This window comes from Plutella xylostella, chromosome 8 (genome assembly GCF_932276165.1).
Source record: "Plutella xylostella chromosome 8, ilPluXylo3.1, whole genome shotgun sequence".
NCBI classification, from domain to species: Eukaryota; Metazoa; Arthropoda; class Insecta; order Lepidoptera; family Plutellidae; genus Plutella; species Plutella xylostella.
This window is the reverse complement of record NC_063988.1, coordinates 4089865-4227880: the sequence shown is the minus strand read 5'-3', so window position 1 is coordinate 4227880 and position 138016 is coordinate 4089865. Positions and strand designations below refer to the sequence as shown.

Genomic DNA, 138016 nt, shown 5'->3' with positions numbered 1-138016 from the left:
GACACGGAAACGGCGGCGGCTTCATTCATGCGCGGCATATGTGCGCGCGGCGGCATTTTGCTGACATTGGCGTAGGCATCATGTAGAATGGTGTTATGTGTGTTCTGGCACTGTTTGCACCTTTTTGTTGAAACACACGGATTGTCGTAGTGTTTGTAGAGGCAATTCTGGCAAACGTGTAGTTTTATTACTGTAATCAGCTTTTCCTCGGGGGTCATTCTGACGAATTTGTTGCATTTGTACAACGCGTGACTGTTGTTGCATAGCGGGCAATTCCACGTGCATGTTGCAATAGCTTGCAGTTCCCTTTTTGGAAATTTTCCACTGCGATTCCCGCCTTGATATTGATAATACGGCTTGTTCTGTTGATATGGCCTGTTTGATGTAGCTGATGTTGTTTCTCTTTCTTTCTTATGTATGGGCTCCAACGCTGTGAATTTGCCTTCTAGGAACTCCATAAGCTCAGAAAGCGATGGCAGGTCACGTGGCGATTTCCGTGCTTCCTTGTAATCACCATAGGTCTCGATGTCTAATTTTTTAGATATGAGGTGCACCAACAGAGGGTCCCAAGTACTTGTGTCGATACCCAGGTTCTGTATGGCATGTAGACACTCCATCGTAGTATCATAGAGACGTCGGATCTCAAATGATGTCTGCTTCTGCACAATCGGCTGATTTAAGAATGCTTCAATGTGCTTTGTAAATAATAATTGTTGATTATTGTATCTATGGGTCAACAGATCCCATGCTGCGTCGTAGTTTTCGGATGATATATGAAGATGCTGGATGAGTCGCTCCGCATCTCCGCGTAGTTTCCCTTTCAGGTGCTGCATTTTTTGGCATTTAGAAAGGAGATTGTTGTTATGGATGCTTTCCACGTAGAGGTCGAAGAAGGTGGGCCACTGTGTGTAGCTTCCAGAGAACACTGGGATGTCGATGCGAGGGGTTGATTGTTGAAGATGCGCTGTCGACGCTAGTTTAAGATTCAAGTCCCTCTTGATAGATCTGTAGGTATTCTCGTAGATTCCAAATTCTTCGTCGTAAATTGAATCCGATCCCTGGAGATAGTTATCGATCTGTAAGTGTAAGGCGTCGATCGTACTCCATCTTGATTGTACATTCTTCAGCTCGTCTTCCAGTTCCCACTTGTCGCGTATCTCGTCCACTTTGATATTCTTCACCATTCTGTTGAATGCTCTGAAGTTGGTTCGCTGTTGCGAGAGGAGGTCAGCTACCTTGCTCGGGGGGGCCTCCGTGGACGTGGATGCGGAGGGCGCCGGGGGCGCGCGCGCCACCGGGGGGACCGCAGGGGGCGCCGCGGCCGGCGGGCCGTAGACGGACGGGGTCAGAGCAGTAGACGCTGACGGGATGGGCACTGACGGTATCGTAAGTTTCACCTGTCTTGGATTCACTAACGGTGATTTCGGTTGCATTTCCTCACCTGATGCGGCGGGAAACGAATGGATCTTGCTGCGCACAGAGTCGAAGTAGATCCTTGATTGTGAGTACTGATCTTCTTTGAAGTAAGGCTCGATGTCGTTTTCATAATGGGCCAGCTTGTCATTGTTTGACTGGAACTCCGCCCACAGTTTGTCCAATGTATCCAGACGCTCGTCCAGATACGTGCGTGTCTTCCGTCTCGCAGAATCCTTGCTGAAGTTGCGCTCGATCTGTTTGATCAGCTCGATGATATCAGATTGCCGTTGAATTAGGCTTTCCATGTTGATAAGTTGAGACTGTTTGTCGCTGTCTTGATATGACTGTATGTCACTTGATATACTTCCTCACTAATGTCGAAGCGAGAGCGGGTCCTCGATGATAGCAGATGAACTGCGTGTTCCGAACCCGGGACTCCCAGATACAGCCTTGTGCGCCTTCTCAATCTGACTGGGGAGGGCCGCTGGTGGCAGGCCAGTCAAACCGAATCGCAGCTGCACCAAGAAATCACCAGAAACTTCACACTATTGATTGTTTATCACCACACGGACCGCTGGTCTTTATTTTCGAAGGACCAAAAACTGTAGTGTGTTTACAGTTCTATGATAATGATAGATGATAAGATTTGGGGTTATGTTAAGGCTGATAGTACCAAACCCAATGAGCGCTGTTTTAACACTAATTTATTTCCATTATAAAATATTACTGCATAGTAAACAAGTAATGTATGTGTGTTTAAGTATCAATCTGATTTCAACCTTATAGCAATATACATAATACATATAACATCTAAGTAAGTACCTATTGTACGGTAGCCGTAGCCCGTACACACCCCACGAATGTGGGTTAATGTATGGTAGGTATATCTGTAAAATATTATAAATATTAAAACATAAACATACTTAATGATTAAACTGTAAAAATAACAGCCAGATATTTTTTTCATCATCATCATCAGGCAACAAATATCCATCGTTTAGTTATATAAGTAGGTATTTTACTTTGCTGATTTTGTGTTTTTGATTCATTAAAGACTAAAATAATCACATGTTGTTAAGACATTAGTCTAGTAGACATTACAACAAAAAGACTTATTGACCGATGATTTGTCGCAATTCTTACATTATTAATGTTACTGCGTTAACTGTGGTAAGTTTTTTGGTAGACACTAGACACCTAGTGATGATAAAATAAGTGTTTGTGTCTCTAGGGATGGGGTCGCCCGGTGGAACACATTACTTGGCAGTTTCGTGGGAATGCGGGAACAACACTAATTGCCTGAATTACGACTTGTGACTGCCACTCTTCTTGGTCACTCATTCGTATTCATTTGTATTAAATTTAATGGGTTCACATGAAAAATTAATTGAATGACTGTGCGTCAGCAGAAAACAATGCTGGATTCTCAAATCTCGCTGTAATGTTGGTTTTGTTTTGTCATCACGTGACATGTAACTAGTTGTCTTAAAAGCTTTGTCGGACTTTGATCAAGATATTAGAAAAGTGATTTCGCATTTAAACATATTTTGGCAGTAGGTCAACGACGATGTCATAGTCCATGCGAATAATCATTAAGTCCCGACCAGAGTTCACACTAGACGTTATTAGCCGTTTCAGACAGACACGCCAATGCTGACATTAGCTTTTATTAGTCTACACCATTATTTTTATTAATATTGTATCCTTTGTTTACCCGATCAATGTGATTGTCTCAGTAGACTCCGCTTGTTTTTATCCGCGACTAACTTGGTCACGCACGCAGAGGCAGCTCATTCGAAGACGTGCTCGCTGCGTGTGAGGCAACTTGGCGAATCTGGCTCTGCTCATTCAGCAGGCGTAGGATGGCGTCGACGTCACGGCCCCCTCCACCGGCCGGCGGGCGCTCCACGGCCGAGACTTTCTCCTCGCGACACCTCGCCGCCGGAGAAACGGCAGTCGCCGTGAGCTGATCGCTGAACCGCACGCCAGCTCCTGCGCACGCGCACAACTCACTTCCGCGATCGAATACCCGCTTTCGCTCCGTAAACAGTCCGTGTGCAAATCATATTTTCCGTTTTCTCATCAACATTGCAAAATTTACGCTAAATTGTACTTCTACACCGGCGGATTTATTCGGTGTCAACAAATGTGGTGTTTCTTGGCGCTCGTTGGAATAATGTCTAATTGGAGTTGAGGTGAGTTGGTTTGCCTTTCTAGTAAGATGCTGGCTAGCTGGTGGTTGCTATGCGATGACATTCGATGATAACGCGCCGCGCGGGCCGCGGTGAACGCAAGGACGGCGCGAGCCGCTCTGGTGGACGGAGCCTCTAAACCTCTAAATTTGTTCTTCATATCGATATTCATATGTGAGATTCGTTAAGTTATATATCTCAGCTTATAAGTTTCCCGATACATTTCCATTCGCAATGCTAATGCTTATGTTATACTACTAACCTCTTGTTTTGTTGATATGGAATAAAAAATAGGTTTTAACTTTTTTCCTAAACGCCTAACAACTTCATAGAGGACAGGTATAAATATTTGTCAAGCCACTTTGTTAACCCTCCTTCATCGAGGTATTTGCAAGAATCATTACATTAATGCACACTTTAACCTTAACGTTTGTTAGGTTTTTGTAACCTCTTAGAGGTTGTTAAAGAGCTAATATGCAGGCTTCTAAGCAGGTAAGCCCCTAGAAATTTCATAATAAGTTATTTTACTTATGTTATACTCACACGCGTACATAGCACATTAGTTTCCTGAATTGATTTCATATAAATATGAATATATTCTCAAGCTTTTATTAAATGATCGCGGAATCGCGGATCTAAAGTCTCCATAAATTATTACTATGGTATCTCTTGTATATAGTTTAAAGTGAGCTATGAAGATCCGGCCAGTGACCTAACCGCTAGCACATCGGATCCTTATGTATGTTGTGTTGCATTCAGTCTGCATACATAAACATAATAGAACGAATACTAACATAAATTAGATATATTCATGTGTGTACTACAATTGTTTGATTTTTTTGGACAAAAATGGTTGAATGGGATTCTTAAGGTTATTTTTGCTTTGTCGTACCTTCATTAATTTCATTATTGGTTAAATATAATGTTTGTATTAACATCGTTTGAAGTCACAAAGCACACAGATAGGAATTAAATTTTTCGGATTAATGATGATGTTAATTTCTAGTCATTTTCAAAACTAATTTAGTGCCCATTATTGTTTTACAAATCTGATTTCATTCACAAAAGTATTAAGTAAGTATAGTATGAGAACATTTTAATCAGTAAATAACTGTTCACACAGCATAGGTACAGAATCAAATACATAGGTAATCAAACTCTTTCAAAATAGTTATATACCTACATATAACTAAACAAAGATCATAAATCTTACAGAATAATTAATTGTTTTAAGTCTCGACCATCTGTCCAAGGGAATCCGAAACTAACGAACGTTTGATACTAACAAAGATAGCAGTAGTACTGCTCCAAGCACAATGAAGTATTTGTTAATTCAACCTTGTGCTGTTAAAATATGGGTCAATTTTGCTAGCCAATTACTTAAGTAATGCAATTATACATGACCGCCCATTATCTTATTTGGTAAATCTCAAACGGATGATGTGTAGTGAGCAAACTACTATTGAAATCGGAGTAGGTACATATTAGGGTTTCCGGATCATCAAGTCACTATTTACTCTAGCTTAGAAAAAATCGACCATTGCTTGAAATGCTTGCTTGCCTTCCTAAAAGATAAACATTATAAATACTAATTAATTTCATATTAAGTGGGCTTCAGCTTTGTTCTGTTTTCTTGGGGTTTCAATTCGATTCAGTTTTGGAAACTCCTGAAAATCAAGTATTAAAAAGTATTCAACATTTTTGTATTGATTTATTATGTTGTAATACTTGTAATGTACAAACTGGTGTTATTTATTTATGTATGCTTCTGTCTCGCAACGCACGCAGCTGGAGTGTGCCTCAGGGCGCGCTATTGAAGGAAGGGCCCACATCTATGTCGCTGGTATTTGAAACCAATCGTTCAACCTTCGCCAGAGATTAGACAGTCACTTCATCATGTCTAAAAGCAATATGTACCACATATTTCATGTATAACATGAATATCTTAGTGAAGGAAAACTACTGCCTTTAAAAGAAGTGGTTGCTATACCTTTAGAACTCAGATTTGAGTCAATCTGTGAAACTGTAAGTACTTCAATCCCGGCAACTTTAAATCTTGCTGGCATGCATGCTATTCCCTTAAAACTTTGTCAGAGCTTAGCCATGACTTGCGAATCAATACATTCAATCACTAATTATGTGCTAAATAAAGCTGATAAGGAAGACAAATGTCCACATCGCATAACATCAAACCGAACCAACCATGAAAAGCTAATCACGATAGACAATACAAAGACAGCCTGCAGACTCTAATTGGCGATGGCGGTAACTACAATTTTCTTTGTCTTCTCTTCCCCACACAAAGACATTAGTCGCCTCAAATAGTTGATAGTAAACGTAAACACGGGGACGTCCTTGCTGTGGTCGATGAGACACGAAGAAGCTGATGCAAGTGCAATATCTTCAGTTACGCAACCGCGATGTAGGTCAGCGCGGCGACGCTTCTTTCCGCTGCGCATTCAATGTTTGTGATACCTACTGCTTGCTTACTTGAAGATGCTAAGGAGGTATAAGTAGACGTACGCTTAAGTTGATGAGTTTTTCTAAAACTTACATACTATTTTATTCTGTTTCAATACCCTTAGCTCTTGCATGTAGGTCTAAACCCAGTTCCCAAGCTCACCCTCTACGCTGATCCAATATGGATTGGTGGATCCACACATCTGGTCATATACTTATTGTAGATGTTCAGGTATTTTACGATATTTTACTTTGGCGTAAGAGGTATGCGCAATGATAAATTTCAAAGAAACACTGGTATAAAATGTCACAGGATCCAAGCCATCAACTCTGTAGTGAGCGCTATGAATCAGACCTCACCGAAAAAAAATACACCCGGAATACGATTATGATTGCCTTTTTAAGTTGCATTGAGTTTTGATAATATTTATATTATTAGTAGGTAATCTGCGTGATTTATTAAAATTGACTAATACTAGCTTTTGTTACCTTCTAGCTGAATTCATGTTATATCTTTTCATAGCGTTGTGGTGGGTAGATATTTTGCGTGGCTAGTGGGATATGGCAGAGCGATCACTTCAATGATCTTTGAACTTTACATCTGTCAAGTCACGTATCATTCATGTTGTTATTAAATTATAATATAACAGCAATGGACACAAAAAGGTATTCCAAATAATCTGTATATATGTATAAAAGAAGAAAGTGACTGATTAGGCAACAACGCATGGCCCAGACGGCTCAAGCTACAATCATGAAACTTGGCACGTAAGTTCCTTAGGTAGTGTAGGTGAGCACTAAGAAAAAAGGGCATTAAAGTTAAGGGCAGAAAACATTTTAAGGCGAATTGAAGCTCGGGGGAACAGCTAGTTTTGTTAAGTATAGGCATAGGCATATGTGACTCAATCTTACAAATTTTACAGAGTGAATGCTTTATATCTTTTTTTATTTTGACACAAAAATAAATAATATATTAATATAAATATATAATAAGGAGACATTTAAAAGGATCTAAAGGTACCTAATATTTTTATGAAAACATCATTATTGTGCCATTAATTCATTGGAATCATACGGTGAACCAGTTGCCAAGTTATAAACCAGTATTTCCCAAATGGGATGAATTAGCATATCGCTGTTTAAGTATATTGAGATTAAGCTAAGTATACTTACATGCCTACAGATATTCATGAGGACTATAAATAATTGGTCTACTGTGAAGTGTGCAAATGCAAATAAAATAAGTAAAATAAGGCATATGTCATGTAACCTATTAGTTATTAGTAAGTATTTACTGTAGGCGTGAAGCAGCTAAACTTGATTTACGAATATAAATTTTGATAATATTGTTTATTGTTTTTGTATTTAATCGAAAACATGTAGGCATGGCTACCAAGAAGTATGTAAATTGTCACATGTAAGTGCCTGAATGGTCAAGTTTACGCCCTCAAGTACATCAAGCCGGTAATGTTCGCCAAAAGACTTCTGAACTTTAGTGAACTTTAACGTTCAACGACCCCAGTTCTGTATGATGAATGACACACGTATCCACATTTCGTTAAGTAATGAAATAGGCTTTTCGTACTTTGTTTTTTATTTATTTAGGTACATACTTACGAATAATACCTGCCTACAGTGTGAATGAGAATGTATCTTGCAGTAAGGAAATCTAGCCTTGATACCCACAACCTATGTCTAAGCCATCTCAAAAATAGTTTCCTATCTGTAGAGCCAAATAACTGTAATTGCTAAACTTTATAATTATTGTAGTAGTCTCAATCATAGATTGATATTTTCTAGACCGTAACGTGTGCAGTATAATTTGCATACCTAAATGTTCATATAAATCTGGCGGTTTCTTCGTTGTTAGTATCTGTATATGTATGTACCTGTACATACTGGTATACTTTTTAGTTTAAGTATACCAAAATAAATTGATCATTACGTTTGCGTCGATCGCCGATAAAACTCCACTCTGTTTATAAGTATTTACATAGATGTTGGTAGGTATATACAAGGTACTATCCGGATGAATGATAAAATTCCTATTCGTTCGTGACATGCGATTGACGCGAAGATTACTCGCCATCTCAATCAAGCCTCGAGATGTTTGATGATGATTGAATACACCATTTGTAGTTTTAAAATTTAATTAACAAAACATATAATAAAAATACGTTTTTTTGTTATATCAGTCAGAAGAATAATTTTTACCAAATTAAGTATTGTGCAAAAATATCAATTCCTCTTCATTTGGTCATTAAAAGACTGAAACGAATATGTTCTGTAGAATTATGATAACACGAAACAGAGGCATTCTTTGTAAGAATAAGAAAATGCAGAAACATTTCACATTCATTGGTTGCATATTTGTCTTTCTGTGACTAACTAATCTCTTTGTGAAATTTTGGGAATAACCCCTTTTGTGCTGGTGATGTCACCCATTAATTACCACATGTAGTAATCGAATACTATACTTTGTTCCAGATTTCCACTATACACGATGGCGCGATGCTCCTCCAGCGCGGTGTGGACACTCGTAGCGCTCGCCGCCCTCGTCACACCCTGCCTGTCAGATCCTGGTAAGTTTCTCACTTTACCTACTTGTTATAAAAGAAAAGTCTATCAGCTATCTAAAAGTAAATAGCAGGGAGATGCAAAGAAAAATATGAATGAGTGTGATTTCTACATACTTTTAGTTCAAGTTATATTTTATATCTTTGATAAACAATACGAACTAGATGGAGATGGAGCAAAAGAAACGTCTCGACTTAACACCTCACTACCCAAGTAATCTAATATTTTGATTATTTTTGATAAGTTCTATTAGAAGACTGGTGACTTTATTCATTGGTAGGTAGCTATACAGTATACACTTTCATACCTGGTCAAACTCACTAACCGTCTATTGAAGCTGACCGTATAGGTACAAACCTCTGTCAAAACCTTGAGAAGTGACTGAAGCATTAAAATGTAGAGTAGGTGTGTATCCTCCACAAACCGTTAAACATGCAAAGCGGATGTCAACTGTAGGTACAGTCAAGCAAAAACACAGTAATCCACCCCAGAGTAATTTGGAGAATTCAATTAATCATCCTAGGACATAATCGATACTCTATGTATTTTCATATTTCGGTATGATACACCCAAGTTACCACAATACCTAAGACAGTATTTAATAGATGTTTAGCGCTGTCAAAGGTCTACAAAATCTGTCAAATTAAATTTTTAACACATGTTAAACAATAATTAAAGTTTTTTGTGGTAATAATACAGTATATCTATGGCAAGGCCCAAAGTGTTCGCGTCGGGTTGGTATACAAATATCTTGTGCCGACTGTACAATGCGGATGTAAATGTTACACTTATGAATACGTTTACTAACTGAAGTAGACATCAACCAAACAAGGATGTGGAGTACCTATGTGTCTCATTCACGTCTATACCCCGGCTCCGGTCACGATCATACATATTGTACTAACTTATTTTATGCTCATTAATAAATACGAATAAATAAAGCAGGCACTCTGTCCATGATGGTTACTATGCAGAGCAATACTAGTACGGTATTAAATTTATTTCATCATAATTGTATTCATTGGTAAGTTGTTGTATTAATCAAATTACCACAACTTTGCATGACTTTTGAGTCCTGTCTACATAATTATACATATGCCAACTTAGTTGATCTCAATTCTGTGACGTCACAAAGCTGACATTTAGCTGCGCACGCGCCGGTCTGACATCTGCGATCCTTTCCCCGCGACCTTGGAGCACCGCTTCCATTTCCGGTTCTTCATTCAAGGATATAGCAATTAAATGTAGTCTAGATGAGCTAGAAGTAATCATTAAATTCTGCATTCAATCCATTCCAGTATCTTCATCTAACAACTTAAGTACAGTACTGCATTAAGTACATACATGACTGTACTTACATACATACGTATACAATTTTATTTTTATCTTCGTTAAATGCAAAGACAAGGTTTAAGTCAATTCTTTCAATCACTTTACAAAGTTGCCTGTCTAGCTAATCAACCGTGCTAATAATTGTTGCTATTGAGAAAAGAAGCACAGTGTAAGAAGAGTCTACTACATTTAATAACAGTTTTTATACCTTCCTTGTAAGCGCTCTTCCATTACCTGTATCACTGTACGATACTAATAGCTAAAGTATGGATGTTGAGGTGCCAGATTATTCGTATAGCAAATGACTTTAATTGCGTTATGGGCCCTTGACATTCTCGCAGGTACAATAGTGGTCAAGAGCGAATTTATTCTACGCATCGTGTGCGTCTTTAAATGCCAAATTATTAGAAAACATTATGTCTCAATAGGCGAGTAATTATAAAGTATTGGTATAAATACAAAGATGTTTATTATGGCTCACGTGATAGGTCGCAAGCCGTATCGCCGTTCCTGGAATGGCACTTATGGTACACATCTAGAAATGTAGATGTGCAGGTTTCCTCACGATGTTTTCCTTCAACATAGTATAAATTGTACTCCAATTCCTTATTTCTAAAGATTTCATTGGTAAATCCAAGGATTACTAAGGAACCAATGACCTCAGGAAAGAAAGTCGAGATTTAAAATTAAAATATATTTTATACATATTTGAGCTACAATGAAAGCCTAGGTAGGCTTTCATACCGTAATAAATTGCGCTGTGACAATAAAATTACGTCTATAAAATTTACATGGATATCTTTTGTTTATTTCTGTTCCACCAATGTAATTACCCTCTTTCCATACAAGGAGGCGCAACCGTCTTGGAAATCGAAGATACAGCGAATTGGCATGTAAAAATGATGGTTTTGATAAATTTAACCACACATGATCTACTGGCAAAAACTGAAAAAAATGCCAAAGAAATATGTAAGTATTGAGAGCATTCAAGAGTATTTACTTAAAACATCTCATACCATCGCTCGCAACCCATCACGTCCCCACTGCTGGGGTACGGGTCTCCTTCCTATGAGTAGAATGAATTAAAACAAAATAATTGTAATTTCTATAATATCGGAAATGTTATTCCGGTAAAGTTCAAAAGCATAAAATGTATCGGTAAATGTCAATTTATCTGAAATATTTGTTGGAGTTTAATTTAACATTAAAATGTAGTACTTCCTTGTCATTTCCCTTTAACTAAACTGACATTTAACTTACTACTATAAAAAGAAAGGGAAATACTGTACTGGTCTTTTTTTTATTTATTGGTGGACTATCTGAAGATTAATAGCAATTTGTAAATCCGACAAAAAAATTGTCTTGTAAATTCAATTTCGAAGGAAACTGGGAATTTATCACGACGATCAGCGCATTTTTGTGAAACCTTCTTCAATTTAACTAGTGTTTAAATACGGTTTCTTCAAATAATGTTGATTGTTGAGTGCAATTTAAAACTAATCCGCCCATCAAAATGTACTTCCGAACAGGCATAGGCGGGGTATTTGTATACTTCAAACATAGTTTGAATAATGAAATAAGATTTTGTATTATGCCATTCGTGTAAATATTATTGATCGGCATTTTCTATGTTTTGAGTCATACAATACATACGATAAAATTTTGTATTATTAACAAAGATAGAATAATTTTAAAAATAAGATGTCCTGTCTCTATATATATAATTATGCTATAAAATATGTCGATAGAACTTACTGAAATCTATTTTCTGTAATATTTTAACTGAATTCTTGGTTTTAACAGTACCTACTGACTATGTATTGAGTATTGAGTATTGAGTATGTACTTACTAAATTAAAATCAATATGCCGGTGTTTTAAAGACTGTATGTCTAGGATGTATGAAACTAACCCACAGTAGGAGAAGCCTTCATAATGTCACCGCGATAGTGAAAGTCGAAGGCCGGTGATAACTATTGCTGTGACGTAAGCCAGCGTGCGACCAAACGGTGCCGGTGTACGGTGGCATATAGTACGAGATAGTTTCGCCAATAAAAAATATTCTTTAACGCTAAACATGAAAGGGGGGATTTATACATACAAAAATATGTGTATTATACTTTTTCATAGTACTTAATTGGTCGACGACGCCAGAAAAATAAAATAAAAGTTCCCTGAATTTCTGTTTTCAGGATATAGTATACGCTTTTAAGTTCACATTGCCATTGTATCATACTCGTATAGTAATTACTTATTATTTATTATTATACTCATATGGAATGATAGGTACCTACCGTTAAATAATCCGCAAATATTCAGTGGTATTAGGCGGTATATCGTATTGTCATCTATAGGTTAATCAAACTTCCGCTTCCGCCTCTATTTGAACCTTTTGCAAATTGTCAAGACACTTAATACATGCGTATGTCATCATAACCTAATAAGCAAGTATCTGTAAATTATGAACTTATGCGATCTCAATTTTCACAAATTGATTTATCATCAAACTTTTTTTGCCTAAAATTATGCATGTGAATATAAAGTATAGCTATTATGTATGTAATAGTAAGCCTATACATTCGCGTCAGTTTTATGACTTAATCATAAACTAAAGAGGATGTTAATTGCGATTTATCGTTTCCTTATAGATTCATACAAATGTTATGTTTACATAGTAAAGTATTTAGTTACAGGTATGCTTATACTGCTCCTCCTACGAAAATGTATTGTAAAAATATTTATCGAAGCCCTACGTCACCAACTAAGTTTAAAAAATATACATATAAATCCTAGAACGAGATTACTGTACCTCTAGAATGTCCCTCTGAGCCACCTTTGAGGTACCTTTTTTAAAACCTTGTAAAAGTACAAAAACTTTTTTACGAGTAGACAAAATCTACATAGTTATCCGTAATAACTGTATTGTAATAAAATTACAAAATTATCAAAGGACTAGCTTTTAAATCAAATCAAATATGCTTAACTAATTGCATTTTTAAGCTAGAATTTTGTTGAGATGAAGTTGTTTGTCATGCATGATCTCATTTTGGAGTAAAAACATTTATTAGAGCAAAAACGTTCTAGCCGGATTTGTTTTTCTTTTATCCGACTCAATAATAGACTTCACAAAAGTTCTTAATGCCGCAAAAACTGTGAGTAATCGATCTTTAATTTTCCATAGGCACCTTATTCATTTTATAATACATAGTATCGAATATCATAAAAATGTGATCCAAATAACATTTTCGACCCCAATAACTTTAGAGACATAAATGAAAGTTCTTAAGTACCTTATGCGTATGAATATACATAGGTATTTATTCATTCAAACCAGCGAAGCCTTGCTCCATAGTCTTGAATAGTGCCCATACAGCAAATTTACTAGAAGACTTTTTACTGATCCTAGTACGATATAATTAGTCCTAGTTCCATGTCTGACTGTCTGTCTATCTGTCAGCATAACCTAGTTCCTTGGCTGTCAGTGATCGTGCTACTAACATGTCAGTCTCGTTAGTAGGGAGCATAATTTATTGTTTTCAATATATGTTAATAAAACTCGGTATTTTAAATTATTGGTTGTTTATGTTTAATTAAAAACGCAGTTTAAGGTTTAGATTGACATATGGAGTTGGATTATTTACGCTAATTATGTTTAAAGAGTTGACGCCTGTTTTTCTGCTAATCATTAGCAAGCAAATTGGAATCTAGGTGGCCTGCAGCTTGCAGGTGACAGCTGATATGTTGTTATTTGATAATCATGTTGATGCATGAGAAGGGTCCGCAAGTAAATATTGAAGTAAATTTTACCTTTGACATAAATAATCGGAACCAGAGGTATCACTTCACTACACTACGAATCACATTTAATAGAAACCCGACCCGATTCTTACCATACGATGCATTGTCACATCTACGTTGTATGTCTTTTATGGTAGATAAATTATTTTACACAGTTTATCAAAATTGTTAAACGCATTTATAGATACTGCACAAAATAGATTGGGTATAGAAATCCACCGTCCACCGTCGGCTTAGATTTATTACTTAACAATATTGATCAAGTGTCACATACAAAAACAAAACAAAAAACTGTCCGCATTATGTTTACTGTCATCACGTTTTAAGTTGTACCTAAGTATTATGCCAATACATATATTTTTTATTCAACATAAAAGCTAGAAGTGGTAGAAGTGGGGTGTTATTTGCCGAGACGACCGTGGGTAATGTAATGATCATCAAAGTCAGTGTCACAGCGACAACGTCCATACCAGTACCGTCGGCAATGACATTGCATTCCATTTCTATAGTTTCGAAATCACATACTGCGTGGTTTCTCTGACCTGTCACTCCCACTAGTTGTCAACTGACTATGCTTCTGACAGGCTGTGATAACATCTGGAGGCAAATAATTATTGGCCACTTGAACCTGTTGTCACTCTGATCTATGTCACTACCTTTTCGGTAGTAAAGAAAACGTGAGTGAATCATATAGTTTTGTAATTGTTAAACCAATTAATGATTTCGAAATAATGAAAACACTATAGACTATTTCAGAGTGTTTATAAATGTACATGCATTCATATTTCTTATGAACGTATTGCTATGTAGCGCAGTGTCAATACATGAATTTCTAACAATAATAAATATAGGCATTGATCTGGTATTTTATAATGACATAATGATCAGTATATAATGGCTCATGAAACATACATGAAGGCAGTAAATATGTGTGAACACTTGCGTTTTTAATATCTAGGTCACTCTAATAAATAAATATATTTTAAACATTGATTGACAAATTGCTATGGACCTAAATTGACATAAAAGTAGGTTTTTATAAATTAGACCAATCGGTTAATTATGAAACACAGTAAAAAAAAACTGTTTGAACCTTTCGTTTTTTTACAGTATTTCTCAATCAGAAATACAATACGTATTCTCGGTGTTACTATAGTTACTATACTATTAACTTGAACTAAGTGTCATAAACAGTCCCTATTTATAAGAATAATAATTTTAATCGTTTTGAAAAAGTAGGTACGTACTATATTTTTAAAACTTAAATTTATTAAGTTACCAAAGCGAAGCCGTAAAAATGTCGTGTCGTGATTCGATAAGTCACGTGATGAGCGTGAGTCGTGACACGTACACACAGTAATTATCACCAAAACTCGCACTTCAAGAGAAATTCATTTGTGTTCTGTCAATGCCTACAGTTGCTTGAAAGTGTTGAGTCAAACATTTGATTGTAAACCCCCTGTATCTCGTTTTTGTTTTCCGTGGGTCCACTATTTACGGGACCCCGTGTATAATGCAGCGCAGTTATTGGCTTAGTTGCTATGCTACAAAGCCACATTCACATAGGTCATAATTTTAAAATTATAAGTAAAGAGGATCATATTTCCTCTACTTTCACAAGACTACAGTATTACATTAATTTATTACCAATACTTTGTTACCCGTTGTTTTAAAGTTTTCCTCTTTATTTTTCCGTAAGTTTGTCATTGTAAAAAAACTCTGAACAAATAGTAATTATATCGGCAAGAATACTTAATATAGTCAAAAGAAGGTCATCCATCTTTTTAGACTATGGTCCAGCGCTATCATTACGTATTTTTTGTAAGTAGGCTGTTATTTTCAGACCCATTATCGGGCCATTAGTTATGTATAGGTTCTTATTGAAACCTATTAAAAAGGGCCAAATAAAATGTCCAGATGTGTAAATAGTAACGAAATTAACTAATATAATTTTGAGAGTAAATCATTATACGTTCTTATTTTTAAGAAAGAAAGAATAGAGGGGATATCGGTACTTTTATGTGATGTTACATTGGAATGACACAAGGCCGCAATCAGAAATCTAAGCGCTTATGTATGCATCTAGAACGGATGTTCGAATGCCTTCATTTAGCATCCATGTCATCGTTGCAATGCATGCAAAAGGATAAAGATCAACTGTATACATCTTAATCTTTGTGTTTGCATCCATACTAACAAGACAAACTAAATTACCTATGCCACAATTAAAGGATTCAGTAAAGGAATACCGACTAAGTATTTCGGTAGCTTTTTGAGTTTAAAAGAGTTACTGGCGACGCCGCCACCTCCGTTAGCCCTAGTGAAAGGGTTAAATAATTGTTCCACATTGGTCAATTATATTAGTTTAAGACTTAACGTTTTTTTATATGTTTTTTTATTTGCGCTTCTATACATTCTGATCCTTGTATCTACTTCAGGTTGACTGGTGGAAATACTGTTAGCATTAAGTCCACCTGATTATAAATAATTCCTTCTGTATAGTGTGCAATAAAAGAATAAATACCTTAATAAATATTTATAGATTTAGATAAATGTTTGAGAAACAGATGGTTTAATAAATCGTCAAATAGTAACTATCCAAGCGGATAAAATCATTAGACAAGTATTAATTAATTTATCTAGATTAGATGATAAATCATGTCGTAACTAACAGGTGTATGTAACATTGTACCGATACATTATATAAATGCCAACACACATAGTGATTGTATTTAATCAGATTGAGTTATGCGATAAGGTTTTCTTGCGATGATTAGTTTTAGATTGATTAGTTAGATATTTATCTCATAGTACCTATGTAAAAAGTTCTAAAGTATATTGATGAAGGTGACTTTGGTTTCTATAATTTTATAATTAATGGCCTCCTAGCCGAATTGCGACTACGGCGGCCAATCTTAATTGAGATCAGCCATCTACGCAGGAGTAGATTATAGTGCCCAAGTGTGTGCGCAGAACACAGGAGCACTCCATCCATTCCAGCATTCCATCACTCTCATAGCCCAATGGGACGGATTGACCGACACGACTAAAGAGAGCTAGGCGCAGGACCGACTGCTTTACATTTCCATCCGACAGCATGGATCGTTTCACTGTTTCGGTCATCAGGTGATCAGCCTTCTATGTCCTAACCAAACTTAGAAACACAAATTGATGGTCGAATTGATTGAATCGAACCCGGGACCTCTTGGTATGTATCGTAGTGAGCTAATTTTCTATATCTATGGTATCTAGCTTTTAAGTCACCCAAGCTATCAACAGAAAGCCAGTTTATAGATAAATAAATAAAGAGTTTAGCACAATTTTCTTTGAAATAATAAGTTTTATTTAATTTGTTCCAGAAATTTACTATGAGAAACAGCGGTACGATGGCTGGTTCAACAACAGAGCGTATCCAGACTGGGGTTCTGTGGGTAAGTTTCCATTGCTTTTTCTTCCTATGTTTAAAAGAAACATTTTAATCTTTTACCGTAATAATTATCTATATACTTATTGAGGTAAGGGCAGAAAAATAACATAATGTGTTGTCAAAACGCCTGTGGCTGTCAAAAGCCTTATGAATCTGCAAAACGCTGTAAACTTGGTTTAAACTTTTTAAGATAAGTCAATGCGTATTTTGTAACAATTTTTGGCTTAAAGTATTTTATAACAGTTGAAATGTTCAATGTTGATGAGGATAACTATCACAACGTGTTAATATTTGTTTTTATTTATGGTCAATAAAGAATATTGGAGGTGTGAATAACAGTTCTGAGCCCATCAGTTAGACCATTGAAATAATTGAAGCACGTTTTGCTTGCAATACAAACTTGTTTTTCAACATACATAAAAATTTACCGAATCCTACATAAAATTTTACAATACATATTTTATTAAATAAAATATCTAATATGAACCGTTTCAAATTGAGAGCTATATTTAAGACACCTCGAATTATATGCAATAGTCTTATAAACTGTACCGAGATCTCTTTTGGGCTCTTGTTTATTCAGTAAGCAGCAGAGACACCAACCAATACAATGCGATACACGCCTAAAACATGTGATAAACCAAATGGACAAAACATTTACTTCTATAGTAATTAACTACGAATTCTCCCAGCTTTAGCGGTACATTTGTGATCAAGTGACAAAAATACAATACGGCAGATATATGCCTTCATTTTTGTTGAAGTGGCTTCTCAGTTAATTTTGGAAACGAGGGTGTAGATATCCCAATATGGCAATTTCCAATAACTCAACCACACGGCGTTTTGACGAAAGCATTTTGGCCTCTTGCCAATTACTTACGATTTATTGTTTATGAACGCGGCAAGATAGTCATCTCTCACACATCGTTTGTATGTTAATATAAGATTATGTAACTAGTTAAAAATATGTCAGATTCAAGCACAAAATATTTTAAGAAGTCGTTTTTTGTGTACTCCTCAAACACACGGAAACTGAGTAATTTTGAAATACTTTTGATTTATTCGGTTATATTATATTAATGTTATGAATAAACTATGTCACACAACAATTATAATTGAAACAGTGATATTATACATTCTATTGGGGGTGGTCAGTGTTGAAAAGAGTTTGTAAACTCAACCAATGGTTTAGTTCTATTGTCTATAGTAGATTATTATGTCAATAGAAAAGTCACTTTGTTCTTCCACCAATACCTTCCTGTGTCGTGTGAAAACTATTCTTCAATATATCTTTACAATCCTTTTAATCCACTGGTTTTACTTATAAAACCCAACAGGTTATGGGCCCAGGACCATTTGGTAGTAAGATTTTTGAAATATCACACGAAGTATCACAGTTTGAAAATTTGTCCGGGAGCCGAGGCCGGCCGGCGCAGTTGTTATTGTGAAAACGAAATTGTTAAAAACTAAACAATGTCGAGTTCAAATTTAGCCTTTGGAGAGCAGTTGCATGGCAATATAAAACTAGCCAGCGAGACTGTGGAGGCAAAGTTGCTGCAGGATGACCACAGACGGGAGGACGATCAGGATACTAGATCAGCTTCGGCACTGGTGAAGAAGTGCTTCACGTGCCAGGAGGCTGGTCACCTGATGCGGAACTGTCCACTGGTGACGTCTGGAGGGAAGTCGGGGCAAGGCGAGGACAAGGAAGGAAGCACAGACCATTCAGCTCTGTTAACGGCGCTAAGTGTTAGTGTTGTGAGTGAAAAACAGTGGTACATTGATTCAGGCGCGACGGATCACATGTGCAATGATCGGTCAGTTATGTACGATTTTGTATCGGATAAACCGGCTACTGTGAAGATCGCAAACGGAGACTATATCAATACCGCTGGAATGGGTCAGGTCAAGGTGCAACTTAAGGGTGGTTGCTTAAGGACAATAAGTGATGTCTATTTTGTACCACAACTAACCACAAATTTATTGTCGGTGAGTGCAATGACAAGAAAGGGCCATAAAGTTGTATTTACTAAAGAGCACTGTAAAATAACTAATGCTGACGGTGAGTTTCTAGGTAGCGCTACTCAGATCAATGGTGTTTACCGGCTCGACATTGTAGGTGTCAGAGAGCAGTGTAAGGTAGCATCGAAAGTAGCTAGAGAGCCACCGTTATCTAGCTTGGGGTTAGGTAATACTTTAGTATGTTCACAGGATGGTGCGATGAAGGAGGAATCTAAGAAGTGTGTTTCCTCGACTTCGACTAGCCGCAAGGCATCTCAAGGGAATGGCAATGTGAAGGAGGAAGTGCAGCAGTCTGCGTCCTTGGCTTCATCGAGTTCCAAGGTATCTCAAGAGGTGTGGCATCAGCGGCTAGGTCACCTAAACTCTAGGAGCATGGGTCTCCTGAATAGAGGTATGGCTACTGGAATTAAGTATGATAGTGCTGATTATAAGTCATGTGTGGCTTGCATTGAGGGAAAGCAATCTAGACTTCCTTTCCCATCGAAGTCATCTAGTAGGGCTGATGAGATACTTGGCTTAGTGCACACGGATCTGTGTGGGCCTATGCAGAAGCCGTCGTTCAGTGGAGCAAGATACTTTTTGCTGTTTATAGATGATTTTACAAGGAAAACTTATGTTTATTTTTTAAAAACTAAAAATGAAACATTTGAAAGTTTTCGACATTTCAAGGCGTTGGTAGAGAACCAAACCGAGCGAAAAATAAAAATCCTAAGAAGTGATGGAGGTGGTGAATTTGTCAATTCTCAGTTTCAGAAGTTTCTCAAAGAGGCTGGAATACGGCACCAGACGACAGTGCCGCATTCGCCTGCTCAGAACGGAGTGGTTGAACGAGCAAACCGAACTGTGATGGAGGCAGCCCGCTGCATGATGCAGCAAGCTGGCTTGGGCATGGAGTATTGGGCTGAAGCAGTGAACACCGCTGTTTACCTGAAGAATCGAAGCCCAACCAGAGCTGTTATGGGTGCTACTCCTGAGGAAGCGTGGACAAATAAGAAGGTAGACCTCAAAAATCTTAGAGTTTTTGGATGTATAGCGTATGCTTTAGTAAAGAATCGAAAGAAACTAGATTCAAAGAGCAAGCTATGGAGATTTGTTGGGTACTGTACGGAAACAAAGGGGTACAGACTGATAGACCCAACTGATCCTCGTAAATTCACAATAGCGAGGGATGTGGTATTCCTAGAGGATAAATTTAAAACTAAGGAATTGTCACATGATGATAAGGTTGATATGAATATGGTATTCATGCATAGCCCGCCACCTAACATGAATGACTCTAATAGTAGTTTGTCTGAGTGTAATGAACAACCTACAGAGCCATCTGTTGAGGGATTAAATCAATCTGATGACATAAATTCCGATTCAGTGATTGATAATAATTCAAAAGATGACTCTGAGGATGCTGAAACATCTGGTGAAATAGATGATCCGTTGGATTCGACGTACGTTCCAGGCAGTTCTTCACTGGAAGAAGACACGGACTATGAAGAGAGTGCTGAGTTTGCCGCCTTCAACTGCGGCATGCAGAGTTCTGCCAGTGACGAGCCGACCACCGTTCGAGAGGCAATGAGTGGAAGCGAGGCTGAGCAATGGAGAGCTGCTATGTCAGATGAGTATGATTCTTTTAAGAAGAATAACTGTTGGACTCTAGTTGATAGGCCGGCTAATCACAAAGCGGTGAAATGTAAATGGGTGTTCAAAAGAAAAAGGGGGCTTGATGGAGAAATTCTTCGATACAAAGCCAGGCTAGTTGCGAAGGGCTATACGCAAACCTATGGCGTCGATTATGAAGAAACGTTTGCTCCGGTCGTAAGATATTCAACTATACGAATGTTGTTAGCTATCGCTGCAGAGTATAATATGGAGATTGACCATATGGATGTAATTACTGCTTTCCTGAATGGAGATTTAAAGGAGCAGGTTTACATGGAGCAACCTGAAGGATTTGAAATAAAAGGAGGAAATGGAAAGGTGTACAAACTTAATAAGGCCATTTATGGACTCAAGCAAGCTGCAAAGTCATGGTATGATAAGTTGGATACTGCTTTGACTCAAAACTTCGGTTTTAAGAAAGTAAGTACAGAACCATGTGTTTATTTCAAATCGCATCAGGGAAAGCCGATGATAATCAGTATTTACGTTGATGACATATTACTGTTTACGTCATGTTCTGCTGAAGAAAAGAAGAAGCTGAAAGACAAGCTTATGAAGGAGTTCGCCATGAGAGACTTGGGTGCAGCGCACCACATACTAGGTATGAAGATTACAAACAAGGATGGCAGGATTACTCTGGACCAGTCGAACTATATTCAGACGGTTCTGAATAAATTCCAGATGTCGGATTGCAAGCCAGCTAGTACTCCCATGGAAGCTGGACTGAAACTTCATAAAGCTGAGAAATTAGGTAACTTTAACTATAGAAATTTAATTGGTTGCCTTATGTATGTTGCAGTATGTACCAGGCCGGACATTGCATATGCCGTGAGTTCATTGAGCCAGTTCAATCAAAGCTATGCTGAAGTTCACTGGAAAGCTGCAAAGCGTGTCCTACGCTATTTGAAAGGTACAATTAATCATTGTTTGACGTTCGAGAAGAATGGACTAAGTCTCACTGCCTACGTGGACGCTGATTGGGCAGCTAGTGCAGTGGATAGGAAGTCATACACAGGGTATGTATTCAAAATTGGTAATAACTTAGTCTCATGGGAAAGTCGAAAGCAGAAAACGGTGGCTCTCAGCAGTACTGAAGCCGAATACATGGCACTGTCTGATGCCTGTAAGGAAGCGTTGTTTATTCGCTCTTTCTTACATGAATTGTTAGGTATCAATGTTTGTGTAACTATGTATAACGATAACCAATCTGCTCAAAAGTTAAGTGTCAACCAAATGTACCATTCGAGAACTAAACATATTGATGTTAGGCATCATTTTATTAGACAAGTTGTGTCAGAAAATGCGGTGCAGTTGAAGTATTGTCCAACTGATGAAATGCCAGCGGATCTATTGACAAAGCCTCTGCCTATTATGAAACATAATAGATTCGTTAACTGTTTATTGTTGGATGTTTAAGTTTTAACTGTTTATGTTTATTGTTGTTATGTTGGTGAACATTTTATGTAACATAACTTAGTGTAACTCATGTATTTCCTGAGGCTTATTATTTAGTGTGAAATACTTAGGGATATGAGTTCAGGCATTATAACTATTGGTTGGTTTAAGGGAAAGTGTTGAAAAGAGTTTGTAAACTCAACCAATGGTTTAGTTCTATTGTCTATAGTAGATTATTATGTCAATAGAAAAGTCACTTTGTTCTTCCACCAATACCTTCCTGTGTCGTGTGAAAACTATTCTTCAATATATCTTTACAATCCTTTTAATCCACTGGTTTTACTTATAAAACCCAACAGTCAGGGTGTATAAATAATACACAGCTTATAAATTCGTATTTCACTTTTGTATTAAATAATCCACACAAGTTATCTCGCCAAGCGTTCCCAACGGAGTGGAACTGTGGCTGTCTTACTTCTAGTTTATAAAGCAACTAAACTTATAAGAGGATGTCCGGCTTAAATAATTAAATGGGAGTCAAGTTGACAAACGTCAAACTAAATCATACTTCCGCTTGAATAAAATTGTGTGAAATACCGGATATCCTTTATAAATTTAAGAAATACATTTAATCAGATTAGCAACAAAATCATACTTCCGCTTAAAATAATTTTCCGGAAATCCGGCAAAAATAAATGAAATAGCTATCTAATCAAATTAACAACAATCAAGCTACTTCTGATTTAAATTATTACGGAAATCCGCTAGAATTATACAAAACAATTTATAACAATATTTATGCTTGGAATACACTGAAATATTTATTAAAATGCTATTTAACAATATTCTTAGCAATTAACTAACTCAATCATTGAAAAATCATATTTATTAATAACAATTATTATAATATACCTTACAGCTCGGCCATCCTAGTAAAGAGCGAGTCCCTTCGCTTTAATATTTAAGAAAGAAAATTAAGTGAGAATTTGAAACCATCTTAGGACAATATAGGGAAAAAACTTTCAAACATTATAATAAAATATTTTTTAACTATGTTCCTATAATATTTATAATTTTAAATCAAAAGACTAAGGATTTATACAACAAATATAAGTAATAATACTATTATTTAAGATTACTTTAGACAAAAATTATATTTTACATAATTATAAATGTTCTCTTATTCTTAACATGCTTTACATTTTTTTGCACAGCAAAAATTATACACACTATACATTTATCTATGAATAGCACATTTAACAAACACTGCGGCTATTCGCTTTCGCTAGAAACTGTGCTGGGTTCATCAGATTCATAATCTCTGGAGAAGTTAAGCCAAGGATGTATTTTATCAATTGAGACAATTGCCTCATACCTTGTATTTTTACGTGTGAGCGGGGTATCCTCAACCAAGAATCTATCGTTAGGGAGCACTTTCATTATGCGATAAGGTCCTTGATATTTTACAACGAGTTTTTGGGATTTTCCATCATGTGGGACCTGTCTTTCTACGCGTACCAGATCTCCTTCTTTATATTGTCTCGCGGGTTTTCGTTTTTTATTAAAGTTTAGCCTATCTTTGTTTTGTTGCTCACAAATTTTTGCGCTAGCTTCATCTCTCAAGTCCTGCAACTCATCTACGGGAGTTTGATTGAGGGTATCATTTATTACCGTATTTAATATCCCTTCCGTCCTGCTGGTTATGTTAAACCCAAAAAGTAATTCCGACGGGGATTTTTGTGTGGTTTTGTGCTTGGTAGTATTAATACCAACCTGTATATCGGGTATGTGATCGTCCCAAGATTTGTCGTCACCGCCATGGCCTGATGCTGAGAGTGCATCCAGGATAGTCCTATTGAACCTCTCGACTTGCCCATTGGCTCTAGGAGTGGCAACTGCATTTACGATATGTTTAATGCCAGATGAGGTAATAAAATCTTTGAATACCTTACTTGTGAAGCTGGAACCCTTGTCTGTGATGAGTCGAGTTGGCACGCCGAAATAACTCACATGTTCTTTTAAGACTCGCACTGTTGTGACTGACTTTGTGTTTTTTACTGGAGTTATATTTACAAACTTTGTGAAGCCATCGACTAGGACCAAAAGGTAACAGTTCCCTTTTTTGCTTTTCACAAAAGGTCCCAGGTGGTCTGCATGAACTGTATGAAAGGGAATGCTTACCTTCTCGATGGGATGAAGCTCTCCTTCGCGTTTCCCTCCCGGTGTTTTGTGGTGGGCACACTCTAGACAAGAGGAAACATACTTTTTTATAAAGCGCCGCATTTTGGGGAACCAATAATGTTCCTGGATACGTTGCAGCGTCTTTTCGAATCCGTAATGACCTACGTCATCATGGTTCTTCTTTAAAATCTGCCAACGTACTCCTTTTGGTACCAACCACTTAATGGAGTCCCCAACCACTCGATACACACAGCCATTTTTAAGTTTATAATTTTTGTGTACATCTATAGCCTGACCAGTGCTGGGATCAGACAAAATGTCTCTTACCTTTTTTACTTCATCGTCGGCACTTTGGACCGTCGCAATCCAGTCTCGATTAGTCTGATCTAACTGTTGCACCGGCAAGATGTCTAACACATGCGACTCACTTGATTGGTCGTCGATTGGGTTTCTGCTCAATGCGTCAGCATGGGACATCCGTACACCCGGTCGATACTCGATCGTGCAATCATATTCTTGCAACTGGACCCACCAGCGAGCGATGCGGGGGATTAGATCTCGCTTGGTAAGGGTAGACCTCAGAGCATTGCAATCTGTCAAGATTTTAAATACGATTCCTACAAGATAAACTCTGAACCGGTTTAGTGAAGCGATCACTGCTAAGGTTTCCAATTCGTAAGAATGCATTTTACCTTCGTCGATAGTAGTCTTCCGACTAAAGTAGGATACTGGCTGCATGACACCATTACCGTTGCGCTGCATAAGTATACCGGCTAAACCTACCTTACTGGCGTCTGTGTGCAGTTCAGTATCGGCTTTCGGATCATACAGAGCTAGAACAGGTCTATCGACAAGCATCTCCTTCACTCTTGCAAAAGCTTCGTCCTGAACCGTGCCCCAAGCCCACGGCTTGTCTTTCTTGAGGAGATCTGTCAGTGGGGAAGTAATTGTAGCATACCCTTTGATAAAACGTCTGAAGAATCCTGACAGACCCAAGAACTGACGTAGTTCGTGCTGGTTTCTGGGTGTTGGGAATTTGGATACAGCATCAGTTTTTCGGCTACCTGGACGGATTCCGTTAGAGCTTACCTCAAATCCCAGAAAATCTATAGATTCTAAGAAGAAATTACACTTACTCAGCTTAAGTGTCAGTCCTCCATTTCTGAGAAGCTGCAAAACTTCTTCAAGTCGTTGCATCCCCTCAGAAAAGTCTTTTGATGGTATCAGCACATCATCCATATATATAAGGGCATACTTCACCTTTGCATCATTAAGTATTTTGTTGATGGTTCGCTGGAAAACTGATGGAGCGTTTACAAGGCCAAAGGGCATGCGATTGAATGCGTACTGCCCGTCTGGTGTGACAAAAGCAGTAAAATCACGACTGTCTTCAGCGATAGGGATCTGGTAGTAGCCAGATGCTAAGTCTAGTGAGGTAAACAGAGTGTTACCTGCAAGTAGATCCAGCTGGTCTTCAACCCTAGGTAGAGGGTAGTGTTCCTTTTTGGTCTTCCTGTTCAATGCACGGTAATCTATACATAACCGTTTCTCACCTGTTTTCTTTTGGACCAAAACTATAGGACTTGCGTATGGAGATGAAGACTCTCTGATGATGCCGCTATCCACCATCTCTTTGACCATATCCCTTACCAGAGATCTTTCAGCATGTGACATGCGGTATGGGCGGTAAACGACTGGTTCGGAGTCCTGCAATTCTATTACCATCTCGGTGACGTTTGTGAAACCAAGATCCTTGAGACCACTACTAAAGCAATCAGAGTATTTTGATAATAATGATCGTAGCTCAGTATTTTCATCCTTTGATAGTTTAACGTTGCAGTGTATCTCATCTGAAATCTTGGAATCATCAAATACTACGCTGCAGGAACTTAGAGTGCTTTCAGGTAGGACGTTGTGTTTCTGCAAAGCTCGCGTTAGTAAAGTGCCTTCTTCAACGCTAATGGATTTAGGTGAGACATTGTAAATCAAAAGCACCCCGCGTCCGTTCCCAATGTTGTACATGCCTGGCAGTAAATAATATTCCGCACCGCTACACCCTCTCATGGATCCATGGACGCAAGCGCAATAGGTTCCTTGTATATCTGTGGATACTTCAACTGCTCGTAATGTGTTACTTGGAATAGTGATGGTTTTAGCAGCTTTAAGAGGAACTTTAATTTGATTCATCCTTTGAAATATTATTTCATTTGGGGTCTTTGTGATTAGGATATCAGGTCTTTCCGTAAAAGTGTGACCTAGTAAGACTGGGTGAGTCAAGACATAGTCTTCTACTACGTACATATCAATAATTTCCTTTAAGCCCTGAACTTCTACCATAGCTACTGATAAACCAAGCGGGTGCACTAGGTTAGCTCCAATTCCGCGCAGTACAGGTAAATTATCCCTACAAGCAATTTTTAAGCCCATAGACTTAGCGTTACTTGCCCTAATCAATGAACACTGACTTCCTAAATCCACATGACAAGTGACAGGTAAGTCATTAACTTTAATTGTAAAGATGTATTTAGAATTAGCATCAGGGGCATTATCAGTGGTTACTTCAGAAACTTGTTTTTCATTTTTTTCTGTACCCTGAATCTGAGATTTATTTTGTTCGTTATTAGATTTATTTATATTCCTATAGCAATCGGCTGCCCGATGCCCTAGTTTCTCGCAATTAGTACATTTGATTAGAGTTTTATTACACCTAAAACTAGGGTGTCCAACCTCACCACAATTAAAACAACGTATACTGTTGTTGACGCCATTGGATCTAGTCGCATTCGGCTTGGTGGATAAGAACCTACGCTCGTTGAGTTTTTCAGTACCAGGCTCACGGTTGGGACCAACTTTCACTGTCCTAAAATATTTGAGAACTTGCTCAGGCTCACTAAACTGTGCTGCCTGAGCGCCAACTTTTACGGCACGGTCTTCAATCCCATACAAAAGGCAATCTACAGCTTGTCTCCCTGATATTTTACAGCGATTGAGCAGATTTGTTTTTGCATAATAATAGTGCTCCAGAGATTCCCCATATTTTACTCTCTTGGCCAACATCTCCGTCAAAAGTTCTGCATAGTCCTCACGGCAAGGAAAAGATTCAATCAACTTTTTTTTCCATTCTAACCATGTAAACATTAAAGTAGGCAGACCTTGATACCATGTCTTTGCGACTCCAGTCAATTTAGGTAATGAATAATGAATGATCTCTTTTTCGTCCCAACCATATATCTGGGCACACTCTTCTACTTTAGTTAACCACGTTAGCATGCTTTGTTCTTTAGACATGGGATCAAATTCTGGTATTACATTATTAGAGCCAAAAGCCAGTTTGGGTTTGTCAGAACCTTTGAATCGGTCTAAAATACTTAAAAATTTATCTAACATCTCAGACGTTTCAGATGTTTCCGTACGACGTACCTTTGATCTTCTTCTCTTGGCTGGCAATGAGTCATCGGTAGACGATGACGAACGGCTGCGTCTCCTCTTCGAAGACGAACGGCTGCGTCTCCTCTTCGATGACGAACGGCTGCGTCTCCTCTTCCTCCGAGATTCAGTTTGCATGACCACGTCACTCCTTTGCATCTGTTCCTTTCCATTGTTTTCAAGAGTTCTGTGATGTCTGTCCCTTCCTTCATCAATCCTCCTTATATTTGCTACTGCTCTAGGCCTAGATCTAGGCACACATCGAGTCAAAAGTACCGGACTAATGTCACGGTCACGAGCCTCTATCCTGGACTCTCCTTCATCCTGCACCAGTCCTTCCCCTCGACTAGATGCGCCATCATTTCCGTCACTCAACCCTTTACCTCGGGTTATCCTGTGACCACACCCTTGACCAAGGGTTATCTCATCATTTTCATCCATGATAATGCAGTCTGAAACTTCCATAAAGCTTAGAATTTGCAAAAGGAAACAAACACACTGTATAAAATATAGGCTGCATAATAAAATGATGCGGCAGTAGACGTAAAGTAGCGTCGTGACTACCAAAGCCAGTAAGTTAGGATTTCCTATTAGCTATAATTCTGTTTAGATTAGTCTGTTTTTCTCAAATTTTCGAATAAAAGAATGGGGAAAACAAAAAGGAGGAGAAAAAAAAAACTGAAACTTTTTACACTTATTTCGGACTAAAATAATAAAAATCGTAGGCAAATTTAAATTTTTAGTGAGAAATATTATAAAAGAAAGGTCTACTTACGTTTTTCCGGGCTGTGAGCGTGTTAAGATAATTTTATTTAATCTTGTCCGTCCCACTTCTGACCTATTGGGGGTGGTCAGGGTGTATAAATAATACACAGCTTATAAATTCGTATTTCACTTTTGTATTAAATAATCCACACAAGTTATCTCGCCAAGCGTTCCCAACGGAGTGGAACTGTGGCTGTCTTACTTCTAGTTTATAAAGCAACTAAACTTATAAGAGGATGTCCGGCTTAAATAATTAAATGGGAGTCAAGTTGACAAACGTCAAACTAAATCATACTTCCGCTTGAATAAAATTGTGTGAAATACCGGATATCCTTTATAAATTTAAGAAATACATTTAATCAGATTAGCCACAAAATCATACTTCCGCTTAAAATAATTTTCCGGAAATCCGGCAAAAATAAATGAAATAGCTATCTAATCAAATTAACAACAATCAAGCTACTTCTGATTTAAATTATTACGGAAATCCGCTAGAATTATACAAAACAATTTATAACAATATTTATGCTTGGAATACACTGAAATATTTATTAAAATGCTATTTAACAATATTCTTAGCAATTAACTAACTCAATCATTGAAAAATCATATTTATTAATAACAATTATTATAATATACCTTACAATTCATAAACTCTAAATGACTTAAAACTACGATATTTTTTATTTAAGATAGGTTTAGGTACTTTAGTTTGAATAAATTGAACGAATTTTTATTATAGTGCCTACAGTTCCAATACAAAAGAATTCAACGCGATGCCTAAGCTCTTTTAACATTACTTAGATACGCTAGTAAACTAACGCCAGATTAATATATCAACCTATCAAACCCTGTAACAATAATCAAACTAAGTTTTTCTGTTTATGAGACATTAAGTAAAATGGCAATTACAGTTTGGCAAGTGGCGTATCGTGTACGTCTCACCTCTTGCGCCACGCGGTCAAGTCGTGATGGGAAGGTCTGGTTCATCTGTCGTACACGCGCACAGGACGAAATAATCACAGATAAACTGCTTGGTCTAATCTGTCAGAAATTCTTCGTTGATTTATTGCTGAAACTCATCCATGTCCATAATATGATACTTTTAAATTACTATTCAACGATTTCTTACAGAATCATTTTGCTGTATGTACTCAATATCGGCCTACACACCATTTTTAAGGCTTTGGTTTTTATGAACATTACAATATGATTTATGTACAGTAAAAATTACGTTTATAATTAAATCTTTGTTAAAACATTAAAACTCTTTTCGTTTCAATATAAATATTGTAATATTCAGCACACGTTACTAGGCGTACTCAAGCACTACAAGGTATCATAAACCAATAAAGAACGCAACAATAGCTTGTTACATCTGATTTATACTCTCGAAAGGATCATTAAAGTCGATCGATAAACAAGTATTGATGATTGTAAATATGTTGTGCAATCGAATTTACTGAGACGACGTGTGCCTTGTACCTTAAATCTGACCTATAATAAAAACCGTCATTCAACACTAAAACAAAAAGAACAATATTGTACCTACAAACTGCATGGTACATCGTACTCTGAGTTTTATGAGACACCCTGTATAGTTTTAAAGTGCTTATTGACGTTAAGGAATTATTTTACTACGTTAAAAATACTTACATATAAAAACCGTGATGAATTGCATGTAGTTTCAAGCATCTTCTCTCTAAACATAGACTTGACTTAAAAGTTGGATTATGATGCGAAAAGTATTGCTTCCAATGAATGATGCAGTAACTTTTAAAAGGATGCCGCTCATTTATAAATAATTTATAAATTAATCCTATGAAATAAACATGATATCTTTACTGGTTTCATTATAATAACAAAATAAATTTGTTGGAAAGTATCCTACTGTTATGTTGAAAAAGAAAGGCTAAGAAGATTTCCATTCAGCGATCAATCATATACGTATGTATTTTCCTATCGAAATTTAAATAATTTATAACTAATTTGTACAAATTTATTGTTATAAGTGTAGTTTTTGCTTTATTAAGGATGGTTAGATATAGATATAGGTACATTTAACATGCATTTGTAACTATTTTCAAACATTTATGATCAAAATTAAGTACATAAATATGTGTACCTACCTAACGAAAATAGATTAGTTTGGCTAATCTATTTTTGTATAGTAATATAGGTAGTAAAGTAATAAATTATATCCATAGCTTTTATGAATGGCGTTTACTTTCTTTATCTTTTTTATTTTTTTCATTATTCATTGCATAAACTGTTCAATAGTTATACGTTTTGTGCTGCAATTAAATAATAATAATGTATACCTACTCAAAAAGGCAAAATAACTAGCTTTAATGTAACACAGTACCAAGCTGATAGTCTACTGACAGTGATCAATCGCCAGCATTGAAAAATAATAATATAGGTATTTTTTTCAAACTGTAAACTGTTTAGCAGCAGGTTTTATCTGTGAAGTGCGGGTTTCATAAAATAACTGTTTCTGAAACTGGAGCAAAAGATAAAAGCACATTTACTTTAATGATCATTGAGGAGCTCGACTGAAGCTGACTGACATGGTATTGACTTGTTCCGAATACATATTATGCACAGCTTTTAAATTAAGTGATATGCAGAATTGCAGAAAATTGCAACATTAAAGTAAAAGCATATTTATGTCCATAAATATATCTACATTTTATTTAAGTAAGAATGTAATGTGTTTCTTCATCATCATCATCAGCCAATAACCATCCACTGCTGGACATAGGCCTCTCCCAAGGAGCGCCACAACACGTGTTTCTTATTACATCAAAATTTATTTTGTTTTGGAAAATTACCAACAAATTATATTAATAACCACCACCCTCATTTTTTTCTTTACCGTGTAAAAAACTGTGATCACATATAAGATATATACGCTGTGCGTTTGTAGTAAACACAAGTGGGGCTGGTTCCCAGACAGTACGTACATAAATGATAAATTATATCCAGTAAAGCACATAAAATCGACAATCAAAAATTATATCTGCCTATAAATCAGGAGGTTTTAATAACAATAATAAAGCGGAGCATGTAATTTGGGCAAAGCCTTGTCACGACGGCCGCCTCGTCTCGTCAGGGCAGGTACCTTCACTTCTTGTATGGATATTCAGAACTGGAGTAAATGTGGAACTGGTTCTTATGTGCTCCACATGAGGACACCTAATTCATGTCATTGCAACCTGACACGCAATACGCTTCGCCTGACAAGAGTACCCTTCGTTCTTGTCCATGGTAATTTATGTTATAAAAATGCCGGATTTCATACTAAACTTTTTGGGTTTTTTTGCAGAGATTTTGGAGAGAGAGATTTAGTATCAACATAAATATTAAGTATTTTCCATTTTGGTTAGACCCATGTGTCTTTTGTGATATTCTGCCGTTTAGAAACAATGATCGTGACTAACGCACGGAAACGCGGAATTTTGTCGGTCAAGAGTCGACGACTGCGTACGCCACGTCACGGACTCCACGCATAATTAATGTTGTCGGTGAATCACAGCAGAAGACCGCTGGGGCAAGGGCACCACACGTACCGATGGCTGATACGACGGGGATGCCCCACTTGTATGCGTCTGCAATGTTAACTCGACGTATTCAGATGAGATGCCTTTGATGACTATTTTAATTAAATTAATAGTATTTTTTACCGACTGCAAGATACAAACAAATGAAAAAGAAAACAAAATAGAACATTAATTTAAAAACGAAGTGCAAGCTTCGCGTTGAATTCTTTTGTATAGGATATTTCTTAAGTACGTGTGATTTATGTTACCATGAAGATTTTAACGATGTTATTTAAGATTTTGTCTGCGTGTCACGAAGTCATCTTTAAAATGAATGGTCAGAAGCAACCTGTGTCGCTGGCAGTGCGCCACGCATTCCGCACATGTGACCAAAATTGGCGTTGGTTTTTTAATAATAAATCTTGGAAATATTTCGTCGCTTATTTGCCCAATTCACAGGCCGGTCCGCGGCATACTTGAGAGCCAAGTTTTTTGTCGTCCGTCATTATTATATTCGAATTTACAATTGCAGTGAAATATTTTGGGACCACACACTGTGTTCAAATTATTTAATTACATTAAATTAATTAAACAAAAAGAGTGTCCCTTTCTATCACATATTTGTGTATAATATATGGTATGGTCATCTCAAGACTAGCTCCAAAACTGATTTGAATGCACTTTTCACTGTCTATGCTCGGTATGTTTTAATCTAAGCCATTCAAAAGTGAATATTATCACTGTTTGGATGAAACTAACAAACGTATAGGTACTACACTCGCGAGCAAATGCAAAAGTTCCACCTCCCATTGACGTTCCATTTGTCAGGATGTTTTTTTTTGTTGCGAATTTTAACATTCTGATTTCATTTCCGGGCTTTGTTTACCATGCTGCACACTGTAGATTTCGGCTTAGTATACCCTTTTTGCAATCCCCTGTATAACTCCTAGTCTAACCCTGCCCTCCCCTCCTCAGGCAGTCGGCTGACGCGCAAGGCGCCGGCGGCGTACGCGGACGGCGTGTACATGATGGCGGGCGCGGACCGGCCGGGCGCGCGCGCGCTGTCCAAGCTGTTCATGCGCGGGCAGGACGGACTGCCCTCGCGAGCTAACAGGACCGCGCTGCTCGCCTTCTTTGGTATGTATTATTATTACTATAAATACGAAAGTACCTAACTGTGTCTGTCTGTCTGTTACTCTTTCACGCCAAAACTACTGAACGGATTTGAATGAAATTTGGTATACAGATGTTCTAACCCTGAGAAATAACATAGGCTACTTTTTATTGCGGAATTCCCACGGGATAACTTTTCAACGCAAAACAAAGCTCGCGGGACCACCTAGTATCACATATAGGTAAGTAACACACTGCGGCAGTCGGCTGACGCGCAAGGCCCCGGCGGCGTACGCGGACGGCGTGTACATGATGGCGGGCGCGGACCGGCCGGGCGCGCGCGCGCTGTCCAAGCTGTTCATGCGCGGGCAGGACGGACTGCCCTCGCGAGCTAACAGGACCGCGCTGCTCGCTTTCTTTGGTATGTGTTTAGAGTGACTTTTAGCAAAAGCTAAACGTATTTAAGATGAAAAATATTGACAAGCAGCCAAAACATTGAGCGTTTGCCGTTTGGTGAAAGTCCACCTTAATATCTCGTAATACCTAGTCAAATTTTGATTTCCAACATCAACATGAATGCTTAGCTAGCCTATTCGCTCTTTTTATACGGTTTCAGTTATTTTTTCGTAATACCTATGTAGTTTTGTAGTACGTACACTGAATTGGTACCTTGTATAAAATGTAAGTAGTAAGTGCCTATGTAGCACGTTTATTGATATCGCATATCAGAGACTGCTACTGAAATACCTACTGTTTAGTCAACCAAGGCTACAAGACTACTCATCTATCAAATTACATTTCTATACTTAAGAAGTCAGTTAAAATATCAATAACGACAAGAAGCAGCTTACATAATAAGGAACTAAATTTATTTGCTATACAGAATTCAGGCACAAATATAAAGTTTTCCATCAGCAATGTAGGTACATACCTACACATCTCCGCACTACAAAATCCAACAATAATTAAGTTTTTCATCACCAACCCATATTCCTTCTACAGGTCAAGTGGTAACAGGCGAGATAGTGATGGCCTCCGAGTCGGGGTGCCCCATCGAGCAGCACCGCATCCCGGTGGAGCAGTGCGACCACATGTACGACCCGGCCTGCCGCGGCGGCAAGCACATGCCCTTCCTGCGAGCTGCTTACGACAGAGCTACTGGGCAGAGCCCTAATAGTCCACGGGAACAGGTGAGCTATGAGCTACATGTATAGGATACATAGCTGTAGGCCCAGCGCGGGGCACAAGATGTAGTGATAAAAGTTTTGGGTTGCGCGCTATGAACATCGCGCGGCTTCGAAAGCGAATGCGCCAGAAATCTTTATTACGTCTTGACGTGCGCGTCCTGATAAAAGCTGCAGCTGCAGAAGAAAGTGGAGTTGGATTGGACACTGCCTCAGAAGACCAGAGGGGAATATCGCCAAAATGGCGTTAGATTGGAATCCGCCGCAGGGCAGACGGCGCAAAGGGCGACCTGCAATAACTTGGAGGCGATCCATTCTCAGCGACCTCAATGCCGTCGGAATCTCCTGGGACGAAGCCAAAGAAAGAGCCCAGGACAGGAACGTCTGGAGAAGAACTGTGGAGGCCCTATGCTCCTCGTGGAGTTAGAGGAATTAATGAGTAGTTGTAATGCACGGAGAGACTCGAAGAGCTTGTGGTTAGTGGAGGGTAGAGGAGGTTAGAGGCAGTGTGTGGACTATAGACTATAAACCCACAATAAGTCTTTATAAGACCGACTGGTCGGTGAAGCAGTGCGACCACATGTACTACCCCGGCTGCCCGCGCGGCGGCAGCGCGCCGCCTCCAGCAGTCTTCGGGAACAGGTGACTTTTTTAAAGCTACAGGTTTTTAGGTAGTTTGGTAGTTAGGTAACATTTTATCGTTGGAATTCCGGGAACGAAATGTTTTAATGGGAACTTACATTATATTAGTTAATACTCGTACCTAATGGTGCTTATGAATTTAAATTTTTAACTGTTACTGAAAATTGAGATATTTTTTTCAGTTCAGAACAGATATTTGTAATGATATACTTACTCGTAGTTTCAAACATATATTTTCCCATAGTATCCGTTCTCAATGTTTGTATATCACTTATTGATAAAATAAAGATGTCTGGATATCAAATTCCAATTTAAAATAATCCAATTATGGTTAAATACGTGAGCCAAGTCACGGAGTTGAAGTCAACCATAATCGAAGCCGCCGCGTCTCAGGGCGGTGAGGCGGTCACTGTAGCTAACGATAAATCAAACGAGATCTGTCGTAGCGTGGAATCGGTAAGCTTAATACAATGATATAAAGTTGAGGTTATCGTAGCGCTCCGAAGCTTTGGTTGGTTCGTTTTCCATAAGCTATAGTGACCCTCTGCGCCCGCGCAACGCGCATCAAACTGACTGCTCTGGTAATGAACTGGCGTACTATTCTGATACAAGCCCATGCAATGCTCTGCTACAAAAGTTGTCTTACTTAGTATCTTGGATGTAATTATTCTTACATATTTTTATTGCCTGTCTATATGCATATCTTGATACAAAAAATATGCATTTGATTATTATGACTCATACTAGCTTCCTCTGCATTAGTTTTCAATATGTTCAGAACATGCAGAGACATGGATAGATTGATATTTATTATGAGTGTAAAGTCTGACTCAGAATTTGTTCTTACACTAGAATAATGCCCCTTGCTCGTGCCACCGTGAATCCGCCATCATATACAGTAGCAGCAAAAAGGTTACAGAGCCCGTATCTGCCTTATTTATCTGTTTGCTTCTGGAAAGAGCCAATAAAGTAAATAATGATGAAAGATCTGGTGGTCACAAAACACAATTACGGTGCTAAACTAAAGTACAAAGACGCGTGTCTTTCTCTTTCTGTATAGGTATATAAGTATATTATTGATTTCTCATTATCATTACACAATATGAAAGTGAGCTAATTAAAAACTTACGCTACAAGTCGTATGTACTTATCACTCTGCATACGTGTCAACGTTATCAATAGGTGTCAATACTAATTACAAATAATTAATCACCGAAGGCTAAGACTAACCAATCAAATTTTACGAGGCTAACCCACATCCGAGCGGATCGTAAAATGCAATTGCTATTCAACAAATATGTCCATAATGTACTCTAGTATGTCTCTCAAACTGATCATTTAAGGTAAAGGTATCTATTGATGTATGCCAGGAATCTTCTAATTTATATCTTCAATTAAGAAGTCATTGGATCTGTTTAAGTATACATAAGAGGAGTCAAGAATGTGCGTCCTAGATGCATTGCTTCTTCAGTTAATGTAGTACCTCATAGTTGATCTCAATGGCATAGCATTGACCTGCACATTAAATTGAGCTGTAAAGTTTTAATACAAGTATCGCATCAATAGGGCTTATAAAATATAAATATACCTATTAGTTGTTCAGATATTTACGAGTTTAGTTTAATAACTATATAAGATTTTCAAAAATATATATCTATCGTTGGTATTTATTGTTGATACTCGTTTAGCTAAGTGATTTAATATTGACATAGGCATCCCTTTGATTGTAAATAATCAAAGCGGCATCCATACATACATAAATGTTTAATTGATAAATATAATTGAAGACTTCTAATAGCAAAACCTGCATTGTAAAAACCACAATAATCCATAATTTGAAATTCGTCTATAAATTATTTATCGTTATAGATGGGTTCTAGTTACGCGCGGGCACAATAACATGACCTACCTTATTCTCGGGTCTATTGAGCAATGATTGCCTGTCACGTGATACTTTGATTATGATCATTAGTATCATTACCTATACCTACATATAATAGAAGCCCTTGAAACATCAAATAGATGTAGGTATGTGTAATATAATATTAAGTTATGTACTTAAGCGTAATTGTAGGTATATTATCCATTCTTTTATCGCTTTGAACTGTAATTTAAGGTTCAACGCTAGCATATATATAGCTAGAGCTTGAAAAAAATCATAACTTCCGTTTGAAAACGGTTTCAACAAAACAAGCCACGTTTCACGTCCTCTTCATGCCATGCCATTTCTTGTGTATGCAGGTACTCTATAAACGTTTTCAGAGTGTTGCAAAAGGGTAAACCTACGTGCGCACAATGTTATATCATAGACTAATATTAGTGTATTAGTCTATGGTTATATCTAAACCCGGAAATGAAATCAAAATGTAAAAAATCGCGTAAAAAATATATATTTTTCCATGGAAACTTTATTGGTCACGTGACTTTTTACTATGGCGAATATATTTTTTCGCATAAGTTTTTTGCTACACACTGTATATCTTTCTTTCTTTCTATCTTATAACGTTGTCCCGTTGTTCCAGATAAACCAGATGACGTCGTGGATCGACGGCAGCTTCGTGTACAGCACGAGCGAGGCGTGGGTGAATGCTATGAGGTCATTTCAGGTGCCCCCGCGCAGCCACGCCTGCCTCTTTACGTATATTCATTACATTCATAACTTACACGCATTAGATACACACTACACACTCACATTTATGTAAAATTTTGCATCTTCCGTAACAGGAAGTATAGAAAATTCCACGAGTATAACTTAAATATCTATTTTTTAGTTATAGGGTTTACACAGACCTTTTAATTTAATGGAAAAAAATAAGTTGTAGGTATGCCTTTTTAATATTTGATGCCACTTTTTCAATATGATTTACTATAATACCTACTTCAGCATCAGCATTATCAGAGATAAATAGGTACCAATGAAACAAAATTTTAAATACAAATAGCGAACATTCACTTTTTTGCTTCTTATTTTTTTTGTTTCGACATTTTTTTCGCGCGCAACACACTACGCTTTTTGATATCAATATTAATTTTAGGGTCTATTTCACAATGTCTGGATAATGCCTAACTAGGGATAAAATATATGGTGTCACTGTCTGAAACATAAGTACCGAGAGTGGCTGCATAACTAGCCATTATCCAGAAATTGTGAAACAGGTCCTTAATAGCCTGTCATACTGATGTCCCAGAACATTCCAGAATGGCTCGCTGTCGAGCGAGGGCGGCATGCCGCTGCGCAACACCCAGCGCGTGCCGCTCTTCAACAACCCCGTGCCGCACCACATGAGGATGCTGAGTCCAGAGAGGTTATTTTGTAAGTTTGCTCAACTATTTTACCTTCTGCCATAGGTAAAGTGAAATGAGTGATGATGATATTTTCGTTGTGAATTTTCCTGCGGCACACAGGGCACGGGTAGAATAGAACCCCTAAAAACCAATCCATATAATTAACTATAGAGGAATTTTCCGGTACCTAGGTACTTATGTTCCTTGCATACAGCAGACCTAGGTGGTAACCTATCATAAAACTTAGAACAGCTTGAAGTCTGCCAGCGTGTTGTCTACAAAACCGCAGTTACGTACCTACCAATCTTTGCGCAGATGAAATTGTTTTAAGTTGGCTGATATTTTGTAGTCGTGTCTTATAATATGTGGTGGTTATATATTGGTCTTTATTATAATTATGTATGTTTATAATAATGATGTACGTATCCATGTCTGTGTAGATATATCATTTGTCCGATACCCGTATTACAGACTCTTTCTAGCTTGAAGTCAGATGTCTGTGTGTGAGATGTCCTACATATATTATTATTATCCGCAGTGCTAGGAGACCCGCGCACCAATCAGAACCCGGCGATGGTGACGTTCGGCATCCTGCTGCTGCGCTGGCACAACGTGGTGGCGGCGCGCGCGCACCGGCAGCACCCGGACTGGAGCGACGAGCAGCTGTTCCAGCGGGCGAGGAGGATCGTTATTGCTAGTTTACAGGTTTGTGTTGTAGCAGGAAGTGGGTGGGTTGTTGTAGATTGAAACATGGGTTAATCTTCTTATTAACGTTCTGTGATAAACACAACAGCTGGTCTAGGTTTATTGCCGTGGTGAAATGAATAGCGAATCACACTAAGTAGAGTCAGTCGATGCCCAGAGTGTACCGGGCGTAGGTATTAAAAATATAGTTGTTACGTCACTCGGGGAGGCTCTTTTCGTGCACAACATCGATGATCGTCATCAAAATGATACAATAATTACGTACCAGTGTTACACATAATTTTGCAATGAATTCGAATTAACGAATTTCTATGCTCATTTTTAGCGAGGTTCGTTATGGTGGAATCTTTAGATCTTCTTTATAAATCAAACAACAGCATATTACCTACACCTACACAATCCTACATACATCGTACCTCCACAACCCAATAAAATCATTGACTGTTTTCACAGAACATATTCCTCTACGAATACGTGCCAGCCTTCCTTGGAGTTCCCATTCCGGAATACACGGGGTACAAACCGGAAGTGGCTCCTGGAGTGACTCACTCATTCGCAGTGGCGGCCTTCCGCTTCGGCCACACCCTCGTCCCCCCAGCGATCCTGTTGCGAGACAGAAACTGCCGCTACGGTCGGGCCCCGGGCGGACACGACTCGATAAGGCTCTGCCAGACTTGGTGGAATGCTAATGTAAGTATACGCCTGCTTGTAAATGTGCTAATGAATTTGTAAACAGTGATTATGTGTTAGTGCAAGTTGTTGTAGGCATGTCTTGCCGTATAGGTCTACGTAGATGTTAATCTTTAAAGTTTCAACTGTGGACACGTGGTCAATGTCATTAATTTAATTATTTATTTCATTTAAACACTATTTATATTTTGATAGGGTGCAGTAACTGTAAGTGTAATAAATACCACTTTCCAGAAGAACATAATTCAAAAACTGCACGGCTCAAAATTACCACCTATTCCTCCCAAATTGTCTACTTCCGCCATTAAGACTCCAATCTCTTTACATCCAACAGGAAGTGATGTCAACAGTGCCCATAGAAGAAGTGCTAATGGGCATGGCTTCACAACTATCCGAGAGAGAGGATGCCCTGCTCTGTTCCGATGTGAGAGACAACCTGTTTGGGCCCATGGAGTTCTCCAGGCGGGACTTAGGTGCCCTGAACATCATGCGGGGGAGAGACAACGGACTCCCGGACTATAACACTGCCAGGCTAGTAGTAGTTATTAGATTAGCTGTTTTTACTTAACTTTTAGATAACTAAGCTTTTAAAATGACAATCATCATCTTATTCTGGCCAAACTTTTTGTTACAATCACGAACATAGTTTAAATTGATCGTGGTACTAACTTACACCAGACCTATTGTGTATCAACGTAACATTCATTACCTATGTAGTGTAATTGAACTCTTTTAATATGCTGAAAAGTGCAAAAAAGTGCAGCTTAGCATACCGTCCTTATATATTTTCCTCCATTTCAGGCAGTACTTCGGCTTAAAAAAGATAAAAACCTTCAACGAAATAAATCCTACGCTTTTTGAAAACGACCCCGATCTGCTGCACAGACTTATTCAAGCTTATGATGGACGACTGGACAATATCGACGTTTATATTGGTAAGTCGAATCCGGGATATCATTAGACAGAAAGTAGTTAGTAAAATTACACTAGACTATGAACTTACAAGTCATCGTTCGTAATATAATCAGTCACACATGACCATAACCGATGCGATGGTCTTACCGATCGCAAAAACATGTGGGAATACCCACAGAGCCCCAGAAAATATCTATAGTTATTACGAGACTCCATAATAAGTTAGTTATAGGTACCTGCATACCTACCTGATAATTTGTAAAGGTTCACTTGTTTATATCTATATTTTCTTCAGGTGGCATGTTAGAGTCAACCGGCCACCCTGGAGAACTATTCCGTGCCATAATAATAGACCAATTCACAAGAATAAGAGACGCGGACAGATTTTGGTTTGAGAACGAACAGAACGGCATATTCACACCTCAAGAGATCGAAGAGCTCAGAAGAATAACTCTGTGGGACATTATAGTGAACAGTACAGCTGTTGGACCTAACGATATTCAGAGGGATGTGTTTCATTGGAACAATGGGGATCATTGCCCTCAGCCGTACCAACTCAACGCTACTAAACTACCGCCTTGCAAGTACTTGACTGGATACGACTATTTTGAGGTGAGTCATGGAAATAAATTTTCTTACCCACAATAAAATTATCAGCATTGTATCCGGCACAGTTTATATTTAAAAAAATATAAATTTTATAAAAATATTCATTAGTTTTATTAGTTTTTTTTTACTTTTAATCAATAATCATCACATTTACTAAGATATTATTACGTAAGATTTATATAGATTTTATTCAAAGAGCAACCGTTACGAATCAGTAATGCTCATCATAATCTCTTCCCAATTCCGATTAATTAATTCTCATTTGTATTTTTTTTAAATATCACTCTAATTTCTCCAGGGTAATGAGTTCGCATACACCTACATCTGCATCGGTCTGGGCTTCGTGCCGCTGCTCTGCGCAGGCGCGGCGTACGGAGTTGTCAAGCTGCAGAACTCACGCCGGAGACGACTCAAGATACAACAGGAGGAACTGAAAAATGCACAGCATAAAGGTAAATTGATAACCAGCTATCGAAATATTACATATATCACAATTTGCCATAAATACAGCGCTGTGATTGGTGGAATGCACATAAAATGAGTTTATCGATGTCAATAACAGACCCGTATAGCGGCCAGAGCCGTGCAGGCCAGCCTACTACCACAAATTAATACCATAGACTATAGGTATAGACAAACATAAATGATGTACCTCGCTGTAATATTGAATCCAACCCTCAGGTTCAGTAGACAAGCTGATCTGCCGCGAGTGGGTGCACGCGTCGCACAAGCGGCTGGTGAAGCTGCGGCTGGGCCCCGAGGCCGCGCTGCACGTCACGGACCGCAAGGGGGACAAGCTGCGCACCGTGCCGCTGCACCACACCGACCAGCTCACCGTCATCGAGAACCAGGTGGGATTAGCTATGTGAGACTAGTGAGTGACTTACAGGCTGGAGTAGGCCAATGCGTGTTAAGCAGTCTTTAGGTCCCTTTGCAGGTGCGGGGTGAAGAGCGGGAGGACTAACGTCAACGAGCGACGTCAATGGTGCGCGCTATGCTGCTCGGTCCCTATTGATCTATTGCAATATTGACGCGCTATCATTCGTTCATGAACTGGACCGGATAGGCTCTGCTAGCTGGTGACAAGAATTAAAGGTGATGCTTCTCTGCGGAGGCTTCCCAAGCGTTTTTAATTTTTCACCCTTGGGGTATACTTATGAAAAGATTTAGGTACCTTTCTGGACCTGTAAATCAGAAGAAGCTCTTCTGCCTGATTCATGACCACCAAAAAAGCTGGAGCGAGGACAAAAGATCAGGCGAAGATATGTGGAAGTGACGGACGTTAGTGGAGATCCTCTGCAACAACAATTAACGGATTCTTTCACTTGCAGGAGCACCGCGGAGACAAGCGTCCGCTGATGCTGGTGCGGGTGCCGCGCGAGCACGACCTGGTGCTGGAGATGGACTCGGTGGCCACCAGGAGGAAGTTCCTGCTCAAGCTGGATACCTTCCTCGGGCAGCACAAGAAGGCGCTGAATCTTACACAGGTAAATAAGTAAATGCCTAACTGAAGAAAATGATTAAAAACTACATAGGTACCTAACCTACTGGCGTACTGGCGTACTGGCGTCTATGTACCTAACAGTCTTGACAAAGTAACATATCAGTTAGATTTCCTATCAATCATTTCCGGGCATGTAAAATTTAAAAAAAAACTTGATCGGCTTAAACTTACATTTTAACAGGGTCATCGTGAACAAATATTGGCTACAGCTGAAACAAGAGAACGGAGGCAGAGAAAGTTGGAACACTTTTTCAGAGAGGCGTACGCTATCACTTTTGGATTAGCCCCCGGCGAAAAACGCAGAAGAAATGAAGATTCAGATCCAGAGGTAATAAAATTGTTAACATTTAAGCTTATAAATAATCCTCCACTGCCGTTATATGTCTTTTGTCTAATATTTCTTACATTTAAAATTATAATGTTTTAGGTAGGTACTAATTAAATAAATTTTTAAAGGTAAATGCAGATTTTTACTGTTTTTTTTTTATTTTTCTTTTTAGTCCATCGTAATGAGAACGTCATTGTCGAAGTGTGAATTTGCCAGCGCATTGGGAATGAAATCGGACGCCGTGTTTGTGAAGAAAATGTTCAATATTGTCGACAAGGATCAAGATGGAAGAATTTCATTCCAGGTAAGTAAATATTTTGTATTTTAATCCCGTACACTGCCTAGATAATGATAGTCGCAATGTAATCCCTATTACTGGCCCCCTGGCCAGCGCCAGTAACAATCTAGCCACCATTTGAATCGGAGCAAGATATTCACTATACAATCTAATCCAGAAATCTTCGTAAAACAGTCACCAAAGTGAAATGGTTTAATCGACTTAAATCGTCGTAAAATTTTACAATGATTTGTAATTGTTGTCATAATATCCACAATGGCGAAAAGATTTTAAAGGATTTTAAAGTATTTGGACCCAAGAAGAAAACATAGGTCGAATAATCTTATGCAATACTGGTCATGGCCATCCCCACTCTTTTTCTATTCATGATAAACTTTTTACAGGAATTCCTCGACACAGTGGTGCTATTCTCCCGCGGTGCGACGGAAGACAAGCTGCGTATAATATTCGACATGTGCGACAACGACCGCAACGGCGTCATCGACAAGGGCGAGCTCAGCGAGATGCTGCGATCACTCGTCGAGATTGCGAGGACCACCTCGCTGAGAGATGAACATGTCACTGAACTAATTGATGGCATGTTCTCGGTAAGTACCTACCTACCAATGCGTAGCTGGACCCTCTACAATGGGCACATACATTTTAAACGGAAAAACTGATTTTGATGATACGTGGATAGAAAGTCGCTATATCAAGTCATCAAGTCATACCTATAAAAACGCATGCTATTCAAATCGGTTCACACTTTTCTAAGCTATTTGGTCATAGAACATAATTCAAGTACTGACATTATTTTATCAGAATTCTAACACCCATCTATTTCGGTCACAGGTTACAATTGTTGTCTCTTTCAGGATGCTGGTTTGCAGCACAAAGACCACCTCACTTACACTGACTTTAAAGTGATGATGAAGGAATACAAAGGAGAATTTGTGGCCATCGGGTTAGACTGCAAGGGAGCGAAACAGAACTTCTTGGACACTTCCACCAATGTAGCCAGGATGACCAGCTTCCACATTGAGCCATCCATGGAGAATAGAAGGTAACATTGAAAATCTGTCTATCTATCAATTAGAACAATTATCACTGTTTCTTCGTCAGCCTATCACCCACCAATCGAATAGGAAAATAACATGTGTTTATTCCTTTTCAGAAACTGGTGCCTCTTAAAGTGGGACTACCTTACAACATTCCTAGAAGAGAACCGTCAAAACATCTTCTACCTGTTTATATTCTACGTCGTCACCATCGGTCTGTTTGTGGAGAGGTTCGCTCACTATTCCTTCATGTCGGAACACTTGGACCTGCGACACATCATGGGCGTCGGGATCGCCATCACCAGGGGCTCGGCTGCCTCTCTGTCTTTCTGCTACAGTCTACTCCTGCTCACTATGTCCAGGAATTTGCTTACTAAGCTTAAGGTAAGAATAAATTCAAGTGTAACCGCCCTATCTTCCTTGTTTCTTTCTTTATGGTCATCACTGCTGGATAATTGGACATGTCTAAAATTTGGGATCTCCTGTGTGCGTATCACTAATATTGTCGTTTTTAGTCGATAGTAATTTGATAGGGTCACTGGAATTTTGTAAGCGTTATATTTGTTCCTAACGTTACCGAGACTTACAGGCGCTGATCCAGATGTCATAGAAATTGCTATCAAATTATCCTCTATATTATCAAAATAATATCATGCTATCCACTTGATATTAAATTTGTGATTCGCACACTGAACGGCTTCAAATTGGTTGAATCGTTCTTTATGATTGTTAAATTTCTAGACTATCAATAAAAAATCTGTGCGTCTGATCAAATCCATGTTATTTCAGGAATTCAGCATCCAACAGTACATCCCGCTTGACTCCAGCATCCAGTTCCACAAGATCGTGGCGTGCACGGCGCTGTTCTTCTCCCTCCTGCATACCATCGGCCACATGGTCAACTTCTACCACGTGTCCACGCAGCCGCTAGAGAACCTCCGGTGTCTGACTAAGGAAGTGCACTTCACGTCGGACTTCCGACCGGGAATCACGTTTTGGGTCTTCCAGACGATTACAGGTAAATATTTACGTACCTATTTTAAGTGCCTATTAAGGTACCCAGATGTCCGCAGCGGATAGTGGGTGGTGGGTGGTGTAACTGTAGGAAAGATCATGGATGCCATATGATGTTTATCTGCTGGCCACCATTTTTACCCCTCAGGATAGTTGTAGGATGCTACTGGACTGTGCCATGAGTACCAAGGCTCTGTGTTCTTTGTTCTTTAAAGGTTCAACCATACACCAACAAAACCGAAAAAAAAGTATAGGAATCTTGTGTTTTGTTAAACGCCCTGTTCAAGCTAATTCTAAAAATGACTGTTTCTGACAGAAACAACTTATTTTTAAAACTCATTTTTACAAAAATTGCAATATCAACTATCTTTCCAGGCGTAACCGGCGTGCTACTCTTCATAATAATGTGCATCATGTTCATATTCGCGCACTCGGTGGTGCGCGCGCGCGCCTACCCGTGGTTCTGGCGCGCGCACTCGCTACACGTGCTGTTGTACGCACTGTGCCTCGTGCACGGCCTCGCGAGGCTGACCGGCGCGCCGCGGTTCTGGATTTTCTTCATGGGACCCGCTATTGTTTATACGCTTGATAAGGTTTGTTTGAGCTCGCTTTTGTTAGCGTAAAGGTGGCAAGCAGATTCGGAGCTGCCATGTCCCCAAAGAAGCGTCCGTAGTCGAGCGGGCCTCAGTGATCGTAACTGATCGCTGAGGTTAAGCAACAACTGACACGGTCAGCCATTGGATGGGTGACCAATTTCAAGTGGTGCTTTTCTGGACGCTTCCGTGCTTCGGACGGCACGTTAAGCCGTGGGTCCCGGTTGCTGCTTCGGCAGTAGTCGTTAAGCCTAGTCAGAGGCCTTCGGGCGGCTTGAAAACATCTGACAGTCGGGTTGCCCTCTTACCCGACAAATCTCTCAGCACAAGCTTGCTTGTGTTGGGGTCCACCAACCCGCACTTGGCCAGCGTGGTGGACTAGGCCTAAACCCTTCCTTCATTGGAAGGAGACCCGTGCCCCAGCAGTGGGGACATAATGGGTCGTGATGTATGATGATGTCCCCAAACCTACTCACAAGATGTGCATCTAAAGGACTGACTAACATCAACGATCTCTCAATTTGATATAATCGGTGCTGGCAGAAAATGTTCTACACATATGCTCTAAGGCAATGCTCCTTAGACATTAAATTAAATTACCAAATATATTAGTAATTTCCGTATGGTAAATAACAAGAGCTATGTTTTTTTGTAGGTGGTGTCACTGAGGACAAAGTATCTTGCCCTCGATGTGTTGGAAACAGAGATGCTACCTTCAGATGTCATCAAAATCAAGTTCTACAGACCACCGAACCTAAAATACTTGTCAGGTAAGATATCAATAACATTAATGTTAAATAAGGGTGGGTATTCGTGTCTACCGTAGCCCTTACCAGCTCACTAATCAATCTTTAGATTATTGAAAATTGGAGCATTACAACCAAAAAAAAATATGTTTCTTCAGGTCAATGGGTCCGACTAGCATGCACTGCCTTCAAGAAGGAAGAGTTCCACTCGTTCACGCTGACGTCTGCTCCTCATGAGAACTTCCTCTCGTGCCACATCAAGGCGCAGGGGCCCTGGACGTGGAAGCTCAGGAACTACTTCGATCCTTGCAATTACAATCCAGAGGATCAGCCTAAGATAAGGTAGGCTATAAAACATGAATTCCTTCACAAAGAAATACTGACATTCAAATACTGACAGTAACAGTTCACCCTACTTAAATCTTACTAGTGAACTTGGTTTCCTTCCAGCCCATAATTTTCCCACAAGAAAGGCAAACTGTCTGGATCACGTCCTTTTAAAGTCTAACCACTCAGCCATAGTTACTGTTCTGGATACAGCTTTAACAGACCACCAAGCAGTACTTCTAGCACTTAAAATTAAAGCCAATGTTAAAAAACCTCCACCTACCTACAATAAGACAGATTATGATGGTGTAGTAGCTTACCTTAAGTCCTTTGATTTTGCTACCCTGGACGCAAGGGATTCCAATGTAGCGGCAGAAAACTTTATTAAAGTCTTCAACGAAGCTATCTCATTAAACACCAGAATCCTATCAATCCCATGCAATAGAAGAACAATTAAACCATGGATTACAGTAGGGATCTTGAGATGCATTCGAAATAGAGACCGTATGCACTTCAAACTTAAAAAGACTCCCACTGACGAAGTACTCAGGATAACATATCATAGATACAGAAACTACTGCAACAAAATCCTTAAAAAACTTAAGAACACTTACGAAAAACAAGAACTACAAAAAACATCTAAAAATACTAAATCCATATGGCAAACTATAAAAAAAATCACAAGTTCTGGTAAAGTTAAAACTAAATCTGATGCCCTTCTACGTGTTGAAGCTACAGAGGATAAATCAGTAGAATCAGTTAATAATTTTTTTAGTTCAATAGGTAAACAACTTGCCCAGGAAATTACAAAAAATCGATCAGATAACTTTGTACCTTCAAAACCACCTCCATTTGTACCTACAAGTTTTGTTCTCTTGAACACATCTGAAGATGAAGTAGAGTTAATTATTCGGAACCTGAAATCTGAAAGTGCAACAGGTTGGGACAATATTTCACCAAAACTATTAAAAATGTGTAAAGATATAATAGTACCACCAATTACAAAAATTTGTAACCTTGCTTTGGACACTGGTACATTTCCTGACGTGTTTAAGCGATCGCTTATTCATCCAATTCACAAAGGTGGAGATATGGACAGTGTCAATAACTATCGACCGATATCTGTGCTCCCCGCACTATCAAAAATTCTGGAAAAGATCCTCAACAATAGATTAATGAAATTTCTGGAACATAATAATCTACTATCCAGTTCTCAATTTGGCTTCAGACGGGGGAGATCAACAGAAGATGCAATAAATAGTTTAGTTGACCACGTCGTATCGAAGGTTGACATGAAAAAAAAGTGCCTTAGTATTTTCCTCGATCTAAAAAAGGCATTTGACACTGTCCATATACCCAGCCTTCTTATCAAAATGGAGAGAATTGGTATCCGTGGTCCTCCGCTTGAAATCTTTAAAAACTACCTAACCAGCAGAGTTCAGCGGGTAAAAATTGGTAGTCATGTGAGTTCTGATGCCCCTGTCACATTTGGAATTCCTCAGGGAAGTATTCTTGGCCCAAGTCTCTTCCTAATTTACATAAATGATATATGTCAAATCGACGTAAAGAAAGGGAGAACCTACTGTTTTGCTGATGACACAGCACTGGTCTTCAATGGGGAGACTTGGGAAGAGGCCTACTTTCTTGCGGAGAAGGGGCTTCAAAAAGTGGCGCATTGGTTAGATTCCAATCTTTTGTCTCTAAACATGGAAAAAACTAAATATCTCGCATTCTCCATTCGTAATAATACAGGGCCACCTACCAACTTACCGCTTAAACTGCATAAATGTAATGAATTACAACAAACTACCTGCGATTGTCCAGAAGTCTCACGTGTTGATCAAATAAAATACCTTGGTGTAGGCATAGATGATAAACTACGTTGGAAGGCACACGTAGATATGACTACTTCAAGAGTTCGAAAAATGATCTGGGTGTTTAGGCGACTACGTGGCATCGCGGACTTAAAAATCTTAAATATGTTGTATTACGCCCTCTGCTACTCTTTAATAAATTATTGCATTTCGGTTTGGGGTGGCTGTTGTAAAACGTTCATTATCCAACTAGAACGAGCACAGAGATCAGTACTAAAAGTAATGACTTCCAAACCATTTAGGTATCCAACAAATCTTTTGTATTCAACATGTAAAGTCCTCACAGTCCGACAAATTTTTATTTACCATACTATAGTAAATCACCATCTTATTGTCCCATATGATAAAACATTATTTGTTTCTGCTCGTCGTAACTACAAAATTTGTAATGTCCCCCCAACTCGAACGAGTTACATTCAGAAACAGCATTATTTCCTGGCTCCTTTTCTCTACAATAAGCTAAATGCAGTAGTTAAGTTCTATTCCATGACCTACACAAAATGTAAAAAGGCTCTTTTGGATCATCTTCTGACTTTAAACTACATTGAAACAGAATCACTTATTTTGACATGTACATAATCTTTTTTCCCAGTTTTTTTAAACCTAATTATACTTAACTGAATCTCATCCCAAACTTAAAAATTCTCCATTGTCATTCTGCAAATCCAGTCGTTTTTCGTTATATAACTTATATTTTCTTATTGTACCTATTTACCATTTAACTTTATTTTGTTATACGTGTAAGACGCCTAGATTTATATAAACCTGCTAAGAGGAAACTGGCGTCCATAACACAGGTTCACACCTACCATGGAAGCCATGTAACCAATTAAACATTATTATTACTTTTAAGGTGTCAGATTGTTAAGTTGGTTAAATAAATACTTTTTTCATTTTCATTTTTTTTTTTCAAAGAAACATATTATAGCCTAGTTGTTGGATGAGGATTATGAGGAAGGCCGAGTACAGTTTAGTCGTCTCTCACAAAATTCAATTTTCCGCCAATAATACACTAGTTAGCATTCCTAATAGTTATATTGGATGATGATGATAATAATGTTGGTTGGTGATAACAATGAAACCTGTACATAACAAAATACAATATATTCTTATAAACTGTTCAGGATCCAAGGTCCATTCGGCGGCGGCAACCAGGACTGGTACAAGTTCGAGGTGGCGGTGATGGTGGGCGGCGGCATCGGCGTCACGCCCTACGCCTCCATCCTCAACGACCTGGTGTTTGGGACTTCTACCAACCGCTACTCGGGAGTCGCTTGCAAGAAGGTACTACTTTAGAAATGCTATAGGTATTTTGAGCTGGTTTTATGGGCACGCTCTGTGGTACTGTGCTGAAACTGAAGGCTGAAGGTCAGCGGTGAATGTGTATAATCTTTTTTGATATCTTAACGTATGGCAAACTAAAGTTAAATATTTTAACCTACAACAGTAACAATTTCAGTAGAAATCATGACTGTGTCATGCATGACTAATCCACGGAGGACTTTTTGGGACCTTTTGCAGGAGCGGTTGTAATGTGTTAAAACCGCGCGACGCCATTGGTGCTTGCTATGCCGCACGGCCGCTATTCGTCTATTACTGCAAGAACTCTCACACCATTGGTCACATCCCCAGGTGTACTTCCTCTGGATCTGCCCGTCGCACAAGCACTTCGAGTGGTTCTAAACCGGGCAACGCCATTGGTGCTTTCTATACCGCACGGGCGCTATACGTCTATTGCGTCAAAGAATCCTCTCACACCATTGGTCACATTCCCCAGGTGTACTTCCTGTGGATCTGCCCGTCGCACAAGCACTTCGAGTGGTTCATCGACGTGCTGCGCGACGTGGAGCGCAAGGACGTCACCAACGTGCTCGAGATACACATCTTCATCACGCAGTTCTTCCACAAGTTCGACCTGAGGACTACTATGCTGGTGAGTTTATGTTTTTTTCCTTATACACTTGAATAATTTCCAGTTACATATGGAACGTCAATAGCAGATGGAACGTTTTCATTGCACGTGAGTAGTATTATATGTAGCGAAAAACAAAAGAGTTAGACTAGGATTTGTCAGTCAAGTTAGCGTCAGAAATGGTGGATAGGACACTTAAAGCGGCTAAAGAGCTCTAAAAGTTGAGTTTTTCTTTCCTTTGACTAGCCAGTTACAAGGCTTCATGGCAAACTAATTTGGGTGGATTCATTTTCGAAGATTGCAGCTGACTTAAAAATCTTCCTATATTCGACAAAATATCGAAAAAAACACATTAATCATTCAATTTCAATAACTTTTCAGTACATCTGCGAGAACCACTTCCAGCGTTTGTCCCGCACATCCATGTTTACTGGTCTAAAGGCCGTCAACCACTTCGGCAGACCCGACATGTCCTCCTTCCTCAAGTTCGTGCAGAAGAAACACAGTTATGTAAGTATTGGAGTCATCGTCATCAACCGAATTACGCTGTGACAGTGAAACATTTGATGCGATTTGTAAAGGTGGTGTGACGCTTGATATAATTAAAGTTGTGTGTAATAAATTGAGTCATTGAGTTCAAAATTACTAGATACAGTAGACACGTATGTTTTATATGCATAAAAATTATATCTAAAGGTGCAAATTAGTAGCAAACTGCATTAGTTTGTAGTAGACGTGTCTGAACGTCATTATTGGATTTCTATGGACGTGTCGTCGAGCCTCATGACGCTAGCCACGAAATGCATCCCATATAACCTACTTAAAAACCAGTATCTATTGACGTTTGTGGCTGGTCGTCTGCTACAACATCACCTCTTCCGCCGCAAAATTCAACACTTTAAAACATTGTAAATTTGTTACAGGTGTCAAAAATAGGTGTGTTCTCGTGCGGCCCCCGACCTCTGACCAAGTCGGTGATGTCGGCGTGCGAGCAGGTCAACCGCACGCGCCGCCTGCCCTACTTCATACATCACTTCGAGAACTTCGGTTAGAGAGGATAACACCAGCTTAGGAAGGAAGAAAGATTAAGGAAGCTTCTAGAACGTAAACTAAGTCGGTGGATCATTTCTGTGGCTGTTTAGGAGAAAGCCGTCGCGTCGTGTTACCATTTAAAACTAATGTTATTTATTTATTTTTAGTGAATTTTCTCATTTTATTTTATATCGTTCATATGATCAATTATTGCTTTTAAATTAAGAGTACAAAAATATTAAACTCGCATTTTCCTGTACAAAGTTGAAGTTGTTAGACAAAATAAATCTTTTCTATATTAAATTACTTTTTCAAATACTCAAGCAAGATAATCTCCCTGTATGTGTTCGTAAAATAAAATATCACATGAAACATTTTTATTTTGTAAATATTTAGGTATGTGAAGTAAAACTAGATAATTCGAATAAAGTTAATATTTTTTACGATTTTATACGTTTATTTGCTGTAAATAAATATATTTAATTAATAACTTATTTGTATTGTGTATTTATTTTAATTCAAATTCAAATTCAAATCATTTAATTCAGACTCAAAGTCCATAAGTTAAGACAATTAATATTCACAATCAAATTTAAACACAATAAAATACATATACATAAATTTCTAAAAATAATCTATGATATTAAAATAATATGCAGTCCTGTGTATCATACATATACTGTGTAATATCCCTCATCCTGCACAAAAAAAATGATATCATAGCATATTAAGTAATAAGTACCTAGCCACCACATACACGACAAGAGAGATGGAGCATGTTAGATGCACATGCACATGTTCGTTAAAAATAAAGCGGAGCTCCTCCCTTAGTGCAAACGGTTGCTTAGATAAAACGAAGTGTTTATCACCATTGACTAATTATAAGTTTTGGCAATATCTGTAGTATTTTCGCGAAAATTCGATTTATCAAATCTATATTTAGTCAGTCTGCGATAACAGTATGTCATATTTATCCAAAAAACTTAACCTTGTGTTTCTTTCAATATAATACTCTAAAACAAAAGACTACACGTAATACCTAGATTATTAATGGCACTTAAAATTTGAGCTTAATACGTTACCTGCTCCAAGTAAAAGGCGACATAGCCTTGGAGCAGGATTACTATTGAATTAAATTTTAATCTCGATTAGTAACTTATTTCGCGAAAAGCGGATGATACGCCAGCGTTTCACATCTGCCTACCCCTTCGGGGATTACCTACATAGCGTGAGAATATTATTTATGGACCTATGTATGTAAAAGTACTGGATAGCAATTATTAAACTTTAAAAAAATACCGTTATAGGTTAAATTTTGGTGTTATTTCGAATTTTTTGAAAAAATACTGATTAATTTTGTCTTACTGCCTAAAAAAATACTTTATTTTAATAGTACTTATGCACGTATCTCACAAATCGCTTTATGGTACCCAATTAAGGTCAAAAACCAAATTACAATGCACCTGGCTCGCGCGTCCGCTTGGTACAAAATGCATGTTGTGCAATACTGAGTTTGTTTCCTACGACCTCCGCCTCCGTACGGGCTTTATCACTGCTAGTGGATGTAATTACTGATTACCTACACTATTAGTGCACTTACATGGGGGTTATTCTCCAAATTGACGAACGAACACATTAATACAACGAGATAGAGTCGTGGTCAGCCGTCCGAAGCATCGGATTCTAATTATAAAATAGCTACTGATGATGATGAAAGCTATCTATAATAATCAAAATATAAATAATTAGGTACCTACAAATATTTGTTAGGTTAGTTTCAGACCTTGCTTTCAGTACCTATATTTATTGTAACATTGTTGATGTTTTGACTATAGATATAGGTAGAAGGGCTGATGGTGTAGGCCGTCATTTGCTTGCGGTTATCCATAGCCGCAAATAAAGTGAAGTTTCACAAGTTTTCCCAGAGAAGCCTTGACACTTGCGTATCCTCGTCAAAACAACCTTTGTATTGTATTCTTCTCCAAATTAGAGGGCAATAAAAATCTCACAGTAAACATAAGTTATGAAAAATGCAAGGTTGCAAATAATAAGGAATTAAATATAATTAATAACTTACAAAAACCAATTCCTTTCATTTTTAAAATATGTAAGTATTTATTGCAATAAAAATGGTTTCGAGGATTATACTAGGGATATTATATTAGGGTTTACTTATTAAGCCCTTCTTTACTAAAACACCAATAATTTTCTGCTGAGTTGAATAATCGTTACACACATGCACTTTTTACCTACTAATTGGTTTTTATCTCCAAATCCTTAAGAGACAATTAGTAAAATGTAAGGCTGTGAGGTTTTTGTCATGAATTTTTGTATAGATGGGCAGACTATGGAAGTAAGTACACTCTCAAGTTGTAAGTAAGAATCTACATCTTACTTAACAATAAATAACAAGATAACAAAGAGATTCTTATCGTTGGACCATCTTAATAACCTTTACCATATAACAGCCTTCGTTGTATAATAAAAAAATCATGCTGGTCGATTGAATCTGTCTATCAATAGATATTGGTTATATATTGTGGTAAATATTGATTGACAACACAAGAAGTGCTGAAAATGTTTGCTCTTTGACTGAGAGCTGGCAGAAAATATCTAGCTGAACTATAAACAATTATGAGGAACGGGCATGAAATAAGCTTTTAAACAGCTAAAAGTTAGTTATTATGAGATGCTACATCTGCCAAGCTATCGCGCGATCCCTGCTTTGACATAAGTTGCTGTAGAAACATTGACTTCCATATTCCGTTATTATTGCCGATTGCACGACAATAGTACCTACACGATTTGGGTAAGCACTAGGAACACACACTACATCTGTTTTTAACGACAAAGCATCTGCCCATGGATACAGACCCACACTCCACAGTCTGTTCTAATAAGTATTTACTTGACCTTATAGCATACCTCTTTTTAGGTCGGCAGTTAATTATATTACATTATAGTATCACAGTCATGTAGATCATTATAGGTTAGCAAACGGCATTAGTGCCCGGGGTGTAGTGCACAGGTACTACCTACATCCATCAGTCACTCAGTTTGAGACTGACAAGGACTAAAGGTATAATTATACGATTGGCGATTTGGTTTACACGTAACTTGAGGTATGTGGGTGAATTTCCCGCAGCCAAAAATTGCGTGGCATCAATGAAATCGGTACTAAAAAACCAAGTTATAATTTTCTAATATTTTTTTCCGGTTAAGTGAAATAGTTATCTATGTGTAGCACTAAATATTGTATTAAAAGGATTAATGCATATTTAAAAAAAAAAGATTAAACCTCCAAATCTTTCATTGCCGTGTCTGTCCCCACGTCAGCACGTTTTGTATTATTCTTCATTGATGAAAAAATATTGAGTATAGATAGTTAAACTTAGTTTCATTTGACACATTAATAGTTAAAGTATTGTCACGGAATACATTTATTGAAATATATAAAGAATATAACGAACGGTAAGTGAAAATTCATGTGTCCCAGAACTTCTGTTCATCGCCGTGTCCTAAACATGATCAAGGATATTGTTTTACCTATGAACTTGGGTGCCCCCCTCAGTGCGCTAATCGTTTCTTACAAGTGTCGCCTAACTGCTCGACGTGGAAGGAGGTACATCGGTGCCCGCGTTTTTGCGCTATAGTGAAAATCAGTAAAAATTTTGGGGACTGGACATTTTTTCTTTCATTGCCGTGGATAGATATAACTTCTCTAAAATTAAGTTTGTCTTCTAGAGTAAGCATTCAAAAGAAAGCATTTTGAAATTATTTACCTTCTTATAAAGTGTTTATTTCTTCGAATAGTTAATACTTTTTTAGTTTTTTATATTTAATGCCTTGGTTTTCATCGCCATGCTTTCATTTCCGTGGCTTCCGTGGCCAATATTTGCTATGGCAATGAAAAAAAAGCCACGGCAATGAAAAAAATTTCATTGCCATGTCTTGTAAAATAATTTGTATTCATTGCCGTGGTTAGGTTATTCATTTCCGTGGCCAGGTTATTCATTTCCGTGACTTATGTTTTCATCGCCGTGGTATGGATGATTAGGCAAAGTAACATATCTTTACCATCTTTTACCTGTAATACAGGTAATACCGATCCGATTACCTCTTTTTGCAGTGCGTTAAAACGGGTGCGTATCGCGATGTATAAAAACGAAATATATAATATTACATTAATAATAACAATCACAACATAAATTATAATGAACTTTATGTATAAATAAGATCGGTGGTAGCTCAGTTGGGTAAGCGCCCGCTTCCCACGCCAGTGATGCGGGTGCGAATTCCGGCGCTGACATGTACCAATGTGTTCCTTTGAATTTAAATACAATGTATACCATCGCTCTTACGGTGAAGGAAAACATCGTGATGAATCCTGCATATCTACCTATTGATTTAGCACATCTAGATAATATGTGAACCCACCAACCCCCTGTGGACCAGCGTGGTGGGAAATGGTCCAAGCTTAGAAAGGCAGCTTAGACCTTGGAATAGAATATTCACATTGCACAAAGGTCCCATTCGAGAGAGCCAGGTGCAGGTACTTACACCTCCCACAGATAGTAGAATATAATAGAACATACATCTCTGTAGGAACTCAGCTGGATGCTAAGTGGCCTTAATGCTCTTTGCAACGTGTAGGCCTCCGTATGAACTTGGGCAAGACAAAAGTCATGTAGAATGTTCACATAAAACCGGAGCCGGTGATCGTCCGTGAGACAACTATCGAAGTTGTGCAATAATATGACTACCGGAGGCAGACTATTCGGCTAGGCAGAAGCATAGAATAACGAAACTAGCACTTGTTACAAGGAGGCTGAAAGGCGCATCCAACAGTCTTCAACCATTGCGCCCTGCCAGTTGTGAAATATGGTGCAGAGACGTGGACAATGATGGTGGGACTGGTCCACCGATTTAATGTCACTCAGCGTGCTATGGAGAGAGCTATGCTTGGGGTTTCTCTGATGGATGGTACCTATCAGAAAAGCCTACCAACCAACATAGCTGTCAAAATATGCAAGCTTAGGCAGGTAGCCGGTAGTGGCTGGATTCGGAAGACCGAGGACGTGTTGTGGCGCTCCTTGGGAGAGGCCTATGTCCAGCATTGGATGATTATAGGCTGATGATGATAACATGTACATTTCATATTATTATACCAATTAAAATATACTATGATTTAGCATAAAGTTGATAAAATATTCTATCATATCACATAATCTGTGTTAAATTACACAACACCATCAAAACCTCTAGCACCACAACCTAAAGATAGGTGCGATGACGAAAAAAGCAAGGAGGAGCGGTTAAGTGCACATGTTCATCAAAAGCGAAGCGGGGCTACATGGGGAGACGCTCTATGTTTAGGTTTTGGTGCAAGGAGTTTTAACTGCGTTATTATTATTGGCGCTATGTAGGGGGACGCTTAGCTGACCAACATGTGCACCTAACCGCACCTATCTTTATATTTTGGTGCTAGGTGTTTAGCCGGTGTTGTGTAATTTTGCACAGATTATGTCATATTATAGTATATTTTATGAATTTTACATAGAATGAACAGTATACAAATTGGATATTATGAAAATATAGATGTTATAGGTAAGGTTTATGATCAAGGTTTGTGAACGTTATTAGTGTGAAATAAAACATTTTGTTTTATACGTCGCAATACGGACCCCACAATGCTACTTAGAGAATTCCATACTATATTCTTATTTTTTATACATACTGACGTTCTTTCTTTCGTTCCAATATCTATCCAAATATTTCTGCCATACATACCTGTCTAAGTTTGCGTTTCCCTCACAGTCTTTTTAAAAAATTGCAGTGGATTGATTTTTTCATTTACATTGTATACAGTTCTTTCATTGCCGTGGAAGTTTGTTTCATTGCCGTGGGCCTTTGTTTCATTGCCGTGGACGCTTGTTTCATTGCCGTGAACGCATGTTTCATCGCCGTGGCACAAAATTTTTAATCACCCGTATCTCGTTAAGTTTTTAACTTATCTGCTACCCATTTAGTAAGAACACTAACATTAACAGAAACTTTAATAAAAGCGTTTTTCTAATATAAAAAACCTTAAGATAAAAAAGTCCACGGAAATGAAGATTTTTTAGGACTTGTTGAAATCCACCCATGTATTATTTAACCCACCTGATTTATTTATCTAAAAAATCTGAAAATTTTATACTTTTTTAAGTTGTGTTCTTAAGATGCACACACGTGCAGTTTAAACCGTCACAGGCTATTAACTTCCTTAATGTCGGAGGTTTGGAACCCAATAAATGCGTCCATTTCCTCTGTATAATGTTGAAAATGACTATTAAATTTTGTTAGCACATACATGTTCTTAAAACTCAAATGTGCAAAGCCTTGAGAGGTCCAAATGGTAACGTAATAAAACAAAGTTTATGATCTCAAAAATACGTTTCCAGGAGTTAAAAAAATCTATCATTAGTATCTGTTATCATTATCACATTGGAATCAGAAAAGTCATCAAACCGTGTGTTAGATAACTTTTGTCCAAAAACACACCTTGATAAAAAAAATCAATAGTTTATAACAATTTTCAAAGTTATTTCTAAGAACAAAGTAGATAAGTACTATGTGGTTATGTGTTATGTTACAGTCAAAGTGCATAGGAAACGCAAGTGTAGTGTAAAACCACCGGCCAGCTGGTTCCGGGGCGGCGCATGCGCTTCGCTTCCTACCTCGCCGGGGTCACTCTAGCTTACAACAAAAGAAGCTTCAGCGATCTGCTGCACTAACCATGACTCTATCTTACTGTTTTAAAACGTGTCGATAGTGTGGCGACTATGTTGCAAAGTGCGTGTCAGCAATTCAGCGTTCCGTAGTAGAGTCACAAGTATCACACGCCAGTAGCCCACGTCACTCCGCCTTCGTCACACCTCTATTAATTAATTCGTGCCTTTGTGTAACCTTGTGTGTTTTCGGACAATATAAGTATTTGAACAGTATCAACCATAACAGTGTTTCTCTTCAACCTTCTGATTAGGACTATACTAAATATAAGAACCCCCAAAGTGGTGACCCTCGACGGACACAGTGGACTCAGTGAAATTAACTTTTAAAGTGAAAATTGAACTGCATAGTGGGTTACTCATTTTTTGTTGGCGAAGGCGGAGGAAGATAATTTAATTTAATCGTTGGAAGTGTACGGACACAGTGTAAAGTGCGTGCGGGTGAAAATGAATCCCCCCGGCAGTTACACACCACCGGCCGCGACTGCATCTTCGGAAATCGCAATGGTTACGGTGCAAATGCGAGTACCGGATTTTTGGCCGGACCTACCTTCCCTATGGTTCTCGCAGTTCGAGGCAATAATGGCGCCACAGAAACAAAGCGACAGCACAAAATTTGACATGGTTGTGTCAAAATTGGGACGCGACGCACTTCGGCAAGTCACCGATATCATCAAGACACCACCGGCCACAGATAAATACAAGGCGTTGAAGGAGCGCCTGCTGGCAGTATATGAAGAAAGCGCGGAGTTGCAATTCCAGCGACTCGTGAGCGATATGGACCTGGGCTCACAGAAACCTTCGCAATTATTACGAAGAATGGCCGACTTAGCCAAGAATTCCGATATTTCCGATGGACCGCTAAAAAATTTGTGGATAAGTCGCTTGCCACCGAGTGTACGAGCCGTATTAGCAGCCAGTGGAGACACCAGCCTGCAGAATCTAGCCTCCATAGCCGACAAGATCCTTGAAAACCTCGGTAATGGTGAAATCGCTGCGGTGAGTCATACACAAAGTCACACGCCTGTTACAACTGAGGCGAACCCTAACACAGAGCTGATACAGCATCTACGCTGCCTGACTCTGGAGGTGAAACAGCTGCGGGGCGAAGTCGACGAGATCAGAACGCGGCCGCGTGGCCGATCTCACCAGCGAGGAGGCTGGCGCGGACGTCAGAGGCGATACAGCGGAACGAGAAGTAGCAGCAGGTCTTACATGCAACGTCGCGCCGAGAACAACCCTGAGTGGCTGTGTTACCCACACTATCGTTACAGGGAGAATGCTCGTTCCTGTCATTCACCGTGCAACTGGTCCAGATTGCAGTCAAAGGAAACCAAGGAAAACTAGACGCGGTGCAGTCAACAAGGGCGGACGACTGTACTGCAGGTAACCACCGCCTATGTGTACAAGACTATCGTAACGGTTTGACATTTTTAGTGGATACCGGAGCAAATGTGTCAGTGATTCCCTTGAGTAAAGTAAATACTAAAGATAAACGTGAGTGTTCATATAAACTGTATGCCGCCAATAATTCGGAAATTAAAACGTATGGTGTTACTACTTTGGAACTAAATTTAGGGTTGCGTAGAAGTTTTAAGTGGACATTTATAATTTGTGACGTAAAACAGCCCATCATTGGTGCCGATTTTTTAAAAGCATATAGATTAATCGTAGATTTACATAATAGGAAACTGATTGACGGTCTCACGAATTTATCGAAAACAGGATCCGTAATAAAGTGTCATGAACCTTCTTTGACTAGTATACATAATGATAACCCCTACAAAGATCTGTTGTCTGAGTTCTCAGAAATCACCAAGCCGATTTGTTATAAACAAACGTCAAATCATAGCACGGTTCATTACATTGAAACTACCGGCCCGCCGGTTTATGCGCGTGCGAGACCATTACCGCCGCAGAAACATAAGTTAGCATTAGAAGAATTTCGTTTAATGCAGGATTTAGGTATTTGCAGACCATCGAAGAGTCCCTGGGCCAGCCCTCTCCACATAGTTCCCAAGAAGGATGGCGGAATTAGACCCTGCGGTGACTACCGTGCACTCAACGCGAACACGAAGCCCGACAGGTACCCGATTCCGAGACTACAAAATTTCACCTTAGGATTGGCAGGTAAGAATATTTTTTCCCGCCTAGATATTAATAGGGCCTATCATAATATTTGTGTAGCACCGGAGGACATCGAGAAAACAGCGATCATAACGCCTTTTGGTCTTTACGAGTTCCCGCGGATGACATTCGGATTACGAAATGCTGCACAAACATTCCAAAGATTTATGGATAACTCAGTTTTACAAGGTCTAGAATATTTTAAGAATGCTGACGGTCAGGAGCGAAATTCATACATGTCATGCTACATCGATGACGTCATCATAGCCAGCAGCGACGAGGAACAACACCGCGAGCACCTCCGACAGGTATTTAAAAGGTTTGAAGAATACGGAATAACTATAAATTTAAATAAATGCGAGTTCGGTCAGTCTCAAATCGAATTTTTAGGTTACATGGTTTCAAAAGACGGTATAGCCCCCCTTAAATCAAAGATTGACGTCATACAAAATTTCCCTAGACCGGAAACCGTAGCGCAGCTTAGACGATTTCTCGGGATGATTAACTTTTATAGATTACACATAGAGCATGCTGCCGAACACCAAGCGGAGCTTAATAAGTTTTTACACGGTGCTAAGAAAAAAGACAACACCAAGATTAAATGGGACGATAAGGCAATTGCCGCTTTTGAGCAGTGTAAACTTAGCTTACAGCAAGCGGTTACACTCGCTCACCCTCACGGATCAGAAGGGCCACTAGCGTTAATGTGCGACGCTTCCGGTAAATGCGTAGGTTCAGTATTACAGCAGAAAGTAAATAATGAGTGGAAACCACTTGGTTATTTTTCCAAAAAACTCTCGGAAGCTCAACAAAATTATAGTACGTATGACCGAGAATTGTTAGCAATTTATCTGGCAATTATTCATTTTCGTAGCATGATTGAAGGTCAACAATTAACAATATTTACAGACCATAAACCGTTAATTTACGCACCAACAAAAGTAGGTACAGACCGTGAAACTCAAAGACGCAAACGCCAGTTATTATTTATCAGTGAGTTCACAAGTGATATTCAACACGTAAGTGGTGAAGGAAATACATTTGCTGACGCGCTATCACGTGTTGTTGAAACAATAGATTGTCCCACAGCTATCGACTTCGACGAAGTAGCTCGAGCACAGGATGTTGACGAACAAGTTCCACTCCTGTCAGCAAAACAAGGGACTACATTAAAGTTAGTCAGTTCTCCATTATGTGACAGAGCGATTTATTGCGACATGTCAGATAACAGTGTTAGGCCATACCTACCGTTACAATTTCGAAAAACAGCTTTTGATTTAGTTCATGGTATTAGTCACCCTGGCATTAGGACTACACGTAAAATGTTAACAAAAAAATATTATTGGCCAGGCATGAATAAAGATATCGGTCAGTGGGCAAGGACTTGTTTAAAATGTCAATCAATTAAGGTACAGCGACATACAGTGTCGAACTTAGGTAGCTTTCCACACGCGGATAGGTTCGAACACTTACATGTTGATATCGTAGGCCCGTTACCGACGACGACAGAAGGTTATCGCTACTGCGTTACCATGATAGATCGATTCACACGTTGGCCTGAAGTAGTACCCGTTAGAGACATGACTGCCCATACAGTGGCTAGAGCCATATATGAATCCTGGATTTGTAGGTTTGGTTGCCCCCTTTTCCTTACAAGCGATAGAGGCGTACAATTTGAAAGCGATCTTTTTAAAAGTCTGATGAAATTATTAGGTATCAAAAAAATACGCACAACCTCATATCATCCAATCGCGAATGGCATAATTGAACGTTTTCACAGAAGTATGAAGGTAGCAATTAAAGCTCGCATCGATAACACTAGTTCCTGGGTCGATGAATTACCGACAGTATTGTTGGGACTTCGCGCAGCAGGTAAGAGTGATAACGGAGTAAGTTCAGCTGAGCTAACTTATGGTCAGTCATTACGTTTACCAGGTGATTTTTATGCCGAGTCAGCAAGCACAAGGGTAAGTGACGATACTTACGTAGATAATTTACGAAAAATTATAGGAGGCCTACGTCCACAGCAGCCAAGGGCGATAAGCGATTCGCGGAAAATTTTTGTTCATAAAGATTTAGATACATGTTCCCACGTTTTCTTGAGAAATGACATGGTAAGTAAACCTCTTACCCCGACATACAGTGGTCCACATCAAGTCATAGACAGATCCCCTAAAACATTTTTAATTAAAATCGGAAACCGTCAGTCAAACGTTTCTATTGATAGAGTTAAGCCAGCGTATATGTTAAGTGATGAGAAGGATTTATGTGATAAGGATAAATCTTTGAATCAATCTCCACCGGTTATTTGCCCAACAAAATTAGCGAACGTGCCCCCACCGCGGGATGAGTCAGTTAAGAAAAAAGTAACTATTAGCATACCAAAAACAACACGGACGGGGAGATTGATTAAAAGACCAACTAGATTTATGAATTAGACGTATATTTGGTACTAAGTACCTAGGTAGTATTTAGAATATTTTTGTTACTAACATTGTATTTTTCTTGATAGGCAGATGTTTCGCTAAAATCGCTACCGCTTATGAATGGAACCGCGGTACCTTATGTTATTTTTGTAAACTAGGTTAAGATAACTTTTGCCTCAGCATTTTATTTAGGTTTACTTGTGATGCAAATGATTTTAAGACAGAAAATGATTAGTTATTTTACAGACATTTAAGTATCCGTCGTATACATTCGTCTTCAACCGGGAGAGTTGACGCTCGATCGTACCGGCTTGAAGAGTAGTGCATGGTTAGGCGCGTGGCGATGTCCCCAATCCAGCTTCAACCGGGAGAGTTGCCGCTCGATCGTACCGGCTTGAAGTGGACTGCAAGGGTCGCTCTGCTACGACTGTTCCGGTGCGTTGCCCCAATGCTTCTTCGACCAGGAGAGGTGGACCCTGGACCGACGCTGCTACGGCTGGCCGAAGTGCACTGCAAGGTCGCTGCAGTCTGTCTGCTCGAGGGTGTGACCAGGCTCGCGCATTTCCGCTGCAAGCTGGTGGTCACGGTGCCCATGGAATTTGCAAGCTGGTTGACTCGGGTGGCTGCTGAAGGATGCTGTGGGGGTGATGGTACTGCTGGACTTCATCTTGTAGCTGCTGGAAGGTCTGCTGATCGTCTGTGAGGTCATCGACATGGTGGAAGATGTTCTGCTGCTGCTGTTCTGCATGGTCATCATCAGGTCGTGTTCAGGTTGTAGGGGTCACCAATATGGAGGAGCGAAGGTGTTGCCACTCCTCCATTGAAAAGGGAGGATCCTCCGACCAAGCTGGGCGGTTTAGCTTGGTGGGCAACTGCCCGACGGTTACATGTCGGGATTCTGTATATATACTGAGTAGCTGTAATTCTTAGATACCGCGATGTAGGATTTGGTATTTTGCTTTCACTCTTCCATGCCATCTGTTGGTCGTCCTTGATATCTCTTTGCTGGATCTATATCTTGACTTCTATGCTTGCGCGTATTCATTATAGATGTCGCCACAATAGCATGGCGACTCTTGTTCGTTTGTTTCTCGTTCAGCTAGAGTAATCCCTTTTGCACGTGCGTTGCATGGCTAACTACATATTGTGCGGTGGGCGGCTGTCATGCCTCATTTGAGATTGTTTCTAGGAGGATAACGTAATAACTAGTTAATTCCTATATCCAATTGATCGCTTAATTTCCTATTTGTTGTAGTTGCAGGGTAAGTGATGTGTTAGTCGTAAGTCAAGTTGGGTGAAAATGGCCAAAGACTGAGTTTTGCAGCATTCTTTGGGACAGTCGTATATCCAGCAGTGGATGATTATATACTTAACTGATGATTATGATAATGGCTATATTTATTTAAAGTAAAATTTTACAGCAAGATTTCACAATGTGATCGAGGTACTTTTCAGTTTTAGGGTATTATAGCTATTTTATATTTTACAATCCTCATCAAGCTATTATTAATATAATTTTTTACACACACGATAATTTGATTCTTCGGTAATATTACTACACTATTAATTAAATAAAGCTTTATGGGCATGTTAATTATACACATCTAAAATATAATTTTAGTGCCACAAGATAATTAAAACAAATTATATACCTATCTCTGTTTTCCTGTGTATGCAATATGTATAGTCAAAATATGTAAAAGTTTTCTTTTTCACTTTGTTAATACAGGCTGTGAGTGTCGGAGAATATAGGTAATTCAGCTTCTAGCTGATAGCATGTCAAACCCCTATTTCATGTTTATTTAATACAAATTCAGTAAGTAACCTATAACTTTTATCTATTTTAAGACAGTAAAACAAAGAAAAGTCGAGAGCCGTGTGCGAATCGAGTTGCAATAATTGCCAATAACCATTGATTCGCTTATCAACAAAAAAAACTTTGATTAGGCCGGCATCGGTGGAACAGTAGAAATGACTGTTTGTCCCTTTCTCGCTCGCTTTCGTCGCGGGCGTGCGGTCGCGAGAGTGAGCGTGGCGGCAGTTTTCATTTTCAGTCAAGCGCGTGGAGGCGGCCCCGGCGCCGCTCGTACCGCTCTGCTGAGCCGACTGTACCTACACATCCGTGCAGTGTTGTTGTGAATCGGTGTTTGTTTCCGCCACGCACGGATTTCTCCCTTGGATGACGTTGATGGGGCTGGAGACCATGGATTGCGCGTAGCCGCAGGTGAATATGAGCAGCGAGCAGCGGGCAGGGGCTGCCGAGGCGCGGGCGCGGGCGCCGTCGCGACCCCGAGCCCGACATCCTTGTCCTCAATTAAAACAATTTACGGCAGCTCATGTTTGAATTATACATTTCTTGACGCATTATTAACGCGATAAGTACGCTATTTGCGCGTACTTAGCACTCTTGTCTTGGAGAAATAAAATTGTTGGTGCATAAAAGAACTTAGGCTACGCGTTGATGTCTTTTGTATGGACGTATTGATACTCGATTGTAGTGAGGTCACGAAAGAAATAGGTATAGCAAAGTGTACATGCTCGTGACTATACATTATAATTATTCATGTTATCGTATTAGAGAGTACATTCAATTTTTACAATCAGTTATTTATAACATTCAGGACAACGTCTACTAAAAAAATAACTTACCTACCTACCTAAAACTAAACTTTGCTTAAGCTTAAACTTTGAATAAATCGTCAACTTTTTATACTTCTTTTTGTGATAAAATTATTTAACTACTTCAAATTTGAATCTAGGTAGGTAGGTATATTATATACTTATATGAATTTATTTCCTAATGAGAAGTAATTGGTCCGGTGCTCTAGGCACACATTTATAAAAAGCTAGATCTTGTTGAGAAATCATAAAGACATTTGAATATAGATACATTTTAGACAAATTCTTTGATTAATATTGATTCCTAAAGCAATAATAAAAACAGGTTGGCTGTTGAGTCAACGATCTTAAAGTTTTAGTTCAATGCTTTTACTTTTTTTGATAGAAAGTGAAGATCTCTGTTAGATACACGCCGCCGTAATACCTTTGCTCGGTAATATTTGGAACCTTCATTATTATTTTCTCAACTTCCACAATTTTGTGATAACTGTGACTACACTTTAAATTATATTTTTTTCTGATATTTAGCAAGATAAACTAAAATATTCTAGAATTATATCTACTCTATCTATTTAATTCCTAAATAAAATACAAACGTAACGAAATATGAAATTATGACTCCATTGGCGTAGATAATTAGCTGATGAATTTTGTCAGTCAACTAGTTTCTTGCTACAAAGCAATTTATATAATGGAATATGATTTTGAATAGGTCGGTGTTACATGCCGATTCATATACCATCTATCATCGTATCCATACACAACACAACACAATAACGCATCAAACAGCATGTTACGAATGCGCCTATCAATAACTAATAACGCCTATGTTGTAGTGACATTTAGCCCCTTTTGTTGTCAACCTCCGGAGACCTTTAATCATACCATTACTTACAAAATAACATATTCTGCATAGTTCACTGTTCCATGCATTATGTAACCAATAATGTTAAAATTGGCTTCTTTGTGTTGTGGCACAATATCTATCGCAAAGCTACCTATAATCATCATAATTATTATTGTACGTTAAAGTACTAGAGTTCAAATGATAAGATGCTTGATTAATTAATAATAGTTTATTTCACTTCAATATGTTATAACTAGAATGGACTGATGGTGAACAATGATAATTATTGATATGCTGGTGAGCACACGCGGCGTAATTGCTGTCCGAACGTGAACTGATGTCTTTAGGTAAAGTGTCGCCAAGCGGCGGCGGCGCGGCGGGCGCACACAAGGTGTTAGGTTGCAAATGCACCGAACATGCTCCCGACCGGGAAATGATGCTGGAAGACACTTAACAATATTTGATAGTACTTCATGAAAATAATGAATGATGAGATGAATGAAATGCTTACAAGGTGATAAAACAATATTCTTAAATGTTAATGATAACTAAACTAAAGAATCGTGCACACTAAATACGCGATTGTTCATAATTGGTGAGGTGGCTTTATTTTGCCTACCCTTCACTCTTTCACTAACACTACGACCGAAATTACGATTCGGTTTATGCACACTAACACTATTTTCACATGAATCACTTTTTACGGATAAAGAGACTTTTCGCGCACTACACAAATCTGCCATCTCACAAGAAGCGTGGCGGGAGCGCGCGGCAGCCGCGGCCCGGGCGGGGGGGCGCGGCGCGCTCCGGCCGGCGGCCCCTGCGCGCCGGCGGCGTCTCCACAGGAACACTGCTGCTGCCACTACCGCTGCTGACACCAGCACGTACATTATGGAGTACTGGTGTATGTCGTGACTCGATATACTCTCATTCTCGTAGCTGTTCACTACAGTTTTCATTTGTCTGATTTGTTCTCCTAGTCTGCTTAAGGATCCATTAATTTTAGGGTCCATATTTTCATTTAAGTTTGTCTCTATTGGTGTAGAAATATTCAACACATTGTTTATTGATATACTCGGTATGTATTAGTGATGTAACGAATGTGTGTTTTTGGACATTCGCGAATGCGAATGCGAATGCGAATATCTGATATCGACATTCGCGAATGCGAATGCGAATATTCAGTTTGTGTTAAAATTTGGCGTCATTTGTATGGTTTGGTGGCAGTCTCGTACTGAACGAAGTACGTTCCATTCAAGGCGCATTCCGAATCAGACTAGCCAATACTAGTCGCAGTTTTTTTTTAAAGTAGTCACACTTTAGTTAGCTCCGTAACTGTTACGACACATTGCAACTGTGTGCGGTTTCTGAGGACGACTTACACGAAACATTTACGTATTTAAATCTATGACTCCCTTGCTCTGACACTACAGAGTTATTGGTAAGTAGACCTGATCCTTTCAAAAGGTGATAGAGGAAGACATTTCCAGTCGATTGAACCCTATAATATAATGCATTATCCGAAATTTTACCATTTCTAACATTATTTTTTGTGCCATAATTTTAAGCTTTGAACAGATTTTTTTTAAACTAGCTATATTTTAATAACTTTTTGGTTGTTCTGCATAACACCTTAATAAACTAATTAAAATAATCCAATGTGCATTATTTGACTTAAATTAGACACAATACCTCAAAATAGTCAAACATTTTAAAAAAATATTCAAAACGTTAAATTAAAAAACAATATCATATGACTTTTTTTGTGCACTTCAGTTTAACAACACATTGTCATATCTTAGTGATGTCTCAATCGATTTGATATTGAAATATCTTATTTGAAAGCTTATAAATTGACAATGTTTTTAAGCTGAAGTGCACGAAAAATTGTCATGTGAATTATTTGAAATGTCTTATTTGTTTTTACATTTTGAGTATTTTTTAACTGTTTAACAATTTTGAGGTATTGTGTCTAATTTAAGTCAAATAATGCCAATTTTATAATTTTAATAAGTTTATTAAGTATGGCTACTTTTATTTATTTTCAGTTTTAAGCATAACATTTAGACAAAAAAAAAATAAAAACTTTAATATTAAATATCTTAAAAATGGTTAAGTTTCGGATTATGGGTTCAATCGACTGGAAATGTCTTCCTCTATCACTTCCTGAAATGATCAGGTCTACTTGCAAATAACCCTGCATACTGTCAAAATACGCCTTTTGTTTGTTTAAAAAGTTTATTAATGTTTAGGTCTTATGAAACTATATGAAATTAACTACAATATCTAAAGTTTCATTTCCCAAAGGAAATAAATAATACCAAATGATAAATTAAGACTGGAAATGAGATTAAGAGGGTAAATTGTAATAAAAAGGTCATTCATAGACAAATGGATTAAGATTTTGTTAACCTAACCTAATCTACCATTATTTACCAAAAGTTTTTTTTAATAAGTACTGATATTCGCAATACATTCGCATAAAATTTTGCGAATGCGAATGCGAATGCGAATATCCAAAAACATGCGAATATTCGCGAATGCGAATGCGAATGCGAATATTCGTTACATCACTAGTATGTATACGTCTGCCTCAATGTTTACTACAGACTTCGGGTTCTGCTGACGTGAGTGTATCGTGATATCTCTTCCCTTTGCTATGCAAGTATGGTCGAGGGCAATGATCCCAACCTTGCTGAGTTGACGAACTGCTACTTCCTTGTCACATATGACTCTTATCGCGTATGTGTTGCAGACAAAGTACAAGTAGCTTGATGGGTTGCTTAATTGCGTCCATTTATTTCGACAGACAGTTTGGGTTGTTTTGCATTTATTGGTTAAATCGGTTTCACAGAATTGTTCATCAGAGTTTAGATGATTGAGAGTAGATGATAAATGACACCGGTATGAGCCGTCTTCATATTTACATGCTAGTAATTCGTTATAGGACACTAGGATATAAGAGTCCTTTCTCAAATTTACTGCTATATACTCTGACTCTGGGACAACGCTTATCATATGCTGTTCTATTTGATGAGGTAGGGGTATTATTTTGTATAGGTTGTAGTTTTCTCGGTTAATTAATGGTATGGTGATTTCGAAAATGAAGTAGTCTTCTAACATTCTGGCGCGAATATTAAGGAGTTTGTACATCTTATAAAAATCTGTTTGAATGTTATCTATAGGCAGTCTCAAATCATTTGTTAATTGGGCTGATATGGTCTGAAGCTGTTCTCTCAACTGATTGGGTGTTAACAAGTGCACATTTATTTGGCCGTGATAAATATCAGTAACTGTATTCAAAAGAGTGTCTTGGATTCTTCGTAAGTTCTGAATCATATTGCTGACTGCTAATGCTGACAGGGTAACATCTTGCAATCGTGACATTCCTTGTATTTCTGTTTGCATTGAATTGGTGATTCCACTAAGCTGTCTGATGTGCTGATTTATTATAATATGCTGTTTGGCGATGGTTTCTTCAGTTCTCTTCAATAGGTTAAATTCGGCTTCAACTATGGAAGTTTGGTTCTTAAGTAAATATGATAAATGATTCTCATTTCTTTGAATATGCTCTATATCTTGTTTATATTGTTCGGCGAAGCGGTCATCCAATACTCCGAACAGGGAGTTTGCAACATTGCCTACGATGTTTATAATGCCTCGACGAGTCCTTGACCGTGAGAAGTGCTGATTCAACAACAACTCGTTGTAATGCTGGAGTTCGTTGGCATCGTGACCTACTTGTAATAATATCATATGACAGTAGCTTTGCTCTCGTATTTGTTTGCATGTATGATCTATATATTTTGAATATTTATTTACTGCCGTGATTGCTTCCCAATATGGTGTCATGTTATAGTAAGTAATGAGTCGCCACTCATCTCCCAGAATTTGCATTTTCCCTAATGAATCAAAATACAATGTTCTGTTGCTTTCTAAATCTGTTATATGGTATGATGCTGATGCTGGACACAGTATATTCAGGAAACATATTAAGGCAAGTGCTATTGCCATAAAGCTGGAATGCTGAGTTGCTGTTTGCTGTTTTGTCTTGCTATGCTGGTCGTCTTGTGCTTCGCTGTCTGTGTTATTTTTTAGCAATTCTTCTTGTTTATTTTCTTGATTGTGTAGGGGTAGGATTGATAACTTTAAAACAGGTCGTTTCATAAATCCATTTTTAGTTTTAAGTGTTACCACACGCACTAGGCCGTCTTTGCCCGGGTGTATTTCGGTTACACGCCCCATGGGCCACTTTCCTGCTGATATCATGTTGTCGTCATGGATGGTTACCAGATCTCCGACTTTGATGTTCGATTTAGGTGTTAACCATTTGCTTCTCGGTGACAATGTAGTTAGGTATTCATCTCTCCATCGCTGCCATATGTCTTGAAAGAGCTTAGAGATTAAATACCATCTAGTTCTGGCATCGTGTGCGGTCTCTATAATGCTTTGGCCTGGTCTTCCCGTTGAAAAATGAGCCGGTGTTAAGAAATCCAGGTTATTCGGGTCATCTGATAGGGCGCATAAGGGTCGTGAATTAAGACACGCCTCGATTTGTGCCAGCAAAGTGCTCCACTCTTCATATGTCAATTTCTGATGTCCAACTACTCTTTTCAGATGTTGCTTCAAGCTGCGAATTGATCTTTCCCATATACCACCTGCACTTGGCCAGGATGGACAGTTCCAATGCCATTGAATGTTCATGTCGGCTATGCTACCTAGTAAGGTGTCGTCGAATGTGCTTTGGATTTGGTCATATTCCTGCTGTAATAGCCTATTGGCGCCGCAAAAGTTGGTGCCGTTGTCGCTATATAAGTTCTGTATTGGGCCTCTGCGAGCATTTGCCCGACGCAGTGCTGCTAAGAAGGCCTCACTGGTCATACCTGATACTATTTCGATGTGTATGCTTTTTGTTACAAGACACTTGAAGAGCGCAATGTAGCCTTTAGTCGTCTTGATACCTCGGCCTTTATTGGCCTTGACCTCAACAAATCCTGTCATATCGACGCCTGTATGGTAGAATGCTGGTGCGGGGTTGACTCTGTATTCTGGTAAGTCCCCCATTAATTGTTTTTGCTTCAGTGGTTCCTGCTTTCTGCATGTGATACAACGACGCAATTCCTTCTTTGTGGCTCGATTACCCTTTATAATCCAATAACACAACTCGTGTGCTTGATTGATAAGTAACGTTGTTAATTTGCTATCGTATGGTATTATGATGGGATGTTTCGTTTCCTCGTCGATGTTGGCGTTACGTAGTCGGCCTCCGACTCGCAGCACGCCGTCCTCGCCCAAGTACGGGTTGAGACACAATAGGTTGCTGTTTGTTTGTGGATAAAGTCCATTTTCCAATCTCTCGATATCCACCTGAAACTCTTTTCTTTGTATGTATTTAATTATGAGCATTTTTGCGTGATTGAGTTCTTGTAATGTTAGGTAATTTACTTTTTTGGTTGTTCTAGGTATTTTCAAACGTAGAATCCATGCCAGGCTTCTGCACATTTCAGTGAATGAGTTGTATTTTTCAAACAATCTCTCATAAATGTTAAATGATGGTGGCTCTTTTTGGACAGCATTTGATTGCTTAGTGATTTTTATTTCCTGATTGGTGGAATAGTTTGCTTGTTGTTGCTCCTTGTTCAAATCAGCTGTTGTTGATAACATCGCCGGCCCATTAAACCATAGCGAATGCTCCTTTAGTTGCGATGACGTCAAGCCTCTGCTAGCCGCGTCAGCGGGATTTTCTTTCGTCTTTATGTATCTCCAACATTCGGGTACCATGACTTTGATAATATTTACAACTCTGTTTGCCACAAATGGTTTCCATCGCTGGGGCTCTCCTTGCAGCCATCCAAGTACTGCCATAGAATCACACCAGCCAAATAGTTTTTTATGATAATTTTGTAGGCATTCTGTAACTTTAGACATAAGCTTTGATAATAATTCCGCTCCACATAGCTCCAATCTCGGAAGCGACACTGATTTTGAGTTTGGTACCAATCTGGTTTTGGCGGCAACGAGCACTACGGAAACCTGACCCTCCCTCTGTATGCGTGCATAGATAACGCAAGCATAAGCCTTAGTAGATGAGTCACAAAATCCATGCAACTCTATGACGTCATCCTGTAGACTGTTTAGCCATCTCGGAATCACGAACTCGCTTAGTGTAGCTAAATCCTTTTTTAATCTCAGCCATTCTTCCTGCGTGTCCTTGGGGACTTGATCATTCCATTGTAAATTATTCTCTAACCACACCTTTTGAAAAAGCAATTTTAGCTTTGTTGTTACGGGTGCTATCCAACCGAGCGGGTCAAATAACCGTGATATTTCCGATAGAAGAACTCTTTTTGTTATTTTTGATGATGAGTGGTTGTGAATGTCCGTTTTAAAAGTGAATGTATCATTTTCGGAGTTCCATTGGAGGCCTAGAGTTTTCGCCGTGCTTTCTGATCTGAATGTATAATTGTTGTTGTTGCTGTGTTGTTCTTGCTGAATGTCTGATAGGAGTGTGGGCTCGTTAGAAGCCCACTTTCTCAGTGTGAATGCTCCTGATTGAAGAAGATTGTTAAGATCAGAAATAATTCGTCTCCCTTCCTCTATGCTGTGCGCGCCATGGACTAAGTCGTCCATAAAGAATGAGCTTTCTACAATTTTTGATGCTTCCGGGTAATTTTGGCGTTCATCAGCTGCTAGTTTCTTCAAGGTCATCATTGCTATATAAGAAGCTGGCTTCATTCCATAGGTCAAGGTCGCCAATTGATATATTTGTATTGGTTGATCACGTGACTTGCGCCAAACAATTTTCTGATATTCCTGATCTGCTTCTCTCATCATAATCTGCCTGTACATCTTCGCAATATCACTGGTATACGCATAGCGATATTGTCGCCATTTCAATATAAGTCCCATGAGATCTTGTTGTAGATTGGGGCCCTTGTGCATGACGTCATTGAGGCTTAGACCGGAAGTACTTTTGCTACTTGCGTTGAATACAACTCGCACCTTCGTTGTTTCACTCTCTTTCTGAATAGCATGATGTGGGAGATAGCATCCCTTCTTCTCTCTGTCTTCTGATATTTTCATGTGATTTAATTCTTCATATTCCTTCATAAACTGTTTATATTGCTCTGCTAGATAATCTTGTTTTGCTAATTTACGCTCTAAGTTTCTGAATTGCGCCATGGCGGTTTCTTTTGTTGATCCTAATTTTTCAACTTCAGCGAGCTTTAGTGGTAGCCCTACTTCATAGCGACCACTGGGTAGACGACGCGTAGTAGAATTATAAAATTCCACACATTCTTGATCTTCGGCTGACATCTCGGTTTGATCATGCATATCTTCGATGTGCCAGAACTGCTGAATGTCGTCTATTTGATTTAAAACGACGTTGCAGTGATACGAAGTAGTCACGCTGCCGCAAAGAATCCACCCTAGTTGCGATAACTGAGCCAGGGGTTGCGTTTCATCGCCACGAATGATTCCGTCCATCATGATTAATGAATAAATTTCCGCACCTAATAAAATGTCAACAGGGCGGCTGACATAGAATTCCGGATCTGCTAAATTGATATCTGATATATGGCTCCATGCTGGTTTGCTGAATGTTTTTTGCGGAAGATTTTTAATCAAATTATTCATTATGATTACCCTTGCATTAAAAACAAAGTCACTGTGTAATGATTGGCAAGTTATGTCGAGCATCCCCTTGCAATTATTCTCCTTTTCTCCTATTCCAAATATGACTCCGTTGCATGATTGACGTTTTATACCTAGTTGCTGTGCTGCACGTTCACTTATCAAGGAAATTTGGGAACCCTGATCTATTAAGGCTCGCATAATGTGTTGATTTCCATCCCTTGAAGTCACCTTAATTAATGCTGTAGTTAGTAAAATTTCCGACGCATCACCCTGTGACTGTGACACATGGGAATTATTATTTCTGTTATTTGCTACTCTAGTTACTGGCGGCGGCATTTCCTGGGATTTCTGCTTTGCTAAGGCGTCATGTAGCAACGTGTTATGCTTATTGTTACATGCCCGGCATGTTTTTGTCGAAATGCACTTTTTACCGCGATGGTCATACAAGCAATTTATGCAAAGTTGATGATTGTTCAGTGTCTTTAATTTGATATCATTCGGCATGTTCAGAAACTTGTCGCACATGAACAAACCGTGTTCGGCTTCACAAAGCGGACACTTGATGCTTGTTGATGCGTGGGAATACTTGAAAAATGGTTTGCCCACGTTTTCGTTGTTGCCGTTCCTGGGAACGAATGCTTTTCTTGGGCTTGAAGTTGCCGAAAATTTCTGAGTAGGTACTTGATGAGGAAGTGGCTGTTGTTGAATGTTGCTGCTTTTTGGTGTGCATTCCTGCCTTCTACGCGCCGATTCCATCGTGATAAATTTGAGTTCCAAGAAATCTAGGAAATCCTGTAGAATTGGTAGTTCTCGCGAGTTGCCTAATGATTCGACGTATTCACCGTACGTAATGCTATCTAATTTTTGCGATAAGAGATGCACAAGGAGAGGATCCCAAGTACTTATGTCCACGCCTTGATTCTTAATAGCATGGAGGCTTTCCACGGTGATGTCATGTAACTTTTTAATTTGGTTACATGCTGGCGTTTGCATGTTAGGTAAATTCAGAAGAGTGTTGACATGTGAAGTAAAAATTAACTTCTTGTTTTCGTAACGGTGGTCTAAAATTTTCCAACAGATGCTGTAATTTTCTGAGCTGATTGATAAATGCTGAATGAGTCGCTCGGCGTCGCCTTTGACTTTGCTTTTTAAGAACTGCATCTTTTGTGCACTTGATAACGATGGATTTTTATGTATGGTCTCTAAAAATAGATCTCGAAATGACACCCATTGTTGATAACTGCCCGTGAAGACTGGTAATTCCATTGTAGGTGTAGACTTTTCAATGTGTGAGACTGACCACATCTTAGAATTTAGCGCCTTTTTGATACGATTATATGTTGACTCATGTCTGCTAAACATACTTTCATATGCTTCGTCCTCCTCACCTTCCAACGCGTCGATGATGTCCCAGTGAAGAGAGTCAATCACCGTCCACCGGCTGTCCAGAGACTTCAATAAATCCTGAAACTCCCATTTCTCGGAAACCGATTCGATGTTTATAGTATTAACCGTTCTGATGAATGCTTTGAAATTAACTGTCTGCTTACGGAGTAAGTCGTCGAGTTTGCTGTTAGTCCCTCTCGACTTATACTGTACCGCTGGTTGTGCTGCAGGCTCCACTGCCTGCTGCTGCGTGACTGATAACTGCTGCTGTGCTGATGTCCCAGGTTGGGGTTTTCCGGGAGGTTGCTTAGTCTGCTGCTGCTGTGCTGGTTGCTGACCTGCTGCTGTCCTGCCGGCGCTTGATTTGATCTCCCCTTCCAAGTTTTCGATGTATGCTTTGATGTCACGGTAGAGCTTCTTTGTTGATTCGAACTCACCTTTTTGAAAGTATTGATGCTCTATAGACTCATATGGAAGGAGTTTTTTGTTATTGGCGTCATACTCCGACCATAATAAGTCTAACATTTCCATTTTCCGCCTACAGTTGTCGACAGTCCGCCTATCGGCAGGGTCTTTTTTCATATTAGAAAGAAGCTTGGTCATGGCTTCGAAGATGTTCTTTTGACTCTCGTAGAGAGAATCCATTGCTGTATCCATGCTCATGGTTGATAAGGTATAGTAAGGGTAGATCTTACTTGATTACTGCTGCTGCTGATGCTGAGTGCAAGCTTGCGTCACACGCAAAGCCTTGCTATCTGTAGTTGATAAGCGAGGAGTATCCTCACTGAAATCCAATCTGCTAGGTTCACCACCACTTCACTGGTTCACACAAGTCACACGCGAGTCAAAGTTCCGAGTTACCGACACCGACGCGCGTGATCCTCGAGAGGTTTCGAAGGACCAAAAATGTACGTTAAAGTACTAGAGTTCAAATGATAAGATGCTTGATTAATTAATAATAGTTTATTTCACTTCAATATGTTATAACTAGAATGGACTGATGGTGAACAATGATAATTATTGATATGCTGGTGAGCACACGCGGCGTAATTGCTGTCCGAACGTGAACTGATGTCTTTAGGTAAAGTGTCGCCAAGCGGCGGCGGCGCGGCGGGCGCGCACAAGGTGTTAGGTTGCAAATGCACCGAACAATTATTATTTTTTTTAAAATGCAACGTTTAATCAATACCTTGCATGTTATGTTATTCTAAAGAACTTTCATTAATATACTTGGTAACGCGTAATGTCTTTATTATTATTTACTCGTTTGCTAAAATATCAAACTTTTTCTTAAAAAATACTATGTAGGTATCATTTAACTTTTTGATTTTCTGAAAGGAGAACCAATTGAAATTAAATTTGCATTCATAAAGGAATGTTTCAGAAAGGAATGTTTAAATATATTGAAAACAACTGACTTCAATGTAAAAATTTGCTTCCAATCGACCCTGACATCACCGATAACAAGAGCAAGAACATAAAAAACATTCAGAGAAACATAAATGCTTACTTTTTCCAAAACTGGTTCACTGGTCTTGACATTTCAAACCTTTCTTACTGTTTGTCGTATCGAATTAAACCGGAACCATTCTTAAGTATGTTAATTTGTCAAACACTGTATTTTTCCAGCTCTGCTATCTAAAATTAAACATAAATTCACTCATTTAAATAAAGCAACACACCTTCCTAATTTGAAAATACAATTTGTACACCAAATCAAAATTATTTCTGTAATAAATAATAACTGACCTGACGCAATAACTGCAAGGCTGGTAATGCACTTGTGTTATTATTCCGAGCGAATAATTGAAGTTCCGAGTAATACTGATAAAGTGTTCATACCCTGAGACACCTGTGAGTGGTGTTGTAAGCCAGCGGTCTTGACATTTGACAGCTCCAATACGACAGGCTCCTCTCCAAATGTTGCTTCAATTAAACTGTTAAACGTTTTTAACAATTACATAGGTATGGGGCTATCGGGCCTTGGGTCCATGGTGAGGTGATTTTATTTGCATATCAGTTACACCAGGTACTAACAAGAGGTTATAAGATTCTCATACTTTTTATATTTTAAGATATTACTAGCTACCATAATGTTTGCAACTCTGTGGAACCTTACCAAGTTATTACTTCTTCGTTAGATGAAGTTCAGCCACAATTATAACTTCAATAGGACTCCTTCTTTCATTTAAAAACACACTAAATACTCTGTGAATAAATTAAAGCTATTACGAAACTGCACAACGACATTTTTTCATCTTGAACGACAAAATTTGTAATCGTCATCGAAGAATATGATAGTGTTCAATTTCATTGTTATATTATTCATGTGTATCATGTGCTAATACTAACTTTTTGTTGTAAGCAAGTCTTTTATCCAAGAATATGGGTCCTAATCTAATAAGTGTTATGTAACTCCGCAGGGTTTCAGGGGGCTCCTTTCTTGAACCTCTCTTCTAAGTTACGATTAACAGCGATAAAGACGCGCACATAGTAATAGTAATTCATCTAAATCTTAAGTGCTTCTGAGGTATTAAGTATTATAGCGGTGAATCATTGGTCAATGTTATGCGTGCGCGATCGGTTGGCATCTGCACCACTACATTATACTTATTATGGTCCTTGAGCTATGTGATTGTAAATTGCTTCTTAGATATCAAAGGCCACCGGTGAATCTCCTTCTAAGTGCAGGTAGTTAATTGTTTAAACTTAGTGCTTTGGAGTATTTTCCGATTATAAGATTCTATAAAATCAATATAAAAATGTTTATACATCAGAATATTAAAAAAGTACTATGACCTTAAAGGGCCGGAATGACTGAATTGAATGTACTTTATCAGTAAATTTTGCAAAATAAGCCATTGTCCGGACTAGTGGCCACTTGACCGAAATCAACTAGCGTTACGGGTTAAATTGACCGAATCCAAAAACGTTAATTCTTTACATAGTGTGTTTGCGCTCTGAGGTAAGATTTGTTCATTCTTCAACCCAACAAACTCAACCTATAAGCGGCTTTAAATACTCACCAACTGGAATCTGACTCTCTCACAGACTTGTCTTTAGCTAAAACCAAAGAACAATAATAATGCGTGTTACAGTTTCTCACGCACAGAATCTATACAAAATGTCTACACTACAAAATAAAACCCTGTATTTTTGCCACCTTCTTATATCTAATTACTCTGGTTTTAAAAGTCTTTGTCGCTTGAACCCACGGTATACTCAACGTGGCACAGTCCTAGTAAATGTAAGACTATCTGGGATAATTTACATGCTTATGACGTATTTTCTATTGTTTTTATTCACCCGAGTGTCCCCTTCTAGCGCGCGGTGACCTCTTGTGTTTGATGAATTTCATAAGCCGTGATGGATGGTTCGCTCAGAGGTGACTCTCGGATCCAAACAATTAAGCTGAGAGCCGAGATTAAACCGTCACGAATATAATGCCTACACAGAGTTATTAAGAAACTGGTAGTAGTTATTAAGACAACTAGTATAATGGTGTATGAAACTTTAAGCTGAGCTTATTTGAATAGCATTGCATGATATGATACCTAATTCAACATGACATTACTATTCTATAAAAAAGCAAGGATTTTAAGATAAAATTAAATGCGTGTAGAAGTCATTTAAACTGAACCGATGATATACTAGCAACATTAGGTTTTAGGATGAATATACTAACATTTTATATTGCTGGAACTACTAAGAGATTATAATCTGCCAGCTTGTCCTTGATGACTGTTTGTTTCGTCGTCTTGAGCAATGTGCAACCAATACCATTGGCCGAATCACGTCCTTTATTAATCCTACATGTAGTTGTAAATGTAGATCATCATAAACTATAAAGGTACCATTAGTGCTTTCGTAAATAATTACAATTTTCTGAACACAGTGTAGTCTTATTAAAACTATTGACTCAACGTTGAATTGTATCCACGAAGGCCTTGTTACACAACTTGGGGCTTGGATAATAATAAATTAACTATTGACTACAAGTCTTCAGATTAGGACTTAAGTTGCTAATGATAAAAAAGCTCTTACCAGTATCTTAATAAGTAGCTACGAAAATGTCAACTACCTACTTAGGTAAGACACACCTGTACTATTACAAAATTAAAGATAGGTATATAGTGCCACAATCTTATCTGTTCCGGTGGTCAAAATGTGCAACTAACGAGACGTCATTGTCAAACGTCATTTCATACTCTGTGCGTTATTTGAGTTGTCAATTTCTGCGAAGAGGCTGACGCTACGTTATTTAATTTGTTTTGTGATTTTCTGGGTGAAATAATGCCAAAAGCGCTGTAATGTGATGCAAGAAAAGTAGTACTATATATATTGGCTTTTATGCAGGAAGAATAACATATTCAGGCGCCTTTAATTCCGTTTGAAAAATTGGAAGAACGAGTTGCAGCGGCTACAGGTTAGTGTTGCCAAATATGACGAATAATTTTACCCATATACTCCATGTAATTTTATTAAATATTTTCCCGAGAGGCCCGTGCCCCAGCAGTGGGGACGGGATGGGTCGTGATACTCGTGATGAAAAGTATATAATCTTTATTTTTCTTTGATTACAGGTGTGAGGACATGACATGATACTTTAAATCTTAGGCAGTATACCAAGAAGAATTTCTCGCACCTGCAGCGATTTTAGACGAAATAATGATGATTTATGTCATGTCATTGTTTTCCCAACCTATCAAGAGTTGGCTGAAAGAAATTGCTTTTTGGCAATTAGCCTTTGGAAGGAGACCCGTGCCCCAGCAGTGGGGACGTGATGGGTCGTGATGATGATGATGAATAAGCCTTTGCACACTGTCTGAATTTCTTTAAATTGTGTGCTCTTGTTTCTATTTACTTTAGAAAATGTAAAATAAAGTGATCAAAAATAATAATTAATAGTTTTTTTTAAGTCGTATCTCGTTATTCCCACGACCCACATATATTACCATATACCATTGTAATCTAGATTTTAATCTCCTATATCAGAACATAATCAGAACTAATTTTATTTCTGTTCGCCGTGGACAAATTTTCCATACAGCAAATGTCGTTTGATATATTATATCCTCTTTCATTTACTATCGACCCTATATTTTGATTTATCTATACTTATGAATGTACCTAATTATAACAATAGGTAATAGCAGAAATGCATTGTCGTTTAAACCAGAAATAGGCAAAATTTTATCGATGGCATCACTGGATTCGATCACAGCGATGTCGCCACCGGAACAGATAAGATCGTGGCACTATAAGTTGGTTTGACATATTCGTTGTTTTTTTTTTGTGTGAACCAATGAGGTACTCAAAGGTTTTTAGATCAGTATTTGGCAGTATACCCGTATACAATACAATAGGTACTTATCGATATATTATTTCCAATTGCAGCAACCTGGATAGGCAAAAAACATGTATCACATGTAAATTGAGGCAACACTTCGGAACATAAGGCAATTTCTCTCTGATCTGCATGCAGTGGGCGCCGAGCACCTGACTCGAATAATTCAAACTTCGCCGCGAGACAGTGGCTATACGTTGTCGTATGAGTAATGGCACCGAATGGCACAGGAAGGTTACTCTATCTTAACAAAAAACGAACGAACGAGAGCTCTCATGGAATCGCTACGTTTAATGCAACGAAATGGAGTAGTCTTTTCGTAACTGTGTCTTTAGTAAGCTAGAGCGACCCATCACGTCCAAGACACGTAGTTTCAGGTGAATTTTATGGAAATTTAAAGAATCGTGATACACGATTTATGCATATGCAAAATAAATTAGATAGTCACACAGCATACTTAGGTAAAACGGTGTTAGTATTTCCAGCAAAATTAATTAACACCTTAATATTTTGGAATTCTTACCGGAAAAAAAATATGCGAGCAAAGCTACTGGTCATATCTAGTCTTTTATAAAATAAACCTATCCGTATTAGATTGAGATACCACCAAACTATGCCTAAAATAGCGCAAGTACTTTTTTAATTAATACAAACAAAACCTAAAACAATAAGTTTTACAAGCTAACGCTACAGTCTAGGTGTAAGATAACAGTGAATTTATCAATATTCACCGAAGTCATCGCGATGTTCAGAGTTACGAAAACTCCAGCTAATGTCGCAACAGCTCCAGTACTGCACACGATCTTGTAGTCTAGTAGATACATCGACTAAACTGTACATGATACGAGTACATAGAAGCTGTTTCATACTCTCATTCATATTAACTATGTACTACGGTTTGAAATTTCAATTAAAATAAGTGCTTGTTACAATGTAGTAAGAAGATTATTTGAAAGATGATGCTCGATATACTTATGCACAATAATCGTAAAATTTCATTTTAGCTAGGTAGGTTTACTTAATCATTAAATAAATAGCTTCAAATAAGTAGTTCTTACACAAACTGAGCAGAAAGTATAGTGGTGTACGTCATATTGCTCATTTTGTCTGTTTGCTGGTGGCAAAACTAGAGGATCCTAATTTTAGAAATTTCAGTAGAAAGATTTATCTGAAATCTTCCTTTTAGGTAATGAAGCCGAACCTAATTGTAAATAAATTGTATTTAGGTAATATTTTTTTAAAAACCATAAGTTTACAATGTAATTGCAATAATTGTAACTTTTTTACTCTTATATATGTATAAATAAGAAGCTTTGGCTCATACCGCCAGCAAAAATGTGTGCCAATTTTTATGAAATCATTAAAAACACTTGTCACATTTAGTTTTGTCAAAAAAGGATGTAAAAAATATGAATAAATTAAAAACTTCATACATAAATGCTACACTGCAATATGGCGTAACATTTTTATTAAAAACCTATTAAACTACTACTAAAAAGTGTACAAACAGTCTGACTACTTATTGTTGGGGCAAACTGTGAATTAATCTGTCTTCTTGTCATAAAGCTGGGTGCTAATTTATCCATCTGATATGTTCAGCAACTTGAGGACAGCGCCATGGGGCATGGCTTTTAATTACTATCTGACCTCTACGAGCCACTTGTAGCGCTTTCTAGTTAGCGGATTAAGTATTTAATAATGGACTGTCTGCAAATACGTGTAAAGTACAGGGTACGAGTACATATTGTGCTGTATGAAGACAGAGTTTCTGTGTCCATAGCCATGGGCACACTTCGTATTTATAATTTCATTTTTGTAGGTACACATTATTACAATACTAAACATGTTTCTCAAATGAAGAATAAAAACCTTTTTGAAATCATTTTCTTAGGAACAGAACTATCCAGAAGCAGATATTTATCATAAAGGCGGAAGCAACAGAGTTGTAACGTTTCAATGTTTTGTTACAGGTGTGACAACACCAATGGCGACGCATCACGAGACATTCATCATACGACATGACACTGTCGAATTGTAAAGATATTTGGATGTGATAATTGAAGATTATGTAATGTACTGTGTCTTCATTTATTGTGACATGCTTAGTGAAACTGAGGTGCGTTAGTGACATCATTATATGGACGTGGAAATGAAAAGAGAAAAGTACAAGATTATCTTCTCAGAACTAAGGTGAGTTAGAAAGTTTTCATTAACTTCATAGTACCTTGTATACATAAACATTCAATGCTGTAGTATACCAATAGTAGGGAAAAATCATCGTGCTTATCACGCTAATCTGAAATCTCAACAGTTAAACTCAATTTTCACTTACAAAAATGGTTGGCACAACATTACAAAAATCGCGAACTCTTCGCCTCTAACCTTCGTGTGCCATTTATCCAGCAGCTGATTTCGTGGTGATATAATTGTTTCCCGCTGTGACGTAAAGACTGACGGCTGCGGTCGAAGCGAGCAAATATGGGCGCAATGGCGATGGAAATAAGATATTGGAAAGTGAAGAGTGATGTTTGGCAGAGCGCGTCGCAGCCGGCAGTGAAAGTGTCAACAGACGGCTCGAAGCCCTGACGAGCACACTCCGTCTGGTCGGTCGAGCACAACTGGTTTGGCATGAAAGCGCTGCAGCAGCCCCGCAGCGCTGTCCTTCGACTCCGACAGCTGAAGGGCTCAAAAGTTATCGTCGCACTCGCTCTTGAGGCTATGCGATGTGAGTGAGTGCAATGAAAAACTTTTGTCACGTCTTAATTTTTGCGCCTGTACCCAGCGCTCACGTGAATCAATACTGACCTTTACGGAATAACATTTACCTTCTGCATTGAAGAAAGTTGACTTTCTACTGGCGCGCGGGGCAAGGTCATCCGTACTGTGCTTTGTTCTTGCACCCGGTTATTTATCTTTATAATTAATTAAGTACTTGTTTTATTAACCTGACTCAAGGTAAAATACCTACTTACAATGATATTTATGCTAAAAATAACACACGAACAGTTGAACCTATTTTGATGAGTAAACTGGCCTTACGATATGATGACCAATCGCAGGAAGACTTGTAATCACGGAAGTAGCTACGCAATACATTGAAATACCATTTTATCCTCAACAAGTGGTAACAAGGAGGTCTCACCCGACGCTCGTGCGCTCACCTGCGCGCGCGCACCTCATCTCCGCACCGGAAACAATTACAGATAACCGTCAAACTGCGATCTTCACAGAATAATCACTACTTACAAGGAGCCGTAAACCAAAGGATGTGGCTTTAGACCTTTTATGTCAAACAAGAACTTAGTATTCCGGCCCGTAATTACATAAATTTATATTTTTTGTGATCTTCCTCATTTCATTAGGTACAGGTAGATAACCCAAAAGTGGTAATGATGCGGTCTGTAACATTGTTACACCAATGCATCTTACTTAATTTTGATGTAATATACGCCATTTATTTAATTCACTTTTTGTTGTTAAATCATTTGCAAAAACTTTGTCGGCCAATTAAGTTTTAACCAAACCTTGCTGCACAAGATACCATCTCTTTGTTATTTAACAAATGCATTGTGTACAGAACAAGTGAGTACTAACATACGAATGATTTGTTTGGCTTAGCAACAATACTGAGCACTCTTGTGACAAGATTGAGTTATGTCTGTAAGCGCTGCAGAACTACTCCGACTTTACTTTACATCATCCAATAACACATATTTCCATGCAATAAGGTAGTGACTTCGCGCTCCGATATATCTTGTTGTTGAAGTTGTAGTGACCCCCCTAGTCTGGGTTACATAATGCCTATATTGAGCGAAGAAAGCGTCCTTTACGGAGAGCTAGCTATTGACACTGTTTGCTGGCAATGGCGGTTGCCGGGTGCTGGTTAGAGTTACAAGTTACTTCGTATTGCTCAACTATTTATTGCAGTCTGTAATGACGCGGTTATAAAGTTATGTTATGTGTTAACATTCTTGTAAGATGATGCTAGAGACGAGTATATATTTGTTTTTTTTGTTCAAGACATCTTTTATCAATTATTTTAACCTTCCGTTTTGGAGTAAACAGTTATCATTCAATAGATTTACAAAGAAAGATTACTCGAGAAACAAATTAGTACAAACGGAAAACTGCAGCAACACCCGGCTATGTCAAGTATGTCACGTTTACAATGACAACGGTACCGCCGAGGATTCCGTTTGATTTGGTTGAATGCATTCCATGAGAGAAACTCGCACGCTTACGCAACGCGCTTCGCACATACGCGCATTGTTGGGTGTACCCTGTCCTACATTTAATGTGCAAAATGTAAACAAACGACGGTCAATGTGGCGACATGTGACCACCTCGTCAGAAGTTCAAACAATAAATAATAGGCTTGCATCGTTTGGATAGGCTCAAGATAGCTTATGATGGTACCAAGTAGGTACTTAAGTGCTTACTAGATATTCTATTCTATCACGGAAGACAACCAAAACCTGAAGTAAAAATGAAAATATCATAAAACTTATTATTTTACATAACGTAATGTTATGAGCACAAGTTAATGACAAAAAACCGCAAGCTCTGTTTGCTCAAGTAGGACAAACTTTGAGTAACTGTCCGAGTGTTGATGACGTCCACCCCTAAGGCGGTTCTCACACTGCCACAAGACTGCCACGCATCACGCTGCATCTTGCGTGAATAATGTGTATGCGTGGCTGGTATCTCCGTTTGTATAGAAAACACGCACAGTCCAACACACAGAAAACGCATCTCTACCTGCGTTCATGCTTTCATACAATTCACAGGGTAAAGAAACTGACAAGTCTTCGCAATCGCAATGTAAGTGAAACTTATGAGAGTTATAAGTTACTTTTTCCAATAAATATTCCTAAATCATGTAGCTCTGATTACATGATTTTACTATCTACAAATGAGAACCCAGAACTCAAGACTTATCCCCCTATTACCAATTTTTGGCTGTTTCGGAGGCTTGCATCTGATGTGCATAAGTTCAGTTCCCAGTTACCCACCATACATACTTTCTTACTTACCTTTACGATAATGAAGCATCATGTTAAAATGCATGACGAACGGTTTGCCAACACATTGCTGGTTTTCCGTCTACGGGTAGGTATATAGGTACTTACATATGCAGGCTCGACCGTTTTGCATAAGTATGCATACGTAACAGAGAAGCGATCTTTGTTCCGACCCAGACTGCAGCAAAAATTAAGTTTTTTTTTTTGTAAATGAAATTATTATGTGACAGACTTATAGACGCATTGTCTACAAATTGAGGTATCATAGGCTGATATAGGCCTACTTTCAAATGGTAGTCTCGGAAAGCTAGCTGTATAAATTAATTTAAAAAACTCATCTACAACTCACATTTACTGTACTTTTATCTGAGTGGTAGAAATATTTTAGTATTTTTATTTGAGAGGTCAGTGGAACAGACTGTCTCCGCATGTCCTCAGTGACTCACGAGTCTGGTAAAACCTGAACGTTTTCACATCATCAACTCTGTACCTATCTGGGGCATGATGGTATTTTATCTTGAAAGACCGCTTAATACATACCGATACAATACTAAGTTTATGCCTATATAGTTCATCTATAAAGTCCTAGAAACAGAAATGAATTCGAATTAATTAATAATCGATGTACCTATATTACCTTTCTTTTAGTTATTTTAAATTAATTCACTCTTTATTTTCATGGCTTTATAGATGGACTGTTGTAATAAAAGACAATGCAGAGTACAGAATGTTGTTAGAGAGGGCTCTTGACGTCCCGACCACCTTATTACCATTTACCTACGATTAAATTTAGAATATCCAATCCTGACTAATGGATTATACCACAGCAAATCAGTCAACGGATTATAATATAACAGCTGACCTCTGTTATCAAGCATCGTATTTTGAAGGAAATATCAGTATACAAACATTGTTTATTCTTAGTGACGACAAAAATAGAACCTTGCATTCTTATAATAACTTCACATGACAATATCTGTTGACGCCGCCGGCCGCCTCAAGGAAGCAAACAGTCGGTTATTGCGACATTAAAACTTACTAATATCGATTTTAATTAAGAATGCTAAGCAATGCTTGGCAGAAGTGGCCGGTTTTCCTCAGTATTGTGGCGGAGGTCGCCATGAGGTCACCCCCGGCCGACAGCAAGGTCCTTCTAAGATGCCATCAACACTTGATTAGATATTCTTTGTCTCATTATTAGATTCATTCATGATCATCTTGATTGTTTGATTGTTACTCTGACAATGCAATTTAATAACGTGTGCCTGTGTCTTGCGTGTGCTAGGTTTATTATGCACCGAGGGTGGTATACACGAGTCCGCTATAACTTTATCAAACAATCGACGCGACGGATCAAATTACTGACATTATTAAAAAATCAAATTCTAAAACTCCCCAGAGGCACAGTTTCATGTAAGTATCAGAATCTATTTCATGTTTTGTGTGTCTTATTGTCTACGCGTCTACGCGTTCTCGGTGAATATCGTGATGGACACGTAAGTGAAGTTGGACATTAATCAGACATTGTGAAACAGGCCCTTAAACCCCTCCCTCCTGATTGGGAAATTCTAAAACCATGTGGACGCAACACTAGGTGTAGGTTTTTCCAAAGATATTCCTATACATTCTAATTACCATACTACATGACTGCGGCAAGTCGTGCATCGAACAGTTCTGGCTTGTTCTAGTTCTAACGCAAAATAGATCAAAACAAACGGACTCACTTAAAATTCGTGGAAAAATCCCACAATTTTTTTATGCACATATAAGGATACACCCTTTTTTTGAAATATTGTTTGTTAGCTAACTAAAAATTGTTATCTTTTATTGAGTAAGTACTTAAGTAGTTCTTTATAGTACGTTTGTAGGTAATGCTAGGCCACGTCACGTAATGAATAGGTTCAGTGACTATGGCTATATCTTGTGCGTGTTGTCTTAACTTCTACTAAAACATAATAGTGCGTATTTGCCGCACGAATATCCTATTATCCGTTCCTGACCATTTTAAAGAAACGCTGTGTCATTTGAGCTAGCCTCAATTGTTTCTAAAAACTTAATAACTTCCTTAAGTAATACCTCTACAAAAATAATAAAAAAATATCCGCCTAGGTACGTTCTAGGCACGGCCTAAGTATGCAGAGTTGCCTACAATTAGCTTTTTACATAACATTGCAAGCTTAGCAATTATACTCGCTCGTAGCACACATATCCGCACAATAAGCACACAGCTGTGCGTTCTTGCAGAATAAGTATCTCATGAATGTTTCTTGGCATTTAAAAAAACAACTTCCGACAGTTCCGAATAATCAATATTTAATAATTTCTTGTCGATACTTACCCGACCTTCAGTTATAGGAAGTGTTTACTGTTTTCCACATTCTGATTACTAAGTTACCGAATGCTAAGGTCAATATGACTACTTCCTGAAGCCCATTCTCTGAATTGAAGTTGTGTTCAACATGTTGTGAGTTGGTGATGACTGTCATCAACGCATTTTTGTTTTAGATAATTGCAAAATCACCTAGCTCCCTGTTTTCTATAAAAAAAATGTTTAACCACAAATGTTTTCGTGTGCTATGAATATATTTTGTTTATCGTCACGTGCATACCAATGCTAAGAATATCTTTTTGATTCTGAAACGGCTAAATAAATGCAGTATTAGTTCACGTGGTAAATACGTGCCTAGCCGATATACTTATGTACGAAGTGACTATTTTTAGAACTTGTTACGAAAAAGGTCTCAAAGCCTCAAAAGGCGGAGGCCTAGTGCACTATCTATTCAGGGTTTACATCAGCGAACTTATTATAGTCCGCTGGTTTACATAGAATAGCCGATCCGGATGTTTGAAAACATAACGCTTCGAGTGAAACGTGTTTTCATTCACTATTTGCATACATTCCTGCATACACTACACGCCTATCTGTACTTTGTAGTTTGTACTAATTACGTGAACGTGTGCCCGCCGCGCCGCGGCCGCCGTCGTCGTGTCGTGGCTTTGTTTCGTAAATGCGGTTACAGACTTATCAGCGACAACGTGAAATTGGTCACATAGACTTGGCGATGACCTATCACGTCTGTCAATAAATTAGTCACTACACTCGTTTACCGCCTTCCAGTACGTTCCGTACGTAGGTAACCTTTCAATGTTAATCTGAACTCTGCATCTCAGTGCCTTCAACGAGTACTTCCGTGGAGGTTTTTTGGGCCTACCGCTAATTGTAGGTTTGTGTAATCATTTCCGTGCCAACATCCTCGTGGGGCTGCCGGCGGCGGCGGCGGCGACGCGAGGCGACGACAAAGGCTCGAGATAAGCTGTACGTGCGCCCGCGCAGCCGCCGCGGGACCTTGAGCGCCGGCCGCGCTCCTTCCCGCGATAAAACTATACCGCTCAGTCCGGCGCAAGCCTCTACCGATATAGCACGACATACTTATGTCGGACCGTGAAAACACTCGAATTACGAATAGCCGACAATGGCCACCCCTAGTGCAACCCCAGTGATAATCTAACGATGCAGTGAACTCAGCGACATTGTATACGTGTAGTGAGTGTGATGTGTTGTGCCAAGTCTCCCTGTGCCATAATAGGAGATCGTTTATTTCACTTTGGAATCACAAAAGGTGGGTACATTGAGCTGACTCAAGTACTTAAGCATAATGTTTCTAACTCTTAAGTTTGTTTAGCTCGATATTGTTTCCTGTTGCATTCAGTATATTATAATGTCAACTTCCATGTCCTAAAAAATTTGCAAGATGCTGTTAATTCTATCTCAAACATATCAGAACAAGGAACTCGCACTCTTGAGTGCTAATAAACAGCAAAAGTTTGCAAAACTGAAGCCAAAATCTTTTTTTTGTCGTTTATGTAAGTAACTGTGATACTTACTACTATCCTTTGCACTTTTACCAATATATTTGTCCACATTGGACAAAGCCATTAGATATTGATAATATTTAAGGATTATCCTACACTGAATTTCTTAGCTGTAAAACATGAGTTCTGATAACGAGTCAAAAAGTAAGGATAACCTCGTTTTTTACTTACATACATAACCACCACCAATATACCAATACCAATGAAGATCGAGCACTGAAGGTAAATAACAAATAATGATAAAGCATATTTTGTGAGTGTTTGTGACCTTTCCAAACAATTGCTTGAAATCTCCGTCGACAGCGACTCTGATTTAAGCCTATTGTTGCATTATTAGATAATTAAATAAAAGCTTATAGGATAATGAAGTATCCGTAGTTTTTGGTAACCCTATTTACTCACTCTCTAAGGGCTGATTTTTCAATGGTCAGATAAATGTTATCTGAGGAATAAAGTTGCTGTCACTGTTTAATACAAGCATTAAGCGCGACAGCATCAGGATTATTCCTCAGATAACTTTTATCTGACTATTGAAAAATCAACCCAAAGTAGAGTAGAATTGTTATCAACTACCTACGATATAATATTTAACAATTTCGATAGTATAATTATTCATTGTTGGTACCTACTTACTTTTTTATTTACATTTTTTAGCCACGATAGTAGTCATAAAGTAAATGGAGCAGCGGACTACTAGAGTCACATCCTATAATGGAATCCATGAAGGGGAGCTCGCACGTCTGGGAGCAGAAAGCCTACCGTTGGGCCCCGAGCCCATCATCGGGCTACCAAAATGCACCAGTCGTCGCGAGATCAAGGACTGGGCACAGAACCAAAGCTTAGAGGCTTGGAATAATGTACCAGGGCAACATCATGCAAGAGCCCTAATCGTGGGCTATTCGCAGAAATTTACGCGTCGAGCTTTAGAGCTCACACGCAACCAGTTAAGGGTCTTGACAAGAACCTTATCAGGTCACTGTAGGTTGAACAGTCACTTACATAAAATGGGTCTGTCCGATACTCCAACTTGTAGATTTTGCAATGAAGAGGACGAAACGCCCATGCATATTCTCTGTGAATGTGAGGCCATCATTCACAAGAGAAACAGAATCTTGGGCGGCTACAAATTAGCCCCCATAGATGTCAGGTCTCTCCCTCCAGGTAAGATCATCAGGTTTATAAAAGACCTGGGCCTGGATAGTGAGATTTGACTCGGCAAGGGGAGTCACAATAGATCTTTTAGGTCGCAGTGGCGAATGGGCACTGGTTGCCCTCCCCTTTTCTATAACTATAACTATAAGGAGGGTTTACCGTTCGGAGATGTACCCGATGATGGCTACCGATAATCTACACAACTTGTATAGTATACCCGAAATGAAGTGACTCTGCTCGTCATTCTAAACATTTTTTGTTCAACACCCCATTACATTATATTATTTACTAGGAGTTATTATAGTGACTGAATCTAGTCGCAAATCTGCTCCATCATGCCATTTGATGCATTTGATTTAACTTCGCTTACAGTATCACAATAAAACATTCTATTACAAACTGTAAATTGGAGTTTAAAGCTGACCACTGCAACCTGATATTTACACGCAATTGCTCTCATTAAATTACTTCAATCGGATAATCATTTTGAAATTGTACTATTATCATGGGATTAGGCTGCGCTCGCGCCGGCCACTCCCAAACAACGGGGCTACAAATTGGCTACTGAATTCTTATTCAGTACTATAGCTAGCTTTACCTAGGTACCTACGTATCCTTTATGATTATTTTTGTATCACAGATTTTCTAAATTTTTTTCACTTTAATTCTATAAACGATCATTAAGAGAGCCAAAAGACAGCATCTGGACAACATCGTAAGAGGGATGGAGACACTCCTCAGAGCTAACGAGTCACGGAAATTCTATAAGGAAGTAAGCTCCTGCAAGAAAGGCTACCAACCCACGGCTCAGTTCCTTGAAGACGATGATGGAAACCTGATATCGGACAGAGATACTATCATGACCTGCTGGCGCGACTATTTCCAGCAACTGCTCAACTGCCAACCACTCGAGGAACAAGTACCCCGCTCTATGGAACACAATAGCGAAATCGTGGAACCCCCGACCTTTGAAGAAGTCCGTGAAGCCATAATGAGACTCAAAAACCACAAAGCACCGGGCATTGACGATTTACCCTCCGAATTGTGGAAATACGGCTGGGGTCGAGTACAGTCGGAACTATTCCAGTTACTGTGCAAGATCTGGGAAGAGGAAAAGCAGCCAAAGGAATGGAACCTAGGAGTGATCTGCCCTGTACACAAAAAAGGGTCCAAAAAGAAGTGTACCAACTATCGTGGCATTGCGTTGCTCCCGACAGCGTATAAGGTCCTGTCCTACGTGTTGCTCAAGCGATTGGAGCCATACACGGAAAAAATCCTTGGTGATTATCAGTGTGGCTTTAGACGCAACCGTAGTACAGTCGATCAGATCTTCCTCCTGAAGCAGCTTATGGAGAAGAAATGGGAATACGCGCAGAGCATCCATTCACTTTTCGTGGACTTTACTAAGGCGTACGACAGCATTGATCGAGAAGCGCTGTTCACTATCCTACGCAACTTTAAAATACCGGCAAAAATAGTGAGCATGGTTGAGGTTGCCACAAAGGAGAGTAGGATGAAGGTTCGTGTTGGAGGAGAACTGACGGATGAGTTCGCGGTGGTCACCGGTCTAAAGCAGGAGGATGCCCTATCGCCTATGCTTTTCAACCTAGCCCTGGAGCATGTTCTCAGAGGAGTTTTAGAACTTGACTTCGGGCTACAACTCAATGGAAAGCACAAGGTGGTTGGCTATGCCGATGACCTAGCGGTGCTGGGCAAAACAGCTGAAGAGGTTCGGAAAGCTGCGAAACTCCTTGATACAGAAGCCGGAAAAATTGGTTTAAGAATAAACTGCGGAAAATCCGAATATCTCCACATGAAGCGCTACAAGGACAAGTCCGTTCGCAGACAAGACCTGCATGTTGGAGATGTGACGTACAAAGGGGTCTCCCGGTTTAAATACCTAGGTTGCACTGTCACGGATACGAACACTCGCGACGAGGAAATCGATACCCGCATCCAAAGCTTCCTGCGCTGCAGTGCCGCTTTGCATAAAGTGTTGACGTCTAGGCTTCTGAGCAGAAACACCAAACTCAGAATTTACAAAACGGTAATAAGACCGATACTGATGTACGGGTGTGAGGCCTGGACGTTAACGCAGAAAGAAGAGAGCAAACTGCTGGTGGCGGAACGGAAGGTCCTAAGGAAGATCTTTGGCCCAAGACAGAGACCCGATGGAAGCTGGAGAGTCCTGAAAAACGCCGAACTGGAAGATCTGATGGCGGGGGCTAACATAGTGGGAGAAACAAAAGCCCACAGACTTCGCTGGCTAGGCCATCTCCAGAGAATGGGAGAAGATCGTAGCGCAAAAAGAGCCTACATGGGCCGTCCGACGGGGTGCCGACCGGTGGGCCGGCCCAGGTACCGCTGGAGTGACGCGGTGGAGGCGGACCTGCGCGAGCTACAAGTCGTTGACTGGCGGGAGACTGCACTGGACCGTCAGAAGTGGCGATCTCTTGTATCGGAGGCCAAGACTCACTTTGGGTCGCTGAGCCAGCGGAGTAAGTAAGTTAATTCTATAAATGAAGTTCGCTGGAAATGCTAATGTTTTAATATAGTCTTTCGTGTTTATTAGTCAATGAGCGATGAGGGGTACTACTAACTTTTAACAAAATCCCCACACCTACTCTCTTCTTTTAAAAATCTTGCAATATGAGCTAACGATCTATACATATATTTTACAACTTTAAATAACATAATTATTTACTGTATTCTAAATTGCTTTTTAAAGGAATTAAGTACTAACAGTTCCGAAGAAAATCATACTTAGTTAACTAAACATAAAACTGCACTATTTATCTTTAATAAGCAAGATACTCATATTATATACCGTATCGAAAAAACTTATTCATTATTATGAAAATAGGAAAAATTCTATTGGGTTCACGATCTTGTCAATATTAGTACTTGTACTACACTCACGGGCAATGAAATAGTTCCACTCACAAAGTGCCGTCACCAAACAAACCCATTCTTTTCAAATATTTCATTTAAAAAATTGAACATAATGTTATTGTTGTTGTTGGTAATATCCTGATGCTCTGTGGAATGTACTTCAATGTTGCAGAAGGCGTCGTCGTTAAGCTAGCACTTTCCGTTTAGGAGTAATTTGTCGTTTTTCTCAGTGGAACCTTTTCATTGCCCGTGAGTGTAGTTACTATTCTGTGTCAATAGGAATCCGGTAAGTCTCCATGGGTTTTTCCAGAGTCCAACACTGCGCTTTGTTATTTATACATACATATTTACATATTCAAGTACTTGTTCTTTACGGATTGCGGATCCCGGATTCATCACTATCTCACCTTATCTGTATAATAATATCATACACTAAATAATATGTAGGTGTTTATCATCACGACCCATCACGTCCCCACTGCTTGGGCACGGGTCTCCTTCCAATGAAGGAAGGATTTAGGCCTAGTCCTCTAGGTGTTTATATGACCAACAAAAGTATATTGGTATGTCGGTATAGTATTCTTATAATATTATAACCGTCTATCATCTATCTATTTATCTATGGTTTGCTTTTGATACTTTGCTACTAATAATAATAAAATAAACGTACACAAGAAGGAGATAATTATTTGCACGTGTATCATGTTTCTACATTATTGATCATGATCGTATATCAAATATTTATACATAATCCTATTCATAAGACAATAGAGGTGTTAACGGTGGTGCAATAACAAAAAGGTATGTAATGAATAGCTCCAATCCACGGGTATGGATCTCAAGTTCTCTAATCCCAATTCTTCATTCGCTTTCGCTTTGATTCGTGGATTAAAAAGTTGTTCATTAATTGTTGATTGTTCGTTGCTTTATAACAAGCATTCGTAACTATTACAAGAGCTTCATTCCCATGCATTGTTCTTCTTGCGTCAACTTTTCCTATAATAACTGGGCTGGAGCAGTCCCTTCGCTTATTTTGTCGACACTTGCTATTAGTCTAAAACCATTTAGATCTACTTTAGGGTGAGTTGCGCAATGCACACCACTCCTCTCCCACCTTTTCAAAGCTAAATTCATTATCAAACGAATCAGAAGAAGCGTTATTTTTTCAGCTACACAACACAGCCCTAACTATCCTCATCAGCTACTTAATACACGATACCCCCGAACATTACACTCTCATAAAAAGCGCTATGGCATTATACAGGGTGTAGCAAAAAGGGTATACTAAGCCGAAACTAGCATGTTATATCTAATGCTGGTTTCGGCTTAGTATACCCTTTATGCAACATCCTGTAGATAGGATTGTTTGTTATAGTCATTTCTATCTTACTCAACTATACCTATCGGTCTTCTATGTGTTTTAGTATCAACACATCATACTTCTCCAGAACATCTGCCGTTCCGCTTAAATTTGGCGCGTGTCGGCTGCATCTTGCAAAATTGCACGAAATTTTACGCAAAAATGTCTGATGTTGCAGCTTCTTTTGTTACTTTGGTCAGAATCGTGATCAAAATTTTTGTACAATTGTGTCACGGGTCTATTTAGGTCTAACCTTTTATGGTATTCATTGAACTCTGGTTTTGCCATCAATTATTTGGATTAACTTAAACCGATTGATGCTGCAACATGGGACTGTCACTAACTTATAAATATCCGGAACTTACGTTATCTAATATAAAGCACCATTTGTTACAAACTGAGACGAAATCTACCAATCAGATGTTATTTATGTCTATCAGTGATACCTATGGTTAAAATAAAGTTTTATCCTCACGTGGGTTTAGTACAGGTTTGATAGTTTGTCGAAAACTATAAAAGTTTACGTTTTCTCACATACTAAGTGGCGCCTCTACTTAATGGAAACTATCATGAAACTTTTGACAGATAATGTATGCAGATGACAGGAGAAAACGTAAACTTTTTCGTTTTCATAAATAGCAAAACCCGTACTAGAGGCTCGTTATTAGTGATGAATATAAGACTCGTTAATTTTCACGGGTTACCAATTTAGATATTTTATTCATAATTTAACTGTAACATTTAGAATAATTATGATATATGAGCAACAAGTTCCTTATTTACGCATTGCAGTCTGCCTTCACAAACACAGTTTTGTGGAAAAATATTCTCAAATCATGTTCAATGACAAGCATTATCCGCATTCTTCTATTATTATGTATCATACTACTGACCACAGTTTCAAGTTCAAACCTATCAATAATGAATACTGTTTTCTTAATTTATTCAAAAGAATCATAATCGTTATATAAACGATACTTTTGTTTCTTAGTTGCCTTTTCTTCCAAAACAGAAAATCTATTTTGGATGGTTATTTCAAAGTTTTATGTGAGTACCTACCTACAATGTTTGTTGACCATAGACAGCGTCATTACCGCGAGGGCGCACTCTAGCTTTTTCAAACCTATTTTCCGTAACGCCACTGCCAACCACTGCTTTACCGTGTTGGGTTAAAAACACCTATGTAATGGAATCCCTCCAATATATAAATAAATATGTTGGGACATCGCACACACGGCTATCCGACCCCAAGGTAGGCAGAACCTGTGTTATGGGTGTCGGACAGCTGATATATCTACACAAATACAAACATAGATACATACTAAATATAAATATCAACACCCAAGACCCGAGTGCAAATATCTGTTTTTAAACAAATATCTGCCCAGCCGGAAATCGAACCCGGGACCTTCGGCATAGCAGTCAGGGTCACTAACCACTACACCATTCAGCCGTCTTATATAGAGTAGACTAGAGTGACACTCCTGTGGAGTTGATGAGGCTGTGGCTTGCGTCAGTCGGCGTGCGCGGGCGCAGCTGCGTCAGTGACCGCGGCGACATCACCGCATCATTGCTGTAGACATCATCATTATTAAATAAGGTCCTATATGAGATTCGGCCAATTAAAGATGACACTAATTCAGTCATAAACTCATAACTATAATTAAAATTACATAAACGAATGTCAAATCCATGTGCTTCCCTTGATCCGCATTTTCTCTTTTCTCAGAGAGCTTTAGTTCAAAGAAAAGTTAATGCGATCATTAGACGACACGGCAATAATCACGGACGTGTAATGATAATGACTTGAAGTTTCTAAGTTTACCTATTTGTTTATAAGTACACAAAACCACTTTACAATAATTAACGGGTTATTTCATAGGGGCTAATTACCTATAATATGCAACGATGTAGATACACATACAACTGTGAAATAATTAAAATAAGCTCCAAAACGTTTACTTTAGAAAAAGAGGCATACGCACCGACCTCTTTTATTAATTAAACAAATTAAACTTAACAAATTTTATAAATCTTTATCACAGACAAACTGACAATGAGAAGCAGTAGCTACTCACCGCAAAAATACAAACGAAAAATACATTACAAAAAAATCTAGGTAGGTACATAATAAAAACATTGCATTGCACAAAACCATAAAGCTAAACTTTGAGATAAGACAAAACAGTTGTCCCACGTTAATTTGATCTATCTGTCCATCTGCGGCCTGCGTACGTTTCCCGATTGTTGTAATCACGTCTATTACATTCAAAAACTAAATGTACTGATGGTATGACAAAATCGTTTTTAGTGAGAAAGAAATAAGGCGGATAACGCAATGCACGGTTACGTTATTTTCGTATGCCTAAAATGACAACTAAGCAATTTGTTTCAAATATTCTATCTTTGAAAAAATAATGTTTTCCTTATTTTAGTCACCCATAGTGGGTGCTTAACCTAACCGTCAAATCTAATCTAAAGCAAGTTTATGAAACTGGAAATGTTCATATGAAGCAATAATCAACTTAGCATGTGTAATTGAGGTACATTTACCTATTTTTACTCAGAGCTTTACAAGAAACCACGATCTTGGGACGCTATCCTACTGGACCGATGCATGACCTTAGATATGTGCCTGTTGTTTGGTTAGGGGATGGCCGAATAGGAGTGTTAATTTGTGATAGTACACAAATAAATGAATGACCAAACCATAAATAAAATATTAAACGACAATTATTCTCTCGCTCCCCTTGTCACTTGTTCGTGAGTCAGACAAAACAAGAACGGATACAGAACCAATATTTTTAAATAAATAAACCTATACCACAAGTATTTACATACACGGACGGCCGAATGGCGTAGTGGTTAGTGACCCTGACTACTGAGCCGATGGTCCCGGGTTCGATTCCCGGCTGGGGCAGATATTTGTTTAAACACAGATATTTGTTCTCGGGTCTTGGATGTGCCCGTTAAATGGCAATAGGCCCGCCCCCTATTACATTGGGACTAACATAACACTCTGGCGAAAAGTGGGTGCAGCAATGCACCTCTGCCTACCCCGCAAGGGAGTACATTAGTACAAGGCGTGAGTGCGTGTTTTTTTTTTTACTTACTTACACAGCTGCAGATGTTCATACGGGTAATTCTTTTAGCAGAGATATCTAAGTCACATATCTCATTACCGGACCTTGGCTCGAATACCAACTGTCCGTAGTTTTTATGCTGCTGTCATTTAAGAAGGTTGTTTTTACCGGCGCGGCGGAGTCAATGCAAACTTCTTACTGGACGCGGCCGGCTAATGTCAGCCACTCACTTCGCCGCATAACACTCCATCTATTACGGAAATTATCTGCCTACCTATAAAGGTGCTAATTGGCCACCAACGGATGTGTTAGGGTGAGATTACATGTCGCAAATGTACTTTTCTATTCTATTCTCTGTGGGGGTGTAAGTACTTGCACCTGGCTCTCTCGAATGGAACCATAGGTTATTCATAGATAGCCTTCTTGCCTTAATACCAATGCCATATTGTATTGTGTTGGATGAAGCTTAATCCTGTGGATAGTGATCTTCTCAATAGGTACTCACTTTAAAAGAGGGCATGTACAAATAATGCTAAGTCACGGTCGACAAGAGTTCACATCACAAGCCACGAATAGATTCACAAACTAAAACAAAGACATTATTACTCCAAACTCTAGGTACCTATACCTACTGTACCTACTCGTTGAAGGCCAAATATAACAACAAGTGAAATATGGTTTAAGCTCAGACATTTAGTGCGGACGGGAACTAACATTAAAATATTCTACTTAACAAAGATAAATTACTGCCTTATGAATTATGAATACGAAAAACAATAATGTCTGAAGCTAAATATATCTTATTTGTGTTATTATTTATTATAAGTTAGCCACAAGGCTAAAAAATATTAGCTTTAAGCGAGATGGATATTTTTATAAATTGATATCAACTGTAAATGTAAATACCAACTTTAGTCGATCATGATTCTGACAGTATGTTAAAGACATTTTGTTCCTTTCAAGTTTCATGTCCATCATTGTTAACTTATTTCGATGTATAAAAAACGCATTTGTTTCTCATGAGTACTCATGACTGAGACTATGAGGAAAAAAAACTTTTCAAACAGCTTATGGTGGCCAATCAGTACTTGATTTTATTATAAACTAGCTGTTCCCGCGAGCTTCACTTCGCCTTAAAAGTTTTCTTAAGGAATTCCGCTATAAATAGTAGCCTATGTTATTTCTCAGGCTCTAGACCAAGACTAAGTTAGGATAGGATTAGGATAAGAATATGGTAATGGTAGGCATGTTCATTGTTCACCCTTAACGTCAACAATTAAAAACAAACAAACCTCGAACCACTTATTGCTCAACTGCTAGTTTTTACCCGTAGAAGCTCCGCGCGGATATCACATGATCTCAAACTGTGGGCATAACTGATAGATCACAGTGGGTATGACGTAGCGCTGGGCGAAGGCTGCAAGGTCAAGTTTGTCGACTCACACCAGTTATGTAACGAGAGCAGCCTCGGCCGGCCCGCTGGAGCGAGACACCTGATACCGATATGCCGGTGTTCAATAACACGTCGGTTCGTATTGAAAATTCATTGTCAACCGACTTTGTAGGAATGGAAAATGAAAGAATTAACCTACATGACAATATTGTAATTTTAGAGGTAATGGTTGTAAACACCCCTTAAGCAGTATATGTATTAGTTTTTGTTGAAATAGTAAAATAGGTGTGATTACCACTAAAGTTATCTAGGTATATGTATACTTACGGCAACCTTTGGGCGAATTGAGAAGCCTTTTTTCGAAGTCGCTTAAAAAGCGTTACATTTTGATATTCTTATACATATAGTTATAGTCATACCGACAAAAAATACTTACATGATCTCATATATCATCGATAGTTGAATAATTAATTAATTATACATAAAAAATATTGTTCATAAAAATATCTCATATTTTTTTCAGAAAAGTATTATCTAATATCTCTACTACAAACCTCAAACAAATTAAGGTACCTACTATAAGAAAGAGCTGTTGAAAAACTTAATTAACATTGCAAAAAGATCCTCCGAGACATGATTGAATGAGATGTGTCAAATTCATCATACTTTTTACCGAGTCTAATAGCATCGCGACACTGTAGAGTAATTCATTATTTCGAAACATTAATTTGTTTTTTTTTTGTACGGAACGTTGACCGCATAGGAACTTTACCATTATTTTTTGAGTGAACATGCTTTGGGCGGATTCTGAAGTTAAAATGCAATCATTATTTACTTTTTGACAGCTGTCCAATCGTAACCACACCGTAGGCGTAGTGTGGTTCAGTGTGGTCAAGCTAAACCCACGCGGAAACTATTTTAATAAATGATTAAGATTAAGCACTTATTGCAGCTTCTAATGAAGCTTAAATTATGAAGACTGATTAGATTTAGGCGTTTAAGCTGTCGGATCTATGATAATGGGTATTAAATTAATATTACCCATGAGTTAGGTAGTTGGTATATGGAATACCACACAAGTACACCATATAATTATGATTACATAATCAAGGTTGTATGTGGTATGTACCATGTACCTGCGTGTTACCAACCACTACATCTTGTTAGACGAGATCACATAAGCATTCGTTCTAATTATCACCAAATTCTGTCAGAGGGCGGTCGTGTCGCGTGTCGTCGTCACGTCACGTCGTCGGCTCCGTGTTTCCTGTGTCGTCACACTCGTCACTGTAACAATGTGACAAACAAGGCGTCGTCGCCGGCATATATTTGTACATTCGACATTTTCACACGTCTTTAAATTACTTTCTCTATCAGTGCTTGTCTATCAATAGAGTTCTATGATTAAGCCTCTTACTTCTAAATAATACCTATCTATAAACAAATATATATAATTTCCTCGTAAGTATATTACGTGAGTTGCGTAATTTAATTTGCATTAGTAGCGTTAATGATATATTCAAAAGGTGTTAAGTAAATCTTAATGATCCGAGCTTATTCTTCATTTTAAAGATTTTCTATTAAAATAGATATGAAATCATATAAATAACTACCGTGTCGACCATCATAATATAAATAACATATAAAAGACGTAATAAATTGGCTTCAGGTATAAAGCAACTATTGGTCATTAGAACGTGGTTATTAAGGCTTCATGTTAATCAGTTTTATTATCGACATCCCTCCTTCCCTCCACAAGGTCTACAGAACATTAAAATTGGCTACACCTCATTTGGTTTAAATGGAAAACTGTTTTTAAGGACAATAATATAATTTACCTCCAGACTGGCGCCGTGTTTACCCTATTCGAAGTAAATTAAATGTGATTTTTTGACGATTCAAACTATATTTTGTGTCAACTGCAGTATTATTAAGCAAATACGTAAATATTTGGCGTCAGATGACCGTGGGATTCTACAAGTACGGGTAGTTTATCCACTCCTTACTTGGAAACTGGTTTTTGTTTCATATCTACATCTGGCCGAATGCCTACCTTTATGTGTATAATTTTTAAACTTATCTCAAATTATAAAGACCAGTTTACTCATTTGAAACACTTTTCCTGATAATCTTCCTATCTCCGTGTACTGTACTAGTAGTAGTAATAAATGCCTGAAATACAACAAATTATTACGTATAACATACTGGGTATTAATCCAACCACCAACTTAAAATATCGAACCTTGTTAGGTATTCTATTATTACATCAACTGTAATTTAACCGCACGATCTTACCAACTCGGCAGCTTCTTTCCACATTTCCCTTATTTACTTTGCGATTTCTATTTACCTTACATAAATACGAACTATGTAACTGACCATGAGTATGCTGCAAGGTTCTGAGCATTATTGTCAATTTAAACAGTGGATCCACATGGCCGCCATTACTGGAACTTCCCCATTCTTCTTGCATAATGTGAGTTGTCGCCTTGCTCTTAATTATGCGGAAATATTCTTACTTATTGTACGCATAAGTACTTACTAACTGTCAATAGCCAAAGATATGACCTAAAGATTCGGTTAAATGTATGTCAAAGAAACTAAACTACCTACCTAGTATTGATAGTCTCATTTGCATTAATGCACTTCTCCTTGGCTCAGACAGTACAGGAAGCAGCTGTCAAGTAGTAGCTGGTCGGCCCTTCGTACAACTTGACATGTGGCTAATGTTACCTTCACATGCACCGATAGCTGCACAAATTGCGTCATTGGAGCTTGAAATCGTTTTCGCTAGCAGATGTTTTACTGAATTTAATATGGTTATAAAGATTGCTAAATATTGGAGTACCCTTCTACTGATACTTATCGTTCTCGCTGCATTTTGCAGCTATTTGGTTGCACTTCAACTTGGATTGATGTCAATGGCTACAGGTACCAAAATCATGAAATTAATAGTATAATTTATTTGTGCTTCTATTAAAATAATAGCGTTTAACATTAATATTCATAGAAAGTTAAATTCGAAGATAATTATGCAAAAACCGGTCAAGTGCGTGTCTGACCCCACAATATTCTTCTGTGTCAAAGGTTACTTAATGTACGAAGAGTATTATCTAAGTACCTCTTCAGTCTTCCGTGATCACATGCTAATTTCATGTTAATTAAAATACACTTCGACATCTGAATGTACATAAGTAATACATCTGTTTATATGTAGTTGTATTTTTTCTTTTTAAGATATGTAGGCAGGTAACTTATTTGAGCAATGGCAATGAGCTTGTAACGGGCTTGTAATTAGTGCGTATAAGGGGAGCGAAGCTAAATTCGAAGCTGATTTGAAAATATCCGAATAAATAAAAGTGACCAAACTTTACATTAGTCGCCTTATGTATTAAAAGGTAACCTGATATTACATCTGGTACATTAACTTTAGACGCACTGTCGAATAAATGATATTCAAGTCGCGTTCCAAGCCGGTCCCACATAGCAAATCTTTCATACGTAAGTGTAGTTTATTACTAGTGTATTAAGAATCGTTTTCAGTTGATATACATCAACTTAACAGACACAGTGACAATAATGAACCTCTGTTGGGACAAGGCTCACGTAAGGACCACGGCGTCGACTTGCCACGACCGTGCTAGAGGTCTATGCCCTTTGCTTGAGGACATGACCATAACGTGAAGTACAAAGCCTTCTTATTTCCTCCAAAGACGGCCAATTAATGAGCACCATTGGACTTTTTATGCATCAAATTAAATTTAATGAAACTGGTTTCATAAATGCTTCAGTTTTTATGATTTTGGTTTCATTAAGTCATTATTTGCTTAATTGCTTGTTTGCACAAAGATTTGAGACGAATGTTATTATTTCGTTATCGTATTAAATGATTAAAGAACGAATAATTAAAGGTCTTAACAAATACTACAAGTACTTATTATACCTGTGTACGTATATACTTGTATATTAATATGTAGACACGGTTAAAGAATATTATACTCGTTCAGACGTTCAAAACACAAGGATAATGATTAAAGATACTTATACTTGATGTTGCATTCAGTATTTACAAGGTAATAGTGGCAATTACAAATAACTTGTGTTTATATATTGCTCACCACCACCAGCCTATAACTTTGTAGCGTCACGTCTCTTAGCAACACTAGCACCACCGAGTAAAATTAAACTACAGCACCTATATTTATACCTATATTTTTAGTTAAACTTGCATTTCTTCTCATATAGGTCCACTGGTTAGGTTAACGGATTGTTTAAGGAGACTGAAGGACCGTACTCCTACCACAAAATGCTTTTGTGAAAGAGTTTAGTAGTGTTTTCTTACCTTAGGTAATATCTCCTACCTATTTCCTAGTAACCTATTTCCGAAAGTAAACTTATTTAGATACTCTTTTAAGTTAAACTATAGGTATGATTTTATGTAAGTAATAATTTATAATAAATAATATAAAATTTACATCGGTTGGGCGGTTCATCTCTATAACAAGTGCGGCTCTGCATAAAATTCACATTAAAACTTAAACACAGCTCATCATTATTCTGGTCTGTGCGATGATAAATGATTCACATACGAGAGACCTCGGGAGTGGCCGTCCGTGACCTTACACTGACCGACGAGATGGGGTGCAGCATCTCTTTCCACGATCAGGAATATCTGGTCAAACCTGCTTTACCATCTACGATACGAGTAAATGCTACCTAGCACTACTTAAACCCGTACTTAGCGCTCCCTATGTAATATAGGGGTACAACGGCAGAACTGAAAATTCAGTGGGTTGGGTTTCTTTGTGACCAATCCTCTGATTTTTGAGTTGAACCCTTATGCTACGGTGTCTCATGAAAAGTATATTAAGTTACGGAGATCGGACAGAAAATAAGCTGAATTAGTTTCTGTTCAAAAAATATTGTTCACTTCTTCTTTGTTGACTGGGTACAGAACCCTGGTTGCGTTGTGTTTTATTATTATTATATTTTTTACGCTCCATTGGTGGATGGCAGATTAGGTACTTACCATTAATTTTCATCCTTTTTCTTTTTCTTTCTAGGCTGCCAGTAACTGGTTGCCTTCTATGAAGGTTGCATTACAACGTGGCCTTTTTTTCTCGTATAGATTCTTAACTTTTTACAGCCTCTTTGGTAGGAGACTAGTTATTTTCTTCTTCCGGTTACCTTCCAACCTCGTGGCTGAACTCACTTCCGCTGTTACTATTCATGTCAAGAACGTTCAACCATAACTTTAAGGTCAGTCTTTTATGGCTATGTAAACACTACATGCACTGCATTAATTCTGTCGGATTATAATAGTACCTATTTATCTACATAATTACGAGTATATCAATGGTTGCAGTTCTGCATAAGAATCTAAGATTATATTGATCTTTTAACTACTCATCCTTGCAAATTTTATCAGATTAATTATGCTGGTACTATCCCAATAAGAACAGGGGACCTAGTGTTCATTATAATTTAGAAACAAATCATTAGATTACACTTCATAATAATACCATAGTCTCACTTCTATGCTGAACAAATTATTATTACAATATCATTATAGCGTTACACAAGAGCATGCAGCTCGAGGCTGCAGGCGGTTTGAAATATGGCGCGATATGGCCGAGGCTGCTCTATCTACATCCGTTTCCCGAAGGCTCGGCCGCTTACTGCATTTTGAATTTCGAAACTGCATTCCGGACACGAGCCGAGATACTGGATTCACGAAACTGAATAGCATTATCTCCATCGACGACGTTTCACTCGGGGCGACGGTTGCGTGGGAACGACCTAGCATTCAGCCCGGCTCTCCCAATGCAATGGCGATGGTTGCTCAGTGCTTTGTACGAAAATTACAAGTATAAAACTAATATTATTTGATATGCTGCTAGGCAGGCTTTTTAAAGAAGAGCTACAGTATACATAAAAAGGGGAATAAAAATTCACCTATGGAATAAGGCAATGTTGGATGAGGGGATAAACAACTGCAAAATATTGATAATAATCAACAATATCATCATCAGCTAATATACGACCACTGTTTGGCAGAGGATTCCCACATGGAGTGCCACTATCCTGTCCCCGGTTTTCCTCAATCCACCGAAACTGAATAAAATAAGAATACAAGATAAAAGATTAGAGGAAACTAAAATATTTATGGCTGCATGAAAAATATTGGGGTAGGGTAAGACCGTATGCTTATATTGGCATTGTCTGATCACGATCTATAACTTTATTACTTTATCCAAGATATACTTAAACTTCAAAGTTATAGACATCGATTTATATATCGATATTCTAATCTGATTTATTGTAGCTGCCAATAACATGGCAATCGAAATTTATGAAGGTACACATAACCTGTTCAGAACCTGTTTTATGATCCCTTTTCAGTAAAGCTACTTGTTAATGGTTAGTGCATAATAATAATAGGTGGGACCTCATTAGTGCCACTGCCACTTATGAGTGTCATGAGCCACTATTTGTGTCAAGAGCTACAGATAATTAGCATCAGTTATTAAATAGGCGAGTACTCTTTGAAGTACTTCCGAACCCGCATTGTTCTATGTTTTGAATACTTTATTTTCACAGTTCCTAAGTAGGTATAAGTTTTCAAAAGGTAACAGTAACTTTTCTCGCCTAAAAGCCATTTCTTCCAGCCAACTTTCGACTTGGTAAAAGAAAAATAACATTAAATATTTTAACTTATTTGTAGTAAGTAAATAGTTCGGTACTATACCCTTTTTAAAAACCTTGTACAGTATTGGATACATTAGTACCTCTTTTACAATTACTAAAAGCTAAACACATTCATTGTCCTAATTTTACCCGGTGTTCCACAAGGCGCTATACAGGGCCCTTCGTTTTTCCTATTCTATGTCAACAAAGTCTCACCCCAATGTTCCATTCCAGGCTGGGTGAGAGATGAAGGGGTGGTTCGACGCGTTCCGCGAGGAAGGCGGGCCGACGCTGTACGCGTACCACAACCGCACGGCGGTGGCGGCGGACGTGCCCGCGCTCGCGCTCGTGCTCGCCGCGCTCACCATCTACCTCGCCTTCCTCGCCATCTTCCCGGGGATCAGGAAGGAGGTTCGTTTCTTTGAATATACAGGATGTTGCAAAAAGAGTATACTAAAAATCCATATTTTGCCGATGATTCTGGATTTTATCCCGGTCAAGGCAGACTTTTGTGTTGTAACGCTGCTGCGTGAGTTGGCATAGCTTATAATGTTCGTATATATTTCAAAAGTTAATTCTATTGTATGTAGTTTACTAGCTATATTGTCCCTAAACATACTTCGAGAGACAATAGAGTACATAAATTGTTAAATTTACAACAATAGTTTATTAATTTCAAGTACATAACAATATCATGTTGCAATATATCCACTCAAATATCTCAACGGTTGTCCTTTCAACTTTTCAGAGGTTCTCAACGTTCACCATAGTCACGCTCAGCCTGTTCGTCGGCACCGTTATACTCGGTAAGTTGCACTTCATTTCACAAATAACCATAAAACAAACTTTCTACATCCAATATTGGATTTATTTGTCATGGAGGTTTCCTTTATTTTCCGCTTCCCAGTCTGTCAATAAAGAACGGATTACGAGGAGATCGTGCGTGACCGATCGGCCTTGCATGCCGGAGCCACGTTTTATTATTCGATCATACTGTATTTAATGACATAATTGACGTAATTTATGGCGAAAACTTTAATGAAATTACTACCAAACTAATTAACAAAGATATTAACAGTTAATTTGTAGGATTAATACCAGAACTACCAGCTGACTCCCTTGTCGTTCTCACGACCTCTACATATTACCTATAATAAAAATGGAAGTTATAGGATTTTAAACAAAAATAAATACACTATTTAATTAGCAGCTATTAGGTACAATACCAATCAAGTATATTTTCACCTACATCTTGCCATACTACCACTTTTTCTTATTTAGATAACATACATAGGTAAATGGATAGTTAATAGCTTTTAAAATTGCATTTTATACGAGTTTGTCGAGATTACATGTGGTGTATTATGTCAATGGGTCGTAAGCAGGTCGTAGGTTAACATTAAAATTTACACATGATAAAATATTCGAGCTCAGTAATATATCACAATATTTTTTATGTATATTTAATATTTCAAACACATAGAGGTCAGCTATCAATTACCGGTCAGCAGCCATTAATATTTCCATCGACCTTACAAACTCAGAACTTCTGTTACTCCGGAGTACTGATAAAGAAATCAAATTAACTGTTACTTCGCCAATTACATCTATTAAATATTTTGCAAAAAGCGCAAATTTTCGTAAGAAACTCCGACCATTGTTTTCGGGTGACCGCTCAAGTGGAGAAACCAGCTGCCATTGACCGAAATTATTCGTCTGTCAAATGATATCCGAGAAGCAAGACACTTTGATAGGAAGATCTTTTTTTCGCTGTCTGTTCAGTATTTACCAACAAATAACTCCAGCATCCGAGTCATCATCATCATCTTTAGCCTACTGCAATCCGTTCTAATCCGTTCTTTATTGATGTAGACCACATTCATGTTTCGCCAAGTTCCACCGTTCTGTGCCGCACTCCTCTTTGATATAGCCACTTTTCTAATATCACCAGACCAACGGGTTTGTGGTCTACTGACTAATCACCCTTTCCTTGACCACCACTCCGACACTGCTTTGATCCATCTACCGTCTTCTCGCCTTGCCAGGTGCCCAACTCCACTTCAGCTGAAGTGACATACAGAAAACTAAAGCTCAGCTGAAGTCATTAAAAAATCTATCACACTCCAAGGCGGGCTTTGATCGTAATTTTAGGAACGATGTGTAAAGTTGTACTAACAATCCATCTCCCATTCCAGTGTGTAAGCACGGGTCGTCGTGGCACGTGGCGGGCGCGCGCGTGTCCCGCGCCGCCTACCGCGCCTACTCCGCCGAGCGGCTCGACTGCTGGCTCGCCGTGCACGTCGGCCTCGGGCATGTCAACGTCACGCTTACTGGTAATGACTACTGAGGGCGTTAAGCTGAGGATCGAGTATGGGAAATAAATATCGCTGGACATCGGGCAAAACATCAGCATCAGGGGACGTTACCCGATGTCTTGCTCCCATAGAAGTAAGCTTGCTCCTTTAACAACAACAATAACCACGAGAGCCTTATGTATCTGCTAAACAATGTACTTACTTTAGTTAGTTGAATTGGACCATCATTATGGTCACTACTTTTACCTGACACTTTTCAGTGTTTTTTTTTAGTAAAACCTTAATTCACACATTACAAAACACTGTTACGTCTTACATACTTGTGTGCAATTTCCCCGCCAATTCGCGCAATCCACTTCCTGCGGATGTCATCTGTGACGCGTCGCCTTGTCCGTCACGGTGAATGATTTGTATTAAACTTTTTTTTCGACAGCGCTGTCGTGGGGCAACAGCTCGACGGCGGACCCCGGGGTGGACTACAACGAGCAGTTCCGGTGGGAGGAGGCGGGGGGGATCCAGGAGTGGTACCGCGCGGGGCTGGGCCGCGGCCTGCCCTACCCCGTGCTGTCTGTGGCTGAGCACTTTGCCGTCCAGCACGAGGGCTTCGAGTGGGGTGCCAAGTACCGCGCCGCCGGATATGCCACCTCCACGCTGCTGTGGTTTGTTTTGCTCTATACATTCCTAGTACCTTGACGAGGAAACTGTTTTAGCAAACGCTTCACCTTGTCCGTTAAATTTTAATGGCATTCCTTGATCTTGGCCTCTCTCGCATGTGTGAACAACAACATATTGCACAAACAAAATGTGATATGTTGTGTACTTTAATATTCAAATTGAAATTTACCTATAGATTATATGTATTGGACATTAGTTACAAGTTTGATACATTACCCACCTGAATTTGTTATGCTCAAAGATATCGTGTACATAGGTAGTTTATAATGTCACGGTCTTGTAACGATGATATTAATTAAACACAATCTTTGGCTATCATCATCGACGTAACTGACGTAAGATTGCAAAAAAAAACAGTTACCTTGTATTTTATATTCGGCAGAATTAACCCAGTAATCACACAACCTATTAAAACAACAAATTGGGCAGTAATACTGGCCATATAGCACGAAAGAACACGAATTAACGTTACTTCATTTGAAAAAGAAAACTCATCGAACTTACCTTTCGAAATTTGAATATGATGTTTTATTTGAAAAAGTAAACTTATCGAACTTACGTTTCCAAATTTGAATCTGACAGTTTATTTTTTTTCTGCAGGGCTGCGCTGGCTCTCTGGCTGCTGATGAACTTGCTTCTAGTGGTGGTTCCCCGCTACGGCGCATACTCCATGGCGTTCCTCGGGGTGACCCTGTGCGCGGCGGCTGGCGGGTACTGGGCGTCGCTGCCTCACGTGCCGCTGGTCGTAAGACTTGACGGGTCGATGCTGTTCTTCTCATTAGGGTGGTGCTTTTGGCTTGTACTCATTTCAGGTAACTTTTTAATATGTTTGGTAAATATTTAAGTCGTCGCCTTGTTTGTGAAACATAATATAAAAACGTATTGAATCATTTGAAGGTACTTATTTAATTGCTTGTGAAGGACCTACCAAGTACCCTCAAGACATAATTATCTTATGCCAGGTACTTTGAGCTTTTGTACTCGTATTGAATAATTACAATCACAAACTCAATTTGTATTCTGGAAAATGACTGGAAAATACGTTGTTTAATGTCGTAGGTACTAAAAGTTAAATCCACCAAAAAAACATTCGTGTACCTAAACATCAATTACTGAACAGGATATACTTAATATCAAACCAAAAACCTTGATTTAAATCCATGTCATACCTACTTAATTACGTCCCGGATCTTCTGAGATTTTTTATACGATTGCTTCATTGTAAACTCGGTCCTATGTAGGTTAGCCATTTAATGACATCGTGGGTGGATTTTCCGTTATTAAGGAACGGTCACCTTTTTGGGCATCACAAAAGCCGCTGCTAAAGCTTTGTGACATTTTAGTGTCCAATTATTAAAGTGCTTATAGGCTTCTTTGGTATTGTACTACATTTGGATTTCCAAACTACTATTATAGCGCGGCTGTGACTAATCATCGTCAGCCTATAGAAAACAGCTGCTTACGGCATCTCAACAATGATTTTGCATAAAATTTCGACGACATAATTGCAACCTAGCGATCAGTAAATTACTGAATAGTTAAATATTGCCCTTTGTTGTTAACGTTGGTTAGATTTTCAATGATTCATATAATTTGTCCATATTGGCTTGAAGTCAATGAGTAAAGTTATGAGACTTATGAGAGTGATTCAACAGAGTTCTGTGTACTGCGCACATACTTGCGCAATATAATCTTATGATCTACTCTTGCGTAGACAGCTCAATGAGACTGGCCGCTGTAGCTGAAATTCTTCCGTAAGAGCAGCTTAATATTTAACCTCTCAACCGTTACACCAAACCTTAACCTCTTAACCATAAAACCAATTCCAACTCTCCCCAGGTTGCACATGCGTGTTCGTGGGGCTAGTGATCGCGGCGCTGGACCTCACATGGCCGCACCGGTTCTCGACCGTTCTGGAGGTGGACTACGACACTCCGTACGACCGACACGTGCTCATCGTGGACAGCCGGCAGCGCGCGCGCCCGCAGACGCAGCCCTCGCTGCCGTCCCGGATACTGAGGTAACTATACAATACACCCTGTAGATTAGACCTCACGTGGCCGCATCGGTTCTCTACGGTTCTGGAGGTGGACTACGACACTCCGTACGACCGACACGTGCTCATCGTGGACAGCCGGCAGCGCGCGCGCCCGCAGACGCAGCCCTCGCTGCCGTCCCGGATACTGAGGTAACTATACAATACACCCTGTAGATTAGACCTCACGTGGCCGCATCGGTTCTCTACGGTTCTGGAGGTGGACTACGACACTCCGTACGACAGACACGTGCTCATCGTGGACAGCCGGCAGCGCGCGCGCCCGCAGACGCAGCCCTCGCTGCCGTCCCGGATACTGAGGTAACTATACGATACACCCTGTAGAATAGACTTCACGTGGCCGCACTGTCCCGGATACTGAGGTAACTATGCAATACACCCTGTGAGTCGAGGCCTAGTGATCGATGGAGTTAACGTGTTCTGGACTAAACATCCTGTAGTTGTAATATAGTGGCCACCAGTGCTCTTGCAAGGCTTGCTTTGGCTCTGGTTCTTAAATTGAAGAACAATTTATAATTTTATAATAAATTCACATAATGAACCTAGAATAAATATTTATTTATTTGAATATGAGAACAATATCATAAAATCTAGTTAAAACTGGTAAAAATTAAATTATCTTCTAGACTCTTTATCCTTTCTGTTCCTTTAGTCAAAGAATTGGAATTAGCACGATAAATATTATAGCCATTTGTAAATTTTTCAAAAAACGCTTTTGAAAAAAGGCAAAACTTTTTAATTAACGGAGCTAGTTAATTAAGTTTAACTCTAAAACCCTTGCGCCCGCAGGAGACTGTCATCTAAAACAAAGGACGACGGTCACGTGTCCATGTCGGTGGTGAACGAGCGCGAGCGCGGTCGCGATAACCCCGCCTTCCAGCCCGAGAGGAAGCCCAACTCGCCCTGGCGGTACCCGCTGTTCCGGAGGCAGATCGACAGGTATTTGAGAATGCAGCATATAGCAATAGCTAATACTTTCATTTTTATTTCCTTTGGTATTGAAGATGGTTCAACAAATTCTATCAGGATGAAATCATAAGGTACAGAATAAGTAGTTAAGCTGGATAATGGATGCGAGCACGATACTGTAAATTTGATTTGGTGATAGTCACCATTAATAAGTGTGCATTCGTTGCAAACGCACCTATAATAATTTACTGAAGAAAATAGACCTCTTGCAAGACTGGAGGGTTATTTCCTGAAAAGCTATTTTCTTAGTTTCCCTGATGATAAGTATTGTATTGTATTTCAGAGTGGACTCAGCGTCTAGTTTCGGTTCGAGTCTAAACGGCACCGGGTCGGGCATCAAGATGTCTCCGCTAGCGGGCAGCATGTCGCACTCCTCGCCCACCGCCATCCCTCCTTACCGGTACGTAAATAACTATTGGTAAATGTAAGGAAGAACCATTCAAAAAGAAAAATAGGACACCTATCCTTCTAATATTATGTTTCACCCAAAAATTATCCAACAGAAAAATGAAACTTCACAGCTTAATTTATAGTTCCGAACACGCATCAGATATTTATTATATTATGATATTTTTTATCAAAATATGCCCACAAAAGACCTTTTGAAGCTAGGTAAAGCTCACGGGAAAAGCTTGTTTTTTACACCTCTATAAATTGAAAGACCACGTCATCATAGGAAAATGAAAATGGGCTACGGCGCGGCGTAGCAGTGACATGGGATAGCATACGCCGTAGCCCGTAGCACCTCGTAGCTAATAAATTTAAAGGCGTCGTTATTCATGTTAGTATTCTCGAATAAATCAAATGAAATATTTTATTGCTAGTTAACATAAATAGGATCATTGATTGTTTTGTTCTACTCAATTCTCTCACTAACTGCATGCTTTTACATTTTACAGGTATCGTCCACAAATACCAGCAGCGGAAAGAGTCAAAGATATGTGGTGAACTGGGGATTCATTAAAAACTGTATTGAAAAACATGCTCAAGTGACATATCCAGCCTTACAAGTGTTGAGTGTTTTTTTGAGTAATCGATCTCCGCCAAGGACAATATATTTGTGTAAATATGTAAATTTGACTTAGGTAGGTAGTCAACTAATCTGTCCAGTGTCATAAAATGTGTAATATAGAAAATTATTGATGTTTACTTAACGATACGTATGTGTACCTCGTTTTAGATTCCTCTTATAAATGTACCGTTTGTGAAATACCTACGACACACAAGTGAATACTTTGTGCCATCATCTACTTTATGATAACAATCACGTGACCCAAAATATAGATTATCTTAGTCACAAATAGGGAATCAGTGGCACTGACTAATAGTTCCTATTATTTCCCTCTTTACATACGGCTTGAGCGATAATTCTTAGTTTCAGGGTCACAAAAGCTATAATTATTTCCAACTGTACTTTACGTTAACATAAAGAAGTCATTTAGTCTAATTTTAATTTATTTATTGTGTATCTTGTAGGTCTTATAATTGTATTATTTCGAGATAGATGTTTGTGTACGTAAATAATATGAAATGTGATAGAAAGGCTCATCTGATGCCAAATTAGTGTAAGAGAGTTCTATGAATGTATTGCAAAGCCGAAGCACATTGACATAACTAAACTGTTTCTATTTCTTAAGTTAACTTGATAATAGCGTGAACTGGCTTTGAAAATGACATGTATTAGTGTGACTCGTAAGCTTGAAACATCACAAACCACCCACGTTGCTATATTCAATGTTGTAAAGATGTGTTTCAACAGGGAATAGGCGTATTTAACTTTCAATAAAATTATAAAATGTATTTAACTTTAAGATGACAGTGAGATCGAACGAGTGGGTGTTTATCTGACAGTATTTATTGTGATCTAAGAAAATAAACAAATTCTAATCATATTTGTAAGTTTCCTAATCATTTTAATCCCTTGACCAGTCAATAAAACATGTAGGATCCCAAAATATATGACATGATTTATTCAAACACGCAACACTCGTGGTTTACACACTCATCAAAACTGTCAAAATCACACAAAAAATAAAAAATAGTAAGAAATAGCTTAATTGGTGACGAGCTCACGGTTGGTCCTTGACGAGATGGTCGAGGTTCAGCTGACAGAGGAAGGCGTTCCAATTCACGAACCCTTCCTTGATCAGGAGTTCCGTCTCGCCCCATATTTTACACTGAAAGTGACAGGCAGGGTTATTAATTTGGTATCCATAATTAAAGCTTTCGCCACAACAAGAGCAGTAGCAAGGCAGGCCAGAAGCAGTGTGGTTATATTTGTAAACAATGTAAGAGATGACACACCAAAACAACATAGGGTACCCAAACAATACAGGATGAGGTCCCATTGGTGCGTTGCGTCGCGTCGTCGCAACGGAACGGTCATAACAATATACTATGGCAGCAACGACGTTACGACGACGCAACGTACCAATGGGGCCTCACCCTGAGGTTCTTTGCGTTGCGCCTGCTACTGCACCCGCAAGTCCGACTTGAAAAAGCACATACTGTACGGGATCCTAAATACAACAACCGAATGTAGCTAACCTCAGTGTCCTTAACCGGCGGCGCGTGTCTCACCACCTTCAGGTAGTCCGCATCAGTCGCGAACACCGGCCGCGTCTTGAAGTCCAGGAACTGCATCAGCGAGTCGCAGCGGATGTTGCACTGCTCGTCTTTGTCTAGCCTGATTAATGGTAAACCAAAAAAAACATTATTTATTAATTTGTAATGTTTATGCGGATTCCTTGTGAGTTTATAAAATGTTTGCAAAAGAAATTATAGACTTCTGCCAGTATCCCATTAACCTACCATTAGTCTACCCTACCACATATAAATAAAACTTAAAATAAACCACTCACACAGACAGCATACAGTCCAGCAGATCGTCGTTGACCGGCAGTCTATGAGCCCGCAGCAGCTGCCGCATCCTGTGCGCAGTGAGCACGCCCGCGCTGGCCTCGTCCGCGTGCAGCAGCCCCTCGCGCAGACGCTCGCGAGCGTCCCAGAGACCGCGGGTTATGTCGGAGAAGACTAGCGATCTGGGAGGGGGTTATTATGAGGTTTATTGTTAGGTTAAAGGCGCAATTACACGGATACGGACAGATGTGTGGTGCCATGGCATTTTCTTCGATATCAGCCGTCGCCGTCCGACAGTTGTAAGCCACGACACAAGGAAGTACGAAAAATTATTTATGTAAGTAGGATCTGGGAGCGATATTCATACAAATAACAGATGAATGATTGAGTTAAGTAATAGATTTCCATCACATAATTCCAGTGGCCATTTCAGCTATTGTAGTGAGAGTAAAGTGTATTTTACTTACCTAATCATTTCATAACGGGGACTCCTTTCTTTGCCGGGATCGCCTCGGAAATGTCGAATGATAGTGATAAATTCATGCTCTGTCATCTTGTCACACATTATCTCTCTTAGAGCTTGCCTGAAATTTTGATAATACACACATAAAAAAACAACACGAATTTTTGTTATGGGACAAAACTAGTAAGTTGCTTTTTACATTACGCCACTCTTTTTCAGGTCGAAGAAAATATCAGTATAAAATGGTCAGTAGTCGTTTATATAGTAAATGGTGTCACTCACCTGAAGCATCGCACGCTCATAAGTTCCTTCTTATGTGGCTCGACTGCATCCATGTATTTGGCTACAAAGTTCTTGTAACCATTCTCTTGCGACGCCAAAGTCCTCCGAATTTTGTCCATTATGAGAGCTATGTTAGCCATCGGGTACTAGACAAATATGAAAGTAATTTATCAAAATAATTATGAATAGGTCCAAAGTACTCGAATGAGGTGCACTAAACGAGCCCCCAAGTAAGTCAACTGAGCCCTACATACGTCCGATGCAGTTTGGGCAGACAGAAATCTTCGATAACGTGACAAGTCCTAATCCAGCTCTAGTGTTTGTAGCCGACCCTCTAAGAAGTGGCACATAGCAAAAAGGGGCGTCCACAAATTACTTATTATAATTATTTTTACCACAAATACTTACATTAGTCTATGGTCATACCTTCTCACAGTGCAGCTCCAAGTACCTCAACGCGTACTCGTCAGCAGCAATCAACCGGAACCGGTGCTTGTTGATCACGAGCTCGTTGCCGACCCACATGTCCCGGTCGGTGTAGGACGGGGGCTCCTCGGGCACGTAGAACTCCACGTCCGGTAGGTACATCTTGTCGCGCTTGAAGAATTGACCGCCCTGGAATTTAAAATTGCAAGTCATCGTCAACTAATAAGTTGCTTCTCTTACTGGGCTTTGGGAGTTCTAGGGAGAATCATTGTAGACCTCAGATAGGGGATGGTAAAGAAGTGGGTGAGTTGAGTAACTAATAACTTAGCAAAAATGTAGTAAAGAAGTGGGTGAGTTGAGTAACTAATAACTAAGCATTATAGAAAGCGTTAGTAATGACGAGTTTCATATCAGTTGTTAGTTTTGAATTTAATTTTCTACGAGAACCAAACGAGAACATTCAATTGTTTTAGGATCCTATTTTGCACTATCGCATTTATGATTATAATCTAGTAGCATTTAGGGATGAGTTAAGTAGAAATAAAATAATATAAAATACATTAGTATACCAACATTGAATCCAGAATTCCTTTCTCCTAGTTCAAAGACAGCGATCGTGTCGTCGCACAGGAAGTACTTGACGATGAAGTAGCGGCGCGCGTCCACGGGGTTGTCGTTGATGAGGCGCCCCGCGAACCGCAGGATGTGGGAGTCAAAGCCCACCCTGTAGATAGTGTAATAACTGTAGTCGGTACATAAATGATATAATATGAAGCTGCAAGAGGTAAAGTATAAAATTATAGCTAAGGTTTCAGGCGTGTACCTACATAAATGTCAAAAATTGAGGCTTCAAAAGGAAAAGTACAAAATCATAGGTAAGGTTTCAGGCAAAAAGAAAAAAGAATAAATGATAGGTAAAGTAAACCTGCATAAAAAAAATTAATAACACAATGATTTCACTCACACAATTGAATATATCAATGGAATAACATCGATTTTTCGACATAATTGCTTATGAGAAAAATAAGTAAGTACCTAAGTAGGTAAGTAAGAAATGCCTGAAGAAAATTGCTCTTTTCGTCCCTAAGGATAAATGCTTTCTTACTAACATTATTACGCTACGCGTTTTGCCTGTGTCTCGGGGACTAAACAAACGGGTTTCACCCATTAGCTAGCCATCTACTTTTTTATTCATCCTTTAATTCAGGTCCACCATTACCGATCCTTATGCAGAAACTTGATGAAGTCCCTGTGCGGCGCCCGCGGCTCCACCGTGCGGCAGTTCTCGGCCGAGTCTTCATACGAGCCGTACCCGTTCCACGGCGGCAGTTTGCGGTCTGCTACGCGCGTGCTAATGCACTCTATAGTGTCGTCTTTAGGTGTTTGTAGCGGTTGGAAGGCATCTGGTGGAAGAATAAAATTATCCAAGATGAACTTATTAAACATATAGAGACAGAAATGCCTGTAATTAGCTATTAGGGACTTGATAACAACTGTGAAAGAAAGCAGTTCCCCACTCCCATAGTTGAAGGTAATGAAGTACACAAGACTATTATTGACTCCGCATACGCCTGAATAAAGCTCTCGGACAGCGACTCGGCCAACCAGCGGGGTCGGACCATGCTGTATTTTAATACTTTTGACTAGGACAGAGCTTACACAGTAAGCCCCAGTTTAACCATACTCTATTAGATCATAACAAGGGTTTAGTTGGTGACTTTTGACACATCTGTCAAGAATTTACTATGGAGATGGCGTATGATGACATTGCAACGTAACAGGGGCGTTAATGATCTAACAGACTATGGTGAAACTACATGACAAAATGTTACTTTACCAAACCCATAAGTGACTCTATAATACTCCTTGGTGTAGGGGTCGCAGTCTGTGAGCACGACCGGGCGCCCGAACACGTCCAGCACCGCGCCGATGCTCAGGTCCGACGGCTCGTAGGACGGCACCCGCGGCCCGCCGCTCATCTCTACACATGGAGGCAGCTTCTGCGAGATATAGGAAATACTTGAAAACAAAATTTTATAACTAACGGTCTCCGTTGCAATTTTATTATGATGTAAAATTATGAGAAGCATTTGGATAAAAATAATATATCTACACTATCAATCCAAATTATGTATTTCAACAAAGCAAAGTTCATTTTCTAGCCTGTACGTGTAGCGTGTAGATGGACTAGGGTTCGTCACCTCGGCGAAAGGATCGGCCAGTCAGCAGATAAATGTTGTCAGTAGCTAACTGTTTATATAAGGTTAACACGTTCACGGACAATCCGTCGAGGGCCGTAATTATGTATCCTTGTAATATGACTACGCGCCTGTGGCCGTCCAACTTCTATTGATTGAAACCGACGAACCGTCAACAGCCGTATCATTTCCGTATTCTTAACGGGAGATGCATGATTTAGTGTCGTATTGTGCTAATTCATTTGTTTCTAGGTGTCATAACAAAGAAATTGTCGGGGTTTCTTTTGCACACACATAAGTGAATTTTATAGTGACATACCGCCTGTCGCCGTAACCGTTACAAATAAAAATAACCTTCCAGAAGTTAGTGTCACGGCGCGCGCGTCGCGGAAATGTTGTGTAGAACGGGTGGTAGTCTGGTAATTTTTGTGGCAAATTACGAGGTGAATTAATAATAAATCGATAAATATCATACTGTTTTGCATATAGGATACCTACCTATTCGATTCAAATACTATAATTACTTAAATGGAACATAGAAAAGCGAAGATAAAACTGTAATGAGGAACTAGAAAATTTTAGCTTTTGTCGATGAACCCCTTTGTTTAATCTTACTATATCAGCTTTATTTATTGTAAATAGCATGCTAAAAGTGGAACTTTGTATCTCAAAAACGTCCAAACCTATTTGAAAATGATTCGGTCCTTGAAAAAAACTGGCGGCTGCCGCCTGTAGCCGTAGATGTCACTATACGCATTGTTGGATATGCATGAAGTGGCGGACCGCTTGTAGACGATACCGTCTATGGCCGTAACTGTCACATTACGTAAATAAAATATGTTGAGATACGGCAATACGTTTCAAGGCGGAACGATAAAATGTATGGGATTTTTAGGTGTCATATCAAAATATTTTCCAACCATCAATTGTCCGTGAACGTGTTAAGTACAGTTGATATAAGTAATCAGAGAGATAGAGAGCGTCAGCTTTGATGCGTCAAAAAGGATAATTAATTTAATTGTGGTTAGGGGCCGTCCATTAATCACGTGAGGCTCAAAGGGGGGGGGGGGGGGGGGGGGGGGTACTGAAAACCTCACGAAACATCACGAGGGGGGAGGGGGGGTTCTCGTTAGACATCACGTGTAGTGTATTAATTTTTTGTCAAAAATTAGGTATTTCTGAACCGATATTTTGGACGGCGCAAAAATTTTAACGATTTGTAGTATGACCTATATTTTTTCTAGTCAAAAATTGCCTTTACATAGACTTCCAAAAAAATACATGTTATCCAGGGGGGGAGGGGGGGTTGGTCCCAAACCTCACCAAATATCACCAGGGGGGTGGGGGGGTCAAAAAATTAGAAAAACGACCTCACGTGATTAATGGACGGCCCCTTAGTACATTATTTTAATATTTAAATCTTACACGTGGCAACCGCATCCGTTTCATGAACATTGGTCCATTTTCAGATCCAGAGTTGTGCGGAAATATCTCTTTGATCTCAATGGTATCGTCGCTCAAGAAGTAGTGTATTTCCAAGTGATGTATGAGGCCATACTCTGATTCTCGGTCATCCCAATAGCCGAAAAATCTGCGTTCAACATTAAGAGAGAAATAAGGTTACCGGCGATGTTAAAATAGGCATGATTCAATGGATGACTAAAAGCAAAAGTAGTGTGGAGCACCTAACTGGTTGAAAAAGGTGGATGATATGACATAAGTAGGTAAGTGCAGCAGTAGCCGTGTGGACTAATGTTACATGTTAGTAAATAAGTATTCAGAAATACCTCAAAACTTGTCGATCAAAGTCCAAAAACTGCTTGAAGGCATACTGCTTCGGTTCTTTCTTATTTTCTGGAGTCCTCTGTAGATGATATAAAATGATATAGGTACCTGCTTACAAAATTCTAATAGATTACCTAACTATCGTATCACATTAAGTTCCATTGTGCCTACCTCAATCGCATCCGGCCATGGAATTGGATCAGGAACGTTGATACCAAGTCTGTTCAAAAACACTCGAGTAAAGTTGTCGCAATTTACCACCTGCAAATCGAAAATTGGTTTAGACTGAAATAATGTATATGTGTTCTAGCCGGCAGTGGGTGGGTGAGGAAGACCGAGGATAGAAAGTAGTGGCGCTCCTTTAGAGAACTCTACATCTAGCAGTAGTTAGACAACTACGGGCTGATCATAATGATGATGAGTTCACGGATTTTAGATTATGGCAAAAAACCTACATTGTTGGTTGTTGGAGGAGATCTAAGTCCAGCGAATTTCCGGGCCGTTTGTATTTTGCGTGTTGTATTTATTCTCATGAGCATTTAGAGTTATTAATAGTTATTATACTAAAACTAGAATATATAAAGCAGGTAAGAAGTTAGGTAAGTACAATATTTAAATTGGTTACTCGCCTTGAAAACTTTTCCGAAAAAGTTAACCTCCAGACCGATGTTTAGGTCCAACACATCGTAGTAAAGGTCATAGCTGTGCGGGAGACGAATCCTTTGTCTTCTTATTAAAAGTCCTACAATCAGTCATTACACATTTAAATTAATTAATGTTCTCCTGGAATCTGACTAGACTTAGCCACTGATTAAGTACGAATTCTATGCTATACCTAGATAGACTCAAAGGGTTATCCGAAATCGTAAATTCACTTTTATTCCTTTTTTGAAACTAGCAATTACCGTCGTTGTCGTAAGTAGTACTTAGGTATACTAACTACACAGGAACAGTACTTTATGTTCTTTCCACTCTACATTGTTTCAAAGCGTCATTAGATGACTCACCTTGCCACGTTCCACTATTGTCAGTTCGTGGCTCCATGACCTTAATAGTGCCATCCTCAAGGTAGAAGTAGATGCTGACCTTCCGAATGTTGCGAGTGCCCAGGCGCATCTCGTGCAGTGACTCTTGGAAGAACGCTTGGAAGTGCAATATCTGTAATCATAAATTATAGATTTCCGAGACACTCGAGGTTGTCTATGTCTAGCTGTGGCATTGTCGTAAGTTCGTATGCATAAATACGTATACCTACGCATACATAGGTAGGTACTTACGATTACGGTAAGCTTCCTGAAGAAACGTTTAAATCTAGTTTTATTCTAGTTTTTATTCTGATTGATACGTTATTAAAAAAAATCCCTGTCCAATCTAGGATACCTATTAATTAGGCATCTAATTTTGGAAGCTGGTGACTAGTTAAGGTCTACGCAGACCGGGATCGCATGGCAAGGGATTTTGCCGGGACTCGTACTCGTTACCCGTAGCTAAAGGCCAGCTAGCCTGGCACGGGACGCCAGATGCGCACGTCAAGACGTGACAAAAGTCCTCCGTCGCGGTGTGGTCGCGCTCGCTCTCGTGAACGCGATGCAAAACTTTTATCACGTCTTGATGTGTGTGTCTTGCGCCCCGTGGTAGCGCATCAGATGGACCTATGAAAAGTTGTAGGTTTTTATGCCTAAGTAAATATCTGCAGATTCTTACACTTTTGTCGTATACAATCCAGGCGGGCAGTTCAGGCGCTTGCTTGCGACCGTACACGGAAGGCGCTCGGTCGTAGTCCTCGCCTTTATCTACCAGCATGTTCACTTTGTTGAGAGAGGTGAATATTGGCCGCAAACCAAAATGCTTTCGCCCAATCTACAAGTAAGTAAAACAGACATTTAAAGCTCGCCCCAACCCCGAACCGCACCCCGAACACTGCAGGGACCGAGGCTTTTCGTACATTTTCATGCCTCTACCATTCATTTTCATGCAGTTATATAAAGTCACGGTCGGTGGCCACCGGTCGCTATGGTCCGTTTCAAGCACTAACGGACCGTTTGCACTGGGCCTCATTGGGGTAACTAGGTAGATACTTTACCATTGGATTTGATCCATATCCGGGCAACATAGGTAGACGTGGATTTCTAATAGACATTTTTAGATCGATTATCAAAACTGCTTAACGAAGTACAAGTTTTTAAAATATATAAAATTATTAGAAATTAGAAATGTTTTGGCATAAAAATAACACTCATGTTTTTCGTCGCCTTGGCAACAATAATAAAAAAAACTTTTTGAGTTTCCCGCTACAACAAATCATAGATAATACAGGCAAAGAAGTTGCTTACTATTCAGCCGTGGTGGAAATGTGTAATTTGTTCAGTATAAAACTAGGTATAAAACATAAATCTTAATTTTAATGGCTGAAACCAAGATGAACCATACATGATGCTCCAAGATCTACTTATTTGAATATCGTGGCTATCCATTATTATTATTCTCAGTAATGGAGTAACTGTTCTATTCTGCAGTCTGCAAATGACAGTTGATCTGTGAGAAGTGTCACATTTTGAAGTTCTACAACACTCAGTCACTCAAAACCAATCTCAAAACACAAAAAATATTATTTTATTTTGTTTACCTAACTATAACTAAACACCATTAGTCCTAAAATAAAATAATAACGAAGTGAATTAAATTTTTATTTAACCACCATTATTGTCTGGGTAAAAATCATCTTAACATGATTGATGCAAAATCAAAAATCGTATCCTTCTTTATTTTCAACTCCAATTTTGGACCAAAAGAAGGGGAGGTAAGCATAATTACAAAACATACTTAATCCAAACAATATCCAACCTTACATTGAAGTGTACTATTAACATACTTTACCATATAAACTACTCAAATTATAACTGATGTTGGTATTTCAGGAACACAAGAAGATACTGTTCTACCACCCTAATGAAGTAACCTTAGATGCTAGAAAAATACAAGTAGGGCTTTGCGAAGCTGTGATCAAGTTCATGTCGTAAGAATCAATTAGATACTTAAATGAAATAGGTCTAAATATCTCTATGAAGCAAAACTGTCCCTGTGGTAGAAAACATGGATTGGACTGAAAAAAAAATACAATCCTCCTTGGAAAAAGATCAGTTTCTGCAGTGAAGATTATTTGATAATGAAGATGATTTTATCTTTTTGTAATATGCAGATTACTACAGTTTGTATAAGTCATATATTTCAAATCCCTCTACATAGCTTTGTTGTTAAATTATATGCTCATCAATGGGGATAGCACTAGCACAAACTATTGAAATAAATGGGGAAGATGTTTCAACACCTGAATACCTCCAACATACATGCTATGAATGCCAAAATGAATATTCATTATTTTGATGGTGGTGAAGTTACTAATAATGTATATTTTCCAGAACATTCTCATCTGAGCCTTGTGAAGCTCTACAGACACAAACAAAGAGATACATTTTCTATCAACCAGAAAAAGATTATTGGATGGTATTGGTATGTACATTTTAAATTACACTTTAATACTGAAAACTGTATTTTTTGTAGTAAACTAATGGGAGGGGTGCTCCAACGTCATTAAGTTTATGTTCTTTTTGAAACTGCATTTTTATTTTTTCAGATTGTTCAGATACCATACACTACCAAATCTCTGTCTTCTGTGGGAGACACTAAAAATGATACAGTAAGTATTCTCCCAAATGCTATTCTCCTGTTACTGTAGTTCCCTCAGCCACCAGCCAGCTCTTTTATCTCTTGTTACAACACAACCTATGCCTTGACTAAGTGATAGTCAACCCAAGTTATTTTGGACTTCCTCTTACTCAAATCATGGACCCATATAACTTATGTATGTAGTAAAGTAAAGCAAGTTGAAATACCAGTAACACTCGATGCTACACATAAACCTAGTGGTTTTCCATAGTGGCTAGATAGATTAAGTAAAAACATGTACTTAATTGGGATAAATAAATTATTTAAAAAAACATTTATTTGCTTAAAAGTAGTAATATTGACAAGATACCGCTTATGCGTAAAATCATTTAATCTACTTAACAGCTATGAAGGTTAAGAAAAACAAACTGCAAACCTCTAACTACACCTTTCTTTTTCTTTCTAGGTGGAGCCCACCGTGATGTATGATGTACTCATTTCAGCATACAACATGTTCAAGCTCTTCTTAGGACAGTTTTCAGACATTCCCATAGAAGACTTATATGATAAATGTGAACATTTCTTTACACCAGTAAGTTTGAAAATTAAAGCTTATAGTAATCCCTCATGGGTCATAACTTCAATACTATCTAAGTGCTGTATTACAATACAATTAGATAAAGCCATTTTTTATTTTTGTTGCAGTACATAACTTCAAAGAGTATCTTACACGATATTTCAGACATAATAAAAGGGATCAACTATCTGCCGCTGGACAAGAATTCTTTCTTCAAAGTATTATGCTTTATAGACTTAATTGAGGTCACTTACCCTGACTTCAAATGTGCCTCATTTGTCTATAATGACCAACTAATTTGGTAAGTATTATGCTTTTTTTCAAGTGAGCAGAGGTGACTTCAAGTCATTTATTATACACATATAAATACATATGTACAATTATTACGTTTCACGTAAAGAGTACAAATTATTTAAAACAGTTAAGTTACTATTACTCCACTTGCTACTTGATCAACGTTTAAACAAAATAAAACACTTACAGGAATGGCCTAGCATCAAAAGACATGCTAACACTGTACCAGTACCTGGTCCAAACATTGCTACCGGAACAAGTGGAGAAGGAGATCCAGGGGGGCGCGGTGGCCGCGGCGCAGAGGCACGGCCGCTTCATCAGCCCGCCGGAGGGAATCCGGACCAAGGAAGACCTGCTGAAGCTCAACAAAGTGTACCTGAGGAGAGAGGGGGACAGCGAGACCAAGCAGTATTACCTGGTCATCTATAGGACCTTGAGCGCTACCGTCTGTTTTACTGTTGATGGTAATTTGTTATTTTAAGTTTGCTTTCTTACTGCTAGGCTAGCTTTATAGATTGTTTTTTAAGATCCAAATAGTCTCCTACCTACTGACACTCTGTATGTTGGTTTCAAGTAAACAAAGTATTTATAAGAGTGTATTTTTGTTAGCAAGCTGACTATAGTTATCAGTTCATATCAAGTTCTGTAAATCTAAGTTTAACTTTACCAACAGAATCATAAAAATAAAAACGTTATAGATTGTAAGTATTTAAATATAACAGACAGTATTGACACTTTGCAGTGCCCAATATGGGTAATCAAGTAGCACATCCCTATTGTTAAGATCTAATGTTCACGATTGAAATACATATTTTGATCATATAATTCCAGTGAACACAACCCTAGAGCTGGACTCCTTCCGAGCCCTAGACGCCACCATCGGGCCGCAGCTGTCCGCCATCGCGTCCGCCGTCAGCGAGCAGGTGGCGCTGACGGCGCTGCAGAACGCACAGCTCGCGGGGGCTGAGGCCAAGTTCCTCTACTACAACAGGCTCAACCTGGCGTTTAAGACCTCGGTGAGTACCTAACTACATATTTATTAAACATTGCAGTATTAGGTACTTATACATTACAAAACCAATATTTTTGGTTTGACTGTGGGTAAAAGATGACAGTTTCATAAAGTTAGCCTGGTATTTCTGGAAATTATATATGAAGGCCATGTGATGAAAGTAGAGCCGTTCACACGATGTGCCCAAGACGTTTGTGTAAAGTGATTTCGCTGAACTGTGTTAAATGTGTCAAAATAAATTTGAGAGGAACTATCAGCTTCTAATAAAAAATACACAGGCAAATCTTAAATTTTGCAAAGCTCATATTTCTTTCTATGAATTAATTGTTGTATTTCACTGTTGTTTCAGTCACCAACAAATAAATTGATTCCATCAACTGCAGTAAAGCCGGAAGTACTGAGTATTATCGCTGGCATTCATGCAGATAAGAAAAGGTACTGAACAGAGCTTAATTATTTTTTAAATATTACATGTTCCAAGTCCTCGCATTTAAATTAATCTTGAACTTTTTCTGATGTTACAGTTTGGGCAGTTATGGAGAAATAATAATCAAGACTCCTGATGAATACTGGATAACTGGGAAAACTTCCAACGAACGAGAGTTTTACGTGATCATCCAACAGAAAAGCGCCAACTTAAAAGAAATTGCAGGTATATTACTGCCATCATTTATTACCACGACAATATTAATCCATAGATGGCGATCAAAGACCCGAAGGCGGCCAACAGAGTTGTAACCTGTGTTTTTATGTTACTGAGAACTTTGATCCTTGTTTTACATTACTTTATTTCTTTGTTGCAGATGACGTGAAAAGGATATGCGAGGCTCAAATGAAGGGCATATTCTTTTATCCAACCTAATATGTGATAAGATTAAATATTTTAACTGTTGTTCATATTATTGTTATTTATGCAAATCATGCAATCTGTCATAGATCTATTAAAATAAAAGATATATTTAAAATTTATTAAAAAAACTTTATTTTAACAGTATTATAGGTTTCCAATCTTATTTACAAATTACATTAGCTTGACAATAACTGAATGTTAGTCTTTTGATACCTTGGTCTCATCTTTGCTTGCAAATTTGTTGTACATTTTAATAACAAGTTCTTTGTTTTCATAGACCCAGGACAAAATTACTAAAAAGAACAATACAGCCCCAATGGCGATGTGCAAAATTATAGAAGTACTCAGTAATTTGTTCTCCGATACTTTGCACAATATCCCAGCTGTGAACAATGTCAATAGGAATATCTTTCCAACATGCAACCCATCTAATGGCTTGTAACCCGTATCTCTACACTTAGCATCAATAAAGTGTATGCTGTGTAGTATTCTAGCAAACATATTTATACAGTTAGAAACTATAAATCCTACTGGTCCAAAAACATATGTTAGGCCATATGACAATAACAGAAAGCTTATAGAGAACAATACCATGAGGTAATTATAACTATTCAACTGTGTGCTAGTCATTGTGGCAAAAGCATAGCATTCAGTGATCCCATTGATGGCCAGCAGGACTATGGCGAGGCAGTGACTCCGGAGCAGCTGCACCGGCAGCCCGCTTGCTACAAATGTCTCACCCCCATACAAGAGCAGCAGAGTCTTGGCATAGCTCTGACCAAACACTAAGACAACTAAACCAATAGAGGTGACAGTTTTACAGATTTGTGACAAGACGTGGCAAGACTCCTGAATCTTGTTCTGATCCTGCTTGTGCAGCGGCAGGTCCCGGCTCACCATCTGAGTGAAGTAGAAGTAGCTGCTGTCCTCAATGGGCCTGAAGATGAACCGCGCCGCCAGACTGCCTAGGTTGTTCACCACGTCATAGGTAGCTTGCTCACTGAAGCTCATCACCGGACTGACGGACATCACATACTTCTCCCCCTCGGTCAGCAGCTGCTTCACAACTCCTTGTTTAGCAAAACTAACAGTCAGGGAACTCAACTTCTTGCTGAATGTTGAGTTTACACTCCCAAGCCATTTTGGCAGAAAGTCCTTCAAAGATGTGAAGTGGAAATCATCCATATTCTCATACAATTTCTTCAAAATACTCTCAGGGACCACCTTGCTTTTAAGTGCACCTTTAGCATAAAGAGGCTTATTTTTTAAATACCAATGAAAGAAAATGTAATAACTTACTACTATGGTTCCAATACTACCAACTTGTGCTACTGAAAATGCAATAAGAGCCAAAGATCTGTTATAGACTATGATACTGAGGAACAGGGTGGTTCTGACAAATATGTGCAAAGTGTCAAGAGCAACTTTAAGCTTCACAAAGCAGAAGAGTTGTGCCACAAGGACCATGTTGGCGGCACACAGCTCCAGGACACATGAGAATGCCACACTCCAGCAGCCAAAAGCATACTGGAATGCATACTCTGGGCTTCCAAGAGGCAACAGATTCAACCAGACATACACAAAAACTAAAGAAAGCACACAACTGAGAGGGACAGACAGCCAAATTTGGTTAATGATATGATTCCAGCTAAATTCATCTTTCTGGCCTAAGCAGGCTCTGTTGAATGGTTCTCGACTTAAAAACAAGATAGTACTTTCTAGGAGCAGAAGTCTAACATTCATTATGCCCAGGACTTCATGACCTATATTCCTTATAACCCAAGCATTTATAATGAAGGTTATACACCTAAAAACTATTTGGAAAATTATGTTAAAAGATGCATTTTCAAGGCTACTCATTAGTAAATTTCGCCCCATTTTTAAATTTATCTTCAGACATTCACAGTATTTCCTTCCACAATTTCCGATTTAGGTAGATTTCTCTTCACAACGTAAATTTTCTTGTTAGATAAGCAGATCGTAAACCAGTGGTCGTCGTATGTTATTGAAATTTTCTTGAACTGTTCATTAGTGGTAAAAGCTACGGGATCGACTCTGAAAATAGAAATACATAATTAGCTTATGTAAAGCATTGTTTTAATGATGCTAAAACGTACAAAGGATTAGTCACCTGTTAGATAGAGTGATGAGATCGGTTATTATTGTGGCCACACGTTCGTCGTTCTCTAGCTCACCGCCAGACTCAAGGACTGCTCCGTCCTCTGTCAATACCAAGAATCCAACTTGGTCCGGAATCTTTTCCATTATCACTGCAATTTTTTCACACTTATTAGAAACAAATTGGCAAAAGAGGAATATTGTAAAAAAATATTTTTATTTTCCTCACCTCCCACTCATTCATATTATTCATAATTATCTGTCACATTTGACAATAGAAATGTCAAATTTCGCAATTTTTTATGGCAGTCATACCAACATCAAGACTAGAAAAGATTGGAACACACTGGGTGAAATCGCATGAATCGTGATTCGATTACTCATTCGAGTCTAATAGTTGCCGATTAATACCGGTTTACATCACTAATAGCATAGACAATAGATACTCTTTGATCATTAATTTTGACGTCGAAAAGTGTCGTAGATTTCACAATCACAAATTTCACAAAAATAAATAAAAATATAAACCTATTCGCAAAAAAAACAAATCAATAAAGTTTTTAAAGTGCGCATAAAAATTAACCATCATTGCGTCCTTAGGTTTGTTATTTCTATTAATCGTAAAGTAATTATTTTTCCATGAGCCTCCAGCTGACTCACTGTTGATATTTTGTGAAGGTTTTTGCAATCCACTCAAGAAATCGTGAGAACTTAACACATTTTACCTGTTTTACACTTACTACAATAATTTATGGATGTCTTTGACTACTTTAAGTGCATACAATTGGAAATTACCTACACTCCTGATCAATTGTGAAATGTGTAATTTTTTGCTAATCCATGCAATTTGTTTTACAAGGCTGTAACTTAGTGTGGCAAATTTACCATCATCGTTGCTTATTTTGCGCGGTTGCAAGTTGATTTTTAAAAACTGTTAGAATCACTGAATAATTATAATTTTTCTTCCGCCAACAGACGGCAATATGTTAAGGTTCCGCCCCAAGTTGGGTAGTGAACGGAGCAGCGAGTGGAGATGCTGCTTCTGCCTGCACGTGCGCACCGGCACCATCCTGCTGGGCTCATGGCATCTGGTAAGATTACATGTAACTGGATATTATGAATTAGTAACTAAAACAACACATAGGACATTGTATAATTCCTAAAAACTTGAACTAAATAATAAAGGGTGCCTGACAGTGGGAGGGCTACCTTACCAAGCCAAAGTCTCTCAACACAACTGCTCATAGTACATGTACCTACTGATTGGATGTTTGCGAAATCATTAAAAAAAAAGTCCTTATAGTACCTTGTAAATGCTAATAATTCTTGAGGACAGAGTTTTATAGAGCTCCTTGAGAGAAGCCTTTATCTAGATGTGGATTGAAGATGATCAAACTTGACTTGAAATGCAAATGTATTTCTTATTACAGTTAGACTGTTCCATTATATGTGAGTTTGACCTTGGTATGAGTCTTGATCAAATGATAGTGTGAAATATCAATAATTCATGTTAATTCTAAGGCCAAATATTTTTGAACACAAAGTCTAGGACAAACTTAACCAAATAATGCACAGTTAATTTATAAAATACCTAATGTTCCAATAAGATCTAACTTATAATATTTTTTATTTATAATTCCTAACTATTAATCATAGTTCAGCCCACAATGTGCAGTTTTAATAGTTTTGCAATTAATATAGGTACAAATATGTTTCTCTCAAACTATTTTCCTGGAAGAACTGATAACATTGGGCCTATTCTGACACTGCTATTGTGTAAATTGTAACTACAATATGTCACAGTGATTGTTAGTAATTATTATAATTATCAATGGTTTGAAACTATATACACAAGTGTTTTAATTGTTAAACTTGTGTGAACAAACTGTAAAATGAGACACTTACTTACAGTACAAAGTATTTAATATTTTAGCTTCATAATAGTACCTTACTATTTAAAACACATAACAATACAAATTGTATGATAAATACTCAGAATTCACCATTTATCTTCAACTGATAATGTTGAATATTATAAATTTTGCCAGGACAAGACAGAAAGTTCCATACAAATATTGTAATAAATGTTGAATATTATGATGATGATTATGATATTTACAAACTAATATCAGAAAAAATGCTACATATACTATTTACCTATATACCAACTTATGCTGAGCTAAGGGCATTTTTCATTGCCACGGTACTTGCCACTCTCTTATTTCATATTAAATTCTTATATGCAAGCTAAGTATAATATAAATTAAGATAAATACTCTGAAAAATTTATTAAAATGTCTACCTATAACCATCGCGATTCATCACAAACCTCCCTTCAGGGAATGGTTTTAGGCCTAGACCTATAATACAATTTAAAAACTATAACCTCCACCCGGCCCACAGATGCTGCACCTAGTAGCCCTCGGGTTCCTGGCAGCCGTGGTGCGCGACCCGAGGCTGCTGGAGGAGCTGCAGCGCGACGGGGACGTGGGCGCCGCCATGCCCACGCCGCTGAGCAACGTGGAGCCGCCGCCCAGCGCCTACACGCAGTCTAATGTGCCGCCGAGAGACCACTCGCTTATTTACCGTGAGTACTGGATTTGGTTAATAAACTAGACATACAACCCAAACACAAGATATCCTGAGGTTTCTTGAGTTCAATAAAGAAATTTATTATTAAATTACAAAAGAGGAAGTCTCTTCTACTTCAAAGAGAAGCAATGTTGCTTTGTGTCGAAAGTGAGTGTTATAATTTCGATGCCTGGATCTGTGTGTGTATGTGGCCATGTAAGTCCTATATGGATATTGCGGTATTTAGATTAACAAGTAATTCAATCGGGAGAGTTTTATTAGCTATGTTCTATCATAATTGGTGCAGCATTCAAATTTTACACACTTTACAATTTATTTGTCGTAATTTTTGCCTATTTGAACTTCAGGATGTTATGTATGGTATCTGACTCGACCTATAGTAGTTGAGTGATTCACGCATAGCTTATCAATTATTTCCTTTGGGCTCATTGTTTTATAAGAACAATAGTTGTAAATTCCAAAGTTATTATCTAACTACTTAGTTAAATCTAAAAAATGAGAATGCTTTTAGAAATGCTGCACATAATAATTTACTGGTAAATTAAACTTATAATAAGTACCTATAACAGTACTAACCCACGCTACCTAGTATTCAACGGTGTTTACAGTAATAATTCATTCACTCATCATCATCATTATTATTTTATGAAGTTAATTTATTTCATATACATATCTGTAACCTAGCTTCGCCATAAAGACTTCTGTAGGAATTCCGGTATGAAATTAATGCTGTGAGTCACAAATAATGTAACTTTCTATCAAATGACTCACTCAGTACAAGCACACGTCACAGATAAACTAATATCATACGATTATTATATACATCCATACAAAATAATGCTAATAGCAATCCAAATCCGAATTCAACTAATCCCAAACACACAAGTACTCGCATACTGTAGAATTTTCACTAAGCACCAGTCACAACATCTCAATATGTAGCAACCCCTAGAGCCCCCAGTAGCGTAGCATAGCCAATAGCCTCAGAGAGCGTAGCAGCCACCCCTCATGCGACTGACGCCACCATCCCCGTGTATAGATGACGTGGACATGGATGCCCTGCTTACAGTGTGCACGCTGATGGTTTCTATTAAATGGCTCAGTACAAGCACATATCACAGATAATAATTATTATATACCTACATCCATACAAAATAATGCTAATAGCAACCCAAAGCCGAATCCATCACAAGTACTTACATACCTACATAGAACCCCCAGTAGCGTAGCATAGACCATAGACTCAAGAGCGTAGCAGCCACCCCTCATGCGACTGACGCCACCATCCCCGTGTATAGATGACGTGGACATGGGTGCCCTGCTTACAGTGTGCACGCTGGCCATCACCCTGATGCTGATCTACGGCGCGGCGCGCGGCAAGCCGGCCCATCTGCTGCCCTTCTTCTGTCTGCAGATCTTCGACTTCGCCATCACAGTGTGAGTGTTTTTATTAGAATTATTTTTAAATTCTAATCTTACGGTGAAGGAAAACATCGTGCATTGTACTCTTTCAAAAACGTCGCTACGGCTCGCGATTCGTCTCAAAATGATGCAAGGGGAAAACATTGTCCTTTTTCCTCTTGCCACAAATTACGTTTCATGATATGCGTTCCATTTCCATTTGATGACCAAGTGGAATAATCGGATGCAATTTAAATGCTGCCCTAGAAAGTTACATGACTTTTTGATTTCGCTTTCATGCCTATATCTTACATGCTACTCTGCTTCTAAATTTCGTAGTTACAAAGTCCTCCTCCCCACTATGAAAATACCTACAATGTTCACATCTCTGAATAAGCTCAGTAAAACTTTCTCACACTCGTCACTGCCAACCCGCTCTAACCCCCGTCCCCCTTACAGTCTCACCGCCACCGGCTACCTGTGCTACCTGCGCTCCATCCACCACCTGGTGGAGGAGACCACGAAGCGCGTGCCGTGGCGCGCCGAGCTGCTGCGCCTGCCCGCGCCCGCGCTCGCCATGGTCGTGCTGTCCGCGTTCATGGCCGCCGTGCTGCTGAAGGTATGTGGGCATCAGCCATTCGTTCGATATTATCTGACCAGCCCTCGCAATGTCGTCTTGTCTGTCTGGTTATCCATGGCTGCTTTATGTTCTTTGCTTATATTTTACCGTTGGTACAGTTTCCATCTGTCAGCTGCATCTATCTTCTTCAAATGATTCCGATAGAGTCGCTGCATTGTATTTAAGAAAACGTTAATTCATATATTCAAACATCATTACACTCAGACTCAGCATACTGTCATCACTCATGGCATAATCACTCCATTCTTACGTTATATTATTCATCCATTACCTTATTTAACTTCTTTTCCACATTCATATTCACACACTTCTCAACTCCAGGGCTACTGCATCAGCATCGTGTGGCGCTGCTACAAGTACCTGACCATGCGCGTGCACATGCGCGAGTCACTCACGCCCTTCGTGATCTCGAGCGAGGGCGTGGTGTCGCGCGCGCCGCCCGCGCCCTCGCCCGCGCCCGACTACTCCACGCTGCTGCCCGACTACGACGAGGCGGTGAAGCAGACCCCCCCGCCGTCTTACCACGCCGCGACGATGATGGCTGCTGCTGACCCGAGTGTTACTACTACTGTTGCTGTGAGTTGGCCATGCAATTATTATATTTTAGGGTCATCATCATCACGATTAATCGTCCACTGATGGTGATAGGCGTTCCCCAATAAGTGCTTCAACGCTGTTCTGCCATGCGCCGCATCGTGTGTGAGTGGGGTCAATTCCGCTACCTAGTATCATGTGTTGGAGAAGACACAGAGGAAATTAATGTATAATTTACATTAGTCATTACGAGAAACCACAAATTTGAAATCATCGTAAAAGATACAGTAAAAAAGGGTGTATTGCATCTGTGACCTCTAACTATTTCTTCGGGAAGTCCATTAGACGTCTCCCTACTATAGTATGACTAATAATATGCTATACTTGTCTACGCAGATGGAGACAACAGCATCGGCCCCCGCCTCCGCGCCCGCCCCCGCCCCCGCGCACACCGTGGTCATGCTGCCGCCAGAGGGCGCCGCGCCCGCGCAGTCTCGCGTCTGAATCTCAACACTACACTATACCGCGTTTCACTAAAAAAATACCTTATTACAAGACACTACCACTTCTTTTAAAAACATAGTAAAAGGTGTCAGGGTACTTTTTACGTGGATCAAGCAGTATGTAACAACTTATACCTACTAACTAACATCTGTGTGCAGCCGTAAACGTGTAAAGTTATTAGATACATTATGACATAAATGCAGGGAGATAAAACATAAATCCCAACAATCGCAGAACTAATTATAGCTTCGTATAAAAAAAAAACGATATTGATTTATATGGATTTTTTGCTCACACTTTTACATTATTAGCCATGATAACAAAGATCACAAAATTACTGTCCGGTTTCTTTTTGGTTCCTATTTTTTTTCATACTTTGTATTCACTGCAATAAAATGTATTAAATAATGTATCTATTAACTAATAATTAGCAGAATTTCAATAAAATTATATACGTGTTAGGTGTGATTTTATCCAAACGTCCTTCTAGTATTGGTGTTTCAATTCAATGTAATAAAAACTATTTTAGATAAGCAAATGGTTTTTAAAATTGCTCTGTACACAGCTTTGTTGTTATAATAGAAGCTCTTCATAACTATAATTATTTGTAACAAATAAATTTAATGTATATCGTATTTGTTGCAGTACACAATCATCATACGTTTTGATAAATGTGTATGACTCTTCGGCTTCCTTGTTCATTATGAAATTCCAAATTATTTTGTGATCATAGTTTTGTTGGCTAGAGCTTTTACAAAAAATATAGAACTTGTTTGAAATTTTTGTCTCACCAGTATCATAGTTTGTGTATTGTCAAAATTTTATATTTATTTTTAGGATTAGCTGTATACCTACTACAAAATTATGAATTTTTTTGTTGGTATCGAATTACTTATATTATGTTTTTAGTTTTAAAGTGTGTTGTATTAGAATATTCGGGTTAACAATTATTATTATTTAGGGTTAATATATCTATTAATAAATATTTAACTACGTTCTTAAACTTTTTAGTGCCATTCCCCAATAATTTTCTACAATTGGCTATAATTGGATATTCATATTTTACAGTAACAATTATTCTTTGCATTTAGCTGTTTACATTCCTTCGTAGTTTACGTCATATTGTGTTTTCCTTACGTTCGTTGCAAAAGGTCATGTGAAATAGGTACAGGGTGTATTTTTATATGTGATCGAGCCAAAGACATTCACTGAACTTCTGATAAAACTTTTTTTGTGCTATGTTTAAAATGTACATACGTAAAGCCACGTGAACGTTAAACTTATGTTTTTTTGTAAATGTGTAATCACTGTGCATGGCGGTGTAATCCAATACTGTCTTGACTCGAACACTTTAAAATTCCACCCTTTATCAAAGTTATGTTTGGTATATATAATTTCATAAAATCGTTCTTTTTAGTTATTGTTTTATTACAACTTTAATCAAAGGAATATTTTTGTTGAAGTAAACATTATGAATTCTAAAAATATATTATTGTTTTATTTTTGGTCACTCATAGTACCTTTATTATGATGATTGATGAGTATCCAATAAATGATACGTGTAAATATAATACAGATGGATTTGTTTCAGTGATGGAGCGGAGGAAATTCATAAATTAATAACCAACGTAGGTACATACTGAATATGGTACTGAAAACTACAAAGAAATTTCATGTTTGTTGTTTCTTTGGTTTGAGACGTTTTTAAGGATGTCGGGGTGTTTACTGGTTGATCACTGATAAATTTCCAACCCTATACTTTTTGGCGAGAATTGATATAGACATATTTATAAACATGTAAGTAGTTTCACTATGGCCTAAACCTGTAAAAAACCTCTACCTATGTTTAAGTAGTAGTACCTGCCCAATTACCCATATGTTTTGCTATACTTAAATGTTTATAAACATACTTAGTAAAGCGTATCCTACAATTTTAAAAAGTTATTTTTCGTCATTTGCACTACTTCTAGATCGGTCTTTTAATTGTATTTAAGTAACCACAAAATGGCTAACGCTGATATAGGATACCTATAGATAGGTACCTAACCTTAATGAATTAATAAACTTTACTTTGAAACACCCTTTAGTTTCAGTAATAACATCCTTAACCTTGACCTTCCACCACATTGTTTTCTTTTTGTTAGTAGGTAAGTACCCAAGTAACATTTTTGGTTTTAGAAAGGTTTTGAAAAGGTTCTAGAACCTTTGTATGGAAATCAACTCGTAAGTCTTAGAAGGCTCAATAACGTTATATTAACCTTATATTAACCTCCTGAGTGCAAAAAGGGCCCACGTTTTAGAACCTTTCTGAGAGCTACAGCAAAACCTATAGCTCAAACCCAGAACCTTTTGATCTAATTGCACAGAACCTAAATATTACCTTCACAACCTTATTACAACGTTAACATAACCTTGGAAGACAGCTTTTAAGTTCTAAATTAGTCTTGGATGTAACTCTACTATAACTTGAAACATATTTGATGGATATTTGTAATGCGTTTCCAGGACTCTCGGGTTTTAAAATGTTTCTGTGTAAGATTTTATAATAATTATAATAAATGGCGCCATTACCTGACACTTTCCAAGATTCAAAATGGCTAACTAATAAGTGTTGTATTAATAAAAAATACAGTAAGTAGTTAGGCTGAAGTCAGGAAATATGAAAAACTTGTGCGACTAGCACTTTATCGTGATACTTTAGGATAATAGTTGTGTATACGTAACGGGCCTTTTGTAAATAATAAATTTGAAGATATTTTAATTAAAAAAATAGATTAAATTTTATGTTTGGTTTAAAGTTATATTAGAAATAAAAGAACTGTCTATATAAAAAAACATATATTTGGAATTATATAGCACACGCTACTGAATTTTCGCCTAATTAATTAAAATGTATCTTTTTGCTAAGTTTTTATTTTAAATTTCAGTGAAAAAATATGGCGGCCGTTAGGAAATTACTTAAAAGCATTAAACATATTTTGAGGATGCCTCTAAAGCTTTAAAATATTCTTGAAAGACTTAAATCATGCCTTTAGCTCATAGCCAGTGCTTAATGCTTTTGGTTTTCACCAAGTAGTCCTAATTTGTTTGCCTAGACAACTCTCATCAGCCTAAAGGTTTAAGATAGGTTTTAAAAATTACTTACAAGTGATTTCAACATTCCATAACTGTATGGTTGTATCGAGG

The 138016-nt window shown here is 38.6% G+C and overlaps 7 protein-coding genes and 1 long non-coding RNA gene across 10 annotated transcripts; 4 read left to right on the top strand and 4 right to left on the bottom strand.

Moving 5' to 3' along the window:
* The first annotated feature begins 3283 nt into the window (after positions 1-3283).
* LOC105389437 (dual oxidase) lies at positions 3284-52486 on the top strand. The gene is made up of 28 exons (XM_048622382.1): positions 3284-3611; positions 8556-8650; positions 17134-17205; positions 33161-33322; positions 34301-34488; positions 37647-37730; positions 38323-38437; positions 38948-39114; positions 39568-39804; positions 40139-40335; positions 40606-40739; positions 41015-41331; positions 41627-41780; positions 42010-42179; positions 42660-42815; positions 43014-43160; positions 43333-43464; positions 43842-44045; positions 44313-44500; positions 44612-44879; positions 45285-45513; positions 45885-46102; positions 46758-46872; positions 47007-47190; positions 50174-50333; positions 50827-50982; positions 51343-51471; positions 51885-52486. The coding sequence occupies exons 2-28, from the start codon at positions 8572-8574 to the stop codon at positions 52011-52013; spliced, it is 4491 nt and encodes a 1496-aa protein (XP_048478339.1). The 5' UTR covers positions 3284-3611; positions 8556-8571; the 3' UTR covers positions 52014-52486.
* Positions 52487-83126: 30640 nt separating this feature from the next.
* Positions 83127-114521, top strand: LOC105389436 (dual oxidase maturation factor 2). 2 transcript variants are annotated; one of them, XM_011560540.3, is made up of 10 exons: positions 83127-83343; positions 106849-107025; positions 107363-107420; positions 108810-108947; positions 109363-109588; positions 110205-110416; positions 111444-111624; positions 112450-112599; positions 112913-113029; positions 113529-114521. In XM_011560540.3, exons 2-10 carry the CDS (start codon positions 106861-106863, stop codon positions 113575-113577), a joined length of 1296 nt encoding a protein of 431 aa, XP_011558842.3. In that variant the 5' UTR covers positions 83127-83343; positions 106849-106860; the 3' UTR covers positions 113578-114521. The 2 variants fall into 2 exon arrangements, with proteins under 2 accessions (XP_011558842.3, XP_011558843.3); XM_011560541.3 differs by lacking the exon at positions 83127-83343 and adding an exon at positions 89454-89794.
* LOC125488902 lies at positions 111441-111792 on the bottom strand. Its single transcript, XR_007266575.1, has 2 exons — positions 111656-111792; positions 111441-111487 (listed from the first exon to the last, which is right to left on the bottom strand). It is a non-coding gene; the product is annotated as an uncharacterized LOC125488902 (long non-coding RNA).
* Positions 114467-122889, bottom strand: LOC105389435 (EF-hand domain-containing family member C2). 2 transcript variants are annotated; one of them, XM_048622765.1, is made up of 16 exons: positions 122726-122889; positions 122347-122502; positions 121650-121800; positions 121272-121384; positions 120814-120903; positions 120645-120721; positions 120283-120448; positions 118497-118659; positions 117879-118062; positions 117233-117383; positions 116660-116848; positions 116234-116379; positions 115956-116072; positions 115491-115670; positions 115177-115315; positions 114467-114806 (listed from the first exon to the last, which is right to left on the bottom strand). In XM_048622765.1, exons 1-16 carry the CDS (start codon positions 122780-122782, stop codon positions 114699-114701), a joined length of 2187 nt encoding a protein of 728 aa, XP_048478722.1. In that variant the 5' UTR covers positions 122783-122889; the 3' UTR covers positions 114467-114698. The 2 variants fall into 2 exon arrangements, with proteins under 2 accessions (XP_048478722.1, XP_048478723.1); XM_048622766.1 differs by lacking the exons at positions 121272-121384; positions 122726-122889 and having other exon boundaries at positions 122347-122485.
* A 335-nt stretch (positions 122890-123224) lies between these two features.
* Positions 123225-127160, top strand: LOC105389433 (vacuolar fusion protein CCZ1 homolog). The gene is made up of 11 exons (XM_011560535.3): positions 123225-123442; positions 123561-123658; positions 124062-124152; positions 124277-124339; positions 124775-124900; positions 125014-125186; positions 125369-125643; positions 126011-126195; positions 126541-126626; positions 126716-126843; positions 126995-127160. The coding sequence occupies exons 1-11, from the start codon at positions 123371-123373 to the stop codon at positions 127051-127053; spliced, it is 1356 nt and encodes a 451-aa protein (XP_011558837.2). The 5' UTR covers positions 123225-123370; the 3' UTR covers positions 127054-127160.
* On the bottom strand, positions 127150-128919 carry LOC119690293 (protein RFT1 homolog). Its single transcript, XM_038114735.2, has one exon. It carries the CDS (start codon positions 128917-128919, stop codon positions 127240-127242), a length of 1680 nt encoding a protein of 559 aa, XP_037970663.2. The 3' UTR covers positions 127150-127239.
* A 5-nt stretch (positions 128920-128924) lies between these two features.
* LOC105389434 (ragulator complex protein LAMTOR4 homolog) lies at positions 128925-129410 on the bottom strand. The gene is made up of 3 exons (XM_011560538.3): positions 129389-129410; positions 129173-129311; positions 128925-129096 (listed from the first exon to the last, which is right to left on the bottom strand). Exons 2-3 carry the CDS (start codon positions 129304-129306, stop codon positions 128934-128936), a joined length of 297 nt encoding a protein of 98 aa, XP_011558840.1. The 5' UTR covers positions 129307-129311; positions 129389-129410; the 3' UTR covers positions 128925-128933.
* A 188-nt stretch (positions 129411-129598) lies between these two features.
* Positions 129599-134830, top strand: LOC105389448 (lysosomal-associated transmembrane protein 4B). The gene is made up of 7 exons (XM_048622543.1): positions 129599-129759; positions 130135-130250; positions 131563-131746; positions 133050-133188; positions 133612-133771; positions 134114-134422; positions 134723-134830. Exons 2-7 carry the CDS (start codon positions 130143-130145, stop codon positions 134828-134830), a joined length of 1008 nt encoding a protein of 335 aa, XP_048478500.1. The 5' UTR covers positions 129599-129759; positions 130135-130142.
* Positions 134831-138016: the final 3186 nt, after the last annotated feature.

Excerpts from the sequence above, each read along its gene's own strand:
- LOC105389437 (XM_048622382.1), top strand. The coding sequence starts at position 8,572 with ATGGCGCGATGCTCCTCCAGCGCGGTGTGGACACTCGTAGCGCTCGCC. Across the intron at positions 40,336-40,605 it reads CCGGACTATAACACTGCCAG|GCAGTACTTCGGCTTAAAAA; the intron begins GCTAGTAGTAGT and ends CCTCCATTTCAG. Across the intron at positions 46,103-46,757 it reads TTGTTTATACGCTTGATAAG|GTGGTGTCACTGAGGACAAA; the intron begins GTTTGTTTGAGC and ends GTTTTTTTGTAG.
- LOC105389448 (XM_048622543.1), top strand. The coding sequence starts at position 130,143 with ATGTTAAGGTTCCGCCCCAAGTTGGGTAGTGAACGGAGCAGCGAGTGG. Across the intron at positions 131,747-133,049 it reads AGACCACTCGCTTATTTACC|ATGACGTGGACATGGGTGCC; the intron begins GTGAGTACTGGA and ends CCCCGTGTATAG. Across the intron at positions 133,189-133,611 it reads TTCGACTTCGCCATCACAGT|TCTCACCGCCACCGGCTACC; the intron begins GTGAGTGTTTTT and ends TCCCCCTTACAG.
- LOC105389433 (XM_011560535.3), top strand. The coding sequence starts at position 123,371 with ATGATTGATGCAAAATCAAAAATCGTATCCTTCTTTATTTTCAACTCC. Across the intron at positions 123,443-123,560 it reads TTGGACCAAAAGAAGGGGAG|GAACACAAGAAGATACTGTT; the intron begins GTAAGCATAATT and ends TTGGTATTTCAG. Across the intron at positions 126,627-126,715 it reads ATTCATGCAGATAAGAAAAG|TTTGGGCAGTTATGGAGAAA; the intron begins GTACTGAACAGA and ends CTGATGTTACAG.
- LOC105389435 (XM_048622765.1), bottom strand. The coding sequence starts at position 122,782 with ATGTCTATTAGAAATCCACGTCTACCTATGTTGCCCGGATATGGATCA. Across the intron at positions 115,671-115,955 it reads CCCCGTTATGAAATGATTAG|ATCGCTAGTCTTCTCCGACA; the intron begins GTAAGTAAAATA and ends ACCCCCTCCCAG. Across the intron at positions 115,316-115,490 it reads CTGGACTGTATGCTGTCTGT|GCTAGACAAAGACGAGCAGT; the intron begins GTGAGTGGTTTA and ends ACCATTAATCAG.
- LOC105389436 (XM_011560540.3), top strand. The coding sequence starts at position 106,861 with ATGAAGGGGTGGTTCGACGCGTTCCGCGAGGAAGGCGGGCCGACGCTG. Across the intron at positions 110,417-111,443 it reads TTGGCTTGTACTCATTTCAG|GTTGCACATGCGTGTTCGTG; the intron begins GTAACTTTTTAA and ends AACTCTCCCCAG. Across the intron at positions 111,625-112,449 it reads CTGCCGTCCCGGATACTGAG|GAGACTGTCATCTAAAACAA; the intron begins GTAACTATACAA and ends TTGCGCCCGCAG.
- LOC105389434 (XM_011560538.3), bottom strand. The coding sequence starts at position 129,306 with ATGGAAAAGATTCCGGACCAAGTTGGATTCTTGGTATTGACAGAGGAC. Across the intron at positions 129,097-129,172 it reads CTCATCACTCTATCTAACAG|AGTCGATCCCGTAGCTTTTA; the intron begins GTGACTAATCCT and ends TTCTATTTTCAG.
- LOC119690293 (XM_038114735.2), bottom strand. The coding sequence starts at position 128,919 with ATGGGGCGAAATTTACTAATGAGTAGCCTTGAAAATGCATCTTTTAAC.